The following is a 144,179-nucleotide window of genomic DNA, read 5'->3' as shown; positions in this document are numbered from 1 at the left end:
GGCCAAGATGGCGGACAAGATGGCGGACACAAGATGGCGGCCAAGATGAAGGACAAGATGGCGGCCAAGATGGCGGACAAGATGGCGGACACAAGATGGCAGACAAGATGGCGGCCAAGATGGCGGACAAGATGGCGGCCAAGATGGCGGCCAAGATGGCGGACAAGATGGCGGCCAAGATGGCGGCCAAGATGGCGGCCAAGATGGCGAACAACATGGCGGACAAGATGGCGGACACAAGATGGCGGCCAAGATGGCGGACAAGATGGCGGCCAAGATGGCGGCCAAGATGGCGGACAAAATGGCGGACAACATGGCGGACAAGATGGTGGCCGAGTTTGCGGACAAGATGGCGGACAAGATGGCGGACAAAATGGTGGACAACATGGCGGCCAAGATGGCGGACAAGATGGCGGCCAAGATGGCGGACAAGATGGCGGACAAGATGGACGACACAAGATGGCGGAAAAAATTGCGGACACAAGATGGCTGACAAGATGGCGGAAGGATGGCGGACACAAGATGGCGGACAAGATGGCGGACAAGATGGCGGACAAGATGGCGGACACAAGATGGCGGACAAGATGGCGGCCAAGATGGCGGACAAGATGGCGGCGAAGATGGCGGACAAGATGGCGGCCAAGATGGCGGCCAAGATGACGGACACAAGATGGCGGCCAAGATGGTGGACAAGATGGCGGACACAAGATGGCGGCCAAGATGGCGGCCAAGATGGCGAATAACATGGCGGACAAGATGGCGGACAAGATGGCGGCCAAGATGGCGGCCAAGATGGCGGACACAACATGGCGGCCAAGATGGAGGCCAAGATGGTGGCCAAGATGGCGGACAAGATGGCGGACAAAATGGCGGACAAGATGGCGGCCAAGATGACGGCCAAGATGGCGGACAACATGGCGGACACAGCATGGCGGCCAAGATGGCGGACAACATGGCGGACACAGCATGGCGGCCAAGATGGCGGACAAGATGGCGGCAAAGATGGCGGACAAGATGGCGGACAAGATGGCGGCCAAGATGGCGGCCAAGATGACGGACACAAGATGGCGGCCAAGATGATGGACAAGATGGCGGACACAAGATGGCGGCCAAGATGGCGGCCAAGATGGCGAACAACATGGCGGACAAGATGGCGGACAAGATGGCGGACAAGATGGCGGCCAAGATGACGGCCAAGATGGCGGACAACATGGCGGACACAAGATGGCGGCCAAGATGGCGAACAAGATGGCGGACAACATGGCGGACACAAGATGGCGAACAAGATGGCGGACAAGATGGCGGCCAAGATGGCGGCCAAGATGAAGGACAAAATGGCGGACAAAAGATGGCGGCCAAGATGGCGGCCAAGATGGCGGCCAAGATGGTGGACAAGATGGCGGACACAACATGGTGGCCAAGATGGCGGACACAAGATGGCGGACAAGATGGCGGCCAAGATGGCAGACAAGATGGCAGCCAAGATGGCGGACAACGTGGCGGACACAAGATGGCGGCCAAGATGGCGGACACAAGATGGCGGCCAAGATGGCGGCCAAGATGGCGGCCAAGATGGTGGCCAAGATGGCGAACAACATGGCGGACAAGATGGCGGACAAGATGGCGGACAAGATGGCGGCCAAGATGGCGGACAAGATGGCGGACACAAGATGGCGGCCAAGATGGCGAACAAGATGGCGGACAACATGGCGAACACAAGATGGCGAACAAGATGGCGGACAAGATGGCGGCCAAGATGGCAGACAAGATGGCAGCCAAGATGGCGGACAACATGGCGGACACAAGATGGCGGCCAAGATGGCGGTTACAAGATGGCGGCCAAGATGGCGGCCAAGATGGCGGCCAAGATGGTGGCCAAGATGGCGAACAACATGGCGGACAAGATGGCGGACAAGATGGCGGACAAGATGGCGGACAAGATGACGGCCAAGATGGCGGACAACATGGCGGACACAAGATGGCGGCCAAGATGGCGGCCAAGATGGCGGCCAAGGTGGCGGCCAAGATGGCGGACAAGATGGCGGCCAAGATGAAGGACAAGATGGCGGCCAAGATGAAGGACAAGATGGCGAACAAGATGGCGGACAAGATGACGGACACAAGATGGCGGACACAAGATGGCGGCCAAGATGGCGGCCAAGATGGCGGCCAAGATGGCGGCCAAAATGGCGGCCAAGATGGCGGCCAAGATGGCGGACAAGATGGCGGACAAGATGGCGGACACAAGATGGCGGACACAAAATGGCGGACAAGATGGCGGCCAAGATGGCGGACAAGATGGCGGCCGAAATGGCGGACAAGATGGCGGACACAAGATGGCGGCCAAGATGGCGGCCAAGATGGCGGCCAAGATGGTGGACAAGATGGCGGACACAAGATGGCGGCCAAGATGGCGGCCAAGATGGCGGACACAAGATGGCGGCCAAGATGGCGGACAAAATGGCGGACACAAGATGGCGGCCAAGATGGCGGACAAGATGGCGGACAAGTTGAAGGACAACATGGCGGCCAAGATGGCGGACACAAGATGGCGGACAAGATGGCGGCCAAGATGGCGGACAAGATGGCGGACAAGATGGCGGCCAAGATGGCGGACACAAGATGGCGGACAAGATGGCTGCCAAGATGGCGGACAAGATGGCGGACAAGATGGCAGACACAAGATGGCGGACAACATGGCGGACAAGATGGCGGACAAGATGGCGGACAAGATGGCGGCCAAGATGGCGGCCAAGATGGCGGCCAAGATGGTGGCCAAGATGGTGGCCAAGATGGCGGACAAGATGGCGGACAAGATGGCGGACAAGATGGCGGACAAGATGGCGGACAAGATGGCGGACAAAAGATGGCGGAAAAGATGGCGGACAAGATGGCGGACAAGATGGCGGACAAGATGGCGTCCAAGATGGCGGACAAGATGGCGGACAAGATGGCGGACAAGATGGCGGACACAAGATGGCGGACACAAGATGGCGGCCAAAATGGCGGACAAGATGGCGGCCAAGATGGCGGACACAAGATGGCGGCCAAGATGGCGGACAAGATGGCGGACAAGATGGCGGCCAAGATGGCGGACAAGATGGCGGACAAGATGGCGGACAAGATGGCGGACATAAGATGGCGGACAACATGGCGGACAAGATGGCGGACAACATGGCGGACCACATGGCGGACGAGATGGCGGAAAAGATGGCGGACAACATGGCGAACAAGATGGCGGCCAAGATGGCGGACAAGATGGCGGACAAGATGGCGAACAAGATGGCGGCCAAGATGGCGAACAAGATGGCGGACAAGATGACGGACACAAGATGGCGGACACAAGATGGCGGCCAAGATGGCGGCCAAGATGGCGGCCAAGGTGGCGGCCAAGATGGCGGACAAGATGGCGTACAAGATGGTGGACATAAGATGGCGGACAAGATGGCGGACAAGATGGCGGACAACATGGCGGACAAGATGACGGACACAAGATGGCGGACACAAGATGGCGGCCAAGATGGCGGCCAAGATGGCGGCCAAGATGGCGGCCAAAATGGCGGCCAAGATGGCGGCCAAGATAGCGGCCACGATGGCGGACACAAGATGGCGGCCAAGATGGCGGACAAGATGGCGGACAAGATGGCGGACAAGATGGCGGCCAAGATGTCGGACAAGATGGCGGACAAGATGGCGGACATAAGATGGCGGACAAGATGGCGGACAAGATGGCGGACAAGATGGCGGACAACATGGCGGACAAGATGGCGGAAAAGATGGCGGCCAAGATGACGGACAAGATGGCGGCCAAGACGGCGGACAAGATGGCGGACAAGATGGCGAACAAGATGGCGGCCAAGATGGCGAACAAGATGGCGGACAAGATGACGGACACAAGATGGCGGACTCAAGATGGCGGCCAAGATGGCGGCCAAGATGGCGGCCAAGATGGCGGCCAAGATGGCGGCCAAGATGGCGGCCAAGATGGCGGCCAAGATGGCGGCCAAGATGGCGGCCAAGATGGCGGCCAAGGTGGCGGCCAAGATGGCGGCCAAGATGGCGGACAAGATGGCGGCCAAGATGAAGGACAAGATGGCGAACAAGATGGCGGCCAAGATAGCGAACAAGATGGCGGACAAGATGACGGACACAAGATGGCGGACACAAGATGGCGGCCAAGATGGCGGCCAAGATGGCGGCCAAGATGGCGGCCAAGATGGCGGCCAAGATGGCGGCCAAGATGGCGGCCAAGATAGCGGCCACGATGGCGAACACAAGATGGCGGACAAGATGGCGGACACAAGATGGCGGACAACATGGCGGACAAGATGGCGGACAAGATGGCGGACACAAGATGGCGGACACAAGAAGGCGGACAAGATGGCGGCCAAGATGGCGGACAAGATGGTGGACAACATTGCGACCAAGATTGCGGACAAGACGGACACAAGATGGCGGACACAAGATGGCGGCCAAGATGGCGGCCAAGATGGCGGCCAAGATAGCGGCCAAGATGGCGGACAAGATGGCGGACAAGATGGCGGACACAAGATGGCGGACAACATGGCGGACAAGATGGCGGAAAAGATGGCGGACACAAGATGGCCGACACAAGAAGGCGGACAAGATGGCGGCCAAGATGGCGGACAACATGGCGGATACAAGATGGCGGACAACATGGCGGACAAGATGGCGGAAAAGATGGCGGACACAAGATGGCGGACACAAGATGGCGGACAAGATGGCGGCCAAGATGGCTGCCAAGATGGCGGACAAGATGGCGGACACAAGATGGCGGTCAAGATGGCGGCCAAGATGAAGGACAAAATGGCGGACACAATATGGCGGCCAAGATGGCGGCCAAGATGGCGGCCAAGATGGCGGACACAAGATGGTGGCCAATATGGCGGACACAAGATGGTGGATGAGATGACGGAAAAGATGACGGACAAGATGGCGGCCATGATGGTGGACAAGATGGCGGACACAAGATGGCGGACAAAATGGCGGACAAGATGCCGGAAGATGGCGGACACAAGATGGCGGCCAAGATGGCGGCCCAGATGGCGGCCAAGATGGCGGACAAGATGGCGGACAAGATGGCGGACAAGATGGCGGACAAGATGGCGGACAAGATGGCGGCCAAGATGGCGGCCAAGATGGCGGCCAAGATGGCGGCCAAGATGGCGGCCAAGATAGCGGCCACGATGGCGAACACAAGATGGCGGACAAGATGGCGGACACAAGATGGCGGACAACATGGCGGACAAGATGGCGGACAAGATGGCGGACACAAGATGGCGGACACAAGAAGGCGGACAAGATGGCGGCCAAGATGGCGGACAAGATGGCGGACAAGATGGTGGACAACATTGCGACCAAGATTGCGGACAAGACGGACACAAGATGGCGGACACAAGATGGCGGCCAAGATGGCGGCCAAGATGGCGGCCAAAATAGCGGCCACGATGGCGGACACAAGATGGCGGACAAGATGGCGGACACAAGATGGCGGACAACATGGCGGACAAGATGGCGGAAAAGATGGCGGACACAAGATGGCCGACACAAGAAGGCGGACAAGATGGCGGCCAAGATGGCGGACAACATGGCGGATACAAGCTGGCGGACAACATGGCGGACAAGATGGCGGAAAAGATGGCGGACACAAGATGGCGGACACAAGATGGCGGACAAGATGGCGGCCAAGATGGCTGTCAAGATTTCGGACAAGATGGCGGACACAAGATGGCGGACAAGATGGTGGACAAGATGGCGGACAAGATGGCGGACAAGATGGCGGCCAAGATGGCGGACAAGATGGCGGCCAAGATGGCGGACACAAGATGGTGGCCAATATGGCGGACACAAGATGGTGGATGAGATGACGGAAAAGATGACGGACAAGATGGCGGCCATGATGGTGGACAAGATGGCGGACACAAGATGGCGGCCAAGATGGCGGCCCAGATGGCGGCCAAGATGGCGGACAAGATGGCGGACAAGATGGCGGACAAGATGGCGGACAAGATGGCGGACAAGATGGCGGTCAAGATTGCGGCCAAGATGGCGGCCAAGATGGCGGCCAAGATGGCGGCCAAGATGGCGGACAAGATGGCGGACAAGATGGCGGACAAGATGGCGGACAAGATGGCGGCCAAGATGTCGGCCAAGATGGCGGCCAAGATGGCGGTCAAGATGGCAGACACAAGATGGCGTACAAGATGGCGGACAAGATGGCAGACAAGATGGTGGCCAAAATGGCGGCCAAGATGGCGGACAAGATGACGGACAACATGGCGGACAACATGGCGGCCAAGATGGCGGACAAAATGGCGGCCAAGATGGCGGACAAGATGGCGGACAAGATTGCAGACACAAGATGGCGGCCAAAATGGCGGACACAAGATGGCGGACAAGATGGCGGACGAGATGGCGGCCAAGATGGCGGACAACATGGTGGCCAAGATGGCGGCCAAGATGGTGGCCAAGATGGCGGCCAAGATGGTGGCCAAGATGGCGGCCAAGATGGCGGCCATTTAGCGAACAAGATGGCGGACAAGATGGCGGACAAGATGGCGGACAAGATGGCGTACAAGATGGCGGCCAAAATGACGGACAAGAGGGTGGACAAGATGGCGGACAAGATGGCGGACAACATGGCGGACAACATGGCGGACACAAGATGGCGGCCAAGATGGCGAACAAGATAGCGGACACAAGATGGTGGCCAAGATGGCGGACACAAGATGGCGGTCAAGATGGCGGCCAAGATGGCGTACAAGATGGCGGACACAAGATGGCGGACAAGATGGCGGCCAAGATTGCGGAAACAAGATGGCGGCCAAAATGACGGACAAGATGGCGGCCAAAATGACGGACAAGATGGCGGCCAAAATGACGGACAAGATGGCGGACAAGCTGGCGGATATCATGGCGGCCAAGATGACGGCCAAGATGGCGGACAAGATGGCGGACACAAGATGGCGGACAACATGGCGGCCAAGATGGCGGACAAGATGACGGCCAAGATGGCGGACACAAGATGACGGCCAAGATGGCGGACAAGATGGCGGACAAGATGGCGGCCACGATGGTGGACAAGATGGCGGAAAAGATGGCGGACAAAATGGTGGCAAAGATGGCGAACAACATGGCGGACAAGATGGCGGACAAGATGGCGGACGAAAGATGACGGCCCAGATGGCGGACAAGATGGCGGCCAAGATGGTAGACAAGATGGTGTGTGGTAGGTGGTGACTCGTGGGAGGTGGGTGGTGACTCGTGGGAGGTGGTTGGTGACCAGTGGGAGGTGGGTAGTGACCAGTGGGAGGTGGATGGAGACTGGTGGAGGGGTGGGGGTGACTCGTAGGAGGTGAGTGGTGACCCGTGGGAGGTGAGTGAAGACTCGTAGGAGGTGGGTGGTGCCTTTTCCGTGGTATGGTCTCCTGGTACTAAACAATCAAAAACTGGTAGTTTTTGAAGCAGGTTTTCGGTGGTTTTTGAGCAAAATTAATGTACTAGGTGCTATCTCTTCCGTGGTATGCTCTCCTGGTACTCAATAATTTAAAATTGGTAGTTTTTGAAGCAGGTTTTCAGTGGTTTTCGAGCAAAATTGCTGTACTAGGTGCTACTTCTTCCGTGGTATGCTTTCCTGGTAATAAAAATTTGAAAACTGGTAGGTTTTGAAGCAGGTTTTCGGTGGATTTTGAGCAAAAATTGCTGTACTAGGTGCTACCTCTTCCGTGGTATGCTCTCCTGGTTCTTCACCCACCTCCCATCTTCCCACATGTCATCATCTACCTCCCACATGTCATCACCAACTACCCACGTGTGGGTACCACCTACCTCCCACGGTTCACCACCCAACTCCCACGTGTCACCATCCACCTCCCATGGGTCACCGACCACCTCCCACGAGTCACCACCTACCACCCGCCATCTTGTCCTTCATCTTGTCCTCCATATTGGCCGCCATCTTGTCCGCCATCTTGTGTCCGCCATCTTGGCCGCCATCTTGTGTCCGCCATCTTGTGTCCGCCATGTTGTCCGCCATCTTTTCCGCCATCTTGTCCGCCATGTTGTCCGCCATCTTGTCCGCCATCTTGGCCGCCATCTTGTCCGCCATCTTGTTCGCCATCTTGTCCGCCATCTTGGCCGCCATCTTGGCCGCCATCTTGTCCGCCATTTTGGCCGCCATCTTGTGTCCGCCATCTTGTGTCCGCCATCTTGTCCGCCATCTTGTCCGCCATCTTGTCCGCCATCTTGTTCGCCATCTTGGCCACCATCTTGGCCGCCATCTTGTCCGCCATCTTGGCCGCCATCTTGTCCGCCATTTTGTCCGCCATCTTGTCCGCCATCGTGGCCGCCATCTTGTGTCCGCCATCTTGTCCGCCATCTTGGCCGCCTTCTTGGCCGCCATCTTGGCCGCCATCTTGTCCGCCATTTTTGCCGCCATCTTGGGTCCGCCATATTTGCCACCATCTTGTGTCCGCCATCTTGGCCGCCATCTTGTCCGCCATCTTGTCTGCCATCTTGTACGCCATCTTGTCCGCCATCTTGGCCGCCATCTTGTCCGCCATCTTGTCCGCCATCTTGTCCGCCATCTTGTCCGCCATCTTGTGTCCGCCATCTTGTCCGCCATCTTGTCCGCCATCTTGTCCGCCATCTTGTCCGCCATCTTGGCCATTATCTTGGCCGCCATCTTGTGTCCGTCATCTTGTCCGCCATCTTGTCCGCCATTTTGGCCGCCATCTTGTCCGCCATCTTGTGTCCGCCATCTTGTCCGCCATCTTGGCCGCCATCTTGGCCGCCATCTTAGCCGCCATCTTGGCCGCCATCTTGGCCGCCATCTTGTCCGTCTTTTTGGCCGCCATCTTGTGTCCGCCATCTTGTGTCCGCCATCTTGTCCGCCATCTTGTCCGCCATTTTGGCCGCCATCTTGTCCGCCATCTTGTGTCCGCCATCTTGGCCGCCATCTTGGCCGCCATCTTGGCCGCCATCTTGGCCGCCATCTTGGCCGCCATCTTGGCCGCCATCTTGGCCGCCATCTTGTGTCCGCCATCTTGTCCGCCATCTTGTCCGCCATCTTGGCCACCATCTTGTCCGCCATCGTGGCCGCCATCTTGTGTCCGCCATCTTGTCCGCCATCTTGGCCGCCATCTTGGCCGCCATCTTGGCCGCCATCTTGGCCGCCATCTTGGCCGCCATCTTGTCCGTCTTTTTGGCCGCCATCTTGTGTCCGCCATCTTGTCCGCCATCTTGTCCGCCATCTTGGCCGCCATCTTGGGTCCGCCATATTTGCCACCATCTTGTGTCCGCCATCTTGGCCGCCATCTTGTCCGCCATCTTGTCTGCCATCTTGTACGCCATCTTGTCCGCCATCTTGGCCATTATCTTGGCCGCCATCTTGTGTCCGTCATCTTGTCCGCCATCTTGTCCGCCATTTTGGCCGCCATCTTGGGTCCGCCATATTTGCCACCATCTTGTGTCCGCCATCTTGTCCGCCATCTTGGCCGCCTTCTTGGCCGCAATCTTGGCCGCCATCTTGTCCGCCATTTTTGCCGCCATCTTGGGTCCGCCATATTTGCCACCATCTTGTGTCCGCCATCTTGGCCGCCATCTTGTCCGCCATCTTGTCTGCCATTTTGTCCTTCATCTTGTCCGCCATCTTGGCCGCCATCTTGGCCGCCATCTTGGCCGACATCTTGGCCGACATCTTAGCCGCCATTTTGGCCGCCATCTTGTCCACCATCTTGTGTCCGCCATCTTGTCCGCCATCTTGGCCGCCATCTTGTCCGCCATCTTGGCCGCCATCTTGGCCGCCATCTTGGCCGCCATCTTGGCCGCCATCTTGGCCGCCATCTTGTCCGCCATTTTGGCCGCCATCTTGTGTCCGCCATCTTGTGTCCGCCATCTTGTCCGCCATCTTGTCCGCCATATTGTCCGCCATCTTGTTCGCCATCTTGGCCACCATCTTGGCCGCCATCTTGGCCGACATCTTGGCCGACATCTTAGCCGCCATCTTGGCCGCCATCTTGTGTCCGCCATCTTGGCCGCCATCTTGTCCGCCATCTTGGCCATTATCTTGGCCGCCATCTTGTGTCCGTCATCTTGTCCGCCATCTTGTCCGCCATTTTGGCCGCCATCTTGGCCGCCATCTTGTCCGCCATCTTGGCCGCCATCTTGTCCGCCATCTTTTCCGCCATCTTGTCCGCCATCTTGGCCGCCATCTTGTCCGCCATCTTGTCCGCCATCTTGTTTCCGCCATCTTGGCCGCCATGTTATCCGCCATCTTGTCCGCCATCTTGTCCACCATCTTGGCCGCCATCTTGTGTCCGCCATCTTGTCCTTCATCTTGGCCGCCATCTTGTCCGCCATCTTGGCCGCCATCTTGTCCGCCATCTTGTCTGCCATCTTGGCCGCCATCTTGTGTCCGCCATGTTGTCCGCCATCTTTTCCGCCATCTTGTCCGCCATCTTGTCCGCCATCTTGGCCGCCATGCTATGTCCGCCATCTTGGCCGCCATCTTGTCCGCCATCTTGTCCGCCATCTTGTCTGCCATCTTGTGTCCGCCATCTTGGCCGCCATCTTGTCCGCCATCTTGTCCGCCATCTTGGCCGCCATCTTGGCCGCCATCTTGGCCGCCATCTTGTCCGCCATCTTGGCCGCCATCTTGGCCGCCATCTTGTCCGCCATCTTGTGTCTGCCATCTTGGCCGCCATGTTGTCTTCCAACTTGTCCGCCATCTTGTCCGCCATGTTGTCCACCATTTTGGCCGCCATCTTGTCCGCCATTTTGGCCGCCATCTTGTGTCCGCCATCTTGTCCGCCATCTTGTCCGCCATCTTGTCCGCCATCTTGTTCGCCATCTTGGCCACCATCTTGGCCGCCATCTTGGCCGAAATCTTGGCCGACATCTTAGCCGCCATCTTGGCCGCCATCTTGTGTCCGCCATCTTGTCCGCCATCTTGTCCGCCATCTTGGCCATTATCTTGGCCGCCATCTTGTGTCCGTCATCTTGTCCGCCATCTTGTCCGCCATTTTGGCCGCCATCTTGTCCGCCATCTTGTGTCCGCCATCTTGGCCGCCATCTTGGCCGCCATCTTGGCCGCCATCTTGGCCGCCATGTTGTGTCCGCCATCTTGGCCGCCATATTGGCCGCCATTTTGGCCGCCATCTTGGCCACCATCTTGGCCGCCATCTTGGCCGCCATCTTGTCCTTCATCTTTTCCGCCATCTTGTCCGCCATCTTGGCCGCCATCTTGTCCGCCATCTTGTCTGCCATCTTGGCCGCCATCTTGTGTCCGCCATGTTGTCCGCCATCTTTTCCGCCATCTTGTCCGCCATCTTGTCCGCCATCTTGGCCGCCATGCTATGTCCGCCATCTTGGCCGCCATCTTGTCCGCCATCTTGTCCGCCATCTTGTCCGCCATCTTGTGTCCGCCATCTTGGCCGCCATCTTGTCCGCCATCTTGTCCGCCATCTTGGCCGCCATGTTGTCCGCCATCTTGTCCGCCATCTTGGCCGCCATCTTGGCCGCCATCTTGGCCGCCATCTTGTCCGCCATCTTGGCCGCCATCTTGTCCGCCATCTTGTGTCTGCCATCTTGGCCGCCATGTTGTCTTCCAACTTGTCCGCCATCTTGTCCGCCATCTTGTCCGCCATGTTGTCCGCCATCTTGGCCGCCATCTTGTGTCCGCCATCTTGTCCACCATCTTGGCCGCCATCTTGGCCGCCATCTTGTGTCCACCATCTTGGCCGCCATCTTGGCCGCCATCTTGTCCGCCATCTTGGCCGCCATCTTGTCCGCCATCTTGTGTCCGCCATCTTGTCCGCCATCTTGTCCGCCATCTTGGCCGCCATCTTGGCCGCCATCTTGTCCTTCATCTTGGCCGCCATCTTGTCCGCCATCTTGTGTCCGCCATCTTGTCCGCCATCTTGTCCGCCATCTTGTCCGCCATCTTTTCCGCCATCTTGTCCGCCATCTTGGCCGCCATCTTGGCCGCCATCTTGTCCGCCATCTTGTCCGCCATCTTGTGTCCGCCATGTTGTCCGCCATCTTGTTCAACATCTTGGCCGCCATCTTGTGTCCGCCATGTTGTTCGCCATCTTGGCCGCCATCTTGGCCGCCATCTTGTCCGCCATCTTGTCCGCCATCTTGACCGCCATCTTGTCCTTCATCTTTTCCGCCATCTTGTCCACCATCTTGGCCGTCATCTTGTCGGCCATCTTGTCTGCCATCTTGGCCGCCATCTTGTGTCCGCCATGTTGTTCGCCATCTTTTCCGCCATCTTGTCCGCCATCTTGTCCGCCATCTTGGCCGCCATGCTGTGTCCGCCATCTTGGCCGCCATCTTGTCCGCCATCTTGTCCGCCATCTTGGCCGCCATCTTATGTCCGCCATCTTGGCCGCCATCTTGTCCGCCATCTTGGCCGCCATCTTGTCCGCCATCTTGTCCGCCATCTTGGCCGCCATCTTGTCCGCCATCTTGGCCGCCATCTTGGCCGCCATCTTGTCCGCCATCTTGGCCGCCATGTTGTCTTCCAACTTGTCCGCCATCTTGTCCGCCATCTTGTCCGCCATGTTGTCCGCCATCTTGGCCGCCATCTTGGCCGCCATTTTGGCCGCCATCTTGTGTCCGCCATCTTGTCCACCATCTTGGCCGCCATCTTGGCCGCCATCTTGTGTCCACCATCTTGGCCGCCATCTTGGCCGCCATCTTGTCCGCCATCTTGGCCGCCATCTTGTCCGCCATCTTTTCCGCCATCTTGTCCGCCATCTTGGCCGCCATCTTGTCCGCCATCTTGTCCGCCATCTTGTTTCCGCCATCTTGGCCGCCATGTTATCCGCCATCTTGTCCGCCATCTTGTCCACCATCTTGGCCGCCATCTTGTGTCCGCCATCTTGTCCTTCATCTTGGCCGCCATCTTGGCCGCCATCTTGTGCCCGCCATCTTGTCCGCCATCTTGTCCGCCATCTTGTGTCCGCCATCTTGTGTCCGCCATCTTGTCCGTCATCTTGTGCCTGCCATCGTGGCCGCCATCTTGTCCTTCATCTTGGCCGCCATCGTGTCCGCCATCTTGTCCGCCTTTTTGTCCGCCATTTTGTCCTTCATCTTGGCCGCCATCTTGTGTCCGCCATCTTGTCCGCCATCTTGTGTCCGCCATCTTGTCCGCCATCTTGTCCGCCATCTTGTCCGCCATCTTGGCCATTATCTTGGCCGCCATCTTGTGTCCGTCATCTTGTCCGCCATCTTGTCCGCCATTTTGGCCGCCATCTTGTCCACCATCTTGTGTCCGCCATCTTGTCCGCCATCTTGTCTGCCATCTTGTCCGCCATCTTGGCCGCCATCTTGGCCGCCATCTTGTCCGCCATTTTGGCCGCCATCTTGTGTCCGCCATCTTGTCCGCCATCTTGTCCGCCATCTTGTCCGCCATCTTGTTCGCCATCTTGGCCACCATCTTGGCCGCCATCTTGTCCGCCATCTTGGCCGCCATCTTGTCCGCCATTTTGTCCGCCATCTTGTCCGCCATCGTGGCCGCCATCTTGTGTCCGCCATCTTGTCCGCCATCTTGGCCGCCTTCTTGGCCGCCATCCCTGCCGCCATCTTGTCCGCCATCTTTACCGCCATCTTGGGTCCGCCATTTTTGCCACCATCTTGTGTCCGCCATCTTGGCCGCCATCTTGTCCGCCATCTTGTCTGCCATCTTGTACGCCATCTTGTCCGCCATCTTGGCCGCCATCTTGGCCACCATCTTGTCCGCCATCTTGGCCGCCATCTTGGCCGCTATATTGGCCGCCATCTTGTGTCCGCCATCTTGTCCGCCATCTTGTCCGCCATCTTGTCCGCCATCTTGGCCATTATCTTGGCCGCCATCTTGTGTCCGTCATCTTGTTCGCCATCTTGTCCGCCATTTTGGCCGCCATCTTGTCCGCCATCTTGTGTCCGCCATCTTGGCCGCCATCTTGGCCGCCATCTTGGCCGCCATCTTGGCCGCCATGTTGTGTCCGCCATATTGGCCGCCATTTTGGCCGCCATCTTGGCCGCCATCTTGGCCGCCATCTTGGCCGCCATCTTGTCCGTCTTTTTGGCCGCCATCTTGTGTCCGCCATCTTGTCCGCCATCTTGTCCGCCATCTTGGCCGCCATCTTGTCCGCCATCTTGTCCGCCATCTTGGCCGCCATCTTGTCCGCCATTTTGTCCGCCATCTTGTCCGCCATCGTGGCCGCCATCTTGTGTCCGCCATCTTGTCCGCCATCTTGGCCGCCATCTTGGCCGCCATCTTGTGTCCGCCATGTTGTCCGCCATCTTTTCCGCCATCTTGTCCGCCATGTTGTCCGCCATCTTGGCCGCCATCTTGTCCGCCATCTTGTGTCTGCCATCTTGTTCGCCATCTTGACCGCCATCTTGGCCGCCATCTTAGCCGCCATCTTGTGTCCGCCATCTTGTCCGCCATCTTGTCCGCCATCTTGTCCGCCATCTTGGCCATTATCTTGGCCGCCATCTTGTGTCCGTTATCTTGTCCGCCATCTTGTCCGCCATTTTGGCCGCCATCTTGTCCACCATCTTGTGTCCGCCATCTTGTCCGCCATCTTGGCCGCCATCTTGTCCGCCATCTTGTCCGCCATCTTGGCCGCCATCTTGTCCGCCATCTTGGCCGCCATCATGGCCGACATCTTGTCCGCCATCTTGTGTCCGCCATCTTGGCCGCCATGTTGTCTTCCAACTTGTCCGCCATCTTGTCCGCCATCTTGTCCGCCATGTTGTCCGCCATCTTGGCCGTCATCTTGGCCGCCATTTTGGCCGCCATCTTGTGTCCGCCATCTTGTCCACCATCTTGGCCGCCATCTTGTGTCCACCATCTTGGCCGCCATCTTGTCCTTCATCTTGGCCGCCATCTTGTCCGCCATCTTGTGTCCGCCATCTTGTCCGCCATCTTGTCCGCCATCTTGTCCGCCATCTTTTCCGCCATCTTGGCCGCCATCTTGGCCGCCATCTTGGCCGCCATCTTGTCCGCCATCTTGTCCGCCATCTTGGCCGCCATCTTGTCCTTCATCTTGGCCGCCATCTTGTCCGCCATCTTGTGTCCGCCATCTTGTCCGCCATCTTGTTCAACATCTTGGCCGCCATCTTGTGTCCGCCATGTTGTTCGCCATCTTGGCCGCCATCTTGGCCGCCATCTTGTCCGCCATCTTGTCCGCCATCTTGACCGCCATCTTGTCCTTCATCTTTTCCGCCATCTTGTCCACCATCTTGGCCGTCATCTTGTCGGCCATCTTGTCTGCCATCTTGGCCGCCATCTTGTCCGCCATCTTGTCTGCCATCTTGGCCGCCATCTTGTGTCCGCCATGTTGTCCGCCATCTTTTCCGCCATCTTGTCCGCCATCTTGTCCGCCATCTTGGCCGCCATGCTATGTCCGCCATCTTGGCCGCCATCTTGTCCGCCATCTTGTCCGCCATCTTGTCCGCCATCTTGTGTCCGCCATCTTGGCCGCCATCTTGTCCGCCATCTTGTCCGCCATCTTGGCCGCCATGTTGTCCGCCATCTTGTCCGCCATCTTGGCCGCCATCTTGGCCGCCATCTTGGCCGCCATCTTGTCCGCCATCTTGGCCGCCATCTTGTCCGCCATCTTGTGTCTGCCATCTTGGCCGCCATGTTGTCTTCCAACTTGTCCGCCATCTTGTCCGCCATCTTGTCCGCCATGTTGTCCGCCATCTTGGCCGCCATCTTGTGTCCGCCATCTTGTCCACCATCTTGGCCGCCATCTTGGCCGCCATCTTGTGTCCACCATCTTGGCCGCCATCTTGGCCGCCATCTTGTCCGCCATCTTGGCCGCCATCTTGTCCGCCATCTTGTGTCCGCCATCTTGTCCGCCATCTTGTCCGCCATCTTGGCCGCCATCTTGGCCGCCATCTTGTCCTTCATCTTGGCCGCCATCTTGTCCGCCATCTTGTGTCCGCCATCTTGTCCGCCATCTTGTCCGCCATCTTGTCCGCCATCTTTTCCGCCATCTTGTCCGCCATCTTGGCCGCCATCTTGGCCGCCATCTTGTCCGCCATCTTGTCCGCCATCTTGTGTCCGCCATGTTGTCCGCCATCTTGTTCAACATCTTGGCCGCCATCTTGTGTCCGCCATGTTGTTCGCCATCTTGGCCGCCATCTTGGCCGCCATCTTGTCCGCCATCTTGTCCGCCATCTTGACCGCCATCTTGTCCTTCATCTTTTCCGCCATCTTGTCCACCATCTTGGCCGTCATCTTGTCGGCCATCTTGTCTGCCATCTTGGCCGCCATCTTGTGTCCGCCATGTTGTTCGCCATCTTTTCCGCCATCTTGTCCGCCATCTTGTCCGCCATCTTGGCCGCCATGCTGTGTCCGCCATCTTGGCCGCCATCTTGTCCGCCATCTTGTCCGCCATCTTGGCCGCCATCTTATGTCCGCCATCTTGGCCGCCATCTTGTCCGCCATCTTGGCCGCCATCTTGTCCGCCATCTTGTCCGCCATCTTGGCCGCCATCTTGTCCGCCATCTTGGCCGCCATCTTGGCCGCCATCTTGTCCGCCATCTTGGCCGCCATGTTGTCTTCCAACTTGTCCGCCATCTTGTCCGCCATCTTGTCCGCCATGTTGTCCGCCATCTTGGCCGCCATCTTGGCCGCCATTTTGGCCGCCATCTTGTGTCCGCCATCTTGTCCACCATCTTGGCCGCCATCTTGGCCGCCATCTTGTGTCCACCATCTTGGCCGCCATCTTGGCCGCCATCTTGTCCGCCATCTTGGCCGCCATCTTGTCCGCCATCTTTTCCGCCATCTTGTCCGCCATCTTGGCCGCCATCTTGTCCGCCATCTTGTCCGCCATCTTGTTTCCGCCATCTTGGCCGCCATGTTATCCGCCATCTTGTCCGCCATCTTGTCCACCATCTTGGCCGCCATCTTGTGTCCGCCATCTTGTCCTTCATCTTGGCCGCCATCTTGGCCGCCATCTTGTGCCCGCCATCTTGTCCGCCATCTTATCCGCCATCTTGTGTCCGCCATCTTGTGTCCGCCATCTTGTCCGTCATCTTGTGCCTGCCATCGTGGCCGCCATCTTGTCCTTCATCTTGGCCGCCATCGTGTCCGCCATCTTGTCCGCCTTTTTGTCCGCCATTTTGTCCTTCATCTTGGCCGCCATCTTGTGTCCGCCATCTTGTCCGCCATCTTGTGTCCGCCATCTTGTCCGCCATCTTGTCCGCCATCTTGTCCGCCATCTTGGCCATTATCTTGGCCGCCATCTTGTGTCCGTCATCTTGTCCGCCATCTTGTCCGCCATTTTGGCCGCCATCTTGTCCACCATCTTGTGTCCGCCATCTTGTCCGCCATCTTGTCTGCCATCTTGTCCGCCATCTTGGCCGCCATCTTGGCCGCCATCTTGTCCGCCATTTTGGCCGCCATCTTGTGTCCGCCATCTTGTCCGCCATCTTGTCCGCCATCTTGTCCGCCATCTTGTTCGCCATCTTGGCCACCATCTTGGCCGCCATCTTGTCCGCCATCTTGGCCGCCATCTTGTCCGCCATTTTGTCCGCCATCTTGTCCGCCATCGTGGCCGCCATCTTGTGTCCGCCATCTTGTCCGCCATCTTGGCCGCCTTCTTGGCCGCCATCCCTGCCGCCATCTTGTCCGCCATCTTTACCGCCATCTTGGGTCCGCCATTTTTGCCACCATCTTGTGTCCGCCATCTTGGCCGCCATCTTGTCCGCCATCTTGTCTGCCATCTTGTACGCCATCTTGTCCGCCATCTTGGCCGCCATCTTGGCCACCATCTTGTCCGCCATCTTGGCCGCCATCTTGGCCGCTATATTGGCCGCCATCTTGTGTCCGCCATCTTGTCCGCCATCTTGTCCGCCATCTTGTCCGCCATCTTGGCCATTATCTTGGCCGCCATCTTGTGTCCGTCATCTTGTTCGCCATCTTGTCCGCCATTTTGGCCGCCATCTTGTCCGCCATCTTGTGTCCGCCATCTTGGCCGCCATCTTGGCCGCCATCTTGGCCGCCATCTTGGCCGCCATGTTGTGTCCGCCATATTGGCCGCCATTTTGGCCGCCATCTTGGCCGCCATCTTGGCCGCCATCTTGGCCGCCATCTTGTCCGTCTTTTTGGCCGCCATCTTGTGTCCGCCATCTTGTCCGCCATCTTGTCCGCCATCTTGGCCGCCATCTTGTCCGCCATCTTGTCCGCCATCTTGGCCGCCATCTTGTCCGCCATTTTGTCCGCCATCTTGTCCGCCATCGTGGCCGCCATCTTGTGTCCGCCATCTTGTCCGCCATCTTGGCCGCCATCTTGGCCGCCATCTTGTGTCCGCCATGTTGTCCGCCATCTTTTCCGCCATCTTGTCCGCCATGTTGTCCGCCATCTTGGCCGCCATCTTGTCCGCCATCTTGTGTCTGCCATCTTGTTCGCCATCTTGACCGCCATCTTGGCCGCCATCTTAGCCGCCATCTTGTGTCCGCCATCTTGTCCGCCATCTTGTCCGCCATCTTGTCCGCCATCTTGGCCATTATCTTGGCCGCCATCTTGTGTCCGTTATCTTGTCCGCCATCTTGTCCGCCATTTTGGCCGCCATCTTGTCCACCATCTTGTGTCCGCCATCTTGTCCGCCATCTTGGCCGCCATCTTGTCCGCCATCTTGTCCGCCATCTTGGCCGCCATCTTGTCCGCCATCTTGGCCGCCATCATGGCCGACATCTTGTCCGCCATCTTGTGTCCGCCATCTTGGCCGCCATGTTGTCTTCCAACTTGTCCGCCATCTTGTCCGCCATCTTGTCCGCCATGTTGTCCGCCATCTTGGCCGTCATCTTGGCCGCCATTTTGGCCGCCATCTTGTGTCCGCCATCTTGTCCACCATCTTGGCCGCCATCTTGTGTCCACCATCTTGGCCGCCATCTTGTCCTTCATCTTGGCCGCCATCTTGTCCGCCATCTTGTGTCCGCCATCTTGTCCGCCATCTTGTCCGCCATCTTGTCCGCCATCTTTTCCGCCATCTTGGCCGCCATCTTGGCCGCCATCTTGGCCGCCATCTTGTCCGCCATCTTGTCCGCCATCTTGGCCGCCATCTTGTCCTTCATCTTGGCCGCCATCTTGTCCGCCATCTTGTGTCCGCCATCTTGTCCGCCATCTTGTCCGCCATCTTGTCCGCCATCTTTTCCGCCATCTTGGCCGCCATCTTGGCCGCCATCTTGGCCGCCATCTTGTCCGCCATCTTGTCCGCCATCTTGTGTCCGCCATCTTGGCCGCCATGTTATCCGCCATCTTGTCCGCCATCTTGTCCGCCATGTTGTTCGCCATCTTGGCCGCCATCTTGGCCGCCATCTTGTCCGCCATCTTGTCCGCCATCTTGACCGCCATCTTGTCCTTCATCTTTTCCGCCATCTTGTCCGCCATCTTGGCCGCCATCTTGTCCGCCATCTTGTCTGCCATCTTGGCCGCCATCTTGTGTCCGCCATGTTGTCCGCCATCTTGTCCGCCATTTTGGCCGCCATCTTGTCCGCCATCTTGTGTCCGCCATCTTGGCCGCCATCTTGGCCGCCATCTTGTCCGCCATCTTGTCCGCCATCTTGTCCGCCATCTTGTGTCCGCCATCTTGGCCACCATCTTGTCCGCCATCTTGTCCGCCATCTTGTCCGCCATCTTGTCCGCCATCTTGGCCGCCATCTTGTTCGCCATCTTGGCCGCCATCTTGGCCGCCATCTTGTCCGCCATCTTCGCCGCCATCTTGGCCGCCATGTTGTCTTCCAACTTGTCCGCCATCTTGTCCGCCATCTTGTCCGCCATGTTGTCCGCCATCTGGGCCGCCATCTTGGCCGCCATTTTGGCCGCCATCTTGTGTCCGCCATCTTGTCCACCATCTTGGCCGCCATCTTGGCCGCCATCTTGTGTCCACCATCTTGTCCGCCATCTTGTCCGCCATCTTGTCCGCCATCATGTCCGCCATCTTGGCCGCCATCTTGTCCGCCATCTTGTCCACCATCTTGGCCGCCATCTTGTCCGCCATCTTGGCCGCCATCTTGGCCGCCATCTTGGCCGCCATCTTGTCCGCCATCTTGGCCGCCATCTTGTCCGCCATCTTGTGTCCGCCATCTTGTCCGCCATCTTGTCCGCCATCTTGGCCGCCATCTTGGCCGCCATCTTGGCCGCCATCTTGTCCTTCATCTTGGCCGCCATCTTGTCCGCCATCTTGGCCGCCATCTTGGCCGCCATCTTGGCCGCCATTTTGTCCGCCATCTTGTGTCCGCCATCTTGGCCGCCATGTTGTGTCCGCCATGTTGTCCGCCATCTTGTCCGCCATCTTGGCCGCCATCTTGGCCGCCATCTTGTCCGCCATCTTGTGTCCGCCATCTTGTCCGCCATCTTGTGTCCGCCATCTTGTCCGCCATGTTGTCCGCCATCTTGGCCGCCATCTTGGCCGCCATCTTGTCCTTCATCTTGGCCGCCATCTTGGCCGCCATCTTGTCCGCCATCTTGGCCGCCATCTTGTCCGCCATCTTGTGTCCGCCATCTTGTCCGCCATCTTGTCCGCCATCTTGTGTCCGCCATCTTGTCCGCCATCTTGTCCGCCATCTTGTGTCCGCCATCTTGTCCACCATCTTGTCCGCCATCTTGTCCGCTATCTTGGCCGCCATCTTGTGTCCACCATCTTGTCCGCCATCTTGTCCGCCATCTTGTCCGTCATCTTGGCCGCCATGTTGTCCACCATCTTGGCCGCCATCTTGTGTCCGCCATCTTGTCCGCCATCTTGTCTGCCATCTTGTGTCCGCCATCTTGGCCGCCATCTTGTGTCCGCCATCTTGTCCACCATCATGGCCGCCATCTTGGCCGCCATCTTGTGTCCGCCATCTTGGCCGCCATCTTGGCCGCCATCTTGTCCGCCATCTTGTTCGCCATCTTGTCCGCCATCTTGGCCGCCATCTTGTCCGCCATCTTGTTCGCCATCTTGGCCGCCATCTTGGCCGCCATCTTGGCCGCCATCTTGGCCGCCATCTTGGCCGCCATCTTGTCCGCCATCTTGTCCGCCATCTTGTGTCCGCCATCTTGTCCGCCATCTTGTCCGCCATCTTGACCGCCATCTTGGCCGCCATCTTGTCCGCCATCTTGGTCCGCCATCTTGGCCGCCATCTTGTCCGCCATCTTGTTCGCCATCTTGGCCGCCATCTTGTCCGCCATCTTGGTCGCCATCTTGTCCGCCATCTTGGTCGTGATCTTGAGGGGAAGGGGGGAGGGGGATGGAAGATGTCACCTCCTGAAATACATGCTCTCCTGGTATCGGAAATCTGAAAACAGCTGGTTTGTATGAAAAGTTACGGTATAAACATTGCATACCTTACGGCGGAAAATTGGTTGCAAAGGTAGTGTATAAACATTGCATACCTTACGGCGGAAAATTGGTTGCAAAGTTAGTGTATAAACATTGCATACCTTCTGGCGCAGTATCAGGAGCTACCTCTTTCGTGCATGCTCTCCTGGTATTATACATTCAAAAACTGGTAGTTTGCATTGCATTAAAACATTGCATAACTTTCGGCGGTTTTTGAGCAAAATTGCTGCAAAATTTGACTCGACCAACGGGAAAGTTAATGTTTAAATATTGCATACCTTTCGGCGGTTTTCGACCAAAATTGCTGTACAAGGTGCTACCTCTTCCGTGGATGCTTTCCTGGTATCGAAAATCGGAAAACAGCTGGTTTGTATGGAATTTTGTACCAACCGACGGGAAGTTTGAGCGAAATGAAAGATGCTTTCCGTTTTATTGATATCACTTATTAGCGATCGTTCTCACGTGTTTGATAGTATGCAATAGCAATTGTGATGGGCAAATTTGTCCCAAGCTGCAGATGTCACCTCTGGGAAACCATGCTCTCCTGGTATCGGAAATCTGAAAACAATTGTGTGCGCGGCTACGGCATAGTGGTTTTCACAGTTGCCCAGTTTATTTGGTCGTTGGACAACTCTCGTGGCCCTGCACATATTTATGTGAATTTCGATCGTTCGCTTGATTTTCGCGTATTAAGTTTGATGCTCCAATTTTAGGTCGGTTGTCCGTGCGTCAAAAAATACAAGAATTTCTGGGCCGATCTCTTCGCTCATTGTGAAAACACTTGCGATCATTTCGTCACATTTACACTTGCACATTTACATCAGTATGAAACACACTACGTGCTCCCCATGCACAATTTGATAGCCAGTAGCAAATTATAGGGATACAACTCCACAAAGCACTCTCTAATTTTTCTCAAACAAACTGAGTTTTCAATGCAAAAAAACGAGACCGCTTTCAGCACGCACGACAATGTTTTAGCAAGACTACTATGATAAGTTCTTCGCTGAATACATCGTTTTTATATCAATGTATCGATTTCTTCAAGTATATTTTGGTATCGTGTTCTTTTTTTAATTTAGATCAACGATTTCGTAGTGATGATCTTCAACCGTATGGATTTAGAATTGGAAATTTTAAAACAATTTCAGTCTAACAACGATGCAAATGTTACCGAGATTACAACAATGTAGTTTGAACAGTATTCTACAAGGGGATATGATGAAGTGTTTGGACAGTTTGGGATGGGTGGACATAAGCTGGACCTACATTCCAGCTTCGATTAAGTAATAATCAAGAAAGACAGAAATGGTATTCCAAGAACCATGAGGTATGAAATATCAAACGGAAAAGAGAGTTCTAATGATTGCAATATGATTTTATTCATATTCTATGACAATGCTAACTATGTCGTAGTACACTGACAGATTGTGTCGGTTATAACATCATTACCCGCTTGCAAACTTGCAAAAATTGTGACAATCGAAATACTAAACACAATACTCCACCACAATACTGTTTCGAAACACGTAGGCTGGACATTTTCACGGTTCAATCGGGGAAAGAAAACAATACCACACCACGAGTATCGCAATGGCAATAGCTTGCAAATATTGCGGAAGTGAAAACAAGCATGGTTTCTATTCTAGCATCTAACGATAGGATCATTTACGAACAGATGAAAAAATCCCGTTCAAGAAATAGAATACATGAATAGGTTTAAGTAAAAGGGCATATAAGGGTTCACGGGGCGGCCAGATGGTGTATTGGTAGCGCAGTCGGTCTGTACAAGATAGGACCACGGAAAAATTTCATTTGGACCACCAAACCTCCGTACGCAGCACTGACTATCCAACGGGTAAATAAAGTAAAAAAAAAATAGAAATGGTAGTGTTTGGTTTTGTATTGCCTGCAAGAAGCGAGAATTTGTTGTTTGGGACAATGTCTTTTTGACACTTTTGACTGATGTGTCAGTCAGTCGTTCTGTAATCGTCGTAATAAACGGACATAGTCACACGCCGCACAAATCATAAAACAGATTTACATAATTAACAAAAAATATATCACAACGTAGGATCCACCTAGATAAACGCGGTATAAAACAGGTAGGCTTAAACATCCTAAAGATGTCGTGCCGATAAAGAAGAAGGAGTTTGAATACGCTGCATTCTTCTCTTGCGTAGCCGTGTAACCAGGCCGAAATAGCTAATCAAATAAAAAAAATTATCTAACCAAGGATTTATAAAATCTAAGGATATTATCGATCAATTTTCTACCTTTTTAATTTGATTTTGTGCTATAAATTAACTCTGCTGCTAAATTTCCAAAAATCGCACAATCGGCACAAGTTGTTTGGGGCCACCAACACGGCGAGGCCCTAGGCGACCGCCTACTCCGCCAACCGTTTGATCCGCCGCTGCTTCCGTGGTATGCTCTCCTGGTACTAAACATTCGAAAACAGGTAGTTTTTGAAGCAGGTTTTCGGTGGTTTTCGAGCAAAATTGCTGTACTAGGTGCTACCTCTTCCGTGGTATGCTCTGCTGGTACTAAACATTCGAAAACAGGTAGTTTTTGAAGCAGGTTTTCAGTGGTTTTCGAGCAAAATTGCTATACTAGGTGCTACCTCTTCCGTGGTATGCTCTCCTGGTACTAAACATTCAAAAACAGGTAGTTTTTGAAGCAGTTTTTCGGTGGTTTTCGAGCAAAATTGCTGTACTAGGTGCTACCTCTTCCGTGGTATGCTCTCCTGGTACTATACAGTCGGAAACTGGTAGGTTTCGAAGCAGTTTTTCGGTGATTTTCGAGCAAAATTGCTGTACTAGGTGCTACCTCTTCCGTGGTATGCTCTGCTGGTACTAAACATTCGAAAACAGGTAGTTTTTGAAGCAGGTTTTCAGTGGTTTTCGAGCAAAATTTTTATACTAGGTGCTACCTCTTCCGTGGTATGCTCTGCTGGTACTAAACATTCGAAAACAGGTAGTTTTTGAAGCAGGTTTTCAGTGGTTTTCGAGCAAAATTGCTATACTAGGTGCTACCTCTTTCGTGGTATGCTCTCCTGGTACTAAACATTCAAAAACAGGTAGTTTTTGAAGCAGTTTTTCGGTGGTTTTCGAGCAAAATTGCTGTACTAGGTGCTACCTCTTCCGTGGTATGCTCTCCTGGTACTATACAGTCGGAAACTGGTAGTTTTTGAAGCAGTTTTTCAGTGGTTTTCGAGCAAAATTGCTATACTAGGTGCTACCTCTTCCGTGGTATGCTGTGCTGGTACTAAACATTCGAAAACAGGTAGTTTTTAAGCAGGTTTTCAGTGGTTTTCGAGCAAAATTGCTATACTAGGTGCTACCTCTTCCGTGGTATGCTCTGCTGGTACTAAACATTCGAAAACAGGTAGTTTTTGAAGCAGTTTTTCGGTGATTTTCGAGCAAAATTGCTGTACTAGGTGCTACCTCTTCCGTGGTATGCTGTGCTGGTACTAAACATTCGAAAACAGGTAGTTTTTAAGCAAGTTTTCAGTGGTTTTCGAGCAAAACTGTTATACTAGGTGCTACCTCTTCCGTGGTATGCTCTGCTGGTACTAAACAGTCGGAAACTGGTAGGTTTCGAAGCAGTTTTTCGGTGATTTTCGAGCAAAATTGCTGTACTAGGTGCTACCTCTTCCGTGGTATGCTCTCCTGGTACTAAACATTCGAAAACAGGTAGTTTTTGAAGCAGGTTTTCAGTGGTTTTCGAGCAAAATTGTTATACTAGGTGCTACCTCTTCCGTGGTATGCTCTGCTGGTACTAAACATTCGAAAACAGGTAGTTTTGAAGCAGGTTTTCAGTGGTTTTCGAGCAAAATTGCTATACTAGGTGCTACCTCTTCCGTGGTATGCTCTGCTGGTACTAAACATTCGAAAACAGGTAGTTTTTGAAGCAGGTTTTCAGTGGTTTTCGAGCAAAATTGCTATACTAGGTGCTACCTCTTCCGTGGTATGCTCTCCTGGTACTATACAGTCGGAAACTGGTAGGTTTCGAAGCAGTTTTTCGGTGATTTTCGAGCAAAATTGCTGTACTAGGTGCTACCTCTTCCGTGGTATGCTGTGCTGGTACTAAACATTCGAAAACAGGTAGTTTTTAAGCAAGTTTTCAGTGGTTTTCGAGCAAAACTGTTATACTAGGTGCTACCTCTTCCGTGGTATGCTCTGCTGGTACTAAACAGTCGGAAACTGGTAGGTTTCGAAGCAGTTTTTCGGTGATTTTCGAGCAAAATTGCTGTACTAGGTGCTACCTCTTCCGTGGTATGCTCTGCTGGTACTAAACATTCGAAAACAGGTAGTTTTTGAAGCAGGTTTTCAGTGGTTTTCGAGCAAAATTGTTATACTAGGTGCTACCTCTTCCGTGGTATGCTCTGCTGGTACTAAACATTCGAAAACAGGTAGTTTTTGAAGCAGGTTTTCGGTGGTTTTCGAGCAAAATTGCTATACTAGGTGCTACCTCTTCCGTGGTATGCTCTGCTGGTACTAAACATTCGAAAACAGGTAGTTTTTGAAGCAGGTTTTCAGTGGTTTTCGAGCAAAATTGCTGTACTAGGTGCTACCTCTTCCGTGGTATGCTCTCCTGGTACTATACAGTCGGAAACTGGTAGGTTTCGAAGCAGTTTTTCGGTGATTTTCGAGCAAAATTGCTGTACTAGGTGCTACCTCTTCCGTGGTATGCTCTGCTGGTACTAAACAGTCGGAAACTGGTAGGTTTCGAAGCAGTTTTTCGGTGATTTTCGAGCAAAATTGCTGTACTAGGTGCTACCTCTTCCGTGGTATGCTCTGCTGGTACTAAACATTCGAAAACAGGTAGTTTTTGAAGCAGGTTTTCAGTGGTTTTCGAGCAAAATTGTTATACTAGGTGCTACCTCTTCCGTGGTATGCTCTGCTGGTACTAAACATTCGAAAACAGGTAGTTTTTGAAGCAGGTTTTCAGTGGTTTTCGAGCAAAATTGCTATACTAGGTGCTACCTCTTCCGTGGTATGCTCTCCTGGTACTATACAGTCGGAAACTGGTAGGTTTCGAAGCAGTTTTTCGGTGATTTTCGAGCAAAATTGCTGTACTAGGTGCTACCTCTTCCGTGGTATGCTCTGCTGGTACTAAACATTCGAAAACAGGTAGTTTTTGAAGCAGGTTTTCAGTGATTTTCGAGCAAAATTGCTGTACTAGGTGCTACCTCTTCCGTGGTATGCTCTGCTGGTACTAAACATTCGAAAACAGGTAGTTTTTGAAGCAGGTTTTCAGTGGTTTTCGAGCAAAATTGCTATACTAGGTGCTACCTCTTCCGTGGTATGCTCTCCTGGTACTAAACATTCAAAAACAGGTAGTTTTTGAAGCAGTTTTTCGGTGGTTTTCGAGCAAAATTGCTGTACTAGGTGCTACCTCTTCCGTGGTATGCTGTGCTGGTACTAAACATTCGAAAACAGGTAGTTTTTAAGCAGGTTTTCAGTGGTTTTCGAGCAAAATTGTTATACTAGGTGCTACCTCTTCCGTGGTATGCTCTGCTGGTACTAAACATTCGAAAACAGGTAGGTTTCGAAGCAGTTTTTCGGTGATTTTCGAGCAAAATTGCTGTACTAGGTGCTACCTCTTCCGTGGTATGCTGTGCTGGTACTAAACATTCGAAAACAGGTAGTTTTTAAGCAGGTTTTCAGTGGTTTTCGAGCAAAATTGTTATACTAGGTGCTACCTCTTCCGTGGTATGCTCTGCTGGTACTAAACATTCGAAAACAGGTAGTTTTTGAAGCAGTTTTTCGGTGATTTTCGAGCAAAATTGCTGTACTAGGTGCTACCTCTTCCGTGGTATGCTGTGCTGGTACTAAACATTCGAAAACAGGTAGTTTTTGAAGCAAGTTTTCAGTGGTTTTCGAGCAAAACTGTTATACTAGGTGCTACCTCTTCCGTGGTATGCTCTGCTGGTACTAAACAGTCGGAAACTGGTAGGTTTCGAAGCAGTTTTTCGGTGATTTTCGAGCAAAAATGCTGTACTAGGTGCTACCTCTTCCGTGGTATGCTCTCCTGGTACTAAACATTCGAAAACAGGTAGTTTTTGAAGCAGGTTTTCAGTGGTTTTCGAGCAAAATTGTTATACTAGGTGCTACCTCTTCCGTGGTATGCTCTGCTGGTACTAAACATTCGAAAACAGGTAGTTTTTGAAGCAGGTTTTCAGTGGTTTTCGAGCAAAATTGCTATACTAGGTGCTACCTCTTCCGTGGTATGCTCTGCTGGTACTAAACAGTCGGAAACTGGTAGGTTTTGAAGCAGTTTTTCGGTGATTTTCGAGCAAAATTGCTGTACTAGGTGCTACCTCTTCCGTGGTATGCTCTCCTGGTACTAAACATTCAAAAACAGGTAGTTTTTGAAGCAGTTTTTCGGTGGTTTTTGAGCAAAATTGCTGTACTAGGTGCTACCTCTTCCGTGGTGTGCTCTCCTGGTATTATACATTCGGAAACTGGTAGTTTTCGAAGAAATTTTTCTCGACCAACGGGAAAGTTAGTGTTTAAACATTGCATACTTTTCAGCGGTTTTCGAACAAAATTGCTGTACCACGTGCTACCTCTTCCGTGGATGCTTTCCTGGTATCGGCAATCTGAAAATAGCTGGTTTGTATGGAATTTCGTACCAGCCTAAGGGAAGTTTGAGCGAGATGAAGAATGCTTTCCGTTTCATCCATTTTCCTTACACTAGCGATCGCTCTCACGGGTTTGATAGTATGCAATGCAATTGTGATGGGCATATTTATTCCACGCTGCAGGTGTCACCTCTTGTAAAAAATGCTCTCCTGATGTCGGAAATCTGAAAACAATTGTGTGCGCGGCAACGGTATAACGGTTGTTCGCAGTTGACAAGCCGATTTTGTCACTTGACAAATTTGTCAGCATTTTGTCAACTCTCGTGGCCCTGCACCTAATGGATCAAAGAATGTTATAAAACATGGTCAATTGTAGAAAAAGATCAGTAAGTAAAAGCTCACCACATAAATCAACTGTTCTTGGTTTGTTCATCGCCTTAAACGTCAACATGAGCGAAACTGGGTCTAAGAAATTTCTCTGATTGTTACCGTAAAGTAAACCGATTGAAATCTGTTCCTTGGGCGAAACATCGTAGAAGGCGTTGGACTAATCAGGAATCGTAAATGTACGTAAATCGTAAAAAATGTGACCCAAGTAGCGGCGTTCTGGTTCTCCTTAGCGCATACAAACGTTTATATATAGAGTAGCTTAACGGCCCGTTTAGAGGGTTATGCAACAGAACCCTGAGGTGTACGCAAGGGAACTTTCTTTGCGAGACTTTGCTGGTGTTGTTAAATCATGTTTGAAGTACACCTCAGTAGCACCGATAATGCCGTAGCAAAATTATAGGCCCCCCTTTTAAAATTCCGCCCTGGGCCTCCAAGAAGATGGATCCTCTGGATAATATATCATCTGAGAAAAAGTCATCTTCCGTAAGCTTTATTCTTTAAAATTATGTGATATTTACTTTGAATATTGTGAATAGCATTGAAATTTATTCATTTTATTGTTTATCTGAGATCATTCTCCGGTAGTTATGCGATCTGTTGCGCCAGGAATACGTTTCCTTTGCTTTGGTAAATCTTACGCCATCTCCAGTAAGCGATAATCTCAGTTTATTTTAATATTGCTCAAGATAAGATTTAAACTTTCCACTAGAAATCTCTAATTTTGTGGGATTATTTTCCCAAACATCTGCCGCCCGCTGAAAGCTTCAAGGTTCTTACCCGTACGTTGCATGGCTGGACGTTTAAGCTCAATCCAATTCCTCACCACGAGCGCTCTACCGGTGTGTTTTAGTTTTTTGTTGTTGTTCGTGCCATAAAGTTTGATGGACAATTTTATTGGATTAAGGCCGCCAGCGTTGGATTTTGGATTGTGCAGGAAATTTGCCCACGCCCGTGTCGTGTGCGTCGTCGGGATAGCAATTGCTATCCACGCCGGTTCGAAACAACATGCTACGCTCGATAACCACATCGATTGAATGTTATTAGCATAAAACCGTCGACAATGCTGCGAACACATCACAGTTCCTCTTGGACATTAGCATCTTCGGCTTGCTTTTGGGTTCCGTTGCTATGTTACCGTGGGATAGATTGCGCGATGTAGACGTGCCAGGGATGGTGATGATGATGATGATGATGACGATGGCTGATGAAGCTGTTTCGGTAGCGCGATAGAAAGGTCATCGTTGGAAGGGATGCGTACGGTCGGGCACTGGTCCAAACATATCCTCCATCCCGTCCGACTTTGCAACGATAAAGCTACGGGAAAGCTCAAAGTACAAAATACAAAGCATCAACAACTATGGATATTGGTAGCGGTTATGGAGCCACCTTCTGCCCGTCAGACGATCAGGTTCGATCCATTGTTTCTCGTGCCCGGGCAGAGAATGTACGCGAGCGACCCGATGGGCTTAAGCCTTGACGTTGGATACATCGCTACGTCGGAACAGTAGCACAATAAAACGGAAAATTTTCAACGATTTTGACGACGACTGTGGCTGTAGTCGTATGGATGGAAGCTGCTTGCTGCTTTAGTGATGTTGTTCGCCTGATCCTGCTCAAGTCACAACTTCTACAAGCACCAACGCTCCAAACCCTCCCGGGAGGTGCCAAACAGTATCTCCGTAACTTCGGTGTGCTCTTGGTGGGAGTGAAATTATTAGCAAAGTTTGTTACCACAGCTATTTCTTTCCAAGCCTGACGAAGAACACTCCAGGACATTGACCCTTGCGTTGCGTTACGGGAGATAACTTCACGAAGCAACTTTCAGCTGCTTGCCTTGAATTGCTAACTTTGGTTTAGTTTCTTGCTGCCGTTGCTGCCACTGACTGGTTTGTGGCGCGGGTTCTTCGCTGCTCGCTGCCGATAGACCGAGATTTGATGAGCATGGAATCCACCGTGCGTGGAATGTTTGAACAGCTAGTGCTATGCAAACCACTCGAACGCTCGAACGCCCAACTCCCGGGGAGCACGCGATAAAATCGGGAACCACCAAATGCAAGAAACCGACGACAACTTTCGGCTGTTTATCGTACTCAAGGCGCTAATCTTATCGGTGCCTTGCGTATTTTGGTTTCAGCAAGTTTTAAATTGCGATATTTTATCGATGCTGCACGCGCACTGTAACTCAGCGCCCGCGATGGCGTTGGTGCCCCAAAAAGACAAAAGACTAAATCTTGCAATGGTGTAGCAGGCCTTTTGTTTCCTTACCCCCCTCCCCGGGGCCGACGTCAAGACGCCGTCGAAAGAAGTCAATCAAAAGTCAATTTTCCAACTTGAATTAACTCGCGCCCGGCCCCGAACTGCGCTGCTTGCCGTGGATTACTTTTTGTGCTGGATTTCAGTTGCTAAGGCTGGGTGGGAAACCGACGGGGATGTAAAGGGACCGGATAGGGTTGGTGCGTTTATGACTCTTTCCCTTGTTTCGCAATGAAAAGCCGTGGGGGGGTGTGGTCTATCGTCTTGAATCAGCCGCTCGTGGAAGCATGTCCGGCGGGTTGCATACCGTCGGGGCGCACCAAACTTTTAAGTGACATATTTTCCAAACGAAGGGCTTACTTCAGCCATTAAGCAGTGAGGAAGGAAGCGAACGTCTAAATGAGGCTCCAGTTGTTTGCCGTTGCGATCAATTAGATGTGATGATCATTAAAATTGATTTCTTCGAATGGATTGAATATTATCGTCAAGCGAGGTATAGCTTTTTAAGCGATTTTTGATGTATTTTTCTATTAGCAAAGGGTACTTTGAGTTTACTGCTGAGGGTTATAAACCTTTGTCGCTGATATTTCCAACGAAAATGAAATTGTTGAACACTTTTCAGCGCTGCAGTTTAGCGTTTAACGTTGCATATTCAATCCTGTTCAAAAACATCCGTTCCAGAAAAAGGAAAGCGTTCCTGCGAGCTGTTTCGGTTCTACCAAGAGCAAATAGCTCGTTAGCTTGGAATGTGCCACTCGGTTGACTTTTACCACGTCTCACACAAATACCCCTTCCCACACAGGCAGCTGTGTGTGTTGTAGCTGCCGGGTTTTTGAGCGAATTCGATTAATTTTCCAAATGAAATTGATGCTCCAAAATGGCAAATATTTGCACTCGCGCCATCTCATTCACCGGGTGCCGCATTGCAAGCGTTGGTGTTATTTACGTGCGAAACCTTGAGACAGTAGCTGGCAGCTTCCTTACCCGTGCGTTACTCAAACAGAAGTTCTTATCTGCTTCTCACCTGCGTAATGGTAAATATGCTACGATATGATATGGCTGCCAGCTGCCAGCTACCGTTACAAAACCGAAAGCTTCGGGTGCGGAAGTTGCTCACTTCTTCGGTGCGAAAGTTTTACCCAGCCGCCTTTCGCAATGGCGCGGTTTGCGGAACACGACGTATTGCTTGTCTTGTTATCTTAATTAGATCCATAAAACGAACGCCAGCTCAGCTGTGCTGTTTGACTTTCGCTGGTTGGATTGGGTTCCAGATCGGTGGGTTCGTTTTATGGCAAACACTCGACTGTACTCGGTGATTTTGCTCAATCGCAGGATGGCAAAGGATTGGTTATGGTTTTCGAACGGCGGAGTAGTGTGGAGCAGCATTAATTATTCAAATAATCATAAGAAATTTTTAGCAACTCTGAGCTAGACTGTGTGCATGATTATTCTCTTTCCATAGATTTGTAGCTTAGGTATGAAGTAATTATAGCTGGCTATGTATATCCCAAACGCTAACGAAATGTCAACAGGAATGATTGATCAGCCCAGGCAGAGCAGTTTGCCTATAAATAATTACAAAACTAATTGCATGGTCCTTAATATGGATTAAGCAGCTTATACGTCGTATAAAACTAAATGGTTCACACTCAGTACTTGTTGTAAACATATTTGAATAAAACTAGAAAATTAAGTATAAGTGTGGTGGTTAGTTTACTATAGTCCAAATACTTAAAACTCATCCTCCTAGGTTTGATGTCTTCAGGACATAAGGAAAATAAAAATAACAGTGATTCATTAGAGCTTTACTGTCATATCGCTAAGAAAATACTTAAATGTTCTTAAAGTGCTGTTCATTTAGAATTCGGTCACTCATCACAAGCTGTAAATGGGCCATTTTTTAACATACAAGTATAATTTTCACATGAAATGAAAGGTTTTTTTATTTACTTTTTTACTAAAATAAGCAAAAAATTATAATTTTTATGAACAGATGAAAACACGGACTTTTCTTTTGATGCCTCCCATCAGCTGCCGCACAACCGATTTAGCAACTTTAGCAGCTATTTTTTCCAATAATAAGCCAGTAGTGAGGCTATTTTGGTGGTTTTGCATGTCTTTTTCATTTTTCTTTTCATTATCGCCCAATATTGTTCAATCGGCCGGAATTCTGGACAGTTTGGTGGGTTCAAATGCTTGCCGATGACGTCCACGTTGTTATTGGTGTACCATTGTACTACATTCTGACTGTAGTGACAGCATGCCAAATCTGGCCAGAACTTTACTGGGCCTTTGTGAGCCTTGGTGAAAGGCAAAACACACTGTTCCAGACACTGTTCTTTGGCACCGATTTTTTTGCAACTTCCCCATCGGAAAATCCAGGGTTAGCTTTCAACGTCTTCAAAACCTTCCCGTCCAGCTTACGATCCACTGTTTCTGATCGACGATTTTGTTGGACCTTTCTAGTAGTACTTTGACACTCCCGAAACCGTTCTAATACACATCCAACTGTAGAAGCGGCGAATTTCAGGAAATTTGGCAATTTTTCTCCTGGACAAAGTAGGATTTTCTAAGTGGGTATGCACAATTAATTTACGACGTTCTAGTTCCATGGTCAACCACACCTGTAAATTTGCACGGACTTGCAAAAATTATTGCACTAATTGAATGAGTGCTCCAATACCTACACATAAATGTCAAAAAGTTCCATATAGCACCACTGGTGGAGCTACTATACATAAAATTGTCTGACCGAATTCTAAATGAACAGCACTTTAGTATTGTGGTATCCTTGTTGGAGTAAAATTATAATAACTATTATTTCAATTCAAGTATTTGGTAGGTTGAACAAAAATTAAAAGAATGTTTTCACAATTTCACATTTTCACATTTAGACTTTTAAATAGCGAAAACCACTTGAAAATGGTGATAAAGAGTTTCCAAATGTAGTGCCGAGTAACTTTTAATAAAAAACTCTACTGAAAGTGTTTTAAATACACCACGATACATTTGTTAACACAGATTAAAAAAAGATTGTTCTTTAATCAAACGTAAGCTATATTCATCAGCGCCTGAAGTCAGATGGTACACACATAGCATACGTAATACCATGAATCGATACGTGGTGATTTTGGTAATGGATGATGACTTCGGCTTAGGATGAGAAAAAGTTTAAAGTGTCGGTGAGTTATATATATTATATTATAGCTTATGAATTCAGCTATTCGAACCAAACGGTTCGAAAGTATATAATGTTGAGCACAAGTTGATTAAAATAAATTATAAATCTAATTCTCATCTTGCTTCATATGTCGAATAAATTGTAAATCTAACTTAAAAAGCTTCCATTGCAAAAGGTATTTAAATGTGTGGTATCCATGGAATGCTAATCAGCAATAATTTGCATTAAATAAAACAATTACCTCACAACTTCAAAGCGAAGCAAATATTATTTAAAAATACTTTACAATCCGTCATTAAACTGTGAGATAAAGATGAGCAATTTTGAAGCTAAGTGGTTTTACCTCCCACATAAGACACTGGTTTATGATCCTCATTCAAACGGAAACAGAACTCCCACATCGTAGACTACGTGCTTGCATAGTTTACAATCGACTCTTCTTACAGCAAACAACCAGCTGCCCCAAACTGAAAGCAAAATCCCTCGAAGACAAAAAAGTAAACATACGAAAAAACGAACATAAAGAATCACCTTCCCCGAACTGGAAATCGTGCAACGAATTTGTTCTCCATTTGATCCATAGAAGCAGCAAGGCTACGTTGTCATCAGCGTTCAGCTTACTATGATCGGGCGTCGGGAATATAGCACCGAAATCTCTCCCCCATCAAACGCACCATTCTCAGTTTATGTATTTGTGTTGCTGCGTTGAAACATTTATTATTATCATCTTCTCGTTTCGTTTCACGATATCCTCCTTTTCGTTCAACTTCCCCTCGTTCGATCGTTTGATAAAGCCCTACAAAGGCGTCGTAGCACCATCTCACTTACAATATCGGGGAATGTGTGGGTATGATTTGTCTGTTCTCTCTGTGTGTGTGTGTGTATGTTTGTGTGAAAATGGACGACGACTCCTTTACGGTGGTCGAAACGTGCCGCGATTTTGGGAAGCTGATCGCGTGCCTTAATGCTATTTATGCACACTGACGGACGTACGAAACGAAACGCAGTTCTGTCTCGTACGCATCTTTATAAAACGTTATTCAACGGTGTGAGTGTGTGTGTTTATGATTTTTTCTCATCATGGTCCTCCTTGCCATTATAGGGAAGATGGATAATAAAGCTGGCTTTCAACTATTTGAATGATTTTGTATGTGTTTTGTTTTCTTTTTATCAACTTTTCCATTTCGAGTTGTATTGCATGAAGTAATGTTTTTTTTTTGCATGATCTTTATGCAGTTGGTATGATCGGTTGAATCGTTTTAAATGTCGTTTGCTTTGCAAATAATGATCAAATCGATTGCACTAGTTACCATAACTATTCTCAATCCCGTTTTATTATTTTTTCTTCGTTTACACTAATTGTCTAATGATTTTCGCTAAATAGATCCTAAACTAGATGTTCTTGCAGTTTTCCACTTACTATAACCAGAATTATAGAGTTCCTTTAATAGGGAGAGAGGAAAGGAACTAACGTAGGGAAACAGGGAAGCAAAGGGAAGAGGAAGAGGTTAGAGGGACTCAAATCACGCACTGTTTCACTGCGCTACGCTGTACACATGCATATGCAAAACAGTTAATAAATTCCGGCTCACATTCACTCTATACTCATTATCTACACGTTAGTTTTTTTTTTCTCTTTGAAATCCGACTGGCTGTCTTGAGATTTAAAACTTCAATGCCAACCTGGATGCTGTTGTACCAGAAAATCCAATTCCTGGCATTGCTCACCCAGCGTTAAGAAACAACCCTTACAGTAACGTTAAATATCGTTTCGCATTCGATAAACCTCAGCCGAATGCGCTCTTAAATTTTGCTACACTTTTACACACAATTCTTCCACCTCCCTATCTCAATTCCTCGATTTTTTTCTGTGTCTCCAATTCACCTGTGTGTGGAGTAAGGAAAAGGAACAGGGTTACGGCCAGATACATCCCTCCGTTTCATTCGGGGCGGCATCGTGTCTTATTTACAGTTGAGATTTATTCTCCCGGTACGGTCACTTGTACCATCCCGAAACACGGGGGAGCTTGATTTGGATTGTCGACCTCGGGCAGCAATCGATCGAATGGGCAAACACGGGTTTTCGATAAAAGAAAAATGGGGAAGCAGCAGAGCAAATGGTTTCTTTTTTTCTGTAGGAACTAATCCTACTCGCTTTTGCAGCAGACTAGAACCTAGCAAAATCTCTACACAGTGAGAAGCGAAAAAAAAAGGCTAAACTTGACTTTAACTTGTTGCGAATGGGGAAGAGAGCTTTCACAAGCTGGTTGAGATTTTTTCGTGTGCTCGTCTTAAAGGATGGAGCTGGGAAAGATTTATTGATTTGAAAATGGTGAAATGGCTGCAAATGCTTCCAATCGATTGAATAAATGGCGTTTTTTTTTCTACATCCGGTAAGTGCGAAGTGAGTAAATGAAGAATCATTGCATTGCCAATCAGCTGCATGGTGGGATTGAGCAAGATGGCAGCAGCAGCTGCACGGTGATGAACATTTTTAGCTTGGAATATTTAAAATCATGCAGCCTGATTTACCGTCCAATCGATTGTTTGCCACCCCTGTCGACGACAAGCATTCGCTGCCTTCGTTCGTTTCGGAACCGATCGCCTATTCACGCGTTTAGCGTAACGTGCATTTATGTCTTCACACAGCTTCCTGGTCGTCGTCAGCTGTGCTGTACCGATGCTATACGGTTACCTCCTGGATCTGGACGCGTTTCTTGAGCGTGGCCGTGCTGCCAGCGGGTGGTCCAGCAGTGTTCGCTGCGGTGGTCGTGCCGGCCGGTCCACCACCGTTCGCATGGTGGTGCGCATGATGGTGATGGTGGTGATGCTGATGATGTTGGCCACCCATACTCGATGAGCTTCCGGTGGCCGCCGTAGTCGAGCTTACCAGATCCACCGTTATGACGTTGCTGTTTGGTTGCGGTGGCAGTGTTGCCATCTCGCAGCCCTGCTGCTGATAGTGATGCTGATGGTGGTGGTTGTTGCTGCTGCTATTTACAAGGATGGACGTCAGTGGCGCGATGGAGGTGGAAGCCGTACCGGAGGATGTGGAAGCGTTGCTACTGCTGCTGGTCGTAGAACGGATCGGTGGAAGGGGCGCTTTGCTGGCGCGTGGCAACGTCTGATGATGGCTGACGGTAGCTGTCGGCGTTATTGTCACTGCCGTGTGGGCGACGCTACTGCTGTGTGGTGAGATTATCTGCGAAAGGAGAGGTGAGTTTGTGCATTACAGATATGTATTGGCGATCTGATTTTGTGACAGGTATTCATTAGTAAATATGTGTTACAACATCGGAATCCTGAAAATCAGAGCGATTGGTGAAGAAAAAAGAATTTCAGTTTTAATCGAAAAAATTACAGTCAGTAAAGTACATCTTTAGATTTAAACTGGAATTAATATTGTTTTAGTAAAACTAAATTATTTTAATATTTTATTTGTCACAATGTGGTCTATAGGATCTGTATCAAGAACTTGCAGCATGTAAAACATTTACTGTGAAACAGAATATTCTAAAGGTATTCGAAAGGACTTTAAATATTAATTTTGTTACGTAAAATCAATATTGTCTGCCAGGAAGGCTTCGAAGTCGCTCATAAATTCTCGATTACCAACGATGTACATGCTTTGTGGAAGCCTTCTAGCTGTTGGACTCTACTATTATTAATAACTTTTCCTTCTCTATACTGTCATGATTATGACTCGATCTAGACTCTCCATTTTCGAATAATCAATATGAATTTACAATTCACACGTCTAGAGAACCGTTTTGCAACACTCCTTGGGTTTATCAGCACGCTTCTCGGTAAGCGTAATCCAAATGGTTTTGTTTGCTTCGCTGAACATTCTTTTTCCTTAAGACCAGTTCACTAAATAATCTTTAGATAGGCTAACTTTGGGCACACAATTGGCACATATCGTTTTTACTTCCTGAAAGATTTTCCAAATTGTTCACCGATATTCACCGTCTTTCGCTTCACGAACCACCAAGTATGGATGCTGCAGGAAAAGCACCAGCATTATAAATCAAATGACACATTTAACATAAAATAGGTGACTCAATTTACCTTTAAAAAATCATTTAATTGTTTCTCACATGTTCATCCACAAATCTTAATTAACCAATTAAAAATTGGCTGGACAAAATCGTACGTAAAGTCCATCGGCTTCCACTCACAGCTCCGGCCGATTGCTCCGACCTCTACATTAATCTCAATCCGTACAATCTTTTCCTGGGGAAAAATGTTCATCCAACGCACAGCATCGCCATTACTACCCTACTCGTGCCCGCTTTTCCCATTTACAGTTAATTTTTCTCTTCACTCTTCCACTTTAGGGGCGTTTCACTTTCGGGACCATCGCTTAAATGAATTAATTGAGCATTAAAGCAGTGCAAGAGTGCGGCGGCGACCCGGCCCGGTGAGGCTTTCCGGGGTCCCGTCCATACATTATTCATGGACTGTGTTGCTGGGCGCACATATAATTAACTGCTGAATAATCAACGGAATTCATCATCCAGCCAACCATCGGAGAGCGTCACCTTTCGGAAGGATCAACGCGAATGTGGAGATCCTCATCAGGCTTAAACGGGTGCTACGCTACGCAACGGAACGCTTGGTTAGAGAGTTTTATTTTTTAGTAACAATAATTCTCTAAACCCGGCCCGGTTGCGTTCGGGGATATGATGTTCTGTGCGTTTGTCACAACAGATGTTGTTTTCCCTTTGGAGCGTATGCTACCACGGGATCATTTTTCCACCGTGCATCAGTGTGTGTAAATATTTTAATGAGCACCGCTTCATCGAGCTGGTAGCCTTGAGGGTCGAAGGTTTCGAATCCCTTGAGGTGAATTTTCTTTGTTCGTATAGTGATGCGCATATTAGCATCATACAGCAAACTGCTCGTGTGAGAAAATCAATCAATCAAATGCAAGCTTTGCGGGAAAATCTGAGGAAAACTTCTGGCCCGATCTGTGTGCTGGGCGTCCTCAGATGTGAATCTATGCTCGAAAAGAAACTAGGAGATTGTTTTTCCTCCTCTCAGTTATGCTAATGCTTCCCATCCATCGGCCATTTCTCTCTTCTCCCACACCCGTTTATGCACACGAAGATAGATCGATACGCATGATGGGGCAGTTTCTGGCCGTGATGAGATTATCGTGGATGAAATATTTCCCATACCCGGCACGCATTGGAATACGAGCCCCGCTGTGTGGGCTCGTCACTGGGCATGTCTGCAAACGATGTTAAGCTACTGGACGCGTTATTCACCCACAGTGTGCACGGTAGGACAGAACAGAAAATTCGTCAACCCACCAAGCGAATCGAAATAACAGCAAGCGTATCCATAGCCTTTCCGGAGGGTATCCGAAATTCCGTACGGTAACGTGATTCCCTCGGTACGCTATCTGTGTCGTGGGCCAATAGAATTATGTATACTTTTGCTTAAGACAGTGAAATTATGGGACAGATTACAGGCAGCAGAAAAATGTGCCTCCGAAATTGCTCGATAGCAATCTTTTCAAACATGTCGTCCGCCTTAGGCCAACGGTTCGTGAATGTTCTGTCGAACAAATTAAAATGAAACGATGATTTTGTGCAGCCTTGTTCAGCACAAAAACAATAAAAATGCAATTTAATGACAGACCGGAGCAATTGCTGTTAATTTTCATTGCAAATTCCGCGAAACGATATTGAAATAGAGGATCTTGCAAAAAATTGTAGAACATTATGATGAATAATAAATAATTGCAAATTCAAACGGTATATCGAAGGAAGTGTAAGTGCTCAGTTAATCAAATAAAAAAAGTAATTTAAATCTTCCTAACGAGTAAGTTAATTTGAATTTCAATTACAATTGTATAATTAGGTTTCAAGTTATTTCAATTATTTTCGAGTGTGTTAAACGATAGTGAGTTATTTAGAGTGGAACTACCCACTACTGAACGATTTGGCGATTACTAACCCACTTACGTACTTTAACTCTTCAAACGAGTGAGTTGAAGAGTTGATCGATTATTTTTAATCATCATAATCATAATTAATCATAATAATCGATCAAATTAATTATTCTAATTTCATTCAGTATGCTTAAATGTTTGCAAACGTATTCACTGAAGTGATTTTCATTAGCACGAATCGTGACGGCGTCCAGTCGCTGTGAAGAGATCGAGCGAAATCCATTAGAGGTAGTACACCGAAAACCGTGATTGTTGATCTCAAGAGATTCGGGACTGGCATTTCTGACTCGCCTTTACTTGCTTATTTATCAGACGCTTCAACCGCTTTGCGATCTTAGAGGAACTGCTGCAGGAATCCTTTCAACCACACAAGGTCGAGCGCCATCATCTGCCAATGCAAAATCCTGACCATTCTGGTTTACACATCCTTTACTACCCCTGCTTTGTCCTTGTGGATAACCTAAAAGGACTTTACAAGTTAGGTCGTTCGGTGTCATTCTCATGAAGTGATCAGCCCACCGGAGCCTGACAAGTCTAATCCGCTGTACGATCACTGTCGTTTATTGTCGTTGTTCACCGTACAACTAGTGATTGTAGCGGTTCTGAGCATCTTCCTTTCCAACGTGACTTTGAGTCTTACTTGACGTATCATCAGTTTTAGTGAAAGTCCATGTCTCAGAGGCGTATGTGCATACTGGAACTATATAGTTTCTAAATAGTCCCAGCAGAGTAAAGCAGAGTTTCCCCAGACTGTAGAAAAACCGGTTGACAGCCCTATCGCGTATATTAACAACAACTAACAATGTTGATTTTTTGCCCAAGATAGTTGTAATAATAGATGAGTTCAAAAGAACGCTCATCTATCTGTGCGTCACCCCTACGTAAAGTGGGATTTGTTAGCAGGGAAGCTGATGGTGCCACCATAATCTTGGTTTTTGTCTCGTTAATCTTCAAATCGAAATTTTATGCTGTCTGCTCACTCCTTTGGTAAGCGTCCGCTACGTAGGAGAGCCGTAGACCATTGATGTCTATGTCATAAGATATACCAGGATCTGGATTGACTTATTGCAATTGGTCACCAAAGTTTCCTCCTCCGAGTTACTCCCACGGATGGCCCTCTCAAGCGCTAGGTTGAAGAGTAGACAAGCTAGTCCATCTCCTTGGCGCAGGCCCAAGGATCACCGCAGGTGGAGTTTTACATCAACCATGACTTGGCATGTGACGTTGGTCATTGTCATTCGCACTAGTGGGGTTTTTTTCTAATTTAATTGTTCCGGATGGGATTTTGAAACGATCCTGTCGTGTGGAATGAACACCGCTACCTAATGCACAGTCGCGCGGTTCCTACGCACTACGGGAAATAATCGTTTCTGATGTCTGACCAAGAAAAATAAAAAGAGAATGAGTAAATTTGTGTGCTTGTAAACAGTGCTTGTGTCGCTTGATGATGAAAACAACCGAGAGGATTTTAATACCAGTTTTCCAGAAGCTTCCAAAAATATTGTTATTTTTCGTTAAATCGAATGTTTGTTCGAAAAAATCTATAAGAGATCGCTCTCAATAAATGTGTACCAAATCCTTGCTGCCACTAAAATGTTATTCACATTTGGGGAATCGTTTTGCGCGCTGGATGCATTCAATAGCAATCCATAATTCGAACGTATCACCATGAATCACTCGTCCGTGTGGAGGATTGATGTGTTTTGTGATCGTATTTTTGAGCTTTTGATTTAGCACAGAAAAAAATGTTTCGCTTCGATTCTAAATCGTGTTTTGTATGTTTTGCTTTTCGACACATCATACACTTTACGGTTACCGGTACGAATTCGTGTGTTAGAAAGGTTTCGAACTGGTAAAACATGCAGGCGGCAACCATGTGATCCCTCAGGGGGTTTTGCTACCGTTTTTTTTTGAAATGGCAAAGCATTTATACTTCGTTCGATGACCGGCCAGCCGGTGTGTTGGTAGCCCTCTTGTACAAATATAGTTGTGAGCTGGTTCGAATGCATTTTCTCCATTCAGTGTAGCATTTTCCCCCTGTATTATCAGGCACAACCTCGGGGAGCTTGTTATCGTGAGACCACCCCCCAATCGACAACCTTTGTTTGCCTATTTGGCTCGTGTTTCGCAGCAAATTGGGCTTGGTTTCGAATCTCTCGATTCCCGTTTATTTCTCACTTTGCTGGGTGTTTCATGTTCACCCGCTGCGTGAATGGCCCTGTACTGTGAGCCTATCATTTTCTGAAACAATTTTATCTTCTGCCTGCTTCGTTTTTCTTTTTGCTGCCCGTCCGTCTGTACAGAACCCCATTGGGAGCATAAAAAGTAGGAGGAATGTGCAAGGAAAAAAATATATATGCAAAAAAAGCACACAGAAGCGTGAGAGATCAGAGACATTTTCCGTTCATTTGAACCCTCCCGCCCGGTCACATACGCCCCCCTTGTTCGGTCTCGGAAGGGTAAATATCAATTACCATTTTTTATCTTTCACAGGCATTTTCTGTGTCCCCGTTTTGTGTTTCTTCCCCCCCGGGCAGGATGCGTGTCGTTCCACCCTCGTTATCTAGGCCGTGAAATTGAAGGAGGGACATCGTGCTGTAGATCGGTGCGGTGCGATTTCTTTGCTACTTACTTCCCGTTTTGGGGTTGGGGTATTTTTTTTTTTGGGGTTTTGTTGTTACCCGTACAATTTTCTTTCTTTCGCCATATTTTGCTCCCATGGTTGCTACCATTTCCCCCCCCCCCCCCCCCCATTGGCATGCTGCTTCCGGGCGTGCAATAGACAATCGGGTAGGAATGTGTTTTTGGCGTTGAATTTATCGTGCTGTAGGGCATGACCGTGTATGTATAAGCTAACATGCTTCCTCCGAAAAAAAAACACACACAGAAATCGGCACCTCCGTCCATATCGATATCATAACCCTAGATGCTACACCAATGGCATCCTTTAAAGGACTTCAATTGAAGTTGTTGTAGAGAAAATTTGAATAAAATTAGCCTTCCATTTTTGGGGATAATCTGGAGCGGGAAACGAGAATATAACAAGGAAACACTGTAACGAACTTGCAACCCTTTCTTCTGGCTTCCAGCTTTTTTGATCAGTTTTGCCCCCGGGAAATCCTCAATTCGCCTTTTTACCCTCCGCCCGAAAAGTTCCTCGTCAGGCGATGAAAGATACAACCGAACGGGAAACAGATGTGCAGAAGACGAAGGCACCACCCTTTAAGCTATCTCAGACCACCCAAGACACTGAGGAAGCTGGAAGAAAAACCTCAAGTCTAGGCGGAGGCCGCATCAATCAGTCATGTGTCAGCCAATCGTGGCGCGGAAGACCAACAGGACCGAGCGGCAGCTCGTTTGCAGACGCAAGCATAAATCTACTTTCGGTCTGGTACGTTTCCCATTCGTTTACGGTTTCGCGAGGCACCGAGATGGGAAGATAAATAAAATACACCAGTTCCCAACGTCGATGGAGATGGATTTGCCCGCTTGTACCGATTCGGACGATAATTCAATGTTTTCAATCGGTCACCCAGATTCCACAAATCGGGGAGCCCTAGAGCAAACTGGACTGCTGTGCCAAGATAGATGCAGGCTAAAAATAGTCCATTTGCGGTAGGACGGAGCCGCATGAAATACAAATCAAGCGCCTTGACGAGGCAACCAATACACTGGCGCAGATCAGTTTCACTCGGACGCATTTGATTGATGTGCGGACGAATGGGCGCACAATTAAGGGATGGAATTTAAATTTGTTTGCCAATCGAATGACGATCTGTTTGGGGAGGTAGTATTTTGCTGTCCTGTTGACGTTTGTTCGCTTTTTATTTCTAGCAGAGCAGAGAGGTTTATTTTTGTGGTCTGGAGCGTTTGGTAAAAATAAAAACTGTAGGAAAATAAAATGCTACTGATGCCTTTTTAATAAATTACAGAAGAAAAGTTTATTGCACACATGAAGTGTTGAAAACAGAAAGAGGAATATGCAGTTTTTGGAATGGAATTTAACCTCTAGCAGTTGCTTCATTACTCCTGATTAATGAATTTAATTAACAATTTGTTTAAATAAAATAAGGAATATTTTTCTTGTAAAAGTGTGCAAAAAATAATAAAGTGTTATTTTTTTAGGAAAACTGAAAAGATTTTAATTACTCCACAAATGGTTGAAAGCAGTGGTGTCAAACTCATGTTGGTTACCGAGGCATTTTCTTAGAGAGTAAATTTTCCTTATTGTACACTTTAAATTACGATTTACATTAATCTGGGTATTTGAGGGTGTTATAAAACAGATTATTTTCTAACGAAACAAACTAAACAGACCTTCTTCACAGGCCGTACACTGTGATAACGTATGTCAAACAAATGGTCTTTATGCTTTAATATTTCGTTCCTAAGGGATCGCAGGCGCATCCTGCTCGTTCCTGCCTCTCATTGGTTTCATCCTTGTTTTTCTTCCTCATTTTGCTTTATGATACAAAAAAAATTAGTAAAACATTTTAAAACATTCTTCAATGTACAAATATGACAAACAAATGTTTAGGATTTTTCCTTTATTTTTTTTTAAATTTCATGATATGGGTGAATTTAAATTGCTCTACATTACTGGATTGTATGTTGAAACCATCTGGCGGACGGGTTTTTAATGGGAAACAGCCTCAAAAAAAAGCGTTGAAAAGCTCTTTTATTTAATTAATAAGAAACAATCTACAACAATAAGCAACTAATTCATTCTTGCAAATGTTGCAGGAAAACTTGACCGTTTACTATTACATTTACGTTAAATGGCAAAACTGTGGAAGACAGATAATTGTGAAATTCGTCTGTAATCATATTGTTGTTTTTGTAAATGCAATAGTCTCGCTAAAAGGCCTATACGAACATTAAAACAAATTAGTTTGCCAAAACGCATATTGACGAAACGGTACCGGCAGTATTAACGAAACATTATTTTCGACGAGAGATATTTGTAAATTCTGTTAAAAAAAATGTTTTAAAACTCATTAATTCAATATGAGAATGAGTATTATAAAACAAAACATAAAAAGTACAACAGCCCGGATGAGTAAAATTGTTGCGTTGAGGTTTTCTTAATGTAAAGGAAATATTTCTCCAAACGTCTTGATTGTTTGAAAAAGCTTTAATGATAAAATTTAAAAATGCACATTGAACAATAATTCTACAAAAAAATTCTACAGAAAATTCTACAAAACCAGAACGTTTGTTTCTTGGACATTTTAACAACGTATACATTAGTTTATATGTGTATAATTTAAATTGTTTTTTTTTTTTGTAAAAATCCATCTATCAAGATAATAATGTTACCTAGCTAGTCTTTAACTGCTACAATCTCGTTTCCAGTAAACAGACCTTTACCGGGATTCAAACAAACCTCGGAACGGTAAATAATAGACGTTTGACATGCAATGTGTTCTACAACACAAAGAACATTCACGGCAAACTGCTACCTTTTGCTGTGTTTTTTCTCCTTTCCTCCTTTTCCAAGATTATGATTTTCGATCTTTTGTTGAATGTTATTCATCCCTTTCCACCCTTCACCGCCAGCCCCGTGAAACTGATCGTTGCTATTGAATGAAGTTGAAAGGCTTTATTAGAACAACGTATTATACTCCGGAGAGCAGGACATGGCAGGTGAGATGGGTGAAGAATGGGGTGGCTTCGTCTTAATGAAAATGTCAGAGAATGATTTAATCAGAGGGACGCAAGCTACACGCGTCGCTGTTCGTTGCATGCGTAAACGCCGGCGAAGAAAGTGCTTCCGAGATTGGGAGCTTCCGGAATCACTCACCCCGTCATACAGCCGGGGCGTGCCAATGGCAGTTGGGTACGCTTCACTTGCCGTTCGAAGAAACGGCAAGGTTCACAAGGTCGAGAATAAATTGAAAGAGGAGCTTTTTTTTCGGGATGAAAGAAATTGATTCGTACTGCACAGAAAACAAGAAAAGAAACCAAACCGTCCACGACGAAATTGCAAAACGAAATTATGCGAACGAGACGGAGAATTGCGACTGAGCAGGCTGTGGGGCAGCTTAAGGGACCGTTTCGAAGTGTCATTGCTGGGGTGCGCAACCTGCCATGGGGACGTGGGAGCGCAAAACTAAAACGTCTGTGCCGGGTTGGCCCGGTGCGGGGAACGGAAGCCACCGCAAACCGAGCCACCAACCGGTGCGGAAGGAAACCCTCCCGCCCGCTGGGCTGGTTGCCCTCTTTTTGTGGTATTAATGGAGTCCATTAACGACATTCAGCTTCCATTATTCGTCAGCAAATTGAGATGAATGAACGATGGCACCGTCCGGCTTTTCTTTTTCTGCCCCACTGGACCCGATCGAACCGGCGTGCTGCGGGAAAAGTGCTTGGATGAAACCAAAGAAGAAAAAAGAACCAGCATAAAGAAGAAAACTCCAAAGGATTGGGTGCTGATGAAATGAACGTGGTTTTGTGATGTTTATTGGCATTTCCTTCGGTCGAATTAATGTTGACCTAAACAATCACCGGTGAAGCGAAGGGTACATTGCCAACATTCGGTGTGAAGGACGATCGGCAAAGGGGTAAAAAACAGATTTGCAATCAGGCAACTCCGTCTTTTCGATGCTTTCAGTGGTTATGCTGCAGAGGTATGTTAAAGGATTATCGTATTCATTCAGATGCGATGAACAGACAGGGTTAGAAGCCGGTCTGTACAAATGGTCGAAGCAATTTTAACGAAAAGATGAAACGAAAATCGGTGCTTTCTTCTGCTCCGAAAGAGGAAAGGCCAATCATTATGCTACGCTATGGTATGTTTAGAAGATGGGAAAGCACTAGTTTTCCTAATGAATTGAGTGATGGAGTATAGATACGTTGGTAGAGCACTGAAAACACAAATAGAATCGATAATTACTGGACTAGTTTTTTGGATCGATGTTATCTTGTTTGTTATTTTAGATAGATGCATCTTGATTAGGACATTTTGACAAAAAAAAAGTCCAATGGCAAAAATGTTCAGCACAAAGAGTGAAATGATGAAAAAAAACTCGGTTTATAGGTAGACATGCTACATTTTCTTCTAGGCATTGCGATGATCGATGCCATCAACACTCGCTACATTATTTAAGATGACAATTTTCCACCAATTCCTTTCAAATATATTGATCTAAAATGAGTAATGATTTTTAAAAACATTTAATTTTAAAACTTGGTGAGAAAATCAAACAAACATTTCATTATGCATAGTGCAACATTGTTTAAATATAGATATGTTTGGGTCAAACAAAAATACATTGTACAAAATGTCTCATAGTTTTACACATCAGACTTAAATCAAATAATTAACCAGTGTGTTCTATCAACAATTTATTTCAACCATAACAAACTTTGTTTTTTTTTCTAGAAGTTTTTAACGTTTAATTCCTTTACATTGACAATTTTAATTAACCATACATTCTTTTCAACTCGAAGTTTATTATGAAGCGATAGAAATTAATTATTCGCATCTTTATAGAGTCTGCTGAACAATTTTAGACAAAAAGTTTCTCAATTTTACACACTTTTAAAGCCATCGATACAGCGGATGTGAATTAAAAAATTAAATAAGAACCAGACAACGGGATCGATTCCTTATCATATTAACTGACTTACTTATCCGGCACCATTACAGGCGGTATTGACGTACTGTAGCAGCATGTCAATCAAACTGCTCACAGTTCGAGGTGTAATAGTAGTAGAACTCAACATCAAATCTCAAGTAATGATTGGACTGTAGTTTAAATAAATATGATTGAATATTCAGATCGAAGATTTATGGTTCACAATATTCTCAAATGTCTATGTTAAATGACCAACCGATGAAGCCTTTTTTGCTCATAATCAATTTAGGTTGTATAGAATAAAGTAACAGGTGGGCTGATAATTGTTTGGCCTAACACATTTATCGCGCTAGAAGATTTTTATCCATATCATATTTCGTTTGTACCAACCTTCAAACGAATTCTGTCCAAATTTGACAGCACTCGGGCCACAACCTAATGAGCTAGAGCATTTTGTGTGACGCAACTTTTGTGCTTTGAGTAATCATGGAAAAGAAGGAATTTCGCGTGATGATAAAATATTAGTTTTTGAAGGGGAAACATATAGTTAAAGCCAAAAATTGGCTTGATGAAGAGTCTTCGGACTCTGCTCTACCAAAATCAACCATCAGATATTGGTATGCTAAATTTAAAAGTGGTAAAATGAGCCCTAAGGACGGTGAACACAGTGGACGCCCAAAAGAGGTGGTTACTGAGGGAAACATTAAAAAAATACACAAAATTATTAAGAACACCCATAATGTGAAGCTGATCGAGATAGCTGACACCCTAAAGATGTCTAAGGAACGTGTTGGACATATCGTTCACGAGTATTTGGATATGCGATAGCTCTGTGCAAAATGGCTGCCGCGCGAGCTCACATTTGACCAAAAACAACAACAAGTTGATGATTCGGAGCAGTGTTTGGAGCTGTTTAAGCGAAATAAATCCGAGTTTTTGCGTCAATATGTTACCATGGATGAGTCTTGGCTTCTCCACTTCACTCCAAAGTCCAATAGTCAGTTTTCCGAGTGGACTGGACGCGATGAACCTGCTCCAAAACGGAGAAAACGCAACAATCAGTTGACAAGGTTATGGCGTCAGGTTTTTTGGATTTGCGAGGAATAATCTTCATCGACTATCTTGAGAAAGGAAAAACCATTAACAGCGACTATTACATCAAATTTTTGGAGCGTTTAAAGGACGAAATCGCCAAAAAACGGCCGCATTTGAAGAAAAAAAAGTTTTGTTTCATCAAGACAACGCACCGTGCCACAAATCAGTGAAAACAATGGCAAAAATTCATGAATTAGACTACGAAATTCTTCGCCACCCACCGTATTTCGTAGATCTGGCTCTCAGTGACTAACTCCATTTCTCAGATCCCAAAAGGATGTCCTCTGAGAAGAAATTTTCGTCGGATAAAGAGTTGATCGCCGAAACAAAGACGTTTTTTGAGGCAAGGTGCAAATATTACTATAAAAATGGTATCGAAAAATTGAAAGACCGCTATAATTGGTGAATCATCCTTGAAGGGACGTATGTTGAATACAAAAAAAAAATTTGGCCAAAAAAAAGTGTTTTACTGTCATAGGCCAAACAATTATCAGCCCACCTGTTAAATGTAAGATTACAAACGATTGAAGCCAAGAAGAATATGTATTTATAATGTTAAACTTCAAAATAATCCTCCCAAAACCGATAAGATATAAGTTTCGGTAAATATTATCAAGATGAACTGTCAGGAAAGTAAGAGAACGAAGTATTGTTGATTCAGGTAGATGAATAGCAAGGCCTAGAGAAATGAGCTGTAAAAAAACCAATGAATAATCCGTCCTTGTAAAGATCTCGGTATTTGGTGTGGCTATTAAAACATTTTTCAATTAATGGCTGTGGGCCAATTATTAATTAATTAATTAAACCTTTTTCAAAAGGCTTAATTCATCATAATATTTTAATTAAGTTATGCTGAGATTGCATGTAAATTAAATAATTAATTTAATGGTCACCTTTCGAGGAATTGAAGATGATATTCTGCTTTTACTCTAATTCAAAAAAATGCATTTGGCCAGATTATTTCTAATGCAAACTAAGCACCCGGCATGGCCAGCGATCAAAATTCATGACCGTTTTAAACGCGCTCTTGCTCTAATGCCCCCCTGACTCAACTGTCGGGATACAAACAATGCCGCTTAAATGAAACCATTTTGTTTGCACTGAAGCGAAGCGCTGTGGAACACTTATTACGTCTGCTCTGGGCGGTTAGCAATCAAACCAAACGAGGGACAAAAACTTTCACGTACGCTTTCGCTTAAGCAATGCCCTGCTTTTTCTTCCATTCCCATAACACGCACGTACGCCTTTTGTGCCACCAAAGAAAAAAAATGGACAAATAGAAATACACAAACACCAACGCGAAAAAAACCCGTTCCAGCTGTAGAACGGTACGAGCAGGTTGGAAGGATTTTATTTGTACCAAAGTCAATGTTGTGTGCACACTTTCTCACGCTTTTTTTCCCTTCCCTTGCAGCTGCCGCGAGTTAGCTTTTAGCGAAACATGTGGTCAAAGTTAAGCACGGTGAAGCGATTTGATTTATTCAACAGCCACCATCGTCGGCTGTCAACGAAGAGCGGCTTTCCGGGAGCCCTGTACGATCAATTTTTAAACCAAACAAAAAACTTCCCACAACCAAACCCGGGACCCGGGGCCTGTGCCTTTCTTCGTGTAGCCATATGGTGGCAGGGTTCGGTGATCTGCAGGAGAAAGACCCTTTCCTTTCGGCAAGGGTGTGCAATTGGTGCGTGTTTTTCATCGTCATTCGTCACAGCATCGCCAAGACAAACAGCACTGGAGGCAAACGACATTTGAGGACCGATTTAACTTGTTTCGTTTGCCACCTCTTTGTGCCATTCCACAACAAGTCGAACCGAATTCGATGGAGGCATGAAGATTAAACAGCTAGCGCTTTTTAGGAATAAATCAATCATCGTTGTTTGCGTTGCCCTTTTGGTTTCCCCAGAACCAAAGCCCAAGAAGGGGATTTTTTCTCCATTTTGTGCAGCAATATAGCAATCGATATCGATGGTCATAAGTCATCGGGGTCGGAAGAAAATGGCAGAAGGACAACCTTATCCGGGATGTTGCATATACAATACTAAAAACACCAATTCCACTCACCTGTTGTTGGGCCAAATACTGTTGTTGTGGTTGTTGCCGACTGTTTGTGGACGAGTCGCAGAAACTCCCCGTGCCGGATCGGCCGAGCGTGCTGGAACCGGACCGGAGATGGGTGGACGTCGGCGGTGAACCAAGCTTCGTCTCTTTCGTCCCACTCGAAGCGCCTGCCAGATGCTGATGCAAATGATGATGGTGGTGCTGATGATGTACGCTTCCAACGCCCGCACCGGCGCCATTGTTATTCCCGGCTGTTCGCTTCGGTAGTGTCGCGTAGCTGGGCGGTGGTTCAAACGTACGCTTGACTTTGACCGGCGATGGAGTCGGTATGCTCGTGAGTGGAATTTCTGTCGATCGCACAAATACAAGATTAATCAGCGCGGGAGGGCCGGCAAGGAAGCAAGATTTATTGGCCAGACACTTACCCGATTCGTCCGGCGTTCCGTTGCTGCCCGACAGCGAGGCGGATGTACCGGTCGTAACGCAACTACCGCCGACCGTTCCGCTCGATTGCGAGGCTTGCGATTTCCGTTTCGTGCGGTCGCGCTGGTAGTAGATACCGGCGAAGATCAACATGTTGAGCAGCAGCAACAGACAACCAACCCCGACCGTAACGCCGAGGGCAGCTGTGTAGCTGTGTACCGAATGAAAGAAAAAAAAAAACGCCACAGTGAGAAACGCCAAAGGAAATTACACTTTCGCTCGCTAGATGGCGTGCATCAATCATGCCTACCTGTAGTAGTGCCGGTTGGCAAGCTTTTCCAGCAGTTCCGCTTCCTCCTCCTCGCTCAGCACGTTCCCGATCGGGTCACCCGGACCACTGCCGCTCTCCTGCAGCACCTCACCCATCGTCGGATCTGGCGTACACTCGGTGCCGAACGATTCCTGGCGCGATTCCTGCGCATCGTTGATGACGCCGTTCTGGTAGAGTGATCGCGGGCGGCTAAACGATTCGGCACGCACCGATCCTGGTGGGGTGGTATGAGTTTGAAAGGGTGGAATTTCGTTAATGCAATTATGGTTCGAACAAGTAGAAAAGCAAAAATTGAAGGAGGTTATTACAATGGTTTAACTCATTACATCTCGAGCGGTACGAAATCTTATTCCAAATTTCAAGAAACTTTGTATGTCCTTCAGAATGGAAGGGAGTTTTCTACTTCTTCTTCATCGGCAAAAAATCTAGGCTAGAGGATTTTTCTTTATTAGACTTCATTTGCGAGTAGCCGAATAATCAGTCCTGCTTACAGAGGATTGGTTTGGACGGGATTTTGGACCGATCCTGTCGTATGGAGACCTGCGGCGCTATCAAAACTAAACCGTGTATTGGATACGTATTAATTAAATTGAAACTTAACACCATCAACAAATGTTGCACCAAATCAGGTTAAGTTTACTGCATTCGTTGAACCAATAGCTTATCCCACCCGGAAGTTCTTCAAAGGGACTGTCAAAGTTTTTGACACAACCTGCCCATCTCGAGGAGCTTAGAACGAATGACGGGAGAGGGCGCCACCATCAATGCAAATAAAAAGGGCTGCATTTCGAGGATCGAGCCCTAATCCTGTTGCAAACGAGAAAAGACCAGTAATAACTTTTGAAAGTCTCTCATATAAACGAGGCTGTTAAAGATCTGCTGATAAAATCCGAAACTTTGCAACAGGGACTGTTTTATCTATGATTAAATGATATCGAAATAGTTCTAGAAATAGTGTGTACAAGACTTCCTGTTGCTGTTGAACTGGTGTAGCACGATAATTTGATATTCATATATTCTATTTTATAAAGAAAGTTAAGATAAGAATATCATTTTTTTTATATTATGACTTCTAAGTAGTACGAATGTATAAAAATGATTTAAGATTACATTCAACATAATGATGAAATTTTGCCACACCAAAGGAACTACCTCAAAACCTTCGTGTCAAAGGTCATGTCTCATCACAAGCTCATTAAACACTTCGAGATCCGGTGTCAATAGAATGAAACCGGATAACCCAACCCGTGAAATCGTTTTAGGTCATCCACCTGGACAGAGGCGGAATGATAGGTAAAACTAAAGGTGAATAAAGATCACAGTAGCCAGGTCAATGAGTTGACAGACAACGGCGCTCGAACGGATCAAAGAATTCCTGCAGCAGATCTTAAAGTGTTAATGGATAAAAAACGAAATTAAAATTTAAATGTCTTTAGTTAGATTCCTTTAAAAAATGTGGTTTAATAAATAAGCAAACCCAGAATTAAAAACAACGTTGTAAACGATAAAATACCCACACGGTACTAACCCGTTTGAAGATATATTTAGTTGAGCATACATTCTACAGTTCCTAGCTGTTGCAAGTTGGAAGGAATCTCTTTTTTATCGTTGGGATTTTGTTCTGCTCTTGCATGCAATGAGTGACTTGAACAAAATCTAATTTTGTTCTCTGATAAATGAGACGCGTTCTCGGGTGGATAGTTTTAGCATCGTGCTATGAGCTACTGCACCGAGCTTATCAGTGGCTGCAGCAAGTTCAGGCATGCGTGACTTCTAACCGGGATAAAGTAATTACAGTAAAAGTTATTCCATTCCGACGGGAAAGAACGCCTTTGTAGTTCCGATTCCTGTGCAGGATGGAAGATGGAAGCATCCTGGCCAGCTTTCCAGCAGAAGAAGCGTCAGCATTGTTGGGTGAGTTTCAAACGAGAGAGGAAGAAAAATGAAACACAAAACCCATTCTTTCATTTAGCCGAGGGAGAGCTCCCGGACGGCCCCGCAAAAATCAAGCATCCCGTTTCTTGGCATGATCTTTTTCCGTTTTCGTGTGATGCTAAGCTGTGAAAAGGTTATTTTCGTCGTTCAGTCCACGTCGAACCGACGTCGGCCGTCTTGTTAGTCATGTTTTTTAGCGAATGTTGGAGGATGAGAGATTTAGTTCCATGGGACACCATTGCAAGTGGCTGCCGGGTTCGTATTTGCTGCCTGCTGGGAGGGAGGCAATGAACAAGTCGAAGTAAAACCCTGTTTCCGGCTCGCTGCAAAACAACAAACTGAACGGAAACGAGTCGTTGAATTTCATGCTCGCTTGTCGGTACACCTCGACACTCGGCTAAACGGGGTGCGAACGGGGAGATGATGGAACCGTTTTTGGGACCGTTGTTATGCAGAAGGGAGGATAAAAAATGGCCGCTATTCCGTCACTGTAAGCGGGCAGTCGTGCGAAACTCCGTGCGGTTCGTTGGCAGTTCGCGAGAAAGCGTACAAAATGCCATTGCCAAGGCCTCTAGGCTTGGGACCAGGGTTAATGTTTCCGCTGGCGACTCGTCGACTGCACCAACACAAAAAAAGGTTGGATTGCAGCAAAGTGGCCAGAGACGGAGTTGAAAGCTAGAAGAAGTTGGGTATGAATTGAGAAGCGACCGGAATGGATGAGTTAGCAATGTTCAGATGACGTTTGTAGTTTCCCGGCTTTACATCAGCTCCGGAAGCAATTAGAGTTTAGATTTGGAAACATTCCATCCTTCGGTACCCTTAAAGACGAGGTCGTCTATCAGCTCAAGGTTCCTTAAAGTTGATAGTGCGTATACCGGATTTATTGTGGACAAATTTTCGTCCCATGCAAACGCCTTATAGCTTTAAAACAAATCAGTAGAACTTTCCGTTTATGTTTTACGAACGTGCTTCAACGACCAATCAAACAACGGTTACGATAAATCCCTGCTTATGGAAGGATTGGATTCAATGTGCGCCAACTTTCGCACAGCTGCGAATGACTGTTCCAAGAAACCGCCAAATCTCACACAGGAGCACACTCCCGGAATCATATTAAGTTATGCTGGATCCGCGGCTAAATAGCCAACAAACCGCAAACCGACACTTTACCTAATCGGCAAACTTTCCGCACACGGGAATTCCCAAGGGCTTTTCCTTTGCCCGGTTAGGAGAGCGGTGTGTCCACGGTGACGTCCCCATACATCGCGATCGTCTCGCGCCGGTGTCACTTCACCTTACGTGACGTACCGGAAGCGCGGTCGCCAAATGGACAAACTTTCGATTGAACTACGCCGTGCACCGGAGAGCTGCTTCATCAATTCCGCGTGTGACACAGACTCGAAGCAATAGAGCAACCACTTATGAAGCACCACCGGAACCACTCAACGCTCGCTGAGTGTATCGACGGTTACGCACACGAGGTGCACTACCAGTGTAACGGTTGAAAGTTTCCCTTGAAGCGCTCAACGTCGGTTGAGTTTCACGGAGTTAACGACTAACTTCCCTTTTTTTTCTCCGTTCCATCCACACTCACCGGCGTGTTGTTGACGGGTTGGGAATTAAATAAAAAAAAAACGAAGTTGGGGCAAAAAATAAATTGCTTTAGTTTCTTGTACGGCTGCCCAGGGCCACCCTCTGTTTTTGCGATGAAAAGTATGACTTTTCTCTTCGTCGATGTGCTTGATTTGTTCTGAAGGAGAAAGGATAATGGCCGGGAAAAGGCAGAGGATGTTTTGTTTGTTACTTATGACATGTACTGCTGGGCAAAATTTCACAGTGGATGGAAAGCAGCAAATAAGTGATTTCATATTACAATATTGCTGCCTTTATTTTTATAATTTATGTAAGCCCTTTGAGCAAACAATTGCGTTTTATTAAGTGCTGTGCTAAATTAATCTTTTACAAAGTCAATCATCTACGACTCGTATGAATTTTATGTAAGGAGTCATTCATATCAGTTGTATGCATGTGGGATTATAGTGAAATTAAGCTGAACGAAAATGCCAAAATAGGTGCTTGCTATAATTTTTTATAGCAAACGGCAGTCGAAGGACACAAGGAACTAATAAAGATATCATTCCTACATGCATGAATCCTACGATTAAATATACAGGCAGTCCCCGAGATACGCTATTATAGCGGACCGCTATAATCTGGGAAAAATCCGTGTAACTCGAATTTCCGCGTAAATCGAATCCTGGTGCAATTCCGGTTATACTTCAAAGTCACAGAGTCGACTTCTCTGGACTTAATTTTTTCACCGAATCAGGCGATTTTAAGAAAGAAGACATTAAAATAAGTTAGAAAGGAATGTTTTATGTGACAAAAAAGGTATTTTCGACCAATTTTCATCTTTTTGCTTAGATATTGTACTATAAACTAGCTCATCTGTCAAATTTCCAAAAACCACGTATCTCCGAATCCGCGTATAAGAGGAACCGCGTATCTCGGGGACTGCCTGTATTACAAAAATTGTCTTAGAACATACTTAAAGCGCTTATGTAAACAAAGAAAAAAGGTTAAAAACAACTTAAAATTATTACATAAAAATAGTAATTTTCAATACTGATCGTGCATAAAGTTTCTTAAATCTCTCTTTGTGGATTCGCAAATCTTTGAGGAATTATGATTCCATGAGGCTTTCTTGATCATGGCTTGAAAGGAAATGCATAATTCTGGAACTCATTATTCTCTGAGGAGTTATGAATATTTGGAATAGAGATGGAATAAAGGGTTTTAAAAATTTTGCATCTTTTAATTGAACATTGCTGACTTTTGTTTTCATTTTTCCGGTTATACATTTCCCTACAACGTATTCGGCTAAAAATTAGACTAAATCTAGCTGAAAAAGGCACGCTATTGAGCTGGACATGGGTAGAAAACTTGGTAAATATCATTTCAGAGCATTCTTCAAAAAATTCTTTTTAAAACGATTCGTTAAGCATGTTTTTTAAAACATCCTACACATTTAATTTAGTATTATCAAATGTATAACACACGATATAAAATTTGAACAAACAGCAACTGGAATAACTTTTAAAATCTCGTTTCGTAATAGCCCTTCAACGGGGAACATTTTGCAGCAAACGTATAGAAACCCCCCGAGAGAAACGCAACATTCTTATCGACAAAATGAAGGTGATAAAGCACGTCGAACGTTGGAAAATCACCCACATATCCACATACGGATGGACTCCATCAGCCCGTGACAAACCAGTAAAAGAAACGATCACGTGCTGGTGGAAACAACAAGATTGATACAAAACTTTTCCTTCCCATCCGTTGTCAACATTGCTTCGGTTGGAAGGCAAAACCAGAAACGAAAAAAATGGTATAAATGTTCCACTCTATCACATACACACACTCTCCTTGTGGTTTTTCTTCGATGGCAGAAGAGTTCATGGTGCGGAATGCTGACCGCGATAGCAATACATTGTATGGTACACGGGTATATAACGTGTGCCCGTGGGTGATGTTCGTTATTGTTGACTTAACTTTGTTTCGTGACCAAAAATCCCACTCGTCATCTAGTCTTTCCCGCAACGCCCCACTGATGCGGATTAGTATCGGGAGGGGAGGGACGGGATGGGTTGATGGAAAAGTTGTCACCCTGGATACCGAATGCGATCCGGCTGACGGATGGGACTGAAACTTACCGGCATAATAGTGTGGTTCCCGCTCACGGAAGTGATGGTGTCGCATGGAAACATCCGGGTCGCCCGGTCGGTGAAGTTGCGGAATTAGGTTCAACCAAAGTGCCATCTTGTGTCCCCGGTAGTGGCTGCGCATTTTTGGCTTCGTTGCTGAAATGAAATTGGACGCAAGAAGTTCGATAGCGTAAGAGAGTGTGCGAGAGAGTGTTGGTGACGCAAACGTACTACACTGGCAGCCGTGATGGTTCCGTGCGTTGATTTATGTTGTTTCGTAAAGGTTTTGCCATTAAAGTTTCACACAGGTTGCATGCAATTTAAAGCCTGCTTTCGGAAAGAGAATAATGAACGTGTGCTGAAATCCTGTCCCGCTAAATTAATTTCATAACGTCCAGTTTTAATTATCCATTCAGCCCGTACATTGTTCCATGTTCGCCAGGACGCAATAATCGAGCCGAACAAAACAAAAGGCAAAACACACAAACTCGGTGACGATGAACATTTTAATTCCCATCATGTGCGTTGACCTTTATTGTGTAGTCTCCCCTTTTGGAAGCGATAATCATATTTGCGAGGTGTATAATTTTTCACACGGATCAACGCCCGCCCCTGTATCGGTGGGATATGCGAATCCGATACATTTTGCGTAACTCTTGCTTTTATTTTGCATGTTCGCTTTCATGCCGATGTGGTGAAAATGGACGTGGTGAGATATCAGCCCTTTCACCACCGCTTAACGAGGGCAGATTTGGCTTTATTAAAAGTTATGCGTTGATAGTCAGATGTACATTTTCTTTTCCTCTTTGAAAGACCGATTCAACATTATGCTGGGGAAAAAAAAGAAAGGAAGAAAGGACGGAACTTAAACGTCAAAAATTATGAAAATGCATTTTTCATCTGCATCAACACAAGGCGGACATGATTTATGTCAATGATTCTCCCGTTCCGAGTTGGCAACACTCAGGGGAACAACGTCAAAACGTATGTTGGAATCAAAAGGACACGAATTTCATCCTCAGCCACTCGACAGCCGGTTCAGTTTGGTTCCATTTCCCCAGAACTGGGCGGAAGATCTATCAGCGTTCTGTCACGTGCTCGTCGGTGGTGAAATTTTCCAAGCTAGATCCGTTTGTTTTCGCACGGTACGGCTTGAAAGAAACTCAATCCGTTCGGCTAATGCATTCTTGGGAAGGAGCGATAGTGTGGCATCGGAAGTGTCTGTCAGGCTGTCGCTTTTTAGCATCTGCTCTAGCGATTCTGGCGATCCTCTTGATTTTGGCACTGGCTTAGTGCGAATGTTTGATGAAGCACATGCTAAGAAAGGGATAATATTCACTTAACAACTTTCCTGAACGATCTCCCATTCAAACATGAATATAAACGCGACATAAATGACTTTACTATGGTGAAATTTGAGTCCAAGTTGCTTTATTTTTTAAGCTTTGTTAATTTTTGTACCTTTCAATAATTTTTTTTCTGGATCTGTTTTAAAGAACAATCACTTGAATGTTTTTATAGAATTTGTTCGCAGCTCGTCAAAAAGACCTTGTACGTGTCTTTAGTGTTATATAAAGTACTTTAGTGTTATATTATATTATTTTGTGTATAAAAACGACTCTTCTAATCAACTCTTTTAATTAAAGGTAGAAGTTCCCAGGGATACAAAAGATTTTAATTCATAAAACCCCAAAATGGAGAACTAGGACATAATTTTTAATGGTCATTTGGAGATTTTGAAATTTGTAAACAATAAAATTTAATTTACACTTACATATTTACATTTTTTTAAATAAAATTTTTACCTTATTTCCTTATTTTATTCAACTTTTCTGCAAAATCCCATACTTATGGATGAATACAATCATGTTTCCACAAATTAATGCATCATCGATTCGTTTCAAGTATTATTATTGTACATTTTTAGTGCATATTTCAACTATTCGATTTTACTCAACAAAATATAGCCTTAACGACTAAAATTAACTCGAAAAATGATCCCGGTACTAAAGGCTGTGTTTAATGATTATCTGGTATTATTTCAAACAACTTGCTAACTTTAGTTTCATATTCCGTATTGGAAGTAATGGATATAGAAAACAGTCGGAAAAGTTTTAGTAACTTCAAATCTTTATGGAAACCGTTTAAATATTTACAGTTTTAATGTTATATGACAGAAACAACACGCGATTCAAAAACTCTTTAAAATTTGCGAACAAAATGGTTCGAAAATGGCACAGCTCTAAACTACGAACCACCAATGGATAACGTATGCAAACAAATTTATCAATATCTTCAGAGAAAACATAAACATAAACTGATTGATATATTAATTCATCACCGTCAAAACACCGTCTCAAAGTGATTTGTATTCCCCACACACACGGAATGCGGGAAAAGCTTGCCAAATATAAGTTATATTGAAACCTGCCTAATAGCTAGTGACATGCTGTATTGCGAACTGAATCCACTATTCCAATCCGAACAACCCGGTTATTTTATCCCTTCTGTTCGCCCAACGAAATAGAACGTAAGCACGGTAAAGGCACCAACTTGACTCATCTTCGAACAGTGCTGCTAATACGAATATTGGCAGCAGCCGCCAGTCGTACGTACGAGATGAAACTTTCCATTCGAAACACGGTGTCTTTTCGACGTGAGCAGATCTTTTCTCCCCGCCACCGAATGTCGAAGGCGTTCGCCGGTCTCGGGTTATGCTATTGTGTGCCGCACGGAACCAGCTGCACGGGTGTGCAGGCCGTGAACGATCGAACACAAAAGCTAGTGGAGGTGTGTGCCGTGTCGGCACGAAAACAGGGATAATCCGTACGCTATCGCGAAGAAAAGCGCTAGCTCGGAAATTGGATGGAAACTATCCTTAGTGCACAAATAAGCACTAAGCACCATGCTTATGCCACCCGCCAAGGGTGGATTGAAGGTTCGCATGCAGTTGGCAGATGCACACACTGCAGGGTATTAAATTTGCCATCCCACCATCCGCTTATTGAAAGATGAGCTTCGGTAGAGTTTTCTTGGGGAAAAACCGTTCCCACAGATGTACAGCGTTCCGCATGTAGAATCCTATCAAATGCGTGTCTGTGGTTGAGTATTGAATTGCTACAAAACTTCGTTTTAGTCGCTCCTGGTCATAATGGATGGCTTGCCAGAGGTAATCAATCCATCGTTTCCCGATCGAATTCTGGCTGAGCAGATTCGGGTGCTTGTAGTCTAATTTGTTTGTTCAGAAGCCAAAGAAGTGAAGCTTGAACCCTATTCAGGAATGGATGTTTTGTGGTTACCGTGGTTATTTCCGCAGAAGAACTGTTGTTTGGCTCCGTTGATGGGTTTTCAGCTACTCGTTAGCGTCCGATTTGGATGATGGATTTCAATTAACAACAATCGTCATTTAAACTGTCATGCTTGCACCACCGAATTGCTAAGATCGTACGCATGAATAGCGATCGCCACGAGCCGGTGAACATTTACTTCAAATGGACATATTGCATTAAATTACTTCACGCTCTGTCGCCCCCCACTGACGGCTTTCCATTGCGAGCTTTTTGAGAATTCGCGTGAATGGATCTTTCGGCTCAACCCCTGCAAGTCTCAAATCAGCCATCTTAAATTCCGGCCGCCTTGGATGGCGCGTTGATGGTAGGGTTCACATTTGCCATGGCTAATGAAAAGCTGAAAGTTAGTCTTCGGCTCCGGGCTTGCGGAAGGTTTCCAAGGCCAAGCTTATCAACCGGCTAGCTGTTCATCATTGTGCAATCTTTACGCCAACGCCCTGCCGATGTCATGCCAACGAAAATAATTCACTTTCGGGTACTCTGTCCTCGCTCCACCTCCGCTTGCCATGCCAGCTTTAAAGACATAAAGACCCCAACAAGATGAAAAGAAACCGGGCCCCAAAACAGCAGGGCCGCTGCGATGGCTCTGGAGTGTCGCTCTTTTGAACAGTAAATCGTCACTTTTCATCATTGACCTTCGCCATCATGGACGAGCCTTCCTTACCGGAAACAGTAAGGCACAGATGCTGGTTGGTTGCTCGTGCCTGACTGACGAACCGTTTTTGATCTTCGCCGGGCGTCATTCGTCTTTCACCTAACCAGGGGGCTCCAACCTCCCGCCAAACCCAAATATTGCACTCCTTGCAGTCCTTCCGCAAGATGGATGTTTATTTTTCATTACATTCTTTTGGGCTAATGAATGATGCAAACAAAAATATGCTTCATTTCATCCCGATGGTATGGGTTTCAATTTTCCACCGACAAGCATTTCGGGGGGCGACAATACGGTCGGTTTCACCATTAGTATGCCACCATTGTTCTACGATGATGCGGAGAGAGCAGATAGGAAGAATAACAGCATTACGCAGTTCATGAACAGCTTTCACTTTCAGTTCTATGCGAGGAAAGAATAAAAAAACTAAGTTCATTCTCTTTGCTGAGCATCTATTTTGTTCCTTCTTATTTATAGATCCTTTCCCGCCTACATGTCTCTCGAATGGAGATGGATGGAGCCCATGAGTATCAATGGTGGAAATAGATTCCTATCAGTTGGTGTATCGCGACCAGTCCTACAGATTCATGATGGTTCTGCGTAGACGATGAGCAGGGTTCAATTTATTATGCAAAACATTCGATTCGCCGGTGCATAACCGGCGCTTTATAAACACCCCCTCGATGTTATTTCAATTCTAAACGAAGGAAGGATTCAGTATATCTCTTTCCACAAGGGATTTACATATCACGATTTGGAGCTTTTAGGATACGCGATAAATGGTAATTATTGATGGTGTTGAATAATTTATCTTCTTTTTAATTTAAATGTGCTGGCTGGAAGAAAATGTTTAATGCCTAATGTAAAGTAGTGTATCATGGTCATTTTTACTTATATATTTGCTCCTTATCATGTTCATTTAAAGGGTTTACAATCAATTCTACCGTAGTCCCTGTATGACTTTTCTATAACTTGTGTATTTAAAAAATGGGAAAATTATTAATAACGACGAAAACAACTCTGTTGAAGTTCATCGAATGCAATGAGGTTCGTTAGAATCCAATGTTTAGCAAACAATTAGGAAAAGTTATTACCTGGCAGACCTATTTTAGGTATTCTGTGACGACCACAGCAAGTTTACTTTCTAGAACTGTGGTCTTTCTTAGAATGAGAGAAGGCATAAAAGAAGCCAAATTGACCATTTCTGTTATATATAAAGTGCCCTTACGTTATCGTGCCCATTACAAATTAAATGGTATTAACTGATAACAATTAAATTTAGGCTAGGCAAGAAAGAATAGCTACAAAACATGTCTGTTCCAAAAATAATGAAAACAAATTACAAGTGATTCAAAATAAAAAATTTAAAATTATTCTTATGGTAACTATATGGTATAGCAGCAAGTTGCTTCACGATAAAAACAATATGGACAAGTTAGAAGAATATTTACCAGTTTGAGTCTTAAATGCTTAGCAAGCGAAAATCCTATCTTACAACAACTAGCACAATAGCCTTGTTAGCATAGTATTTAAGTGTAAATAGTTCTATTGAATAATTGAGGATTTTTTTATAATTCTTCCCTTTGAATGTTAATTAAAAATCACAAATTGTTCAGATATATCTTTATAAAAACCAGCCAGACTAGTTAGTTTCAGTACATTGAGGAGAGTATAAATATCGAACCCATTATGCTAAGGCAAAAACAAAAACCGTGTACCAATAGCACAGTTTAATGATGTAACCAATAAACATACACCACTACTACTACTACTACTTCTACAAAACATGACTAGTGGGTTCTCCTCAAGTTAACAGATGTATAAACAACCATTTGAATTTACCCATTTTTTTTTAAAACATTTGATATCCATTTTACGTTCGCGACAAAAATTTAAATCTTAATCCAGTAGTTCCAGGAATATTCAAAATTGCATTCGCATTCGACAAATACGGAATTCCGAGATTCGCGAATAGCTGTGGTTCACAACTGTGCCTCGTGGACCTGCAAAACCCATACGCATTTTTTCAAGTTTAAAATTCCAAGCGCATAATAAATAAGAAATAATGAGAACTTTATACTTCCAATTGCCAATTATTCATTTTATATATTTTTTTTGATATTTTAAATGTATGATTTATTAAAATACATGTACAATTCAACGTAATCTAAATTCGTGTTTTACGTACTGCGAAAATCAAAGTATCACGGTATATTAATCTGTCTAGTGTCCATTTGTATTTTATCCGAGAATTGAGTTCAAAAACTAATATGCCGCAATAACGGCGCTATTCGGCAAAGCAAATAACCGAATTGTTAAAATAATATTGTCCTCGTAATATACGAATCAGCCGCAAATCGGTGTCGTTTGTTTGCATTACGTCTCATCACGCGCAATTACCAGTGGTGAAATATCGACACACCGCCGGTAACGATTTTCCTCAACTAGATCCCCATGTTTATGTCGGAAAACGTTTACACTTTTGGGGTGTGTTGTTCGATTCGACAACGACAACACCATTTTAAAGGAAGTAAGAGGAAAATCGCTTAGTGATGTGAAAAATGTTCAATTTTATTTTCACATGGAAAAAAGTTTTCTACAGAAACTTTACACAACATCATAGAGAACGATTCCCGGGAGTTGGTATCGATTTCATGGCCACTTGAACACGCGAGCAAGTGGACGCAAGTGTGACGGGCGATTTGCTGTAAAAGCAATGTCACTTCCCTATCCACCGACACAAAACAAACAACACATCGTCTGATAAAACTTACTTATTGAAGGGAAGAAATTAAAAACCGTTTTTGTTGCCCACGATGTAGCGCTGCTCACGACGACGATCGGTGCAAAAGGGTAACGCGAAAATCGATCACCGACAGCGCTATCGATTTTATGGACGGTGACAACCACCGGTGAGACCTTTCGGTGCTGCAAGATGATCAAAAAGTTTTTCATTTAATTGTTTACCCCCGAAAGTTAACCATAAATCTCTGTCCGGACAGCTGTACTCATCGAGTTGACCAAGAACTGACACTTTCGATCTCTTTCTAAGGTGACCTTTCCCGGGTGCGGGAAAGGACGAGGGAGTGTTTGGCAAAAGGAAGAAAGGAAAGGCTAGTTCTCCGAATAGGGGTGGGGCCAAATACCCTGTAAAACCATCGTAAACTTAAACCATTCTTTCATCTCCCGCGTGGCATTGCCCAAAATGCACTGGTGAAACGGTTCCACAACTTTGAACGAGCTGCGAGCCAACACGACCGCCTGCTTCAACATAGTCATCACCCACGGGCGTCCCTTGGCGAACATTCGTCTTCACGCCAATTGCTTTCTGGAGTGTTTTACCCGAAAAAGCCTCAGCCGGCACTGCGAAAGGCACATATGTTTCGGTGTAAGGACGGTCACACATACAGGCGCACACGCGTTCCCCGTACAGGGGTGGCAGTTTTTGGCCACAAAATAGACGAAACCAGCGCTATCTCGAAGCATATCTAAGAAAACCATGAAACAAGCATCGCCACTGCTCGGTGTTTCTGTATTTTATTTTCCTCGGCGAAGTTCCTTTCGCCAGCCAGCCACAAACTGGCTGCTCGGTTGGTGCAAACGGACGTGGAAGTAAATTTAAAAAAGATACAAAAGCCAAAAAAGACTCCCTTTTTAGCTCGACGTATCGCCCGGAAAACTTCATCGTCCGTTCGCACCGACCAAGATGCGGGATGTTGGGTGTCTCGCAGCGTACCGCAAAAGGTCCGTACTGGGTAAAAGATTTCTTCCTCAAAACCAGCGTCCCAACGGGGTGGCTCTTTTGCTCTTGTACGTGAAAAAGATTTTACTACTTAACCCTGAGCTTCGGCTGGAAAAGCTGGACGGAAGAAAAACTCCGAGCAAGTAAAATACTGGCAATGGTAAAGCTTTGGCCGGAAAATGGAAACGGCTACAGCGCTCACATACATACGTACGGGACGTCTTCGTCGCCAATCCGTGATCCGATAAGAGCCTTATAACTAAATTGAATTTATCTCTTTGTTTCTTTGCGTCTTCGGGTGGAGTTTTTATTCGTCCGGAATCAGTGCTTGCAGACCGACGAAAATAACCAACAAAAAAAAAGCATCAATATTGGGCCAGCTTTTTGAGGTTACGATCTGTTTGGCCGATCAGCTTGTGATTTTTCTTACGCCCCAAAATCGCAGGGTTGTCGAACGGTACCATTAGGAGTGTTGAAACCTAAAGTCACTGAAAGTGTCAACAATTGCAAATGAAAGATTGATATTTTTTTCTTTTAGTATAAAAATCAGGATAAGATTCTTCGATGTGCCGCATGTTTGGCATCCCTGAAGCACGAATATCTGGAAAAACTCTATCCTGTTTTTCGCACTCCGCAGTGCCTCGGAGTTAGTGACATACACGCACACTCTTCGACCCAAATTATTCATGCCCGGTTCGTGTGCCTTTTCGGTCCTCTATTACCCACCCGACGGTAATCATTTCAATCGATCTCTGTGCCCAAAGTGAAGTAGGACCGGAGTTAACGCTGACTTACGACCGTTCGAACGGCTGCGAAGCCCAGTTGCTCTGCACGCACTCTGCACACAGGGAGTTGTAATTTATCGGGGCGAACGATAAGTTCGGTCAAAGTCAGAACTTACGCTCGTGTGCTGTTGGGTTTGGCGAAAAATTAAAGAACTACCGTTTCACTGTTTCAATATTCCGACGCGTCGCGTTTGCATAATTCAATAAAGTGACCTCCGGTTGCGGATTCGAGGCACTGGGGTTGGTACTTACAGATGCTAAGATACTGCTGCGTGGTAGTTTCGTACGTTTCCCACGTGATGAGCCGGAAACGGGTCCGCTCTTTCGACGTACCGTAGTCGGGATGGAGCGGTTGGGCTTGCTGGTGGCCGGCCTCGTTCGGGTCACCCGTTTTGCAGAAGTTGGTCACGAAGTTCAGCACCGCCTCGTTGACACCCATGTCCTGGCGCGAGAAGTTCTGCGGAAAGACCGGACCGCCCTGCACAAGCGGCAGTCCGAAGATGTACGGCAGTTCTTCGCCCCGGACACTACCCAGCCGCTGTCGGTGCGAAAAAAAAACGAACGCGAGTTAAATAGAAATATGATAAAAGGTTGTACTTTATGGAATGAAAAATAGCAGTAAGGCAAAGATGAAAGTCTTGTCGGTGCATTAGCTCTTTTATAGTGCGCCATAGGTGGTGGAGGAGGTGGGAGGACGAACGATAAGAACAGCGAAGTAAATCATAGTTTATAGCGAGATTCTGTGCGAAAACTAAAAGTTGGATGGAAAAATGGGTACTTGAGAAGAGGGGCCCGTTAAATCATGCTATAAATGTAAATCACATGATAAGTTTTTTCTCCCACATAAACGCAACTTCATTCTAATGCTAAAGTGAAGTAATTTTGAAGCAAAAACTGTTTGCTACACTTTTGCCTTTCTGTAGGGAATTGATGTCTAAAGTTTAGGGACGGGTGTGCTAGTGAGTTTGACTAGTTACTAAAAACTAGTTTCAAATGTTATTAAACGTAAGTTATTATTTATTATTTCCAACAAAAATTATTTCATTCTATCCGAGTTCCTAAATTAAAACTTTCATGTAAACTCCTTTCGTCATCTTATTCATCTTATTTTTCTTTTCTTATTACACTGCGGTTAACTCATTTTCACTCAGAGTCTTTAATGTCCTATTTTCAACTATGTTTACATTTTCTTTTATATTTAGATATTTTATATCTTTGTTTGTTTCTATTATTGCTTATTTCTTTACCTTTACCTTTTATCTTTTCTTTTCTTTCTTTAACTTTCCAATCATATATTCTACTGTTGCAAAATGCATTAAGTGAGTCTTTGTTCATATTGTTGTTATCTGTTTGTTTCTGTTTTCGAGTTATATTTTGATATACTTTTTTATTCAACTAAATTTCGTCCAATGGAATTTTTCATCTACGTGGTAGAATTTAAATAAGTAATATAACCGAGTTTTACCATTGATGTGGTTTCGTATCTTTTATCTTACAATTTCATTGATTTATTGTATTCCGTTCTTGTCTTAAGTGTTTTTCATCATTTGAATAGCATTATGTAACATGAAGTGGTCTTATTTGTTTTCATTCCATTTTCCAAACAAATATTATTTTCATTCCTTGCAAAATGTTCTTACCTGCGGATATTCGCTTTCCTTGCTTTGGTAGCCGAAATGAAACATGTAAGTCTTTGCGCCTCGTCTTGCATGCAGATAAGCCACCTTAATGATGGGTGCCACCGTATGGCCATCGCTCAAGGCTTCCATAGTTGAGTCTCTGTGAAGGAAAAAAAACAAGCAAACCAAAGATCGTTCAAAAATCGCCCATCTCATACTGACAATGTTGTGGTTTGGCTGTTTCTGGGAACGCAGAATAACAACAAATCCAATCAAAATGCGAACCAAAACAGGCAACATAACAAGGGAATAGTGAAAGCAGATTGACAAAAATCAGTCCATCCATCACGACGAAAAAAACACAGAAGAAATATAAACAACAATCATCTTTCATCAACAATTTCCCACTCCGGGAGTTAAAATTTGGTATGGGGGGGGGAAAAATGCGGAAGCTAAACCCAAAATTAGCCACCACTGTAGCGGGAAATACTTGTCACGTCATTGCTTCCCCACGCTACGGATGACCGGTTCGGGAAATGTGTGCAAGGGGTCGCAATTGACGTTAAGCAGTGGATTTACTTCATTTTTCAATGGTTGCTCATTTCTTCACCATTCCAATAAGAATTGCACTGTGGTGGGGGGTGGAAAAGTTGTGGAAGAAAATCGTACTGCCAAACGAACTGCCATCGCGCTAGTTACTGGTCCACCAGTCTCCCAGATGACGTACGCTCGACAATGCAGCCAGACAGAACAGAACAACCCACAAATGACAGGATGGTGACAGTGAAAATGAGTGGATACTCGCAGGAATTCCGCTTCAGCAAACGATTGGAAGGGAAGGTAAAAACAATGCGCAAAAGAAAAGCGATAAGCTCAGTGACTGGCAGCAATGCGGGATATAAACGATTGGATGCTGTCTCGGGTGAGGGGTTTTATTATGTTTTTTTTATTATTATTTTAGTCTTGTTTTCACCCCGAACCACAAAGAGGATATTATTTCTGGACTGTATTTATCCTAGCTGTTTCCCTCGCCCGCACCAAACGGACAGCGGGCTGAGCTGAGTGCTTTTGTTTTCGTGGGAAATTCTGCGCGTGCAGTTTGGTCGTTTCATTGCATTGCGGCAAGACTTCGGTTCCCGTACTTTCTTTCTCATCATCGAAACAATGTATCCGTCAGCTCGCAGCACGTGAATGGAGCAAATTTTTCAATCGCTTTTTGTTCGTTCCGTTTTGTTGCGATCGAATCCATTAAAAGACAACCGCGCGAGATGACAGTTGACACATGCATTGTGGTGGTATATCGATAGAATAAATACTGCCAGACAACTTTATTCCATTCCGAAGCCTTTGCGGAAGACAATGCAGACCGACCGAACACGGAATGTGGATCGATTTTTAGCGTCCCAAGTGCTTCAAGCTGTTCAAGATTTTCTTCCCAAAGGAAATGTGTCGTTTGTCGTCGTCGACAGGGATGTCGTGATTATGTCAAGTTGTCCATTCGCACGATTGACAACGTAGTCGGGGACGTGGTGTCGATTATCCTTAAAGATTGGGAAACCTTTTGCAGCATTTCCACCGAGAAACATTAAGAATGATTTTTCATCTTGTGTCGGTAAGAACTTTGCCGCTCATGCAAAACTGATCCCGGTCAAACCTATACCGGACCGGTTCGTTATATATCGGTAGTCAATTTTCTGATTCCGCTCTTGCGTGACAGAAACATCCTGCGGCACTCATAAACTCACCCTCATATATATACCCGAACAAAGGTGAACCAATGCTTAAAGCGGAGGTTTATACATTTTTTATGAGCTTCAGTTAAAGCTCGCACCCGAATAGCTGGTTGGCGGTCCGTATACCCGCTTGGGAATTTATGCGCATCGGAAAAATGGTTCCGTTCAGGTTCGTAGCACTGTGGATATTGTGCGCCATGACCGTGTTCGCACCATTTGCCTGACGAAGGGCAAGAACTCATTTCACGCGCTCACGACCACCGTAAGATCTAGGACCCAGGATGATCTCGGATGAATCGATCTGAACCGGAAGTTAACTCGAACCCTGTACCGCTGGCTCGCATAATCGCTTTTTTTTTCGCCGAGCACGAGCGGCGATCGAGTGCTGGTAATAATGTTTATCACAAACCTCTGATTGATGAGTTTGTGTAACTGTTCGCCGTTTTGTGCGGAATCAGTGAGCTTATTTCTGTCCCGGCTTGGAACCGGGTCCGTTTCAGCCATTCCGTTGCCGATGCCGCAGCAAAGTTTTATCCCAATCATTATTGATGTAGGGCGCTTTTTTTGCCTTCCCCCTTTTGCGTCTATGTACAGTTCAATTTTTTCCGATCGGGTAACCGTTCGGTGAGGAAAAATGGGTATTAATATTTATTGCCGCTATAAGCAGACTGACTCTGGTCGGTTAATTCGCCCCCGGGTGTATGTGCGTGGCGAACTGTGCGTAGTGTGCGTGTGACAAATGAGCCGGAATTATTCACATCACGAACAAAACTGGCCACTCATGGCGGATTAGCAGCTTCCGCGCGTGTGCCTGTCGCGCGTGATTGTTCGCTTTGTTTGACTCGCGCGCATCATTTAGCCTTCTGCTGACCCCGGGAGTCAGGACCCGGGAGGTGATTTGTTATTTTAATTGCAAAGTTTGATTGTGCCGTTTGGCTTCCGGGACTGTATTTCAGGCTGAACGGTTGTTGGCTGCTTGATATGGCTGCAATGCTTTTGCTAGGTCGGGATCGTACGATGGGAATTTGTTTGGGGAACGATTTGCTAGCAAACACTTAGTCAACATGCAGCAGAAAAATGTTTATAATTAGCATTCATGAAATTCATCTGTTTCTTTTATATTCATTCTAGACTATTTAAATCCTTATGTTTGTCGGCCTTTTAGCTGAAATTCACTTGCTACACATGTTTTTACACGACCAGGTTTTATACTCTCGCATTCATGCAAAAAATATTATGCTCAAGGATTATTAACATACCTTGAGCTTCCGGTATTACCACAAAACAGATGATTAAATTGTTCATGTATTTTTCAATTATTATAAATAGCCAAATGGAAGTCGTTGTCATTAAACTGACGTTTTGTATTTGATTGTTATATTTTTACAATCATGTTTCATTTTTCTTCGATTGCTTGATAATGTCTGAATCTCCGGCTGTTAGCCATTGTACCACTCAAAATTGCCTGAATATATCTCTAAACTAATTTGAACTTACTGCACCTTCCCTCGCTGTGTGAATGGCCTTAAATATCGGTCTGGGATATTCAGTATTCTAATAAGATGAATAGCCTTCACCAATAATTATATCAGGTGTGATAGGTCTCATTGTTTGCTTAACAGTATGGTCATTGTATAGATGCTAGTACATGATAACATACACCAGAAATACATCTACACATTCGTATGTTGCTGTATGCGCCGAACACTCCATATATTATATTACGTATGAAATGCCATACTTAAGATCTCTCGATGTATTCGAAACTTTTGAACCATATACGAACTTAAGGCGTTTGGCAATATAATAAACTATATATGTTATCCTCTCGCGATGAAGAATGCTGGGATTTATAAGAAATTGTATTAGTCCAGTACTCACATACGTCTCTGAGACATGGACTTTGAAGCGCCTGATAATTAAGCAAGACACTTATTCGCAGCTGAGCTGATTTTTTTCAGTACTTAATGGTAACATCCATTCATTACGTAACGCTGTTAGGGTGACGAGTTAGTGCCAGCGTCACGAATTGTTACAAACGCATTCACGTCTCAAGGCGTATTTACGAAAAATTAGCTTATTTTAGGGATTATCATTTAAATTCCTCTATCTACTTGTTTATGTTTAAAGGTCAAGATTTTCGGTCTTAATACCTTTTCAGATGCATTCAGATAATAATGTTTGAATTCAGGTGTGTAGTGGTCCACTATCCAGCTGTTTACATTATTAGTCACATGTAACGAAGTATTAAACTTGAAGAGCTTTAAACAGTATCTGTATCCTCTAAACGTATGATCTGAAGTGAGCAATCTGATTGAAAAACCATCTACCACTTGCCCAAATTCTTGTTCAAAACCGTTAAAACTCTGCCTTTTGATGTATTCAATGAGTCAGCTAACACACAGAACTTCAATTTTCGATCATTACTAAATTATATTAATCATTTAGATCTCGGACACTTATTCTTATTACGTGCAGGGCCACGAGAGCTAACAAAATGCTGACAAATTTGACGAAAAGGGTCCTTTTGTCATTTTTCGTGAGCTTTTGGTTTTTTGGTAACAACTGTCGAAAGCTGCTTCGATCATGTGGATATTCTTGCCAATTTACTTTATCAAAGAGTACAATTGTGTGCGCGGCAACGGTATAGAGGTTTTTCGCAGGTGACAAGCACAAATTTGTCAGCTTTTTGTCAACTCTCGTGGCCCTGCACCTGATTCATGATAAGCTATACAAATGCAGTGACTAACCGCTTCATCATGCATCTCAAAACAAGTTTTTCGTTTTACAAATAATTTTGCACAAAAAAAGGTTAATTAAAAATACGATATGTGTGTCAGATACAAAGAATGATAGAACACTTCAAAATGACATCATTGATGCATCGGGAGATCAGTTTAACCCACGAAATGGTGAAGAACTACTTGTACAGAATAGACTTTTTTGATAAGTGAAAGTTCCCAATTCTGTACTACAAACAATCTCCCAAACGAATGGCGAATAGCTCTGATGAATAAATAAATAATTCGCATTAAATATTGTTCTTTATAGAATATAGCGAATTGCGTGGGTACTACGTAAAGCATACTGCAGAATTAGCTTCTTTAGCAGTTGACGAATTGGGTCCACGAATTGGAACACAATTTATAGTGGAAAGTTGCTGCTAGTGTAACATTTTGTTACAATAAGGGAGGAGGGAGGCAAAAATATACAAATTTTGTGTTACGTAATAATTGAATACTCCCAATGTACAAGTTCATTGTTACTACTGCGTTTTGAATGCCCTTGTATTGCATACATTACAGCGCAGAAAACATCCGTAATTGAATAATCCTGAATGATTTATCCATTAATTCTTTCATCTAAAAACATTAGCTTTCGCTTAAACTCTTTTATTAATCATTACATTGGTCTATTTCATATTTATCGCTGTCAACCCACGAACTGTTGACAACATTAAGCATGAACACACGGATCAGACATATTTCTACTTGAAAGAACATCCCTCATTTGACACACTCAGCTCGACATTCCAGTCGACATCGTTGTAGTGAAATGATGACCCTATAATTAATAACGATCCCTAGACTACTTCACCGCCCTCTAATGTTTGCTAAAAACGCATTAATACCAAATTCCAACCCAAGAACCATAATTGGCTGAAATCATAAAGCACAGCGCCGTCTCTTATCGCGTTAGCTCGTTTATTTTTCGATTCGTTCGGTTTTATCGATTCCCGCACAGATGCTCAACGGCGGTCAACAATGATGCGTGAAATGTTCGTCCGAATTGTTATTTGCTCAACGGAATGCGTACCAGTCCCGCGGGTGAAGTGATTTCTAATTTATCGATCGATTAATGACTAACGCCCCGCTAGTCGTATGCTGAAGGACTTGATGCTGGTGGGGTGGGTGGAAGCTAATAGGTGATGCGACTGGTACGCGGGTGGTAAATTATCGAGTTGAAAATTATTAATACTCTTACTGTATCAATACGACAATGGCCCATAACAGCGGTGCCCGGGCAGTGGCGGTGCACCGGCAGCAGCGACGAATGATTTAGTGCACCAACCATTGGTGATGATGGTCGGAGCGATGTGCAAAGGGCAAATGCGCCATCCTCAGCATCCATCATCCAATCAGCTACACACCACTTGGAAACCTAGCTACATAACTAATCCTATTTCACGGTATTAATTGGCTACCTCATTTTCATCCGTTTTGCAACAGATGAGGAAGCTGCCCTGGTGCGTTTTGCAGTTGCAGTTGGTAGTCTGTACGCTATAATCAAATCGAAAAGCATTCCTGCACGATCTGCACCAACATAACGTTGCAAAGAGCGAGAGAGAGGAAGAAAGAGGTGTACGATTCATTTGGGAAAATACACGTGTTTTGTGGACACATCCGGTTCAACCGGCATGGGTTTTGCGTTCGTTGGTTGCATCGGGCGTAATGATTTGACCCTTAAGCTGTCTCTTTTTCAGTTCCGCATGCCAGAACATCTTCCGCAAATGCTGTGCATTTCAAAACGGGCAGTTTCCTAGGGGACCTTTTCCAGGCTCCCGGAAATCTTCTGCTACGGATGATTACACAAAATTGTCCACCGGGACCAGTTGCTACTATCGAGTGAAATGTTTAAAATAATATCATTACCATTGGTCCCGCATGAGTTGGACATTTGCGTTGGAGCATGCTAAAAATACTTCTTCTAATTGTACTCGTTGTTCGGACGGACCTAGCGGATGGGCAATAGGGGGATGAGAAGGGGTGTGGAAAATCTGGGCCAGTGTTGTTGTGGGATCACAATTTTATCAAACCAGGACTACCGACAATCATACCACTTAACACATACACACACGAGAGCTAAAATGCTTCGGTTGATGCGAAATTACCCAACCAGTCCCACTGTGCACCGGAAATTCCTTCCTTCACTGGCAGGAAATTCGCCTCGTGCCCAAACCCGCCGACCGATCGGTTTCGGGTGCTGCGAGAAGGTTTAATCTCATGTTGGGAATTAAAATTTCACAAAATCCAATTTAGAATCAAAAGTCTCGCTTTTACTATTGCCGTGACGCGCCGGATTTAGTCGACAGGCCGGGACAGCGAAAAGGTTTGCAGCGAGGTGGCAGAGTGGCAGAGGAGCGCCTCACACGGGCACGCATGCGAAAATGGTACCATCCCCGGTTCCGGGTGCCGAAGGTGGAAGCCATCTTTCTTTCAACCCGTGCCGTACTGTTGCCCACGTACATACGGGTTTGCCGATTGAATTCCATCTATTTCCCAAGAATCAACACACACACACACGGAGCCGCTCCGGTGGGAAGCAATTTTCATTTTCCACTCCGTTCCAATTTCACATCCGTTCCGTTTCGTTTGCGATTGTTTCGCAAACGCATCACGTCCGGTTCGGCGGAAAACTCTGAAACTTTTAGCAAACCACCGCGACCTGGTGCAAACCGTCGTTCCTGCCAGCGAGAATTGTGCTATTCTGGCCAATTTTCGAAATTGTTCTTCGTTTTTTCGTTTTACTCTTGGGAATGGGCTGGCTGAACGGTATTGAGTGCAGGTGACATCGAGCAGGGAACATGATTATGGGAGCCTTGGAAACAAGACTCATGCCGGGAAGCGCTCGAAGAATATTACACAAGGAGTTAAATAGATTACATCCTAAACAGGTAGCTTTCACGCAGATGGAACGATACGGTCAGTTTGGGTGAAAATTGTAAATTCAAACAACTAAGGTTTTTTTTTGGGTTCAAACATATTAAACATTCAGAGAACGAAGGTTGGTTTTTGGTACCAGAATTAATATAAAATAACAGGTGGGCTGATAATTGTTTGGCCTAATACATATCGCGCTAAAAGATTTACATCCATATCATATTTCGTTTGTACCAACCTTCAAACGAATTCTGTATAAATTTGGCAGCACTCGGGCCATAACCTAATGAGCTAGAGCATTTTGTGTGACGCAACTTTTGTGCTTTGAGTAAGCGTGGAAAAGAAGAAATTTCGCGTAATGATAAAATATTGGTCTTTGAAGGGTAAAAATACAGTCGAAGCCAAAAATTGGCTTGATGAAGAGTTTTTGGACACTGCTTCACCAAAATCAACCATCAGATATTGGTATGCTAAATTTAAATGCGGCAAAATGAGCATTCAGGGCGATGAACACAGTGGACGCCCAAAGGTTACAGGCGACAACATTTAAAAAATCCACAAAATTATTAAAGGCAACCGTAATGTGAAGCTGATCGAGATAGCAGACATCTTAAAAATGTCTAAGGAACGTGTTGGACATATCGTGCACGAGTATTTGGATATGAGATAGCTCTGTGCCGCGAATGGCTGCCGCGCGAGTTCACATTTCACCAAAAACAACAACGATTTGATGATTCGGAGTAGTGTTTGGAGCTGTTTGAGCGAAATAAATCCGATGTAGCATATCTGCTATACAGTCTTAAAACATTCCAAAATCTATTTATGTTTCACCCCATGCACCTCTATCGAGATATTAGAACAAGAACTGCAATAAACAAGTAACGCAAATAGCATAAACCTCAGGCGCAATTAAAACAATTATTAATCATTCACAAGTTGCAAGCACACATTCAATGCACACAAGTTACAGGTACAAATCCAATATGCAAAACATAAAAAACATACACCATTAATGCACCGAGCGCGTGGAAAGTAACCATCTATCCGATTCCCACGATCACGCAAAGAATCTGCGCGATGCCAAAAGTAAAAACCATAACGCTCTTATTACAAGACAGTACAGGTGCGTATCAACCATTGCAGTTGAGCAATACACCCCACACCCGTGCGCTTGACTTGGTTCAAGTTTGCAACAGGAGACGACCCAACCGTATGTAGCTTATAGGAAACAGAACTACTCCATCTAACAAATAAGAACTGAATGCAAGAAAACGTTAAACCAACCAATCAAAATTCAGACAAACAAAAGCATCAGATATCCGAGAGTCCGGTATGTGGACGAATGGAAATGGGAATTATGATATAAAATAAAGATTGACCGTTGACTAGACAGTCACTCGCAGCCAATTGCACACGCGGTTACTGTCGTAGTTGATCGTTATGCTCAACTAAAGAAGTCTAGTATTATTTGTGTTATGGGGGACTCTGTCCCGTAGTCCGTCCGAAAGAACAATCGCATAGTGATCAATACGCATCTATATAACGCGTCAGCAAATATACTACATGGCGATACAAGTATATTACATAGCGACCGTGATCGTAGCAAATATATTACACCGAGTTTTTGCGTCAATATGTTACCATGAATGAGTGTTGGCTTCTCCACTTCACTCCAAAGTCCAATAGACAGTCATCCGAGTGGACAGGACGCGATGAACCTGCTCCAAATCGAGTGAAAACGCAACAATCAGCTGCCAAGGTTATGGTCTCAGTTTTTTGGGATTTGCAACGAATATTCTTCATCGGCTATCTTGAGAAAGGAAAGACCATTAATTGCGACTACTATATCAAGTTATTGGAGCGTTTGAAGGACGAAATCTCCAGAAACAACGGCCACATTTGAAGAAAAAAAAGTTTTGTTTCACCAAGACAACTCACCGTGCCACAAATCAGTGAAAACAATGGCAAAAATTAATGATTTAGACTACGAATTGCTTCCCCACCTATCGTATTCCCCAGCTCCCAGTGACTAATTCCATTTCTCAGATCCCAAAAGGATGTCCTCTGAGAAGAAATTTTCGTCGGATAAAGAGGTGTTCGCCGAAACTGAGGCCTTTTTTGAGTCAAAGGACAAATACTACTACAAAAAGAGTATCGAAAAATTTAAAAACTGCCAAAATCGGTGTAACATCCTTGAAGAGATGTATGTTGAATACAAAAAAATAATTTGGCCAAAAAAAAGTGTTTTACTGTCATAGGCCAAACAATTATCAGCCCACCTGTTAGATTAAGACAAAAAGGATATAGGGCTCATTCAATTATTACGTAACGCTGATAGGGGGGGGAGGGGGTCAGTACCAGCGTTACGATTTGTTACATAGGGGGGAGGGGGGGTTTAACTTTTTGTTACGTAACATACAATAAGATTATACTATGATTCCCGCTTCATACTATATGTATGAAAAATTAACTCATTTTAGAGATTTTTATACAAATTCCATATTACCTATCTACTTTTCGACTATTTAAAGGTCAAGTTTCTTGGTATCTTTTGATACCCACTCATTGAGAACTTCTGATGTCCACTCAGATGGTGATTTTGGAATCCTGTGTGTTGTAGTGGATCCAGTTTGCATCCATTGTCACATAGCAAGCATCGTCGACTCTTAAAACTTACATTGAGCTTGAAGAGCTCTAAACAGACTCAGATGATGCATCCAAGATATCCACTATCGTGAAGAGCTTCATACAATCATACATCAAACATTATTAGTTAATTATACAATATAGTTTAGTGCTCGGAAGCTCATTCACGGTACAATGAATAACTTTTGCCAACTAGAACTTGCAACATCGTGATCGGTGCTTGTATGGCAGTACTTAAACTCAGCATACCAGCTAGAAGCGTTGATTTTAATAGTGCCGAATTTTACGATGCTTATCAATTCAATTTAACCGTTTTTTCTAAGCAAATGCAATTTTTCACTTGATATTCTAAATTAATGATGTTCAATTGGGTGTTAAATGATAACAATGGGTGTGAGTTTTAATTTTCCCGGCACCTTGTGGTCTTGGCCTGCTGCAGTAGTCCTCTAAACCACCTACGAACAAGTGCCGTCGTTAGCCAATCCATAATCCCGGTCTGTCTAGGGGACCCATCAGCGTCAGCCATCTATCTTAACTTGGGCCTACCAAGCTTCCTCTGTTCACGAGGACGACCTAAAACGGCTTTTTGGACAGGGTCGTCCGGTGTCATTTTCATGACGTGAGCAGCCCACCGTGGCCCAGGCTGGTTCAATTCGCTGTACGACGGTAGGTTCGCCGAACAACTCATAGAGCTCATCATTGTAGCGGCTCCATTGTCCTTCCAAAGGTACGAAGCCAAAAACCTTCTGAACATCTTTCTCTCGAACGCGGCTAAGAGGATTTCGTCAGTTTTGGACAAAGTCCATGTCTCACTGGCGTATGTAAGTCCTAGAGCTGAATAAGTTCCATATACTCCCAGCTTCGTTCAACTGAAAAATTTTCACTAAATCTACTTTACCAACAAATGTATTTATGCTTTCGCTAGTTTTTTAGATCCTTTAAATCTGTGTTTTATGAAAAAAAGTTAGTCAAAAAGATGAACAAATAATGAGAATTAACAAAACACAACTACGCAAATAAAAGGTTGCTAGATAAATAAGAAAGGAACAGTACTGATAAATAATTTACGTACGATTTTTTTTTCTTAATAGATTACATCGATTCGCCATGGTACTTTGTAATGTAAACTCTCAAACGAATTTCTTAAGCTTTTTAAATGGACGATTAGCGAATAAATCCTTCGTTTGGGATCTGTGGTATTAAAGACTTGTATACGAAGCGTCTTCCGGAAATTGATATCTTAGTCAAGAACCTATCCAACCTTGTTTAAGTTAACTTATTATTAGGAACTAATTAGGAACGATCAAACAAGTCAGCCTGACGTGAGTAGTAAATTTATTAAGCAGTATGTTTGTTTCTTTTTGCATTAGTCGAAATACGATGGAATTACATGGATTACTTAAGAAAATTTCATTTTTTTTTTTCAAACGAGGGGGGGGGGGGGTCAACGAAATGTTAAGTAATTAATGGAGGGGGTTGCGTCCAGTGTTACGTTTTGTTACAATAGGGGGGGAGGGGGTCGAAAATTGACAATTTTAGCGTTACGTAATAATTGAATGAGCCCATACTAACAGTTAACCATTCCTCAAAAATAAAATTATCAACTAATCAATTATGCTAATTCCTATTCATGAAAAATGTAATGTTTTACATAAGAAAAGTTTAAACTTATTGTTTGGCCTTGAAATATTTCATTTAAGTTTACTTTAGCTTGCCAGCCATATATCAAAAGATTTGTAACGCTCTGGCAGTTTCCTCAGAGGAATAGAAATCAATTGATTTCCCTCAAATCGCTAAGCAAACATTAGAAATTTGAATCACTGCTGTTTATTCCCACGAGAATCGCCAACTTTCAATCACCCCAGAATTTATCCCCCCATCGGACAGTACAGTACCTGACTCGGGCCGGTTCTCACGTATCCCTTATTTTAAGCGTTAAACCCTCCCGCGGGCGTTTGGCGGAACAATTACCTACCTGATATTGATTGGATGTTGGATTGGCTTGTCCCAGTCGGTGTACTCGTTCCGGACGGCGGAGAATATCTCGTTCAGGTGGAACGTGAACGCATTGCGAATGTACGTCCGCAGCAACCTGTTCCGTTGATCTTCCTCCAGGCCGTACTGCAAACAGAGCGAAGTGCACCAATGGGAAACCGTTCAATGTCCTGGCCTGCAAATTTTACCGCTCATTTCATCTCTCATCTCGCTCACCTGAATGTCTGACGCGCTGAAGTCGTTGTAGCTTTCGGTGGTACTCATGCCCAGCATTAGCTCGCTGGTGATGAAGCCTTCGCCCGAATGCTCCATGGCAAACTCGGGATCCATCGAGTCCTCCAGCGGCAGGGACGGTCCCCACGAGGGCATGAACCGCACGTTGGTCAACCGTACGCCCATGAGCGCCTCGATCGGTTTATCCCGCAGGCATTCGGTAATGTCATCTGTCGATGGTTTCCGACCGTTCCGGGTCGGCACCAGATGGCACGCCATCTGCTGCGACACTTCCAACCGCACCGCGTCCGGATCCGGGATGAGTGCCCAAGGGCTGAGTGCCGAACCACTCACAAGGACCGCTCTTTGCACGAGACCTGTGCCGGTTTTTGGGCAGCACAAAACAAAGAAACGAAAAAGCATGATAAGAAAATGGTTCCAATCAAACGATGGACACAGTTGACGGAAGAAAAAAAAACAACACAAAAAGCACATCGCGCGGGCTAGATGCTGACGTACCCTTTCCCGACTTGGAGATCAGGACGAGATTCGCGAGTGCGGCTCCCGTGTCGTGGCCCACCAGCGTGATGCGCTTCGGGTCACCGCCGAACGACGCAATGTTATCTCGTACCCAGTGCAGAGCGAGAATGATGTCCATTAATCCTAGATTACCGCCGGAACCGGGTGACAGTGAGGCACGAGTTTTTAGAAAACCTACGAAAAGGAACAAAAAAAAAAACACCGGAAAAGCAACCGTTAGTAAGCGTTAGGGCAGCGAAGGATCGACCGTGCAATAAGATAAACTTCTTAGAAAATCACAACATTTATCTTGTCACAACAGCATTTACGAATCCTTTCTGCTGTCACGTCTAATGAGATTATGTCCCCTTTGAAAGATGTGGCTGGCTAGGGGGCTTTTGTTTTTGTTTGGCGGAGCGAAATAAAACATCGAAATTAATGCAAGAACCCCGGCAAGAAGATGGCGGGGGTTAAAAATTTGATTCGAATTTCACACAAATCGTGCCATCTGCCCGACATAATTTATGTGACAAAATTATTTAAATTGGGAAAATATTTTCCTCGCGGTGCATTATTTGGTGTACATAAATAAGTATGTAGATTTAATTTTCACTTTTAAGTAATTAACGTAGTTGTTGCAAATGTATAAATAGAATTGATAATGTGTTTGTGATTAGACGATGTTGTCCTACCGCTAATTTCTTCGTAGGGCTAAGAAGAATAAAGTTATCTTGAATATAATTTAACAAATATTTAATACCACCTTAGTTCATCTTAAGTATCAACCCTTAAAAGAAGTCGATACGGCCAGGCCGTTCTAACCAAAAAAAAAAAACCCCTTAAAAGAATTAAACCATTAGAATACCACAGTCCAAACAGCTATATTTTGAAATGAAACATTTCACATTTACGTACAATTTATCTACACATCCACCCGTATAACGATGAATTGCTCTTACTTTTTGCCATGTTGCATTGAATTCGAGGTTCATTTGATATACCTTTCAGATATCTATGAACATTTAACCCTCTAATTATATTAATTCCGAAATAAATGAGCGAAATCCCGTTCAAAAGTTTAAGTATTAGGATCGATAATGGAAACAAAGTTCTTTGCTTAACAGACAACCACTGTAGCATATAGATAATAGACAGGTGATAGATGATATCAAGTGATCACTACCCAGCAATATCAGTCTCACGATCCTCTTTTGCCATCTATGTAGTATGCCTAATTTAATTTTCTGTGGCGAAGAGCAATGTGGATGCAAAAACTTCAAAGTGCGCTGCATAACATTATTTATCCTGCTCATCACTGAACATTTTTAAGGCACTTTCTTCTAAAATTACTTCAAGATATGTAACATTAGGTACACTTGCAGGTTGATTGTGGTTTATTCCAATATTCGGTTGATGATAGACATTTGTGATAAGAATTACCATATTTTGAGTTTTAGAAACATTTTACGATAGTTTGTTGTATGTAAACGTATATTATCCAAAAATTCCGAACCTTTACTTACGGGTGCAGAGCCTTTATTATGAAATAACACACAAAAAATGATGACTTTTATTTTACAAAAATTGACTGGGTCGTCTACAAATCGATTTATTTCGCTTGAGCGCAAGATCCTTTTCTTATCGTTCATAATTGAATTATGAAAACACTCATAGTGAATTTTCCATTCAACTAAATATTTTGTTCCATCAATCCTCAGGGAGGTCCTGGATTCCGCCCAGGTAGGGGTCCCTAAATTTAAAAAGACTGAACGATTGAACCTGGATGGTTTGATCAAATTTAAGAAATTGCTGTGTAGGAGGGGGTTGGTGACTTCGAGGCCCCTCAAATGAGCAAAAATTGTAGTTGGAAACATCCCCACAACTGCTCGCTTCGAACAAGTTTAACGGGTGTTTCTGTACATATTTGAAAATTGATGACCGTGAGAGGAAGAGTGCCAATTTATTCAACTATGTTACATAAGATAAGTTTCACATAAATAGTTTTATCCTACATGGATAATTGTCAATATAATACAGAAATAAATAATACAAACAGGCAAGCTAGAATCTCCGGTTAGACTTTCCAGAAAACGCTTGACGCCATCGAAAACATCGAAAAGGTGTCATCAGATAGAAATAATTAGAACTTATAATGTACTGTGTCAGCTATTTGATATTGAATATACTCAAATCTTCTATAATCATTTTTCTTATATAATTTGAAACAAAAATTAAAAAAAACAAAGCTTTATGTGCGATTGTAAGTGAGTTCTTCTCGATATCTTAATAATAAAACACGTTTGTCAGAGGAAAGATATCGAAGAATCAGATACGGCAAAGGCCTCAGAAACGGTAGCCTCTTGACCCAGTCATTTATCTGACCGTTCCGTAAAAAAAACAATCTTTTGGACGATACCATCTACGCAAAAAAAAAAAAACAAAGCACGCCCTGGGCTGGAGTAAACCAGAAAAAAAAATAATTCATTCAATTATTCAAGCAAAAACGCTCCAACACGTTCCGTTTTTTGTCACTTCCGACTCCCTTCTGATCGAGTGATGGAACATTAGTCTGTAGCTTTATCTTTGGTGGGCATTCCGTTTCGAGATGTACGTGCCCGAACCGGTGCTGGCAGGAACGGTTCGAGATGCCAAAACAGGGGGTCGAATGAACATTGGGCGATAAAACAAATAAACCATTTCCTCCGATGTTTATCTACTGATTACCTTTGGCCCGTTTGGAAGGCGACCAAACGGAGTCACAGGTCCAATCCATTTCTTGACTCTCTCCCCCACTCGGGTGTGCTGCAACGCTGGTACGCCGAGGAACCGAAAGGGCTCACTGGACTCATAAAATTGATAAATGGTAATCTGCTAGGTAAACATATGCTCACCAGCATCATTGAACAAAAGGTGAAGATGGTCGATCGACCCTGCCCGCCCTATTGGCCCCAGTTGTGGGGCCCTTGACCATCGTCTCGAGCGATTGGTTCCGATTGCGATGCATGATTGTGAGCATTTGCTTCGCCATTGTCCTTCCCGGCGGGCCATTATGTTTTTCGTGCAAATAAGTAACAATCGCTTTTCCTTATCGCATTCGCGGAATAGTGGGCAAAGAATTCTTCCACCTCCAAGAACGCGTTAATCTAAATTCAATGGGAGTGGAGAAGAATAAAAAGCATCCCCGCTGCCTTTGGGCAGGGAGTTTATTTATTGACTCGTTCGGGATCGATTCCAGCGAATGGTTCGGAGCGTTAGTTTTCCAGCCCACCTCCATTGGTACTTCCATTCCTACCCTAGAAGACCCCAACCGTACTAGCAGCGTGCTTGATTTATGGAAAATTCATAGTGAAAAGTAAACAAAACCCCACCAACACCTTTAGCGCCGTCTTCTCGTTCGTTCAACCCGGTATCAACCTGGCCAATACTAAATATTGCTTCCTTCCCGGGACAAAACCCCGGCACAACATCCTCGCCGAAGCGGAACGATCGGGCAGAGCGAATAAATTCGATTATTGAACCGCATAAATCAAACGACACACTCGATAGTTTCAGCAGACTTTCGCCCATCCCCAGTAAGTCATAAAGCTCTCCACTCGCTTCCCATCGAACCCATCCACGGGTGAAATTGACAGCGGCACGGGGCGTTATTTTTCTTGTGCAGCTGCACACAGTTACAGCCAGACGTGTGTGTTCATGATGCTGTGTGCATGTTGTTAAGGGTTGTTTTCCCTTTTTTTCAGTTACATTTTTGCTGGAATATCGCTTCAGTCTAGAAATCATTGCATATGACACCAGGTGGAAAAATGCATCCGCCAATGGAATGCACCATTTGCATTTTACCGGGACAGTGTTAGCGATTCGTAGCTGGAACTCCGCCGCTTTCGAACTCCGTGTACCGACATTTTTTTTTTTGCTTCGGCGGATGATTTTCTGCCGGTCCACTTTTGAATCACCTTTCGCGTTGGTAATATCGCGAAGCTCTGAGTCAGCCGCAGTCGGGGAAAGGGGGAGGATTTCAATCGTGCTCGGTCATGATTTACAGGGCCGTTTTGGGGCGATGTTTTATGTTGCATTTGAACAGGGCAATTGTTTTTTTTCCTTCGTTTGTCCATAACAACCCAATATCGATGAATGTTCGATGACCGTATAGTGCACGTGTTCTTTACCGGTGTGCACCCTTTATGATGTGATTCAGTTTTGCAAGTTAAACCACCCAGCATTTGACGCATTTGAAATAAAATCCTGCATGCAGCCGCCCCGTTCTTTTTGCCGTGCGTTTGTTCACTATTGATAAATGTACACAGGAAAAAAATATATATAGCTCAAATCTAACTAGCAGTACAGTACGGTGCACATTTTCTGTCGCTTCACTCATGCAAATTGATGTGCGTAACTTTGTTTTGCATGACTGACGATTTAATTTTTTGTTTTCTCAATACATCCACTTTTTTGGGTCCGTTTGCAGGTACCGGATATTCCATATGATGGAATGTTTTTCTTTATAATTAATTGGTTTATTGGATAAAATTTGTTTGAGATTTGTTTCCTTGCATTTCATGCTCAATTTCCATTCATTAATATGAGTTCATAGCATTCAAAATGCATTTAAGATGGAAATTTCAGCAGGTGTACTCAGTGGAGGATCAATCCCTTTGGAGGCCCAATCAAACCCAATCAATCCCCTTGGAATTTTTAAAGAGGAGGCATATAAAATTGTTACGGCATTATCGGTGTTAGGGAGGTGTACTTTAAACATGATTTGACAACACCAGCAAAGTCTCGGGAAGAAAGCTCCCTTGCGTACATCTCAGAGTTCTGTTGCCCTGTAAACGGGCCTAGTAAGCTATTCTTATTAATTTTTTTAAATTCAATTTTATTCAAAAATAATTTACTTAAAACTAGTAATGTGTTTGTCACAAGTGATTTTGAGATTTTTTATTCAAAATCATCACTACACAGATGTAAATTACCGAACTCGCGTTCGTTTAGGGTTTTTAAAAAATTTTATTTTGTGAACAACTAGACTTAATTTCCCGAACCGTTCGATCGGACTGCTACATCAGAACTAACTATTGTCTGCTGCTGGTGTTGAATTGTCGATACTGCTTGGCTCACCGATTCCCACGATTTGGTTAGATTCCGCTGACTTTGCAACACACGTGCCGATGGTGTCATCGTCCGATGCACGCGCTGTTGCTAGGTCCACCAAGGTGCACGCGCAGTTACCCGATGCCTCCGTTGACGCGGTAGCTTGCTGACGCGGTAACTTGTATGAAAATTCCGGTAACGATTTGCTAACCGTGATTTTGAAACGAACGAACGTTGAGGCTTGAACATAGGACATTCAGAAAATGCAATTATTGTATACAATTGTTTCGAACATGCTGCCTGAATATCTTCCCTTTTCCTTTAAGGGAAAAAAACAATATTATAAATTCAATTCAATGGACATCATCTAATTATTCTCCTTGGAGCTATGGTGCCTCAAATACCTTAATATCACTTTTTTTGTAGATTAGTCAACAATGAAACTCGAATATAAATTCGTTCCTAACTTAAATGGAAGAATGTTTCCCAATTTCTAGATTTGTCATCGCCAACGACCAAAGATACTGCTCGCCAATGAGCTGATTCTTTTGAATTAGTAGCATACCCGGCTTTTAGTAGCTAATTAGTGCTGAATGTTTTTTTAAATTGTTATTAACTATTAGGCAATACCAATACACGATTTTATTTGATCCTAGCTTAAGGAAATCCAAAAAAAGACCCGATAACTTGATAGTCTTGTTTAAGATACCATTGACAGATCTACCGTAAGAGCTAGAATACTAATAGACGCACAGTTTTATATAAGGGTTTTCTTATCATTCCTACATTTGAGCTACAGGGATATACTATATCATTATTATTATTGATTGAATGATTGATTTTCGACAGAAATTATTGCCGTCTTTAAGAGTTGTTCGATGTCATTCAAGACATCATCTCATTCATTCATCTATGGTAAAATGAATTTTTTGAGTGAGAAGATGTGAGAAAAATGGGAGTTATTTAGCGATTGATTGTTTCATTGCAAAACATGCGAATTACAGTTAGCTTATCTATACTACAGACCACATGTATGAGGGTGATAGGATATTATAAGGTTGCTCTGCTCTAGAACGTGATTGAAATGCATTAAATGCCCTGTTTACGTTTCGGAGAAGGATATGCTTCCATACCAATATGAATTTCAATAACACATGACCCTTAGATCTAAGCGACACGGGAAAACCGGTGCTCAAAGTTCTCGTAACCGTAAAAAGTTTTAATATTTGTTGGAAGAAATTAGATAATTAAAAAATACTGTTCAGAACAGTTTTATGATCATAAAAGGCTTCTCGACAGCAGTGATGTTTATTAGAAATAGGGGTTTCTAGTGCCGCAAAAATGAAACCCAAAGAATTTATGTCAATCAAAGTGATGCAGGTATCTCGAAAGCTGATTGATGCCTAAACACCGAAAGTTTAAGAAGGTAACGAACGAAAACAGGTAAAATCACTTCGCACAAGAGACAATCCTGGGCTTTCAAGAACAAGGAAAGTGAATGAAGGGCAATCCTTTATTTGACGTTAATTTAAAACATCAGTGAAAATTAAAGTACATAGGACGGTCTATACATTTATGGATAAATAAAGTCAAAGCAACCAGGGGATGTCAGGTGTAGACTGTTCCAGGTTGTAGCGCCACTAAACAAGAAAGTAGCGAATAATTAACACAAACATTAGCGATAACATTGTTGATAGCCTTTGTATGAAAATGATAAAGAAGCCGAAATACTTCAAGTTAACGAAATAGTCAACATATCTGTTTTAGCGTATAAATTGCAGCTTCAAACTTCAAACATGCACACTTATTCGTGACCATACACCTTCATTTGTTCGTAAACGTTTTCGATATCGCGTTCGTGATGTGAATCATAACCATCGCCACCAGAGCAAAACGAAAAACTGGACAACATATTGAAAATCGATTCCAATTTGCGAACGATATAGGTTACCAAATTCAACTCTCCATTAACTTTAATACACCCTCAAAGGTGTTTTGTAAAGCGTAAAACCAGCCAAAAGGATCACCTTTCTAAGGGAGCGCACACCCGAACAAGGGACACACGTGTGGGCGAAAGGTGAATGCCAGAATGGTAAATCATTGTGCGATATTCGTCTTCCCATTGAGCCGAAGGTGTCGGCACACCTGCGGTTAAATTACACGTCAATTCAAATGCAGTCTTCTTTTCGAGATTATTTCAGATTGCGTTGTGAGGTTAGGATTTTCCTCGCACATGCGCTAGTTCGTGCGTGTATGATGGTATTTTTGTGTTGTCTTTTTTCTTCCGTCCTGTGCCACCGTTGTGCTCGTTTTCACATTTCATAATCTGTACCACAGTTCGTATCCTTTGGCAAGCGATGAGATGAGGATCCTCACCACAGGAGGTACCGCTTTTCAGTGGTGCTTGGGTTTCACCTTTTCACGGTTGGTGGTCCAACCGCAGACCCAGACGCAGATAGCAACCGAATGTCGGTGGAGCTTTTTTTTTAGGGGGAAAGAAAAATAGGTGTTTAGGTGAGAGTATTACGAGTATCCTTCGGGGTACGCGTGTTGAATTCGAAATTTGAAAGCCACCGGCATAGGCTTTATGGTGCACGCTGCCTGCTGCTCTCCGCATACAATGTATGCCAATGGCCGACCCAGTCAGCTATAAATATTTGTGTCTCACTTACGGTCGCTGGACAAAGTTCTTTACTGGTGTGTCATCAGCGACGATCAGAGAGCAACACACACACACATAAACATATTTCAAGTGAATCACAGCTCACAGCTGGAGACAGACAGCTCGTATATTATCGCTTGGATTGTAGAAAGAGACTAAGAAATACTTTTTTCGTAGTTAAAAGTTGACCCGATGATGGTGATGGCAGAACGTCATGATAAAAGTGTGTTTACTAGAATGGAATATGGAATGAAGGTACTTTCGAATTTCTTCAGCGCGCAACCGAACCGAATGTGCAGATGTTTTTGGATGAATGAGGTCGAGCGGTTGCTGGCTAATGGTTGAAAGGGATGTAAATTGATGCTGTCGATTATCGATGGCACGGTTAGCGGGAATTGAAGGTATGAATAGAAATAGAGCATTTGTACGGTGGGTTTGAATTATCGTGAATCACCTGCGTTATCGATCTTGCATGTAACTGGTTGTGTTTAGCTTCCATAACACACATTTCCTATCGTACGTTACTAGAAAACTGTACAATGGATGCAGTTGTAATACATTATGGTTGAGATCAATTTATCTGCATGATTATAGAGAACGTTGCATTACATATAACAGCATTTCCTCGAATATCTCATGATCGAAATTTCATAATAACATAATAATTTCTACTTTTTTATTTCTACACCGAAATTAATAAATAATAACAATAAATAATAAATAAATTTATTGTCAAAATAAATAAATTTAAAAACAATTAATAATTGGAATAGCTGTAGCACTCATATTGATGATTCTTTCAATATTCAAATATTTTCACAATCCATTCTTCAATATTTAAATTTAGTCATACATGAATGTTAAAAACTAAATAGGAATCAAACCCCTATGTAACATTTTCCACCGCGATATTCATAGTACAAGTATAATTAGTAAGTAGTCCGATTAAATTTAATAATATCTGGAAGTTACCAGTAGCACATAGTAAAGCTTTGTTTTTAATTTATAGATGGCGTAATTTGCGCCTGACCAAAGAACCCTCATCTTGAGGTTATCTTCGTGCACGCGACAGTCAATGAGTAAAGCTGATATGTCTACATTTTGTATCAATTTGTATCAAAATACACTTGTAAATTATTCAAAGACCTTTATGTACTGGAATCAATATGACAATCGTATTTTCTTATTATTGGGTAAACAAATATGTTCAAGTAAGTTAGGTAAACAAGTAGGTAGAAGTAGTAAGCCTTCGATAAACAGGGAAATCTCTAGTGTCATGCAACTGGACAACTGTCAAAGAAATCTCTAGATATGACACATACAATGTAAAATGTCAGCCTGTATTGCAACAATGGATTTTAAAAAATGCTAGAAACTTACTAGTAAAGCTTTTTTTACTCAACGATAACCATGTTTGTGATGGAACTCGAAAATATTCGAACAACATATTCGAAGTATTCTGCATTGCACGAAAGAAAAAAGCTTCCTATTTTTTTCGCTTCCAAACATTCTGCTATTAAACATTTATGAGAAGGCTTGCAATCAATGTGCAACATGCTCGTAGCGTTGGCTCGCACAGATTATCGATGTTGTACAGTTTTGAAATATCCAGCATCAGCATTACAATTTAACGTGATTTGAGCAGCAAAAAAACATACCAAAAACGTGCGTGTTTGCTAGCATTCCAATTCCATTCCCGAACAGTGTAATGGCGCTCAGCGGTTCTAAGCACCGGCGACCGATAACGACATCGATAGAGTGCGTTCCACTGGATGGAGCGCAAAGTTCTGCGATGCAATAAATATAATTCCATAACGAAATGAATTCCATCATGCACCGTGCCAGGCAGCTGGGAGCCAAATTCCGTGCCGTGTAAAGCGGGCACCAGATTTGCACGGGATGCCGTCGTACGTTACGTTACGTTGGGTGCAAATGCTGCAAACACAGCTGCAAAACGATGGAATCATTTTTCAACATTTATTTATCGTTTCGACTGGCGTTAGTTTTTGGCTAGAGCGAGGACGTTTTCGATTATTGTGCCATGCATACACGGTGCAATGTTGGAGTTAGTCTCGCTCCACCTGCGTAGCATCTTTCTCACAAATAAATCCACCAAAGTGCGACGTTTTTGTTCAGAACACCGTTTAATGGCTTCTGTATATGTTTCAAGCAGAGCTTAAATTTTACTTTACATCATTTCCCTTTGCAAGGGAGACGGATTAGAGATAAGCTTGTACGAATTACAGCATTTGATGAAAGCGGTGTTTGGGAGAAATCTCAATGCTACCTCACGGAAAAGGGTTTCTAACGAAAGTTCGTGCCGTGCAGATTGTTGTACGAATTAAGAACTCGCGAGGGTTTAACATCGCACACCAACTCCTGAGAAAATGTTCATGTTTATTCTTATAACTTCATGTGATGTGAATCATTCTTTACTACACATCCTATTATTACTTTCTGTACAACAATAGCAGCAGATATAGTGGGCAGATAATCATCTCATTGTACACTGTGTACGAACAAAGCGAACACTTCCCCCCCAATGATATACACATGCTATAAAACACGTCAAGAGAGCAGAAAAAAATTAATAACGCCATAAAAAGGGAATCATAAAACTTCACCACCGCCAGCACCGTGTTTCCCGCACGAATAAACATGCATGAAAAATGAATCTTTCGGCTGTTGCCATTTCAATCTTTTGATAAGTAATGATTTATGCTATAATTGTGCGAAAGAACGAAAAGCATAAAACACACGAATGTTAAAATATGTTACTTTAGCCATACCGCTCCGTGCCGCTATTACGGGGTGGCGTGGAGTGGAAAATGGTGGCTGCCTAATAAAAATATGTGACCAAAAGCAGAAAATCCGGCCCGAAAAACCACTCACCCAGCTAGCGTAGTGGTTTTTAGGGCGGCAGAAAACTCCAGAAGCAAACGAATCAAACCACCCCCGGATAGCCCCGAGCACAGTGAATAATATAAATTTTCATTACTCTGCCCCGGTCGGAAAAGCGTACTAGGGAGCACTACCTCTTTCGTACGAATGCGCCATCGGAATGGGGCCACTGGTGGGCCGGGATAGTGTGCTCAGTGGTACTGAAAGCTACTAACCGATTGCTAACCACCGCCAACGCCACGTAGATTTACGAATGGGTTAGTTGTGTTCGTCGGTTTTCCTCGTGGGCCAGCTTTATGCTTCCGCATGTGATCCGCATACCGGGCCGAATTAATGGACGATGACGTTGATGATGACTTGTTGGAGGCAAACATTGAACATTGGCTGCCAACACGTTATCTACGCGTACAAACGACTCCACGACTCCCGGTCGATGGACCTACTCGCTACTGAGCCAGTGTCAAACGATCGGTACACGAACTGCATTACCCTTTGCCAGTGCATCTTTCAAGAAGTGCGTGAATAGTTTTGTGAAGCAACGCTTTACCCGGCGCCTTGCAGGCAATTCGCTGCACAAGTGCTGGCGATAACTTTACATCAGTGCGCTTGTGATCAAGCAGTCGGAAAATGGGGCCACAGATAACTTACCGAGTATTCCTAAACGAAAATTGACTGTAACAACTATGACGTGACCGTAGCTGGCTAACACCGAACCGTCATACGGATTGCCGGAGCCCCAATCGTACGCTTCGCCGTGGATGTAGAAGAAAATTGAATAGGGTGCCTCCAGTCCGCGGCTTCCTGTTGTGCGGGAAGAGAAGAAGATGTGTGTATATGTTAGTACTGTGTGCAGATTTCCTTTCCACAACATAGTGGGGTGTGGGCGTTTATCGTGTTGTCTGAATTTGCATTAAGAGCAAACCGTAAGACGTTCTACGAAGGTATGAATTGTATTCGTCTAGCGAGAATTCTAGGTTAGAACGTTTAGAGTACGTGGTTGGTGGCGGATTACCGTTTCTCAGAAAACGGCTACCTTTTGAGTTGATCGGAAATATATAAATGCGACCTGGTAAATGGAAATGTAGTAAATAAATACTTAAACTCGATGCAATTGATGAAATATCTTTGCTTTGCATAGAGAATGGGTGGATGTATTGCTGGACATCCTGTATGAACATATAGTTCATACGATTTAATCATCAATGCCAGGAAAATAATTATTTGTCAACAAGTTTGTTGAGCGTATTAGAGAAGTATTAGTGATGCAGCAGACTTTTTTTTTCAAAATTGCAATTTTAATGATGACGTATTATTCTAGTAAAACAATTTAAGCATTCTTTACAAAAATAGATAAGGGTTAGCGGTAAGATGTATCTCATCTTAAAAGTAGAATACTCAATAAAGGACCCACTCATTGATAAATAATATCTTAAACATATCCTAAAAATGACCTTATGGAAAACTGGCGACGAATCCTTCGTAATCAACATTAGTTTCGATATAATATACATCTACCATGTTAAATTCGGATGATTCCGTAATTGGGTTTTAACTAGAAAATATGTTGGTTCCAATTTCAAGAGCATCGAGTGTACTCGTACCCAAGTTAAGCCCTACTCGTTAAATTTGGTAAAGTACTCTGTAAACTATTCGCAGTTCCCAGTATAGTATTCAAATGATTAATATAAAATAATTGAATTCCTTCAAATAATAAATTCCCTAATTTAATAATATAACAGTACAAAGGCAGCTAATGGCTGAAATAAAAGAGCAGATTAATTGGCTATAGAAGGTATAAGCTTCAGAAAATTTCTGAACATCAAACTACAAACGACAACTATGCATAATGATTTTTTTAAAATTTAATTCAAAAATAAAAGTGATTCTGACCATAACCTGAAGAAGTTGTTTGTATACAACAGCAATTGATTAAAAAACTAATTATTTTTAGTTGGTTTATAACTAAACCTTTTATATAGTTTCATAAAATTGTCGTTTGGATGTAAAAAAATAATTGAACTGTAGAAATTGAGATCCAAAGAGGGTAACTGAGAAAGGCGTCTTAGTATTTGATCTAACAAGAAACATAAAAATCAAAGTTAAAAAAGCATCACAATTAGCAGTGAAAAGATAATATGAGATCTCTTCCTACAGACCACCACACAAGAGGCAACATATGATTTAAGCTAATTCCAATTCCAAAACATATCCATTCCATGAAACCATGATTCATTCCATGCATTGATGAATTCTCATTACCCTGACATTAAAAACAGCTTTATTTAATGCTTTTTTTCCTATGTTTCCGATTTGCTGCTGCTGATAATTCGCATCATACAAGGCACATGAAAAAAGTTACATGAAATCCGTTTAAAAAGCCCACACAAACCGGTAATCACATGAGTCGCAACATCAAATAAATTTCACATCCCGCTTGATGTACGCTAAATCTCGCTTTTTACCCGCGTACAAAACAGCAGGATTATAAATCACAGGCAAGAAGTAGCAATGCTGAATTATACTTCCATCGAACCGTACCTAATGTGTTCGCGGCAGAAGCTAATCTTCATTAAATGTAGCTTGCTATTTAATTTCTACTGTCACCGATATCGATAAACCAAGGAATGGTTGTGTGGCTTTCCCTTCTAAACCTTGCCGATAGGAACCACGCACAAGCAAAAAGCCTACGGCTTATTACAAAACATACGTGAAACTCATATCAAATATGAAATCTTCTCTTTTCTACCGCATCGTATCCTGTAAGCAAGGAGTTTTAGCTAAAAATAATGAGAATCGAAACAGGAAACAACATCCCGTTCCTCGCACGACCTGGTTTCAATGTTCGCTTCCAAAAGGGGTGTTTGGTTGTGTGCGGCTTATGAAGCAACGAAATGTTAAAAACCGACCAATCTGGACGACAACAACACGCAGGTGAACGAGGGGATTATTACAGCCACAAATCCGGTACGAAAACAAGAGCGTCATTTAAGAAGCTGGGATGGGAAAAACAGCGAAGGATCTGTTTTTAATTGCGAGCACGACACTGTGCCGCGGATGAACGTTCTCAATCATCGGGCGAAAGTGTCCCGGGTGCTGACGTTACTGTTACGTAGCGGATGTCCAAAAACCGATCGATCGAAGCACGCAGAACGTTATGAAGAAACTTAATTAAAAATAAATAAATGAAAGCACAGATTGACGCCCGCTGTTACACATTTAATTAAGATTTCAATTAATCCGTCCGTCCTGCGTCCTGCGCTAAACTTGGCGATGAATCTCTCGCCTTGGAGCGCCAAGAGTAGCGGTGAGATTTGAACAAGAGCCCTGAATCGTGCTTGGTAGCTTAAAGTGCAAGCTGTAAAAAGGACGTCATCTTTGCGTTTCATTCAGATTGAACCACGCTGAGCGAAAGTTCACAGCATCACGTCTTTATCACGACAAAACCCGACCAGTTATTCCACTGAATCGCTTCCAGCGCCATGTGCGGTTGTTTACGATGATCATCATTTTCTTTGGAATAGCTTTTTAAATGAAGCACACACTCGGCACTCGGTGAATGATCGGCACACAGACGAACGCACGCATCGGTGGCGTCGTTTCAAATGCGGTTCAATTATGTCTGGAAAAATCGTGTGACACGTTCGTCTCCGTTGGGAGCCGAACCAAAAATGGTTGAATAATCGTTTGCTAGCCTTTTTTTTGTGTGTTTCCATTTCCATACACACAATAACAAAAAAAAACGAATCCCACACGGAACACATTTCGAAATTGTTCGAAGCTTTTTTGCAGCACTTCTGGCTCGTTACAGCAAACATCTACCACCTGCGTGTCCTCTTCAAGTCGTACAAACGTCAGGACGACCCGGCGAAGCCGAATGATGGAAAACCGAAAATGTTAAAGTTGAAATTCAATTATCATTTATCATTTGCTAGAAGTACCACTTGCACCCAGGCTACCTGCGATGCTGCGGGACGACATTGGACGCACACTTCTCGAACATCTCGAGAGCACCCACACCACCCGCCGAGACGAGAAAAATGGTTCGTTCTTCGTAGCTTAGCTCAAAGCAAAGAACAAAAAAAAGCCAGAAGCAACCACCGAACCCATGTCTGGACGGTACTGGGTTTTTGAAGCAAACAGATTTGCACAAAATGTAGATAAATTGTCGTCCAAGCAGTAAAACGACTGCAAATTCGAATTCGGAACAAATACAACACCAAATTGTATTGAAATTAATGAGAAGAAGATTTGTGGCAGGATAAAGCAACGCGGGAGATGGCTCATGGGCACTGGAAAAGTTCACAAACCGTTTAAGGTGTGCTTAACGACAGTTTTAAGGGGGGCCATAGCAGCTGAGCAGCGTCACCTTTCGCGGGAACTTTTGCGCCATTGGAGCGAGAATATGTTCGCGATTCCACGCAAACACAGTTGAGTGTATTGTCAGATCCTAATCGCAAAAGCTAAGTTAAAGTCTCCAAATTAAAACAAATATGCCCGAAGAACAAGATACACAATGCGGTTTTTGTGTTCAAAAGGGGATTTGTGGAGTTTGGATCAACAAATAACATAACCTCAACATACGCTCATAAACCACAAATTGCACTATTCTTAGCTTGGGAGCTTTATTCCCACGGCACAAAAACCGATGCGATAGAAACCGAGCAAAAGTTTTCCATTGAACATTTTCCTAATCGAAAACAACATCAACATCATCTCGTCATCACCATCATCATCCAACCAACCATCGTGCTGATGTTCCACAGCGGAATACCAGCGCCGTACGATCCAATCAAAACGGAACAAGGTGGTATAGGTACTGCCGAGTGCGGTTGGGAGCTGCATCCATAAACTTTCGACTATTTCACACTACATCCAGACACATCTCGTTCAGATTTAAAGCGCTGGAAGGAGATCGTTTCGAACGAACGGAGCTTATGCACGGTGTGGGAGCTTAAAACTAACTGTAGACCTTTAGCAATCGCGTTGAGTTTTATCTGCCCATTGACAAAAAAAAGACGAACCGAAAACACGACCCCAATCTAAGTCATGTATTTTAGTTGAAATATTCATGAAATATGCACCAGCGCGTCAGGGTGTAGCGCGATGAAGCTGCTTCCCATGATAGATTATGATTCATTCTCTCACACTCACGCGTAATCGCTGTAAAAACGCTATGGTTGAAAAGTTTGACGTTTTTCCTGCATTTACGTCTGCTTCCGCGATGAGATGAGATGAGGTGAGCTGTTTTGCTCCTAAATCTATGCAAAACACCGAGCAAGCGCATCCAAGAGCGTCCGTTCGGTGGCAAAAATTGAATTTTACCTCCACCATATTTATTCGGTTAGATGTAATTTAATTTTTGTCGACGTTTTTACTTGCCACCCCCTCCCCGGTTCAGTGGAGGCAAGGGAAAAAATGATTTGACGAACGGCAAAAGTTAATCCACCACGATTGTACGGCTCATTTGGGAAGCCGTTTTTGGTGTACTTCTATTTCCCTTTCCTGTTTTCTTCTTTGTGCCGCTTAGCTTTGACAGCTTCCAGTAGGAAGCTTCCGTGTCTCAGATTCTGTAAAAAAATAAACCCCACACCGGTTTACGCGCGGCCGTCAAACCGTCAACCGTATACGGCCCGGATACCGGTGAGATGGTGAGATAAATTGAAAATAACACGCTCAAAACAGCACCCGCTGTCTCACGCGCTACCACGAAACCATCTATCCGTATGTTTCGCTTCCCGGTGTGCGCCGCACTGCTAGTGTATGGATGATTTATTTTGCGAATTTTATTACCACGAACATAAATCGAATCGCTTTTCCTTTCTCTCCGGGGACGGGTAATGAAATGAAATGAAACGATAAAAATAATGCACGCACTCTCCATGTAGCGCCATTTGTGAACCGCCATTACGAGATTAAAGCACTCACACAGCAAAACACACAGCAAAACACATACACCGAAAAGGCGCATCCAATAGGTCGCGCCAGTATTTACCGCGGGACATTGTGTGCGCCGTGCGTGCCGAACCGAACTGAAAGAAAATGCAAAAGCGAAACGAAATCGAATGTATTTGCTTTGGTGTACGGTTATCGGGTTCTGGTGCTTGAGTTTTGGCGTGATTGAATCGCTTGGTATCGAGCGTAACAAAAACGTGGGTCGTAAAATACGCAACGAACTCTACATAAACAAACCTTGCGGTACATACTGTGGAAAATGAACATGTTCGAGCCAAACGTATTGCTAGAATACGTTTTCTGTTTGAAGCTTAATGCTTCATAGTATAATACCCACAAGTACTAGTAATAGTAAGCATACATTAGCTAAACCAAACAACAAACCACACTTACGATCGATTAACGTTTTATCATGTTTTCCCTACCAGCAACAAGACACAAGCTAGTTTGCCACCGTACATTCGATCTTCGTCGAAAAACAAAGTGATAAATTTGTTAATGGTCTTACGCCGCCCCAAATCGGCACATCGTAGTAAGCTCGGCGTTAGCGCTGCCTGCCACCATGCTCCCAAGAGACTAATCTGTTTAAAGCATCGTAAAATTAGGTTCGGAGCCTTAGCACTATTTAGTCAACATGGGTTAGCGGTAGCTCATCTGATAATGACCAGCTCCTCCGCTTTCCCAGCAGCGAACTCTCCCCTGTCGGCCATATATATTCGCTGTTGATGACGGCCATGCCATGCCCGGACGTGGGTGTGCGGGTGCTTAATAGTGGAACAATAGATTAAATTTTATAACTACAATTATGACACTGTACGGTGAACCCTAGTTTTGCGCCACAGCGGTGAGGTTAGGGAAATGGGAAACACCCCGCTGGAAGACTCAAGGGAAAACCGGACGCTTGGATGCGGACTTTATTGCTATGCGAGCTTTTGATGGCTCCATTTCTTGGTCATTTCTTGGATATATTTCGTTTTACTTAATAGTTTTTTTTTCAGATGATAGTAATAAACAATGTTTTTTCCTTCAAAATTTCTATTCTTATTTACAATTAACTATTTTTAATATTAGAGTTTTTCTTTTTTTCTGTTCTGTTTTTCTTAATTGCCTTAAAATTCGTTAAGTATGCTGTCTTTGATTAAGAACGGTTACTCAATTGATTTTTAATATTGTTTAGATAAAAATTAATTAAGATTGTGCTGTACTTAATGAACCTTTTCAGAAAGTCATTAGTTTAAAACTTAATTGGGGCCTCGTGCAAACCATGAATCGACTCCCAAAAGATTCATGAATCTTCAGCGCAATGACGGATTAATCCCCTTGAGACCTTAAGCGAAATGACAGTTGAGGCACATTTTTGACACTTGATAACCGGGGAAGGAGGGATCTGGATGATATCTTTGATCTTTAAGGATTCATGAATAATTTACAATAGTGATTCAAATTGAGTCATTCCATTAAAAGATTTATGAATCTGTAGCAGATTCAATCAACAGTAGATGTTTACTTTTCAGATTAGCAGTAGCGCTGGATTACAAAAGTCTGGTAATTGTAGGGATTTAATATTACAATGATGCAGGGACAGTATAACCACAATTAAAGAAGCGGTTACGATGACGAACAAGGATTACAAAGCATAAACAAGGAAAAGGACGCTTTTTCGCTCTCTTTAACCGCAAACCGTTCTGAATTAAACAATAATTTAGTGTTTTTTTTAAAGAGCATTCGACAACACGTCATGAAGACATGATTTTAAAATAAATAGTCTAATATTAGCCAAAAGTATGTAAGAAAATAAGTAAGTTAATAAGTAAGTAAGTAAGTAAGTAAGTAAGTAAGTAAGTAAGTAAGTAAGTAAGTAAGTAAGTAAGTAAGTAAGTAAGTAAGTAAGTAAGTAAGTAAGTAAGTAAGTAAGTAAGTAAGTAAGTAAGTAAGTAAGTAAGTAAGTAAGTAAGTAAGTAAGTAAGTAAGTAAGTAAGTAAGTAAGTAAGTAAGTAAGTAAGTAAGTAAGTAAGTAAGTAAGTAAGTAAGTAAGTAAGTAAGTAAGTAAGTAAGTAAGTAAGTAAGTAAGTAAGTAAGTAAGTAAGTAAGTAAGTAAGTAAGTAAGTAAGTAAGTAAGTAAGTAAGTAAGTAAGTAAGTAAGTAAGTAAGTAAGTAAGTAAGTAAGTAAGTAAGTAAGTAAGTAAGTAAGTAAGTAAGTAAGTAAGTAAGTAAGTAAGTAAGTAAGTAAGTAAGTAAGTAAGTAAGTAAATAAGTAAGTAAAAAACTAAATAAATTTTCAAACCATTATGTATGATTTTAGTAAACCTGCTTTTCGAGCATATTTTAAATAAATATGCAAATTTAAGTAAGTTGTGTTCATAAAACTTCGAACAATATCAACTTGAAAAGTGTAAAATTTTTGTATCATTAATTTCAATATCCCGATGGTACATAAACTTCTCAACAACAAATCTCAAAGAAGTGTTATAAAAGATGGGATTGTACTTTACACTGCTCTTTGAAGGCTAAAGTTAAATTTCCACCTTCTTTCCAAAAAGAAAGGAAGGAGCATTCAGCAACTTTTGCTTACTGTTCCACCAGCAAAACAACGCTCGTGTCTTCAGCACGAACCAAACATCTTCCTGCAGAGCACTAGAGCGTTACTTCGTTATTCAAAGTAAGGGAACTTGTTTGTCCCACCGATAAAGTTGTTTGTTCAGTGTGTTCAGCTTTTGACCTCGTTCTCTTAGCTCGATGGAAGCAAAACAATATTCAATTCCATACCGCCATTGTACAAGGTTTCCATGGTCAAACAAATGATAGGGAATATTACACATAACCTTACGATCTGCAGCCAACCCCAACAGACCGCTCAATGGAGTGCCTTTGTCTGGCCGTACCGTGCTGGTTCTGTCCAGATTAACCCTTCCCGGCATTTGAGAAGGCATGGCCCGGCAAAATGGCCAATGCGCGTTCCTTCGGTGGCACCTTAGAGTGATCCAATTTATGGACGATGAGTACTGAATTTATCGCCACTTTTCGCAGCCAGCCCGTCGGGGAAAAAATGGGAATGACTAGCGTTAGACCAATCGAATATTCCTCGCTTACATGCGGTAGTCCTGCTCATGAAGTGCTAAAAAAACTAAACGCCAAAAAACAACAACAACTACAACAACAAAAACAGTAGCTTACCACTTCCGGGGACGTAAATGTTGAGCGTCAGACAGTCCTCGCTCTGGTTCGCCAGCAATGGCTGCAGTCGCTTCAGATGCTGGTAACGCCCCTTCGGCATCGAGAGCAGTGCCGCCGTCCGATTGCTGATGTCGGGAAAACTCTGCAAAGATGGCCCGAAGTACACGGATTAGAAGGGTGCATGTAAGACGCACAAGCGGAACGGGTTTGAAGAATAAAAAAAAACATACAAATATATGAGAGTTATGAACAGTTATTTCCCATCTGAAACCGGCCACCTCGACGCGAAGGACGAGGACGTTACGGTGCAATCTGCTCCAGTCAGTCGGTTCGATGATAAAACGTTTGTGTCCCGCGGCACCACCGTGCTTAATGGAAATGTTCAATTTGGAAAAACGAACGCCGAGACAGACGATGCCGGTGGCACGGTCTCTGATATGTCACAAAAGCACACAGGCTGCCTTCGCACTGGAGCCAAAGTGCAATTTGCAGTTTCTGGATGCAGTGATTTACTGACCTTTCTGTTGGTCGCCCTCCCGTACCCCGAGCAGGAACATTAGCCAGAATGGATAGATTTTAAAATTGATCTCAATCTTCAACCGACGTCAGCAGCCGTGTCCTTTTCTCCGGAGCTTGGGGGAAGGATGATTGGTCTCTCGATTCGGGATAATTTTCTCCACAATCAGGTCCTTGTTTTTCGACCAATTTGTAGCTCGAATCGATGGTGCATCGTACCGAGTTGTGGTTTTGCCCGGATGGAGGAGGAGAGTGTTGATTGCTCTCAAGCTGCAGCTGGTAAACAAACCAATCTGTTCCGTTGGCTGAGGTTCGGTTTATCAAGCGATGATCGAGCAGGATTTTTGTTTTACTGTAAGTTGTTTACCCAGCGGGCTATTCATTAGCGGTATAAGCTTCTGAGCTCGGTTGTTATATCAACACTAGTAGCACTCGAAATGTTGTTTGCTTATGCTTCAGCTTTCGCTTGTTTATCGATCAATTAGTTAATTTCATTGAACGGATTTCAACAGGAAAGAGTTTAAAGCTTAATGCATTTTGCGAGTATCGATGCTGATGGTTTAATAAAGCTTATATACATATTTATGTCGAGTTCTCTTATTTATTCAATTATTCACTCCATGAGTATACCATGATGGCTTCCACCAGACATGTCAAACATACGGCCCGCGAGGTCTCGCAAAGGAATAACAAGAACATCGATTTTTAACCGGCTTGGATTCAGGTCGAGCCAGGAAAATTGAACAATAATTTGTATTTATTGTGTGTACTCGTTTTACAGTTAACACATGCTCTTGAATCCCTCTTAAATTAAAAAAAAAACTGTTGAGTTTCATTTCCTTCCGACTTCCCCACGATTTTGCGCGCAAATAGCTATCGACCTTTGTTCTGTATGTGCTCTTCCTACGAATAACTCACCGTAGCGACCACCTTTTTCTAACCACCTTTTTCTGATATCTTTACTACTAATTTCGCATTTTTTTCTTTAGTGTTCATAAGAAACATTTGTTGTTTTGAAATTTCTCATGAATTGGTTTCTAATAACAGCAAACTCAGCAATATAAAGCACTGGGAATATGGAACGTACAGAAGCAAAAACTGAGTTTATTAGCAGTATCACTTCAACCACCATAGCGATCGCTTCCGAATTATGCCGTGTATAACTATTATTTTAAATCACGAAAAATGTCCAGGCTGGATGCATGTAAAGTAAATAATCAGGCAGGTTTAGCAACACAGAAGCGATATTTTTAGAGTTGGCCCGTAAGATCATTTTTGTTAGCAAACCGGCCCCCAAGATAAAATGAGATTGACATCACTTGTTGACACTATAATCGATACTGCGCACACAGTTCTGATCCATCAAGAATTGTATGCATTTATTCGTTGACAGTCAATAAACGCTCGAAGTGCTTAAGGCCATTATACACGATGTGTTTTTATATATCCGTTTTGGAAATAAATTTTATTCCAAAAACAAATTTCAAAGATCAGATTTAAGAATGGATGAAGATAGTGACCGAAAGGTGACGGAGAGCTGCTACATAGCATTATAAGAGTTGTTGCTTATACAATGCGCGCTTTAGCGGGAAGCCAGAACGTAGTAGCAAACTTCCATGAAAAAAATTAATATTTATTGCAATTTAAACAATTTAATTTAAATTACATTAAAAAAAAGCATTTACCACAACGGAAGTGCTGAAACGTTCACCACTATGGAAGTGCTGAAGCGCCCAAGTGTGCAACGCGCTCCATGCGCTTACGTCGTATTTAAAAAATTGTCATAAAAAATCACTGAAATCAAAAAGTGACGTGTAAAATGATCTTATCTCACCAAAATAAACTCTCCAATCTTGAATGGAGGAATGCAAATTTCATCATTACTTGTTATCCATTTGTCACCACAAACTTGCTGATGACGGTGATATTACAAACTGTTTGTTTAATACTACAAAAATAGAAGATAAAAGACAACGCAGTTAGAGACACGAAACAACTACCTCTTTATTGACTAAAAACCTCAAGAGGTCTGCCGTTTCTGACTTCCATTGACTTTAATTACTTGTAGCCGGATAGTCAGTTTCACGTACGGCAGATCGGATTTTGCACCAGTTCTGTCGTGTGAAGAACGACGCCGCTATCAATACCTCACCGAGCCGCCAAAACAAGTCATAAAACAAAACAAAAGTTTTAATTAGAGAGATACGCAAGGGTTCCATCAATCTTTCATCCAGTCTGACAAGGTCAACTCTCAGAACTTTCTCACAGGGTCTCCTTTCCCGGAAGGTTTTCAGAACCAAATTATTGGTGTTTGTTCTTTCATGAAAACTGGAGAAATAGAAAATTGGGGTTTAGATGTTGCAAGTACATGGAATTCAACGGGTGTTTCTTGATGCCACCAATAACCGAATAATTTGTTTAACAACGATTTTGAGCCATGTATTAGAGATTGATTTCCTTAAAGATAACATAGTTTCTCGCACTCCAGTGTTGGGGTATGAGGAGGGAGTTATCATCTCTTTATGACATTCGAGTACTTAATCAAGATATTCATCCCTTTCGCCAATTGTTTTCCTTCTATAAACCTTTTGAAATTGCAAGTTAACAGTTTCTTTACTAAATAAAGCAAGTATAATATAAAATAATCACTTAAAAATAATATGTCCATCAATAGCACCTAACCCGCAACCCAGTCAGCAGTGCTGAAGCACAAAATCCTCGCTGCGCATTTGATGATGATTTCATGCATGAAAAATCTTTAATGGATTCCAAATGCAAGACTTGTGCTCTTCAAAGCAAGTGCATACACTTGCCCCGATCAATGCAAACCGAAAAAAAAACTCACAAGCCATTCAAGGATGTAGAGCATGCTGAGTACACTCGTTATTTGGGTGCATCCTTCTTTGGCGAAGAAATTTCCGACTCACACTTCCCAATTTTCGACATCTGCAAACAACAAACATTCTCCTGCAACTCCACTTGGAAAAATGGGAAAGTTCATCTCTCCACCATCAGCATTCCGATGAGATGGAAAGTAAAGTAGCTGATAAAAATGAAGGAATATTTTCTAACCCCAAACGAATAATGCTTCGGCGAGGAAACATCCAACGGAACGTTTTAGGTTTCAGTGTCCGACGGTATCGAACGGATGAGTTCGGTTGTTTGAAGCGCATTCTTAAATGCCATTGCTGAGCTCGTCTTCGAGTGAGGTGGGAAGAAAGATTCGCCCACAGCATCGCCCATCTTGCCGGTGGTGGAACGCACCGGCAGCTGAACTTCAAAACCCCCAAAACCCGAGACTTTTTACAAGCGTCAGTGTTCGTTCACACGAAAGCATGAAGCCGTCTACGAAAGCCTGCACAGTGCGGTTGCTGCAGTGAGCCGTTTGCCAACTTGAACGCAGCCAGCCTCTTTAGTATCCAAGACAAAACCGCAAATCAAGCGGCAAAGCATCCAAACCAGGTTGCGGATGTGGATGGGGTCAGGGCAAACTCGGTCGGAAAATTGGAAACTTCGTTTTCCGCAGTATGCACTTCACTTTTATCGAAATTAAAAACCGATGACGATGCTGGAATCTCAACAGTTTCCATCTAGTGCGCTTCTCCACAGCACGGCAGATGCTTGGCCGGCGTTCCGGCATGCGGCTCGCCATCCGTGGCGTAACCGTAACCCCACCCAGGCGAAGTAATATTGGTAACGATAATGAGAAAAATTTCCACTCTCAGCCCAAAACTTATGATGGTTTATCGGAACGGTTATCGACAAGATGTGCTGCCTTCGGGAAGAGAGGAAGAAGATAACCACTCCACCCGATAGCCACCACCCGAATGGTTACTTCGCACTTGAGCTAACACTGGTGTGCCAATAAACACGCCCATCGCACACTCAAACAAATGACTCTTTGACGGTGTTTTTTCGTCGCTTTACGAAGCTCGTCAACCACGCCAGGACGTGGCGAGGAAAGTGATGGATGAATATTGACTTTTACCGATCCACTTACGCTTCAACCCCTGAAGGTGTTTTCTTCGGGAAGCGTGTCTCCGGAGGAACGATATCGATCAAGCTCTGGCAGCGCGTTGCGGAAAGGTGTCATAAATGACTTGTTTGAAGGATAGTAAGCTTCTTTCCTGCACGTACACGCGCAACTCGATTAGATATTGCAGCCCTTCCTGCCCGTAATCGTGTCCTTCGGATTTTTTGCAAACGTGGACGTTAGTTCCCTTTCAAGTATTCTTTCGCTCCATCATCCGGAGAGTGCTTACAGTGGAGAAAACTTTTCGAAAACCTCCCCCGTTATGCCTATGCTGCTCCCGCTACCGTCCCCATTATTGATCATCGTTTCCGGCAGAGTCCTGCGAGCTAAACCATGCCATTCGGCTCACTCGAAGAAGTACCGTCAGAGCTGTTCCGGCAAGTGCCTTAGTTAGGTAAATGGACAAGCATGCTCCATTTTACGTGGCCATGAAAGAAAATCGATGAAGAAAAGCAAAGTTTAAAAGATTATCTGCATCCATTCGAAAGGTGTCGTTTCCTGCACACTGCTCACGAGGTTGTTTTCTGTAGTTGTGTGTGTGTCTAGCTCGTACGGAACAATAGTGTCTTGCAGATAAGCACTCAGAGCGAACGTATAAACGCAAGCGATGAGAAGCAAAATTGAAAAAAAAACACTACTTCTAGACTTGACAACCATAGAAAATGGCTTCAATAATTGAAATTGCAATATTGCCATACCATAACACATGATTATGCATATATGCTAGAGGGCGCGTCTGTCGAAGATGTATATAGAAGGCTATGGAAGTACACGAGGCACACGAATAGTTGGTGAAAGACATCATCAAATGCAAAAATATACGTTAGGCACCATCATCATTTCAGGAAGACCTTATGTACAGCATAAACATATCATAACAAGTTATGCTAAACATTAAGCTCTAATCGTTTAGCTAGTTTTATCTACCTACTATCCGAAATTTCTATAATTCCGGTTAATAGACTTAATTTTTTTAGATAAATATTAATTCTAGGTATTTTAAAATATTACACACCATAAAGTTTAAAAATTATTCACATAATTATTCCTCGTACTACGATTGAAATATATCGACAAAAAATGTTTATATATAGATAATTGAGAATAAGTCGAGTACAATACGAAGACTTATTAGACTAGATAGGTGCTATGTTTGTTATCAGTATCAATTCAATTCAATTCATGCATCGAATTGATCCTCTCTCAGCACACTTTTTAACTCTCTTTTTACTAAACATAAAAACCTCAAAGTATTTGTGAAATATTACGTTTTGTAATTCAAATATTTTTAACTTGAAAAGAAAAACAAATAAATGTATAAATTTTCTTGTACAAGTATTTTTTGAATACAAACAGCAACATAAGAAAATATATCCTTCCTGCATCACATGTATTAAGACACTTAATCACGTTTGAATAAATTTTAAACAATTAAACAAAGATAAAACTGATTACTGACAGCTGTTTCATAACTTGTTTATGTTGAATAATTGCGAAATACGTACAATTGCTTAGATCAATTGTTAATGCAACGAAAAAGGTTCACAAAGATTAACACCATATTTACCTTTCTTGTGAAATAGTTTTCTCCGTATCGTTCAAGCGAAAGTGCTCATTTTCTTTGTGCGACTCTGTTCCGTTCTTTTTACGGAATTTTCTGCAAGTGCTCTCCCCGCTTGAATCAAAGCAACCATCGACGGGCGTGCTCGAGGAAAGAGTTGGTGATGAAATTTTCATGATACTTCAGTTTGCCATTTTTATCGTTCATGCCTCATGCCTTCTGTTGCCGCTTGCACGAAAAGCGCTCTCCCCGTACTTTGATAGCTCGAGGCCTGTTTCGTGGCCGTGCAGCAAAAAAAAAGAACGGAAAAGACGAAAAGATGAATAAAAATGTCGTCTACCGCTAGCGCCGGCACAAGTACACACTGTCGTCGGTTAGCAAATCTTCCAGCAGGCAGGCAGGCAGTGTTGCCAGCCGGTATTTGCCTTTAATGGCTTCCCATTTCCTTTGCCATATGCGAGAATTGTTACGAGAGTGGGTGGGGCAACGCTTTACTCCCTGAGGTAAAGTAAAAAAAAAGCTTCCTATTCGGTAAGGCAGTAAGCGTTTCTCATGCAGTTCGCTCATCAGTCGAAAGGATGGAGTGTTTCTGGGTTTGTATGTGCTTTTATGTGAGAGGGAGAAAAAAACCGGTAAAATATTGTAATGATTGTGTCGAGCTCGGTCCGGGTTTTCCAACCCGCCCCCCGATGGTGGGTGCCTAAGAAAAGCAAGTACCACTTCCGTAATGGTACGTTGCCAACGGTGGCCGCTCACCATGGACGTGTCGGTGTGCTCTGGTGCGTTTGAAACGTACCCAGGTTGGACGTTTATACAGCGTACATGTAGGAGAATGACCCTCTCCACCCAGCACCGGTTTAACGCCTAACAGAACGGCCCTGACGATGATGTGTGCGAATTAAAGCGGAAACAGATGGGATTCGCACCGCGCAAAAGACATCGTGGCAGTTGGTCCCATTCCTTTTGAGCAAACTTTCGACAATTTCCTTCACCGACGGAGCTTATTTTTCATTAGCCATTTGTCGACAATTTAATGCAACGAGTATGTGTGTTTGCCTGCTACGAGTATGTATGTTCCTCAGGTTGAAGCTGCTACCAACATTTCCGGCCCAACCCGGTCCGGCCATTCATTCAGGACGGCGCGGCGTTGGCGGCATTTTCGTAAAGTCATGAAATTGACCTGAATTTTTGACGACGCTGGGTGACCGGCGTCTGGTTGTTCCCACGAGACGGTAAAATGGTTGTTCCTGGGATGAGGTTTTTACCTTACCTTCGGTTTGAACGGTTTTTCGCTAACGTTCCCAGCGGAACAAATTGCTTTTGCGAGTGCGCACATGTTTTGCTCGCAATTTGTACGCTAAATGATTTATAGTATTGAGCGTTGGATGCTGGAACGGTTTTGGGCTAGCAGTTAATCACTACATTTTAGTTATGACGCAAAAGTTCGGCGTGACGGAAATGCCCATAAAATGTTACCAATTGAATGAATATATTCAAAAATTTATATCAAAGGAAAGTAAGCAACAAAACATAAACAAATTATTTTACCAAGAAACTTTGCCAAATAAACTCTGGATCGAAGGAACTCATAATTCGTGCCTTCCGAGAAGGATTGAAATAATATACTCTGGTTTTCAAACGCACAGTTATCCTTTTCATTTTATTTATTTAGCGCCAGTGAACATTGCATACGCGACTGGAATTTTTCGTGGAAAAGCATTCGCTGCTGATTTTTTGAGAAGTTCTCTACTGCGTTGTAAATGTTTTAAATATAATATAATATGTAATATATTAATGGCCAGCCATAAGAAGAAGAAGAAGGTTAAAAATTGTTAAAGGCTGTTGTTAAATTGTTGCATACGCGACTGGAATTTTTCGAGGAAAAGCATTCGCTGCTGATTTTTTGAGAAGTTCTCTACTGCGTTGTAAATGTTTTAAATATAATATAATATGTAATATATTAATGGCCAGCCATAAGAAGAAGAAGAAGGTTAAAAATTGTTAAAGGCTGTTGTTAAATTGTTAAATCTGCCTGATCACATTATTATGTTTTACATAGTTTTATAACAAACTTTGATCTTTTAAGAATAATCGAAGCTCTTTTAATCATTGCAGTTATAGTTTACTGTGGTAATAAAGCGGATATTACTGACAAGGTTGAAAGAATTTCTCCCAACAAATCTGATTTGTAATAAATCCCATCCGTACCAATTCCCCTAACGCAAGGCTGATTATCCTGCTTCGGGTACATAGAGTAAATGAAAACTCTAGATGCCAGGCCCAGACCTCTTGCAGTTTTGCCACTAAACAATAAGAGAATATGATTTGTATATGATATTATCTCTGGTTACAAGCAATACGGCCAGCCAGTACTTTATCAAACGTAAAAACTGTCCTTTATCCATGTGCGTTCAATTGATAACTCGCTATTCATTGCTGCTTGCATAAACTACCGAGAACATCGCACAGAAATAGATGCACAGTAAGGAGTTAGCTTCGTAGATGTTGAAAAAATAACTCCCAAGTCCACTGCATCTTCCCGACCTCTTTTGTCCCTGACCTGACCCGCCAGAGCAATGCGACGAAGTCGATTGCAGGAAAGTAAGGGTGAAATTACGCAAAAGTAAACTCCATCCCGCACCACTGCACTTCAATCCGTCCGTAAGCCAAATGGTCGATAAAAGAAAGTACCGGCTCGGTCCACTACGATAAACGACAGCCGACAGACGGCATCGCTCCGTTGCCGGAGATGGTGAAAAAAATTATTATATTAATTTCCTGAACAAGTCCAGCCAGAGCACATTAAGCACGAACAGGCACAGTGGGATAAAATATTTTGCCATTGAATTGAATAAAAAGCTTCCCGGGCTCTCGGGGTGATTGCCGGTGAGAATTTTACTTTCCGCTATTCGCCCATGTGGATCTGGCGGCCACAAGGTCCGTATAGTTACTCCAGATTGGAGCTTTGGAAAATAGCACACTTTACAGTTGGTGCAATTGTACCGCTCGACGTCGAAAGACGGCTGGTGGCCTAAAGTAAAAAATGCTGACTCCATCTTGGCGAGGAAATGGAAAATGATTCGGACCATCTTTCAACCGGCCCGGTGCACGGCTTCGCGTAAGTGCAGGGCGAATTGTAAGAATTACTTCACCACCGGTTTGAGCAATGGATAAATTTTGTCCTCTAGTGGCTGGCTGAAGAATCTGCCAGATAAGTGGAACAATTTTTATTCTTGCTTTCACTTGCATTGTTTTTTTTTTTAATATCGTCCTGCTTCTTTCGCATTCGTTGTAAACCCATTTGCTAGTAGTGCTGAAACGACGATGATGGCACCATTTATCAACCGATGCTAGAAGCTGCAATCACGTCATCAGTGCGTTCGAGCGGACAGCAGCACCGAGCAGGACGTTTGTGTCGCTGTGAACGTTGTAATGGTGAGAAACGTGCTCAGAGTTCGAGAGCGCAATCGTCTCATCAGCAACCATTAGCCGCGGATTTGATGGCGTGCGCGCTGTACGCTTTAAGCCAACCATCGGTTTGCTTTCTATTCAGTGGCATAAGCCTCGTATAATGGGTTATTGAAATATTTCCATTCATGAAGACATCAAACTCCCTGGTGAGCGGTGTTTCTTTATCTGCAAACCTACGTCATTAGGGATAATTCATTGCTTGGTCTAGCTGCATGTGTTGGAGGATTTTATGAAGGTAATACACTCCCTTTGTTTAACATGTACAGCGTAATAATGTAATTACTGAAATTGTGTGGAAGACTATCGCGAATCGTTATCGTCGAATGTCTTTTGAATGCAGGCGCAGTATTGTTAAAGCTTCAATGTGAACTACCCACTGTCTCCTTGATTTGAATAAAGGACTAGGCGTCTCCATGAAGAACGCCTTATTAGAATGAAAGACTAGGCGTCTCCATAATTCACCTCGTTTGCTTTCCTTATACTCCGTACTAAAAAAAACTATTGAAATTGTAAGCAAAGCTGTCGTTAATCGTTAATATGGAGTAAAGTTTCAAATAAATCCATCTCAATGAAATACGATTCATTAGAACGAAGAACTAGGCGTCTCCATGAACAACGAATAATTAGAATGAAGGACTAGGCGTATCCATTGTAGTTCTTGTTCTACCAACATCGCGTCATTGATTTACTCCAGCACGATTATACAAAAATTAATCAACCATAACGAATGACAAGCTTACCTGTGGGCATACGGATCCAAACGTATCCGCCAACTTGGTTCCTTTCCACGGTGGAAGTTTCTTCGGTGGCTCAAAACGTAAACTTCCTATCGGTGGTGTCGCGTACGGTACAGCTTTAAAAACCTGCATGTAACAAACGAGAGCAACAAAAAAAAAACACATACACACACGTTTTCACATTTTTCACCACTCTTCGAATGTTTCGAAACGCTGCCACATTACGAGCACGATGATCGAGCACGGTACGTGCAGCAAATTCAATTTACCTCCACTGGCTCGAGGTGCTTCGAGTTGAGCTCGAGAATAACGCCCCGGATAGCGCCCGACTTTGTATCGACGATGCGCGAGCTGTACCTTGGTCCAGCCCGGGCAGGAGCAACGGCAAAGCTGCAGACACACAGCACCCACAGCCAGATCGTGGCACGGATTGGGGCGAGTTTCGTTTGCGGCACGAATCCCAAACAGGACGTGACACGGCTGCTCACTTCCGGTTCCGGCAAGGGTTGTTGCTGCTGCTGCTGTTGGTGACGGTCGTGGCGGTAGGATCGCTTTGGCCCATCGTGGGCCTGCATTGTACAGTGCGGTTAACGAATGGGGGAACATTACCGGTTCCCCGCATGAGGATCGGCCATTCTACGCACACGAATGACACGGTACGGCTTGGGTACCACGATGATTGCGGTAGGTACCGTCCGCGCACAACATTCCGCGACGCCACGCGTTGGCGAAAGCAAGCCAACGCGATTCGACAAATTCAATTCACGGCTGCAATTAATATTCCTTGCTGGGGCTACCAATTCAATTCCAACGCACCTCACACTGCATAATGACACTGAATTACCTGTACACGATCTTCACTTTGTCACTCTTGCCGGAAGGGAAGAGCTTACCTGTATTGTGAAATTGAACTAAATCCTTTACGTTGAATTACACAAAATAAAGAAATTAAATCACAAAAAACACTACTCTTATTCTTTGTTGCGGTCAGTTAAATTCCATGTGAACATCTGCAACAAAAAGAAATAGAAAAATATTAGTAGAATTCACGTCTTTGATGACATAGTGTGGTAATTAACCATTAAATGGTGAATATTTGGTACAAAATTAATGATTTGTTACATTGATTACATTATCTGTTACGATATTTAATTGTCTATAATCGGATGTTTGTAATTTTTTCTATGCAACATTAATAAGACTAAGACTAAGACTAGACTAGACTAAGTTTGACAAATCGTACACTTAGCGTAACCAGTAGTGGTGCATTTTATAAAAAAGCTTAAAAACTTAAAATTTATAAAACAATGAAAATGATAAAGTGGATCTGCTACGTATAAAATATAAATATGATATAAAATTCATTTCTACCTTGAAAAACAACGTTATCAACTGTTAAATTTAAAAAAATTTAAAGAAAAGCTATCGTTGATTGTTAATGTGGTTGAATGTGATTCAAAATAAACTACCATGCATCTCCATGAAGCACGATTCAGTGGAATGAATAACTAGGCGTCTCCATGAAGAACGCTTTATTAGAATGAAAGACTAGGCGTCTCCATCCTTGTTTTTGTTTTCGCCAAATAAATTTATAAAACATTGGAAATGATGAAATATTCATTGATAAAAATGATAAAACATTGGAAATGATAAAAATATAAATAGAATATTCTACATTAAAATAAAATAATTTATACAAACTATATTTATGAAGCTATGCTACCCTGTTATGATCGTATCGTGTACTTATAGTGATGCAATTTTTTGTTAAACATTTTATCATTTTTCAAAAGGCAATGAGGTCATGATCCTGCTTCGTTCGCCATTTTCCTCATGATTTGTACTAATAACTTCCTCTGAAGGCTAATCAATCTTCTTTCTAAAGTTAATTATTACAAGTCAGTTATCCTTACAAGCCTGAAGCATATTAGGATGACTAAACAGGCTGGATACTTTGAAAATGCTATTGTGGACGTAAACTAAGAAATATTCGAAATCCTCGAAGGAACGTGGACTGCATGGATTGGAACGTTTGGAAGGATAAATTTGTTTCCGATTGTTTGAGGTGTTTGTAATGCATCAATAAATGTATCCCATATGGGAAAAAATAAGAAACTAAGTCATGCGCTTGCAACTTTCATATTAAAAATAGCTTACTGATACGTTTTTCACAAAAACACACCGAAAACAAATATTAATTATTTCATCTCCATTACAACTCCTAATGAGCGTAACTCGTTATGATAAAATGCCGCTCTATTCCTTCACCTTGTGCACTTTGGGGAGATCATAATGTACCTATTTCTTCAACTCGAACTTCGTAAGAAAGATAAAACTGGTCGCGACGACGGTATTTAGAACTGACGTGCCCGTTTTCCTAACTACACCCCAGTACATTTCCTTTTGCTTCCTGTGGCTCAACTGGATTGTGAAAGTCAGCAGAAAACTTACCAACTCACACCCGATACACCCAGCGGAACAAACCCGTTGGCCAAGGAACGTTTTGAAAAGCGGGTGGAAAAGGTTTAATTCAAAGTCATTTAAACTTCTGTGTAAGCCTTTAAATAGCTCCCGACTGCAGCACGGTCGCATTGGTGCCCGCGGGGGTGGTGGATTGCATCACGAGCACAAATTGGTGTTCCTAAGGGACCGTTCCGTTCTTCTTGCAGGCATCTGCCTTCCACACAGCCGCACAACCGTCCATCCCGCTGCTGTCGAAGTCGATGAAAAGTTCCGGGTGCACACAGTGCGCGCATCGATGAAGCTTCCGCCATCCTCGCCATTCAGCTTCAGCTCTTAGCTTCACTTCTTGACCGTTTTCGTTCGCTAACGCAGCTGAAAATACGCGAACCAGCCAATGTGCCGCCATCTTCGCGCCGTATCGACGGCCACCATATTTGTGCCGTGATTTGCATCGGTACAAATTAAATTAATTTGTTAGCAAAACTTTCCACCCAAATGTGCTGCAAAAGTGCAGCCCCGTCTGCTGCCGGCGGTAGCGCAAAAACAAAAACGACGAACGTGCAAAAGTTCCACATGCATCCAGGGCGGTTTAAGGCACAGTCGTTCGCGTGCCCAACGGTGGGTGTGAAAGTCAGCCACCCCCCCGGGTTTGCTATTTTCGTACACTCGACCTCAATTTTACCGAACGCGCTCGTTCCGTTTTGAAGTCGAGTGTCATTTCGGGGGGATGAGTGCAAGTACCGTTTACACTGCGCGAGGTTGCGACCCAAAAGGTCGTTGCAAAATGGAATTACCTACCATTGCGAGACTCGACTCAGACATACTTACAGCTGAACAAGGCAGTTACAGCTCAAGATGAAGCCGCTCCGGTTTGGTGAGAGATCTTAACACGCTATGCTTGTTTTGGGAAGCATTCAGCTCGTTTGCTAATTCCATGATTAGAAAACCCATCACACCCATCTACTCGCTACCCTGGACATGATCTTTACCCATTAGAAAAAGCAGCTAAATTTTACATTTAATTCGAGCGAGTGTTGTTGAGGAAAACCCCAAAAAAAAGGTTCATACCCTCAGTAAGAAATTGGGGAGTTACTCAGACGCTGCAATATCCATTAGAAGATTAAACGCTTTGCCCGACACTAAGCCACTGCACGAGAGTGTCTTCTGGCACGGTACTACAAACCATTCGCATCCAACAAGTGCATCGCACCGGGTAAGACAACACACTTCTTCTAACTGGTTAGCCTGTGCTGTGTGCGTTTTCCAAAATGGGTTGATTAGAAAAGTTTAACGTGAAAAAAAAGTTTGCTCAGCGCGTGAACCCGATCCACGGATGTGCAAAGTTTTCCGCAAAACTCTAAACTTTGCCCATGCAGAGCACAGCACCATCTCTCAGGGTGGAACTATCGCTCAGTTTGCGCGTTGCAACGATTGAGGAAATTGGAATCCATAGTGCAATGTGTGTTTCGTTTTACCCGAGCGTTACCGGTTGTTCTTCAATAGTTGTTCGTTAAGAAGTTTAATAGATTTTGCCCGGCTGCCCGGGGGTGGCCAAGCCATAGGTGTAAGGTAGTTGTAATTAATTCCTCCGGTTGCATCGAACAAGGGTGAACAAGTTGTTCGGATGACTTAAGAGATTACAACCACACCGAGCCAACCGAGCAATCCGATGCTCGGCTGTAGTGTAGTGGCTGTTGAAACTAAACTCTGCTTGGTAAAAACCACCTACAACCCTGTTCTTTCCCTCGTCTGACAAAGGCTTGTGGCGTTGCTGGGAAAATTTCAAAGCCTTCCCATATCCGGTAGCAGCTTAAGATGGTAAGCGAAGATGGTTAACACTTTGGGAAGCATTAAACGCTGGTGGTGAACGTACATTATCATTCGGCAGGCTTGTTTTCCCTGGGTTTCCTCCTTTCGATAATTGTCCTTCCAAGCTCAGCGCTGATGTTCATCCCTTCATCCTTTGCCGTTATGCCTATTTAAACCCCACAAACGATGTGCAATGTATCAGAAGCTCGTTATCAATCATGGACCATCGGTTTGGCAGGCGAAGCACACTTGATCGATTTATCTTCACAGTTTATGAATTTTTATACCTTCTTTCCGGCTTTTCGGCGAATCCGTACGGCAAAGCTCGCCTCGCACGCTCGAGGCTAAACAACAAGTCGTTAACTGAAGTCGTCCTTTCAGCGGCGAGCGTATGTTATGCTTTCTAATCACGATCGCTTCATAAAATGTTTACTACGATTCGACCGGGACCGGTTCGAGGGGGTTTCCTTTACCGCCCCCGGAGCTAGTATCCATTTCCATTCGCAAAATCGGGATCGGGGGATCTACCGGGAAAGAGGGCAATTCCCAATTCCAGCAACATTTGACCATCCGCACGGGGCCCTCACGGACCAATGAATTTTCGCTTTATGAATAATGATTTTTCAATCCAATAAATCTTCCATTTCTGGGCGGTTGGGATTGTGCGCGGGCGCGGCGATCGGTAAGTTTCGTAAACCTCGCCTCGCCGTTGTAAACACGGAGTTGCCGCGACGTTAGTTTACGTACAGCGTACGGCTTCCGCACAATTCGCGGAAGGTTCACCGTGCACCGTTTCAAAGCAAAAACCGACTTTCAAACGGATGCTATTCTGTGTGGGTTTTTTTTGTTGTTGCGTCAAGCAGGGAAGGTCGTTCTTCCGCTAGCCATTGCCATTACTGGCAGATCTTTCGATCCTTTCACGTTTCATTGTGCTATAATCCAATTCTGCCCATGTACGAAAGTGATTCCATGCAGTGCCATCGCTTCCACTTCCGGGAACTCATTGGATTGAATTGGACGAAAGGGGAGGGAGGGGGGTCGGAACAAAATACAGCAACTACAAACAAACAGGCCACCATCGCCTCAACTCACTGCCATAAAACACGATCAACCGTGAACTCTTGCACCCGTACTGTTGGGTGGGTGGGCAACGTCTATTTTGTTTTGCGCCCGATGCTTTCCCCCAACCACATCGGTCAGCATTGCGCTGCACGTGGGCTTTTATTCAGCGTTCCTAAGGATTCGGCTCACATACACAAACGCGGGCACACACACACACAAAAAACTTCCCCGCCGGAAACCGGAAGCCGGCGACGTCCAAACGGGTACAAATAGAGCGTATAAACTGGGCAAGAAATCCTTTTAGCCTCATTACGGCCGGATGTTTTGCTTCATTACGGCAAACGGGCTCCAAAACGGATCGAGCTGAACGCGAGCAGTATACATAGGGATGCGCCCCCTTTTTTGTTTCCTGCTTATTATATTGCTTGCACTTCATCCATGTGATTTTCACTGCTTGCTTTCCGCTTTTTTTTCCATTTCGGATTCGCTTTACCTGCACAGATGAATAAAAAAACCCAATTCCCTTCGCTGCACACGGCATGTTTGTAAATGGTTGCTAAAGTAGGCTGAAATTGAATTAGGCTTGATTCATACAATTTACGCAAAGCTTTTCATACGAAACCAGAACCATGATGAACCCAATAAAAACTGATAGAAATGGTAACTGCAAGATCAATAGGTAGAATAGAAAGGGTAGAAGATCACATATTACGTCAACACAATAATATTATTATACCAGGTAGTTTCAGGTGAATTGAAAACAATTTTTGTCATCAATCGATGCAAAACTCGAAATAGTTTCTTGACGTTACTACCGACAGAAGAATACATTGAAGCTGATTTTTTTTTTATATTTCTGGTGCAACAATATATAAATAATAAATTAAATTATATTATTTATGAATCCTTTTTTGGCCTTATTTTTGTTTGTCGTAACAAAGACGTCATTGAACAGCCATCGAGGGAAGCAATAAGAAATAATAATAATAATAATAATAATAATAATAATAATAATAATAATAATAATAATAATAATAATAATAATAATAATAATAATAATAATAATAATAATAATAATAATAATAATAATAATAATAATAATAATAATAATAATAATAATAATAATAATAATAATAATAATAATAATAATAATAATAATAATAATAATAATAATAATAATAATAATAATAATAATAATAGTTAAAGACATTTTTTAATATAAAAAAACAGCGATTGTAATATGTTTTAAGTTTGTTTAACTTAAATTTTATGCACAATCTTCTATATTTCGATATTTAACAGGCCAAATTATACTATTCTACAGTATCGTCTGGTCAATTGGCACACGTTGATTAAATGATGAACATATACACCTCTCATTATTATGAATTATAAATTAATTATATTTATAATACTCGATTATAAATGAATTTTACAAGTACTTAAAATCAAGTTTCTCAAACCAGTTGTGTAAAAGATTGTCTGTGGTATGATCTTTTTTATAAATTTTATATCAGTTTCAATACTCCTTATTATTATTAGTACTTTATGTACTCTAAGTTCCTCATGATCTTGTTCCTCCAAATATTTAGCTGTAATTTGGGCTATGCTCATTGCACAGCTTTCCGGGATGTTATGGGATGAATAAGTAATTTTGTGCACTTTTCAACACGATTATTGTTATCAATTTATGATAATATTAAAAATATTCCATGAGTTTAATTTCTCGATCATTCAAATTATTTTTCGTTGCTTCGCAAAAGTTACCAAAACGTCTTCTAACATCAGAGTACATTATTAGAGTTGAAGCAATCCATTAACGAGATATCGTCAATATTTTAGATTATCTTAAAGGAATTGAAATTAATAATTTCTACCTTTTTTAACCACCAATCTTCTCCTGCCCGATAATTTTATTTGCAATCTAACCTACAGCCCTTCAACAAAGCATTCTACTCGCCCTAAGTAATCGACCAAGTACAGTAGATTTTTTTATAAGCCTTCGCATCAATTCGCTCCAACACTAAACAAGATCTGATTTGGATACGAATGGATTACCGATATCGATTTACCCACAGTCCGACACAGCCACGGTGCGCTATTTCTACCAGCCGGGTCCGGGTGATTTATAGCGGATCATCAAAATGTGCTTCACATCAACTTTATCGACACATAACTCTCATATGGCTCTTCCAAACGACTTCACCGTGCACTTGCACAAAGGCACAGTGTGCGGTTATAAAGTTCGACACACCCTCGTTATCCTTTTGATTCGCAAAACTTAACCCATTCCCGCGGAAAAATGGGTGGAAAAAAAAGGGTGGCTACTCTGTTTGTGGCTTCGACTTCACCGAACGTGCAATGCTGTTAGATGCCGTATAAATGCTTTTATGGCCACCGTACACTAAGCGCGAGGTGAAAGTGCCCATTAGCTGTTACCAAATACAAGTGAGCTGTGAAGTAACTAACAGAAAACGGCTCCTAGCTTTAAGTAGCCACTTCGAAACGCGAACAAATGCGATACCTGATGCGAGAGTGTATGTTGTGGTTGCTGGTGGGAAATGGTTACACATATTGGACTTCTGGGAGTTTGTAATTGGACGGGGGAAAAAAGATGGTGCCACAAATGTGCACATCTTCAACCGACCCGGGTCGAAATTGGTGCTTGGTAGATTGTAATGACTCATACTGTGGAATGTCTTATAGCTACATGATGAGTTGGGCACTACGTTACGGCACTACGGCAAGAAAATAGGACTATTCAATCCAAATGCTGCCATTGCTTTTGTAGAAAGGCCTTGTTTGATAAGGTCTTCAATCAGAAGAAAAAATACACACATAACCACTCACACCGTTGCGAGTCTACGTGCAATAACATGACCCTTCTTCAACCCAACGGTGCAGATCTATTCCTGTTCCAGACAGAGCCGTTGTTCTATCCTGAAAACTCATCTCTAGAACAAAAGAATCGCATTGCTTCGCTTGTTAAACCGTACAGAATACAAAAAACAAAATACTGGACAAGGTTTTGCTGGAACCGACACGATAAGGCTTTACCTGGCTAAAGCGGAAAATAAACCGAACTACGATAAAGCAAGAAGCACACCTGAAGAGCTGCAAAAGAAGCGAAAAACTAAAAACAGAACAATCGTTTCACAGAACAGGAACAGCGGGAGGGTGAGAGAGAAAGCAAAAAATACACCGACCCGGACTTGAACCAGTAAAAAGCACATCCATCATGAAAGCAACACGGTCCGGACCAGCCACCAAGCGCTTTATTGCACAGCCCCTTTTTGCAGCACGCGTTTGATTAGCAGGCAGCCGGGTCCACGATAAAGAACCGGAGTGTGCCGGAGTGCCAAACGTGCTGACCTGATGGACAGCGTACTCGTCCGCAAAACCACCCGGCGAACCGGCGCGGATCAATTTCCCAGCTTCAAGAAAGCCGAGACTGTGCCGACGGTACCGAGCAAATACGAATGGCGAAGGAAATGATGAGTTCGTTACGTGTTTTACCACGTCCAGTAGGAATGATTCGTTGCTTAGCTTCCTTTTAGCGATCTTTTTTTTCCTGTTAGCGCTCTTCATGCGATAGAATGATGTTAGGAGGGAGGATTGTGTTTTTCTTTCTTGTTTCCAAACCCTGAGATTAAGCGAGTCGGTATTAGTGAGACTCTTGTGAGACGCGATACGTCGAATGGTCAGTTGAATCGGAGAAGATAAAGCTCAGCTTCAGTCGGTGCAACTAAAAACCCTGTCGCCTGTAGGTGGGGGTCAAATAAATGTCAAAAGGTAATCCTTCATTCACTTTTAAACCGTAACCAACGAAGTACCCCGAACCAAGTTGGATGTAGATTTAAGCGTTTTTTTTTTTTGTTAATTTGAAATCAGAAAAAAAACAACTTCCATTTTGACCTTTCTACCACGCGCGGTGTAAATATTTATAGAAAGAGCCCTCGAACGGAGGGTGGAAAAATCCTTCAGCGCGATAGAAAGAAACGATCTGTCATCCGCAGTTCGATGTCCGGCAGGATGGTTTGTGGAATACGGCCATCAGCCACACAACACTAACTGAATAGCGCGTTTGAATCAGCGCCGAGAAAATGCTGCGCTACCCAACATCGTCAGCTTATGAATAATTGATGATACACTTTGAAGAGGCACGAATATTCCACATTGCATGCGCCATGTCCTTTCGGACAAACCGGGACATAATAGAAAGAAAGAAAAAAGCGCTTCCAAAGCGAGCTGGCAGGCAGTAGAGGACGAGCGGGACAGCTCCGAACACACACAAATTCGCCTTCAAAATATGCACTACCGATGCTACCACAAAACTTATGCAACCGACCACCACCGCTGGACCAATTTGGACCCGTGGCCGTGGGGATTTTTATTTATGCCCTTTTTGCCGTGAGGGCTCACACGCTCCGTGGAGGAGCGTGTTTTTTTCTTTCTTCTTTCTCTACGCAAGACAGGATGAACCTTTTTTTTAACCGAAAGCCAACAACCAACAACCAAATTTCTCGTGTCCTTTCGCGCGTTTGGGATGGACATTTATGCAAACTAAGCCTCAAATCCTATTATTTAACAGTCCCCAAAAATTGAATCAAACTTCCTTTTTTTTCGCTGTTGCTGTCCTCTTTTCTGTTGCTTTGGGTGGTTGGTCCACTCCCACCACACCACACACTTCGGGGTTCCAGTTTGGTGATCTGTTTTCTTTCCAGTTTCGCTCCAAAACCTTTGCGGTTTTTTTGGTTTACTCACCACTGTTGGTCACCTCAGCGTCGATGGACATAACCTTCGGGGGTCGTAATATTTCAACGTGACGGATCCGTAACGGAAGTCTCGGGTTGTCCCCTCCCCTAACTTCCCTTTTCGTACTCTCTCCGCTCCGGTAAATATTAGGGCCAAGAAAAAAAGTTTTACCACTCCACGTACTATCCATATCTACGCCCGGGTTTGTGCAACGTCCATCGTGTGTTTCTTCCAACCAGACCTCCCACGGGAGACGGGATGTGTGCTTGCTATCGGTTTGCACTGGCCCATCTATGAAGGCGAGATGGCAAAAATCAGTGAAGATAACTTTTTGACAATTTCATGTGTTGTCCCGCCACGGCAACGGGTACGGCATAGTACGTTACCGATTTTGATTTTTGTCCAGAAAAGTTTACCCACAGGGATAGTAGCGCACAATAGCTAGCGAACAGTGGCAATACAATGAGAAGAATTGGAATAATCACATTTAAGCTCAAAGAAGCTTTTCAAAATTGTATATTGTGTAGATACCCCCATTGGAGTCACTCGAACGAGCATAAACTACGTTACAGTACAACATAAAGGTTTCTTTTTTAGAAGTAGATATTTTAGAAGTTTTGTCACAGCATTTATTGGAATATTTCAATAATTTGCAGTGATAAAAATTACATCTCATTCTACTGCTCTAATGTGCTACAGCAACAAAGGTTTCACTTTTTACAATAAATCCGAGTCCAAATAGAGAGATAGAGATAGAGACAGAGAGAGAGAGAGAGAGAAAAAAAGAGAAAGAGAGAAGAAAATCTCTATCCTAGCTGGTAGATCAATCAGAATATTAAGCTTTTTCCCTGGCGTTTGCCAGGCGTTCGTTTTCTGGCAGACGATAGTGATGATTGGCTTGTCAATCTGAGGAATCTGAAGACTTCTCATAGGGTATACGGCTCTAGGAGTCGAAAGCCCACTTGGCTATATGTCACTTGCACTTCAATGTCACTAGGAGTTGAGTGTTCCTTAGTCACCTTAACCTTCAAGTAGGCAACCGGATACCCGGGTATTTTTTTCAATTTTGAACTGCAATTACTTTTGATTCTCTGCTTGTATTGACCTGAAATTTTCAGTAGCCTCCCAACTTTTTATTTCCGATTTTTGGTGCATACATCAACAAGCAGTAAATATTTTATTTTGATTTGTTTTAAAATTTACCACGTAATTTGGCAACCAGCATACCCGGGTATTCCATACATTTTGTATGGAGAATGACGTTTCTCTTCTTCTTCCTTTCATATTGTGCTTATTTTCGAGTCAAATTCAATCGACTTTAAAACATTCAAACTTAAAATGGTTCGTTAGTTTTATCATAACATAAAAAAATATAAGAAATGAATCAAAAAGAGTTTAGACATGCAAAAGCAACAAAAAGTCTAAAATAAGTAAATAAATTAAAAATAAATACATTACATAAAATAAAAATAATAAAGACAATGATTATGCTGAATAAAGCGAAAATGTAGACAATAGATTGTAATAAAATGCATTTTTATTACTTGTTTCTCTTTTATATTTTAGTATGTGTGATATAAAAAATGGTATAAAATTTAGAAAAAAATGATAGAGAGAATTAGAAAGCATTGTTTACCTACGAAAACCGTTAATTGTATACGTCAAAACGTATGGAATACCCGGGTATGCCGGTTGCCAACTTACGTGTGTAATTTTGGTTGACAACTGTACGGTTAAGGAAGTGGCCCACTCAAGAAGAAGAAGAAGAAGAAGAAGAAGAAGAAGAAGAAGAAGAAAGGAAAATAAAGACAAATAGGAAAAGAGGAGGGATATTATCTAGTTATTTAATATTTAAGTTATGTTACATTCGCCATTTCCTAACAACAATAACACAACATTTTATTTAGTTTTGTTCATTGCTGTACTAAACTACGCCATTATTTAAAGTGATTTATTCCTTTCTTAATCGTTCGTTTTTCTCAAATACTCCAGTTTTAAAAGGCACAACATAATGAGCCAATAAATTAATGCGGTTCCGATTGTGGTTACTTTCGTGAGATTCGTTGTGGTGGTATGAAGCAAATTGCTAGCCATAATAATTCAGTAATATTTTGGTGCTTGTTATTTCTACTGCTTTATATTTGAAATTGGTGCTTAACTTAATAATTTAACCGCAGCCTAACAAGCAGCTGAACCTCACTACAAAATATTTGATCACAAAGCTGAATTGTGAAAATACTAAGCCATCGCAACTGAGAGCTTTAAAAAAAAGTTTATAAAGTGTACACAAACAGTTGGAAAACTTTGAATTATTTCCTCACAACGGGCCGGTATGTGCCTCATTCGTGCAGCACCATGTGTCACAAAATGCTCCATGTCGAAATTGAGGTATCACACCCAATAATCCCATGGTCACACTGCCGGTATCGGCCACTGTAAGTGTGGGGTAACAGTATGCAAAAGAAATAAAAGGAAAAACACACCCCGAAAAGGGAACTCATCAATTTACACGCTCCACCCGTTTCAAATTAAAGTCAAAATCACTTCCGATTCGTGCACAGCTTCACTCGGTCACCGATGCACCGATGCGTGACGCAGATTGTACGCATATCGGACTGCAAAACGTTTAAATTTATGCTTTGTTTACACGATTTTCCCAAAACAAAAAAAAACATGCTCCTACTCGGCCCGTTTTGCGTGTTTCCAATCCCCACCACCCCTAAATCCGATCGCGCGTAACAATGCCACTAGTACCGGTAGTTTGAACGAATGTGGATCTATAAAAAAGAGGGGGTGGTTTTGGGTTTTTCTACCGCATCCAGAAGCGTTTTTCGGTTTCCGGGTGCTCGATTTATTCATTGTACTGTCAATGAAACAATAGATTGCAAACGAGCGGGCTCCAGCGAGGAGTGGAGCATAAGCGGTGTGTGCACGGATGTGGTAGATACAAATTACTCGAACCAATATGACGGACAATAAATTCCGCACGCGGGTTCCTCTCATCAAACGTCATACCATCCAGCGGCAGCCTTTCCCATAGTCCCCATTCCACGGCGATGTGCGATGCTCGAATATATTAAAACCCTCTTTCTTCCATGGAAACAGTAGCCTGGATAAGCTTGTCGAAATGAGGTCAACTGGACCAATCGGTTGGGAAATGCGAAACCGACGGGGAGTCCACACAGACCCGAGTCGAGTGTTTGCCCGTACATTTTCTGATCATTATATTCACCTCGGTTCTCCATCACTGCTCTCTCTCTCAACGCGTTTTGATGAACAGCACAAAAGCTCGTCTTACCGTTCACTCCTTTTCCAGCACATCCCACCTTGTGATCTCTTCTTCCCAGATCAGCCCCACTCATACAACGTGTAACGTACACGATTGGAAGCGATTCAGAGGGGCTTTTTTTTCATCGTTACATCCGCTGCTTTATTTAAACTTTTATTATGAATCCCTTTGGCTTGTTCTTCTCTTCCCGCCGCTCTTTTGTTTGCTTCCCCTGCAACGTGGTATTTTGGTGCTTTTTATGGAACTTACCACCCACACACTCGCCGTACGCACACAATTCCGAAACGGCCCATTGAAGCAGAAGTTTAATTTTCTGTTTCATTTAAAATCCAATGAAAATGTTGTTCGGATAGAACCCGGCGGGTCGAAGGATGAGGTAGAAGGTATTACGTACGTACAGACCCCGGGCATTCACATGTAGGCGCAATAATTTTAAGTATTTTTCGCTCCCTTTTTTGGCCAGAGCTTACTTTGCAATCCGCAATTCTTGTCTCTGTTTTATGCTTCGATTTTCAAAATGTTCAAGCTTTGGTGGTTGTTTTGTAATTTGGTATTGAAACTCCAAAGTTTCTACTCGGTTAGAGTGCGAAGGGAGGGAAGGGGGGGGGGGGGGGGTCAAATGGGCTCAGAAACCTTTTTGATCACCGGTATAAATTTTATCGAACTCTTTGTACGATATCAGCATCATTCAGCACCGTACGGCTTTTTTTTTGTAGCAATGGAGTGTGGAAAAATCGTTCATGCGAATTATGTGGAAACCAATCCGTTTTTTCCTGTTTTCCCTCTGTACCATTCTTTGTAGGATTTTTTTAAACATTATTTTTTTTGCGGCCTACTAGGATAGTGCACGAGAGTGATCGAAATAGATAATATCCGCCCTGCAGGGAATGCCACTCGAATAACTCACACAGCAGAACAACACAAACAAAAAAAACCACCAGCCAGCAAGAGGTCGGGCCGAGCAAAGGGAAGCCCGAAAACAGCGCTTAGTGTGCTTATTCGGATAAAGGCACCCGGTTAAACACATACCCGATGCTGCCATAAAAGTGTTTTGACGCCAGTAACCAATTCGAGGGGGCTTAGCGAGGTTAGTTGACGATGAAAAGCAGAATGCGAAACCAAGACGGGAGAGAAGAAAAAAAATACATACCAACACCCAGCTTACGACGACACACAACACCCAACCAGTTTTTGGTCGATTGTGTTTTCTTTTTTGACCGCCAAAAGAAATACAAAAATACACACACACACACACACACCAAAAAAAATCTGGCGCAATGTATTAAGCACGAGCTTAGCTGGCAACGTGGTGGCCCGTTTCGTTTCGATCTAATAATTTTGGGCATGTTTTGTGGGCCACAAAACGGTGTTCGTGACAATCTCCGCTGCCAGGACCGGCTTTTCGCCTTAATTAAGGCTGTCAGTTTTGCCACTATAAGCTCGCGGTGCTTTTAACGCACTAACGAGCTTTTATACAAAATGCGTTATTTTTTTTTATTTGTTTCGTTCCCTTCACGAAATACAGGCAAATCAATCTAACAGGTTCTAAAGCGATTCATTCCCTTTCTGGGAAATGGTATGTGCATGACAAGCCAGCAAAATGTTCGAAACATGCATTTTAATTACTGCGCCGCGTTTTGTTTCGATTTTGTGACCGTGTGCGTAAAGGGACATGTGTTATTATATTCGGAAATTTTGCATTATGGTAGAGATTTAAGGATTTAGAAATTCAAAAAATGGCATTTGAATAAAACTGTATATCCAATACACTTCTATTCGTACGTCGTCGGTTCAAAGGTTGCCATTACTACCGTACAGCAATTAATGAGCCCTCCACCCCGTGCGACGGCTTAAAAAACATTCGCACAAGTGGAAAATCAAAAACAAGACATGCAAACCGAAGGCTGTTCCCAAATTGTAATTTAATGGTTTTCATTTACCATGAACATTTTTCAACCCCTTAGCGTGCACACCACACCACAAAATGATATACAATCATCAATGCTACGCGGCTGCTGGGAACGGGAGCGTAAAATATGCTGCTGCGGTTTCATTTGCGATGCCGTAATTAAACCTATCGCATCACGTGCCTACACACACTTGTGCGGGTGCGATCTTGCTGCGCCGGCGAATGAACCAAACCGGGCGGCTCCATTTGCTGTTAATTAAAAATTGGAAACCCGATCGATTGATTGGCCGAACCATACCGTGGTTGCATTGCTATCTGTAACACCTCGGTACCTCGGTGGATTTGTAAAATATTGCACAACATTTCAAATTAGTTGCAGCCGGGGGTTTGAAATTGGGTTTTTTTTTTCCTAAAAATCGGATGCGTTCCGAATTTGATGTTGTTTTCCCTGGAATAAAATGATTATGTGGTTTAAACTACATCCAACATGATTAGCTAGTAACATGTAGTGGAACGAACGAGATATAAACATTAATTTTAGGAAGTTGTTTCTATTTGCAGTTCACAGAACATTGCCATACGATTCGTATGTTGGATAAACATTATATTCGTGTCTTTACGCCAGTGGTTGACAAAGTAGAGGTGACAAGTGAGCCGCATTTTCTGAATTTTCTCTTTACCATTTTCACTATCGCTCTTCGTGGAAAATGATCCAACACATGCTAGTCTTTCCGAAATTTCACACATAGTGACTGTCACTGAACCTAATTTATAAATTTGGAGAATATTTGAATAAATTATACAAATAGTTGAAATTTTCTTTCAAAACAAATTAAAGCTTTTAAAGAAGGGAAAGAATTTTCTATAGAATTCGTTGCACTTGCTTGTTTTGATTAACTAAGGATTGGGCCTTACTGTAGGTAGCAAAATAAACTGTAGGAACTAAACGACTTCTGTTGAATTTTGCACTTTAGGATTATGAAAGATTTCACGGAAACAGTTATAATTTAGACATTTAAAATATCTCATTTCCCTTGTGAGATTTTCTTCATGTTTGGATATGAGTGTTGGTATTTGTTTTTAAAGAAGGATATAGATATAAATTGTTAATTTGAGAGGGCTTATTTTGGGATTTTGGGATTGAATGAAACTTATTCTATGAAAACTTTGGTACGAAAATTGCCTTTCTGCTACAAAAAAAAAGTTTACCAACCACTGCCCTAAGCTATGCACCTCGACATGCCGGAATGATTTGATTTACCTGAACGAAAGATTATTCAGCAAACAAAAACCCTCACGATGTCGCTAACCGTATGTGAAACATGCATAATATATCAAGTGAACAAAATGAAACCCATTCCCCGATTCCGTCGGCTGTTTGCTTAAGAATGCTTTCATATTTTAACATTTCCATACACCAAAGGGCTTTGGATCTTTGGACAGCTGAAACGGAAACGGTTGACAGTATCCGTTGAATGTTTTAGTTGACATGCGTTCTCTTTACAATGAGTCTGTTTCCGCTCACATTTCCGCTGCAACGAATCACTCCGCTCTGCGAGCAACAGCGACTACGGTTCGTCGTAATCACGTTTCACCGCTTCAGCTGTATCGATTTGTCATATTGCTTTTGCCTGGTTTGTCTCCATCATCCGATGTTTTTTATCGGCGGAGAGCACACATTCCATCATCGATCCTAGGGTTTATTTTATTATGTGCCATTCGTGCCACAACTCGCAGGACGGCAATCGAACATTTTCCTTTTTGGAAAGATATTGCTCGACGTAGAAAGGACAACAATTGGCCGATGGGGATTGGCCTACCGAAAATCCTGCAGTACCTCGATTTTATGTTCATCGTGTTAAAGTTAGTGACGGCAGAAGGAAGATTTTTATGACAACGTTGACAATCGACTGGACGTTAAAGAGTGTAGCTAGTCTTACCATGAATGACTGTGGTAGAATCTGACGCAAAATCATAGCCTGTTAGATAAGCTTTTAGCGTGTTTGTTAGATTAGCGTATTGGTGTAGGATTACTTGTTTGTTTTTTTTTCTGTTTCTTAACGTAACGCAATTATTATGATTTAAACAAAGACATTTGACAGCCATATTTGTTATTTAAAATATTTTCCTAATTAGTATTAGATTAAATACACAATTAATCAAAAATGAATTATTATCAAAAATATCAAACTGGTACCATTACTCCAGCACTAAATTTGAATTGGGACATGAAGCTATTCCCGCATTGCTTCAACAGAGGAAGCAAACCAATTCATTATACTCCTTCATATATATCTTCTCGTTAAGAGTCTCAGTAGCAACGAACTAACTGTCAGGATCTCCTACGTAAATCGAAACGATGGAACAGATGGTGGAAATCCTCGGGTTGGATATAAACGATTTTCTTAAATGTTTTTTGTTTTGTGTGGCATTTATTGAGACATTGATATTTTCCAACGAACTCGAAAGGATCATTTCTTATTTTTTCTTCGAGCTTGCTTCTGCAGGAACATGAAGAAATCGTTGATTTGATCTCATATATATTTACTCCACAATTCAGATATTTTCAACGCCAATAAGTAGGCAGATAGGATTACATAAATGGAAGGAAAAAAGGATTGAAGGAAGTATGGAGAACAGAAAGAGACATTAGCTAGTAAAAGTTATACAATTTTATTCAACATAATATGCACTTTATCGAACTCTTATTGTTAAATTGATCACTAAACACTATAAGACAAAAAAACCTTATTTTCAAACCATCTAACATAACGTTATAACATCCTTGGAAATGAAATAGGAAGATATATTTATAATCCTTCAGCTGCTACCTCTCTCTTTTACATTTTTTTTTGTACTTTTGTGGTTTAAAAAACTGTTTCCATCGTTAACCGGATATTGTTAACGAAATAGCAGCGTCAAAACCTAACCAAAGCAAATGCTGATACACATTTTGTAAATTAAAATAAATAGATTTTCCTTTAGCCCGGTAACCGGAACGAGCTATTTTGATAGCATCACTTCACCAGACAGTAGCTGTACCGACGAATTCATGCCAATTTCCCACAGAAAATGCAATTTTTTTTCTACCAGTGTTTATATTTTCCCTTCCCATCACCGGTACGCTTTTTCGCGTCGATTTGTTGCTCATTGTGCAAGTGTTTTCTAGATTTCCTCTTCTACGGTGAGGTTTCTGTTTTTGGCACAAAGTTTTCACATTTCCTGCCCTGCACGAAAAAAAAATCTACTACAAAATTGGAATAAAATTAGGAAACCATTGGAAGGTGTAAAAAAAATACTTCGCAAAACCCCTTTTTTCCGTCAAGTAAATGCACTTTCGAACGAATATCCTTTTCGATTACTGTTAACAGTTTCCTACCGATGGTGCTGCCTGGGAAACCTGCTCGTCGAAAATGGACTATTCTTTTAGAACCTGTTTTATTTTCCTACATCCCACAATTTCCTGCCTCATTCCCTTACCCGCCCACTGTACACTTGAAGCCAGCGCGGAAGTGTTCGGGAAAATATTTACATTTTATCTACATTTTAAAATTCATTCCATGGAACTATTGCACCGCCGTATTTACACAACCGATCCAGTAACGAACGGAGATGTCTTGAGCATCAAACCTGCTACACTGCGGCTGGTGTTGATGAAGCTAACTGTGTTTGGTAATGTGCTGCACCGGGCGGTAGGTGCTGGCCGGGAGTTGCAGATAAATAAACATGATCGGAAGGTAGTCGTCGCCTGCAGTCGAACGGAATGCACTTAGCCGTTCGAGTGAAACGCCTTTTGCAGCAAGCAATTGCATGAAGCTGCGAGGGATCCAGGGGTTGGGAAAAGAAGTAGGGATTGGGAAAGAAAAACATTCCCACCGGAGTCGCTCCTTTGGGAGGGTCTTTTTAATGAACGACGTCCGTCTATCTGTTCCTTCTTCGTACCTGGACCGAGGGATTTTCTCCGGAAAGCAAAGCTAAATTCAAAGGTACTTAACGGAAGAAACAGGTAGGAATACCGGTGAACGGGATTTAATGGTTTGGTTTGCTTTAAAATACACTTGCTACAGTAAAAAGCTTTCGGTTGCCGCTTCGACCGTGTTGACTTTCAATTCTATTGAGATTGTTTTTATTCGTACCATTTTGTTGCGCACATTTGTTTAGTTATCCTTTATTTTATTTCCTACATTCGTTAAATTCTTTTCATTAATTAATTTACTAAAAGTAGTAGTAGTAGTAATAGTAGATATATTTCATTGCTAATGATTCTAAACAATTTCCGTGGCAGTTGACATAACGCACCACTTTTAAGGAGGTACCACAATGAGCCATAATTTTAGGAAAAATTATTTTAGTTTAGACACATAACTTCTAACCCGATTTTTTTGAATCTGCAACTAAATTTTAATATTAAAGCAATTCTGTGCGACCACTGATAAGATCTTTTCTTAACAAAGCCGTTTAAAAACATCATGAGCATCCATTGATGCTAAGGAGTGTTTAAGGAAAATTGCAAAAGATCATCCAAAGCAAATTAAAATTGTTTCTCTCCTTTTGATAAAGCAAAGAGAACACAACATTCATTGTTATTCAACCTCGTCACGAAGCGTTTATACCAAAAAATATAACATACTCAAGACGAAAAATATTCAACATGGGAGATAATATCAATGGCAAACGTTAATTCAAGAATTTAATTCGATTCTTTAAACATAGATTCAAGAAAACACATGAGACTTTAAAACTAAAAACCATTAGGAATTGTCCATTAGGGATTTTAGCCCTTTTCTGTCGTGTGAAGACCGGCACCTCTATCAATTAACCCACTGAGCTGCCACCGAGATCAAGACCTATAAAAAGGCCACAAATCAAGCAGAAACGTAACGATCGAGATTTTAGCTTCAATCGTTTTTTGTTAATCAAAAACCAGCTTTAATTGAAACCACCGAAGGTATTGAATAGTGTCGATACATGTTTTGAAATGAATTTCATAAGCTAAATCAATCACAAAAAAAAAGATTTTCCCATCCGGGTTTTCCCGGCCAGGGAAAACAAACATATATGTTCACTCGACAGCATTAATTCAACATTATCATTGCCATCAATTTAATGCATCTCTGCACATGAATGGCATTCATCAGTTAATCTAAACAAGGAAACAAAATGAATCCTTTCAGTGTTGCTTTTATGATACGCATACAATAGCATGCTTAGGCGCTGAAGAGAGTGTAAGAGTATTCTTTTTTAATTAAAATATCTCATATGTAAACCTATTTGCGCATCGTGCCTCTCATCCGTTGATTCATAAATGAAAATTATGCACCCTCGCAAAAGCTTCCTTTGAAGTTGTTTTTCACCTTCTGGTATGATATGCTAGGGCGGTAAGGTTAGAATTTTGTTCGCAAAACCCAGAATGAGTTCGAAACGTAACACGAACGAAATCCTTACAAATCCCGCCCGCCAACTCGTAATATATATACACACACATACCCATAAGCTCGGTGAGAAAATGTGCCATTATGCCGTAGAAAGCATACGTGTGTATGGAACGGGATCGCAAAAGCGTCACGGCAGTATGTCTTACGTTGTCAGAACCAACACTTTCTCAAGCGGCCACGGTGCAGCGCGCGCTGCATGTGCATCGGCCCGTAGGAAAAACCGCTGAGCGGAACGCTCTTGAAGATTAACACTTCAAGATTCGCTTCCTTGCCCTTAATGCACAGCACCGAGCCGAGCATCGTGCTTGTCCCGCGAGAAAACCTTTGGCCACAGTGCTGCCGTTGCTGCTGGGCAACAAGATGCCTTTTAGTGCCCTGTGTGCCTTCCCGCTGCAAGACAATGTTACGTTCGTCGGCTTAACGGCAGAAACGGCTGACAAACATAAGCACGGAAAAAAGGCACCGGGACGCACACCCGTCGATAGGGTACGGTGGTGGCAAAATATATAGTTGAACTCCTGCGGAAACTTTATGATCTTTTGCCAGTTTTCTCACTTGGCCTTGGCTGCCTGACGGGTCGGGCGTGCACTAAGCGTTGCGGTCGCGGCCATGCGAGAAACGCATTTCGCGCTGCCCCTTTTCCGCCTCCAATGGCGGATGAAAATGTGCTCCAACCTCGTTATTTTATGGATTGTTTCGTGTATCGACGGTGGCTGGTGTGTTGGTGTGACCCACTTCGGGACCCCACGGTCTTTTGTTTTATGTCTCTCAGAAGATGATGACGGCTTACGTTCCGCGGTTCGTTGGCGTTACCCGGTTTCGCAACGGAACCAGGCTCCAGCTCGGGGCATCGAGGCGGCGTAGAAAGGCGAAACGAACATTGCGAGGTTGCATTTTTGCCACCCACTCGTTCTCTAGGCTCGATCGAATCGCATTCTCGCAAGCTTCTTTTTTTCGCTTTTGCTTTGATAGAATCCAGCGGCAAGGAAAAGCAAGAAAATGAAGACCAAATGCTTTCGTTTTACTGCAGGAGTAGGTCAGATGCGAAATGTCAGTACGGAGGCAAGATTTATGGTGTTTCAGTGAAAGTCAACGGATCTTCGCGAATGGTGAAGTAAGATGTGGAGCATCATATCGAGATATTTTGATGCGATGGGTAATCAGGGAATGATTATGCAGAAACACCGTTGGGAAATTCGAACAATAAGGATTCTACAGTCGCCGTGAAAATATAATTGATCCTTAGAGTAATATAGGACTTTGGCTGAGATTTGACCTTAAAAATTGTTATTCTCAAACATGCTCTAGCTAATGTATTAACTACTCAAGACATTTCTTACGATTTTCTACATCCAGATAAATTATGTTATGTATATATCCACCCAGCTATTCAGTCAGCATACCTGAAAAAAAGACAAAACAATTCGTGATAAGGATGGTGTAATATTTAATTTGAGCAAATTGAAAAATGGAGGAATTGAGAAAATGAAAATATTTATATAACAGGTAGTCTAATAATTGTTTGGCCTAACACATATATCGCGCTAAAAGATTTATATCCATATCATATTTCGTTTGAACCAACCTTCACACGAGTTCTGTATAAATTTGACAGCACTCGGACAATAACCTAGTAGGCTAGAACATTTTGTGTGACGCGGCTTTTGTGCTTTGAGTAATCATGGCAAAGAAGGATTTTCGCGTGATGATAAAATATTGGTCTTTGAAGGGGAAAAATACAGTCGAAGCCAAAAATTGGCTTAATGAAGAGGCTTTGGACACTGCTTCACCAAAATCAACCATCAAATATTGAAATGGAAAATTTAAATGCGGTAAAATGAGCCCTGAGGACAGTTTAAACAGTGGACGGCCGAAAGAGGTGGTTACTGACGAAAACATTAAAAAAATCCACAAAATTATTAAGCAACTGTAATGTGAAGTTGATCGAGATAGCTGACACCCTAAAGATGTCTAAGAAACGTGTTGGACATATCGTGCACGAGTATTTGGATATGAAAAAGCTCTATGCAAAATGGCTGCCGCGCGAGCTCACATTTGAACAAAAACAACGACGAGTTCATGATTCGGAGCAGAGTTTGGAGCTGTTTGAGCGAAATAATTCCGAGTTTTTGCGTCAGTATGTAGAATGGATGAATCTTGACTTCTCCACTTCACTCCAAAGTCCAATAGACAGTCATCCGAGTGGACTGGACGCGATGAACCTGCTCCAAAACGGGGAAAACGCAACAATCAGTTGGTAAGGTTATGGTGTCAGGTTTTTGGGATTCGCAAGAAATAATCTTCATCGACTATCTTGAAAAAGGAAAGACCATTAATTGCGACTACTATATCAAGTTATTGGAGCGTTTTAAGATCGAAATCGCAAAAAAACGGCCACATTTGAAGAAAAAAAATGCTTCACCAAGACAACTCACCGTGCCGCAAACCAGTGGAAATAATGGCAAAAATTCATGAATTAGGCAACGAATTGCTTCGCCACGCATCGTATTTCGTAGATCTGGCTCCCAGTGACTAATTCCTTTTCTCAGATCTCAAAAGGATGTACTCTGAGATGAAATTTTTCCCTCGGATGAAAAGGTGATCGCCGAAACAAAGGCATTTTTTTAGGCAAATGACAAATACTACTACAGAAGGGTATCGAAAAATTTAAAGACCGCTAAAATCGGTGTAACATCCTCGAAAGGATATATGTTGAATAAAAAAATTAATTTTGCAAAAAAAAAGTGTTCTACGGTCTTAGGCCAAACAGTTATCAGCCCACCTGTTATATATCTATTTTATACTTTGTTATGCAAGAATTCAAAATCACAATATAATTTAGCACCTTCATCACATCTTGTGTTCGGCTACTAAAAAACACATTGCGAACGTCGATTCAACGATGGTTGCTACGCTGTTATTGTTGAATGATACGCTTGTTACCAATCAATAATATCCCACGGAAGGCAATCTTGGAAAGACTGCCATGCGCGAAAATAGGCGATTTCAACCATAACTCACAACAAATACTGCCAAGTTATACAATTACATGACATGTGATTGGCTTGGTTGGTAAATAATCAGCTTTGGACGTTTCTTCTGATATTCTGTATCATTAAATAATATATTTCTGAGAAAAGCAAACGCATTTCGATACGCCAACATTTTTGTTCACTATTTGCCGAAAGCAAATTGTAAATAATCCACAATATGTTACTATTGTTCGTACTTGGTTTTTCGACTTTATTTGTAACAGAGCTACGTTGCATCGTTTACAGATTGTTTTTTATGTTGTATTCTCTAGTCAATTACAGGACGTATCACGTAGTGGTATTCGAATAGGATCGCTTTATATTTTTTATTAGCTTATAAGTTCCAAGAAAGTGTCGAATAAAAAATAAACGATTTAAAAGCACCAGTACTATCACCACCAGCAAAAAACCTACACGTGAGCAGCAAAAACCAACACAAATAAAAGAGGGAAAGGAAAACCTTACTTACTCTGTCCGAAATGAAAACACAATAGCCTGCAAAATAAAACGAAGCGAAATTTCGCATTCCCGATTAAATTGCAATTCTCTTCGTACAACTCTCGTGTTCTCGTTTACTGAAAGGAACACGAATTGCTCCGGGCAAGTTTACCATCGATGATGACGATCAACCATCAGAATACCAGCCCAGCAACGAGCTAATCCTGTCTGCAGTGGTACTTTTTCGATGATGGAATAATTAATGCATTGTCCCAGCGGTTCCAAGAACGTCTACAATGATCAGATCGCCAGTTTTTATAGACAAATTAGGAGAAAACGGAATGGTACATCACAGTTTTCGGAGTTCTATTTACGGCGCATTGCATTGTCGACCGGGATTTTATGGAACGATTTTTCCAAACCTCCTGCAGTAAGACTCCCAGAGTAAAATGTTACTCCGACAATCACTCCAATTGAATGAAACACTAACTGCACGGAGATTTATAAACACAATAAATAATTAACTTAATGTCGGCTTGTTCTTACCCAATTAGAGGTGTACGGTGGCGTGTGTACAAACGACCACGATAGCATAATTATTTATACAGGAAAGGAAAAAAAAGCACCTAGCCTCCGTGTACGCTCGTCAGAAGCCGCCCTGGCGTATACTCTCGAGGGCTCGTGGGAAACCCGAAATCCGTAGTTTTTATCCACTCTCCAACAATGAAAGCCAGAAAAAACAGAACGGGTACAAAATCCAGGACGAATTGTTTCAAGAGGTACGGTCGTTTATTTATTTTTTCCCACATTGTTGTAATCCCATTTGCGTATCTTGGGCCACCGGAGGTTGATTTATTTCATTCTAATTTAATTCAACTGGTAAAAGCATTCCAGAACTCTGCTCGATGGCTCCGTTTGCCAGACCGTAAAAGGTAAAAATTTTAATCTGCCCCAATTACAGCTACAGCGAACAAAGATCGGTACGCATGTTGGCTTTTAGCTCCCGTACGTCTTACCTTGCTTTTGCAGCTCTCGAGACACAGAAAAAAGAGAAAAAGTCTGGTAGCAAAAACCAAAACACCAAAGGCACACAAAGGTGAAGGTAAAGTTGTTTCATCCGTAGTATTTAGCAAACAAAACGAACCCCATTGGGTAACCGATTTGACTCCCAGGAGGACAGGAAAAAAGCTTAAAAAGCATGCTCATAATACCATCAGCTAAGGGAAACGACTGGCGGCTATGCGTAACATACCTGCAAGGTCAAAGAACCAGGCAAACAATCGTCGGAAATTCGTCTGCCAACTAACCAGCCTGGGTACTACAAACCTTTTGTTATCATTAGACTAGTTATTGGACCATCCCCACACACAGACGTTCATTACGTTCCTGGGGAGGTTACATACACCGTTCCATTGCTAGTCATCCCATTTTACGTACGGTCAGTACTTATTTTTCTTCTTTCCAAATATTGCCTTTGTTCTTGGAAATGAACATCGTTTCTTGTCCGGGCACGGCGACGATCCGATGGCCACTCGTGTGGATGCTTTAGAATGATGATTAAAATTTAGTTTTGGGCCACTCCTTCTCATGCCCAACCGAACTTCTTGCGGTTGACCTCCTTCGTTAAAAGTTACCAAACAAGCTGACCTTATGCACACCTGTGCATACGGATGGCTACTTGATGAGCAGCCCCCTTTTTTTACGTGTACATGTTTGGCTCTTATTATTTCCACAAACATTGACCCCTTCTTTTGCTGACCAACATCAGTTCGTATGCTGAGCGAGAAAAGTACGCTCAAGAGATACCCTTAAGGGTCGTAACCATTTTGATCTCGGCTCAATTCCTTTTGAAGACCAGTAGTACGTACTTCCTCCTACAGAAATACAATCCAATATACATTGGAATCAGTTTGAAAAACTAAGAGCTTCCAAAGAATCTTGAAAATTAGATGAAACGCAAATTGTTTCGGATGGGATGTAGCCACCGTCCCAATCTGACCATTAGCATATCTATAGCCGTTCGGTGGAATAGTAAAACGGCATAAAAGCATTCTTTAATCTTCTGAAAGTGCAGCCACAAACTCGCTCAGGAATTGATGAGCTTAAGTTGTTTTTGGACGAGGATTGCCAGCCCACACTAGTTTAAGCTTTACCACGAAGCTGGATAGTCAGCCCTTGAGATGAGATTTTATACCACTCCTGTCATGTACTCCACCGTGTCCGCTTCTTAAGCTGGCTTTCAACAAATTACAAACACTCAGCCCAAACCTACACCAGGAAAAAAACAAATGAGTACTCTCAATAGCTTTCATTAAGGTGATATGAAATTCAAATTTCATATTTGAGAAGATTAAAATATCGTTGTCGCGCCCACGGGCTCGCAACAGTTTTAGTTTGTGATACAGGATGTTGACCTGTTGGTTTAGTTTGTTCCCAACCAGCAATGGTCCAAGCCGTACGGAATGCAACCGTGCCCTACCATTGATCGATCGAAACTCTTCGACGTTCTGGAGCGTTCGGAGATGAAATGTCTAGCCTCCGGTATACTGTCTGCTAGCCAGCTGGCCAAAAACCAACATGTCCGACTTCCTGCCCGTTGCATAAATTCCACGAATGCCATCGTAATGAAACGTACCGGTTCCGCCATCGCTCCAAAGCCGCTTTCCTTCCCGCGAGTGCGAACGGAGAATGTAAACATGGTTGGAATTTTTAATGACGAACGCAAAGTTTACCTTCCCGAGCGAATCGTAGCGACGGGCCACACCGTTGCATCGGGAGCTTCATTGGCTAGCCCGTACCGTGACGGTCTGACGTTTGGTGAGGCATTTTCTTTCAAGTGCGGAACAAGGGGGGAGGGGGTCGGCTGGTCACGCGTTGGAATGCATAAAGGGATTATTATGTAATGTCGCCACCGTTAGCGTGTTGGCGATGATCGTGTTGAAGCCATCCTTGCTTTTGTTCCCATTGAGTGTAGGAGTCAGTCGATTAGAGAATATTTGTTCCATATCAAGATAGACAGCGATGTTGTAGTACGATATGTATAGCACTGGCTTATTTTGAAATAAATGAAAATAATGAAAACGACAGATCTTTAAATAATGTAAATAACAAATAATTCTAATGTTGCGACTTTGATGTATTGTAAGTCAAGAATTATACTAAAATTTTACAATCTGCCATTTTTTTTACGTGGTTTTAATTAAAGATCATTTAGTATTAGAGGAAGTGACTCAATTATGGCTACAGTGTATCATAAACGTAGAGAATTTATACTTTAATTTCATATTAAGGTAATATTGGGCGATGCCGCATATTATTGACATGTTTACCACTGTTGGAGCGTTGTTTACGTCCAACTGTTTACATCGACAAGTGACAGTCGGAGGAACGTAGTAATCTTAACGCAAAAATGTAGCCCGAACCACTAGTTCCGTAAAGTTATAAATATGAGGCGAAAGGATTTTTTCGCCCTCTTACAACTAAAACTCCACCACGGATCGGTAATTATAAAGCGCAAAGGAAAGAAATTATCCGAAAACGATCGCGAAAGAACAACCACTTTTTTTTTTAATTCGAGTGATAGTTGATAAAAACCACTGAAATTTTCCGTTTTGAATTGCATCTTGATTAAATCAATATGGCTACACCCTCCTAGCAATTTAACATAAGTATTTTTTGGATCAAATTCTGTCTTCATAGCAAATACTTGACACTTGTAGCGACTTCTTCAAGCGAAGAAATGCATGTGGCACATGCAATCAATGCTGATTCAACTCTACCAGGATTGCATTTCCGAAAGTTCTATGGTGCATATTATGGACATACGGGAAAAGTACTTAATTTTGATGAAATCTTGTAGTATTTAACGAAAAGAAGTATAAAATATAGTACAAAACTTGCTGGTGTTATCTTATTTGCTGTAATAACGACTGTCAAAGTTTTTTACATAACCTGCCCATTTAGAGTAGTTCAGAACGATTGACGAAAGAGGGCGCCACCATCAGTCGGAATAAGAAGGGTTGCTTTTCGAGGATCGAGCCTTATTCTTGCTACAGACCAGTAAAAATGCAGGAATAAATTATAAACGTCTCTCACCGTAATCGAAGCTGTTAAAGATTTTACTGACCAAATCCGAAAGTTTGTAACAACGACAATAAAAATATAATCGCTTATAATTATGTTGTTCTAAACAAAGCGCTAAGAGTTGTGGGTCATTTTACCGACATGCTTTCAAAGTGGATTATTGCATAAATATAAGTGTTCCGCTTAGAACCATTGATGCAAAATTGATAAGAAATGACAATTTTAATGATAAAAATATGTATCTGTAATTAAAAAATGACCATACTTCGTTGGTACCATAGTTTTAATAGGGATTTTTTCATCATATTTGAATTTTGCTTTAAAATACTACAAAACAGAAAAAAGAATAACATCTCAATATCATTACATACAATTCGGAGTTCACAATACACAAATTAACGAACAAAAAATATTTCCACATCATCACTATGCTTTAGCGTTGCATTAAACTCACCTCATTAAAAGATCTCTTTCGCATTGCCGAAAATGAATAAACCACAAAACCAAGTACGAGCGGACATCATTATAACATTTTTCCACTTTTCTTTATGGTGCTTCATCATTTTCCCACTATTGTATTCTGATTTTCACACTTTTGCTTCTTTATTTTCATTGCACCCATCTGTTGAATGAAGCATCGTTACAAATCGTTGCTGTCGAAGCCGAATCTGCACCAAGCGATGGGTGGACCGGGAGTGGAAACCCACTTTATCTTGCTTTGACAAATGTGACCCGTTTCTACCGCATTCTCGTCCCACCCTTCGCCACCCTCCTCACGATCCCTCGTTCTTTACAACCGACAAGCAAATTAAAATAACACTTTATTCAACTTGCCCGAACAAAGATGATTCCCGAATTGGCGCGCTTTTATGCGGAATGTGCTCGCAAATCACCGCGTGAAAAATCCGCGCGAAAATAAACATTAAATTATGCTGCGCGATCGGCGCAGGAAGTGGGGCGTTTGCGGTGTGATATCACGAGGTCACGTCCGGGGTGAAAATGGCCCTGGCCCTCGGGGAGACTTTGGCAGTGACTCCGTTAATCTAATTTATGGGTCCATTTCGTCTGTTGATTTCGTAGCCGTGGTGAAAAACACGAACCAAGCCTCCCGAGGCCACGCGTTTTCCCGCCAGCTGCAAAGCGGCGAAGGTTAATGCTCGTAAAGGCGTTTGATAAGGGCCGGTCGAGATTTAGGGTACCGGTGAGCGACAATGAACGCATAAATCGCCGGTCGATGGGTTGTGAAAAACGGACCGTCCCGTTGTAACCGTAGAAAGGTCCGCTGGGGACAGGGATGGTTTAAAATGCACGAGAAACCGAGTTACCGTCGGTTTCTGCTCAGGTTCAGATCCACTAGGTTTTGCTTCGTGCCCAGCAGTACTTGGATTCCTTAAGGACTGCTGTTGAGGAATCATACAGTACACTAAACTGATTGTGCTAAGCGCAAACGCATGTTTTCTCGTTAACTTTTCTGGCCTGCCTGGAAGGCTTGCAAAACAAAACTTAGATATCAGTGCGTAAGATGTATCTGTTCGTAATATTAACGAACCTTTGCTAAAACTTTGAACCGATACTACATGGTAAACACATCATCTCAGCTACTCAAGATGAAAACATTTAATGCCGGTGGCAGTACAACGAACATTTATGCACGATAAATGGACTTTGGTATGTGGGTAATTAGTTTGGTTACGAAATTTTCTGAGAAAACTTTATTCTTCTCAAGAATTCGTCACCATGTAAGTAATAGTAAGAAATCCGATTTAGAAACCCGACATGGAAACAGACTCATTTTATCGGTTTTCCAACTATCACCAACTTCTCATAAGGATCATCTTAGAAATCATCATAAAAGTATTTACTTTTAGATACGCCACCCACATGTTTTTTTGTATTCATATCCCAGTCCTATTGCAAGTTATCGTAAACTTTCTGCTTTCGCTACCGACAGGATATTTGTTGCTGCAAACGTTGAAGTCAGTATTAGAACAAGCTTAGTTGACTAAAGTGCTAGAAACCCTTAAATGGCAGCCAAAACCTCTAGAGGTTGAAGAGGTGGTTACCAAAATAAAACATTGGAGCTAGTTCTTTTTTCTCATGGCTTATCCACAATCGCAATAGAGTCATTCGTCGAGCATTATTTAAGACTAGAGTTGTGAAAAGCCCATGAGACGTATCATTGCTTAATATAGGATGCATTATGCGGATTCTGGAGCACATTTCTCATGCAGATGCCAATGTCTAAGTAGTTATTCAATTTTATGGTCTCCTGATGGTCTCCACATGACAGGACTGGCCCAAAGCCCCATCCGGACCAATTCCCGGCAGCTACTAGATTATCCGGCTACGTGGTAAAATAGGTCTAGTAAGCTATAAATTGCATGCATAACAATAACAATAACTCCAAAAAGAGAGAAAGATATATATTTGGTGATTATTTCGCTAACGAAATATACAGCAACAATAGGTTGATATATTTAATCTTTGAGACAAGAACCTACAGCAGCACGGCTGTGGAGTGAGTACAAGCTTTTTTTTCGAACCATATGTTACCCCAGTCTTAGCTACGCCTGATGAAAAATTTTATTAATTACAGCTTACGAAACTCAGTTGCGTTAACATTCAACACCGCTGAGGAAATGAATTAAATTTATCAATTATTCGCATGAAATCGCAACCTCACGCCCTCACGGTAAGACATCCAACATTTAGCAAAGGTCCCTTTACCTCATGGCATTAAAAATGCTCGGATGGGTTCAGGGACATTATAAAGAAAGCTATTCCCTCGTGTAGCGTTATTCATCTCTCGTAAAGTTATTATGATTTCGTGCCGCATGCTTCCGAATAATGTAATATGCTGCGCCATCTCTTTTCCGCTCCCTGTGACGTCTTCGCATCTTCCTTTCTCCCATCTAGCGTGCCATCAAACACGGAAACCTCCGGCCTGTTCCCTTTCATTCGTGAGGAAACATCCATAACCAGCGCCAGCCAGTCCCGGTGCCGAGCGAATATAAAATAGATGACAGCGCATGGTATGGTCGTCCGCGCACAGATGAGACATCGAATGTCGACATGAATTATGATACGGCTTAATACAGCATAATCATTAGCATAAAAAATGAAATCATCAGTGTGACAGCGGCGACCGGCAACCGACATGTACCGCGAGATGAGTTTGTGAAAATTCCCTTCGGTGACATCGGGGGCAACATACGCCCTATCGCGCGCGGTTCGATGCCACGCGCTCGTTTCCTGTCTCGGAAGGAAGCGGAAAAGTCGGGCCTCTCGAGTGTGGGTGCTGCGTACTACTTTTATGCCACCGCTGGAAACCCGATTTGCTCACTCACGCGAAGACATGCGCGTCCCCCACGGGGCCGATCGTATCGGGACCGATTCGCTTTATCATAAAGCTATCAAACGAACATATTATTGATGTAAGCATTCCACCGGGAGCCATATGAGACATGTCCCGCTAGGGTCGTTCCCACAAGTGCGCGGAAAAAAATCTCCAGTTGCTAGATCAATTGAACTGGCAATGCATAAAGTGGAGCTCCATTCCGGTTGATTTGAGAAGATGAGAGAATTATTACAAATTTCGTGCTCGGAAAAGTAAACCTTTGGACTGTCTTGCTTTTTCTTTACGTGATGCGAGTTCTCACCTCAATGTTTTTTTTATTTCCTGTTTTCGAATCCCTGCATTCATCAACATTTAATTCTAACAATCTAGTTTTGAGCCATTTGCTCCACCTTATCTAAGACATCAGCAGTTTATTTCTTTCTCTACTTTTCCATCATTAGATTAATTTTATATCATGTAGACATTATCTTCTCCAGGCAGTGAAAGGGTACCATATCCCAGGTGCACTCGGCCACTTTACCACTAGCCTTAATTATTAATTTCTCTTTATCAAATCTCTTTATTCACTGGTCACTGGAAAATACTGAACATAAAACGTTATCCCCGGTAGCGGATGCGGATAAAGAGTGAACCTTGTTATTGTTAATTACTCCCTTCTCGTGTACAGCTAAATGAAGCAGTTAAACGTACGGAAAAACACAACCGTAAATTACAATTAAATCAATGCTATCACATTTCTTCGGTCGCTTTGAACGCGAATTGAATGGAGAAAATTTTGCTGCGCTAGCGTCTCCTTTGCACTCCAGCCATCTACCGTCAAGGCATCGTTCGGCCATCTGTTCTAGTGGAAAGTTTTATTTGAGCAGAACTTGAAATGAAAACGGAGGACCTTCAGACAAAGCGCGCGCAAAGTTTTCTCGGCTCCCTGCCATTTTCTCTAAATATTCACATCTTTTCTCTAGCACAAAAACCCCGTTGCTTCGCTTTTGATTCGATGCTACGATTACATTCGTAAGCAACAGTAGCATGGCACGATACCCTAAGGCTATATGCGAATGAATGAACCATCGCTAGGATAAACTTTAAAGGAAATAAGAAATGCTTTCGATAACCCAAATTTCCTTCCTTCCAACGCCCCCACCACATGGTCGTCGGTACATCTGTCGGAAACGTAAAACTTTTCTGCTCGAAACAACCGACCCAAGCACTGACTCTGCAGTTGACCGACGATTGTTGCCCGCAGGAACACACCCGTACTTACCGGTGCCCCATTGTTTTATCGAACGGTCACCGGTGCGGGACGGAAGTTTGCGGTTGAATGTCCTGTGGTCATTTGCGGTGGAAACGAACAGCAATACAGGTCTGCTTTCCGGAACAGGAACATTTCTGTTGTCTGACTTCCCTGTTCGTCTAATGCTAACGAGCATCAAAGGGATGCTGATCAAAGCGAAGACGGAACGGAAACTTGAAGCTGAAAAGTGCCATTGTTTGAATGAAGCTTTCATTTCAATGTCAGTTTCCGATTTCCGGCAAGGCAGACAACCGTACCAGAAGATATGCGTTCAAACGATGCAGCGGATCGATAGATCGATCATATTTCGTTTGGGCGATGGATCGCTTTTTATTTTCGTGTCTGTACCTTCGAATAAGGGATCATGCATCATGCACATCATCTTCACTTGGAATGGTAGGATTTTAGTTTGCGTTTAGTTTGTTAGTGGAAGTATTGTTTTTAATTACTTTATTTTACCCTCCTTTGAACCAAAAAGGCACAACAATATCAACACTTGAATCAACAGTTGAAATATTCTTTCTATACGGCCTGGAAGGACTTATAGAACTACAATGTGTTTCTCGAAGGACGTGACTATCTAAATATTTATTTTATTCTCAAATACTTATTTCTTTTAACGACCTTCTTTTTAAGGTCTGTATGCATTTCTATGGACTCAAACTATTTTCTGTAGTTTAAGCATCTTTGAACGTATCTTATTATAAATATTACTAGGCCTTACCTTTAGACCCCAAGAAAGTGAAACCAGATCTAAATGTTGAATAGCTTATCTGCACCTATTGAGTATCTTTCCTATGGCTATGATATCACTAAAAATTGAGCTTAAGGTTGAATAATCTGTATTTTACCATCTGTCCCGTGTTTCAATCGTCAAACCTTATTTTAATTATTTATCTAAACAGATTATAAAGAAAATGCTTATTTTTTAAGTATAGGATACTCAAAGTATCCTATGATTATTGTGATGATTTAACAACAAAAACAGATATAAATAAATAAACATAAACTTCATACACTAGACTTCAGTTAGTAAAATGATACATTTAAAGAATAATTCAAATATTTGTCTATCTGGAAATAAGAAAACAGCTAGAAAAATAAATAAAAAAAGAAATAATAGAAGAATAGAAAAAAAGAAGAAATAGAAATAGGAATAGCTAGAAATGAAAAAATGGTGGAATGTATGAATTAAAAGATATAAATTAAGTTAAATGAATGTAGGTAATGTTAGTATGTAAGGTAATGTTAGGTCGGAAACAAATCATTATCATTATATCATCAAGCTTTTCAGCAATATTTCAAAGCGATATGCACTGTCGTTTGAAAGCTTCACCAACACCGACTTAATTACTGTAAACGTTTAAAGCGCGCCATGATTTCGATTACTATTATTTCCA

The 144,179-nt window shown here is 43.5% G+C and overlaps 1 protein-coding gene across 1 annotated transcript; it reads right to left on the bottom strand.

Moving 5' to 3' along the window:
• Positions 1-34,932: 34,932 nt before the first annotated feature.
• LOC128302207 (neuroligin-4, X-linked-like) lies at positions 34,933-110,700 on the bottom strand. The gene is made up of 14 exons (XM_053038971.1): positions 110,125-110,700; positions 109,859-109,981; positions 99,538-99,679; positions 91,060-91,212; positions 79,761-79,955; positions 79,245-79,618; positions 79,009-79,154; positions 67,016-67,154; positions 65,628-65,913; positions 56,856-57,002; positions 51,184-51,418; positions 50,876-51,084; positions 50,454-50,797; positions 34,933-36,959 (listed from the first exon to the last, which is right to left on the bottom strand). Exons 1-14 carry the CDS (start codon positions 110,428-110,430, stop codon positions 36,441-36,443), a joined length of 3,318 nt encoding a protein of 1,105 aa, XP_052894931.1. The 5' UTR covers positions 110,431-110,700; the 3' UTR covers positions 34,933-36,440.
• Between the last annotated feature and the right edge of the window lie 33,479 nt (positions 110,701-144,179).

The sequence above is a fragment of the Anopheles moucheti genome, chromosome 2 (assembly GCF_943734755.1).
Source record: "Anopheles moucheti chromosome 2, idAnoMoucSN_F20_07, whole genome shotgun sequence".
In the NCBI taxonomy this organism is placed as follows: domain Eukaryota; kingdom Metazoa; phylum Arthropoda; class Insecta; order Diptera; family Culicidae; genus Anopheles; species Anopheles moucheti.
This window is presented reverse-complemented; position numbering and strand designations above follow the sequence as displayed.

Bases quoted from the DNA above. Each gene is read 5' to 3' on its own strand.
- LOC128302207 (XM_053038971.1), bottom strand. From the start codon at position 110,430: ATGCAGGCCCACGATGGGCCAAAGCGATCCTACCGCCACGACCGTCAC. The intron at 79,619-79,760 runs GTACGTCAGCAT...AAACCGGCACAG, and splicing joins GATCTCCAAGTCGGGAAAGG to GTCTCGTGCAAAGAGCGGTC. The intron at 57,003-65,627 runs GTAAGTACCAAC...ATTTCATTTCAG, and splicing joins GCAGCAGTATCTTAGCATCT to CAACGAAGCCAAAAATGCGC.